This window comes from Dama dama, chromosome 22, assembly GCF_033118175.1.
Source record: "Dama dama isolate Ldn47 chromosome 22, ASM3311817v1, whole genome shotgun sequence".
In the NCBI taxonomy this organism is placed as follows: Eukaryota; Metazoa; Chordata; class Mammalia; order Artiodactyla; family Cervidae; genus Dama; species Dama dama.
The window spans coordinates 44,590,234-44,732,095 of record NC_083702.1 but is presented as its reverse complement, the minus strand read 5'-3'; the positions used below and the strand labels follow the sequence as shown (position 1 = coordinate 44,732,095).

At 47.1% G+C, this 141,862-nt stretch overlaps 5 protein-coding genes, 2 long non-coding RNA genes and 5 pseudogenes across 9 annotated transcripts; 5 read left to right on the top strand and 7 right to left on the bottom strand.

Moving 5' to 3' along the window:
• Positions 1-877: 877 nt before the first annotated feature.
• LOC133043113 (apolipoprotein L3-like) lies at positions 878-23,374 on the top strand. Its single transcript, XM_061123975.1, has 4 exons — positions 878-904; positions 1,220-1,307; positions 17,412-17,532; positions 20,200-23,374. The coding sequence occupies exons 1-4, from the start codon at positions 878-880 to the stop codon at positions 21,086-21,088; spliced, it is 1,125 nt and encodes a 374-aa protein (XP_060979958.1). The 3' UTR covers positions 21,089-23,374.
• On the bottom strand, positions 11,724-17,126 carry LOC133044040 (zeta-crystallin-like; annotated as a pseudogene).
• Positions 23,375-29,484: 6,110 nt separating the features above from the next.
• LOC133043928 (apolipoprotein L3-like) lies at positions 29,485-46,363 on the top strand. Of its 2 annotated transcripts, XM_061125362.1 has the most exons (5): positions 29,485-29,560; positions 33,400-33,498; positions 36,411-36,733; positions 41,900-42,020; positions 44,664-46,363. In XM_061125362.1, exon 5 carries the CDS (start codon positions 44,671-44,673, stop codon positions 45,550-45,552), a length of 882 nt encoding a protein of 293 aa, XP_060981345.1. In that variant the 5' UTR covers positions 29,485-29,560; positions 33,400-33,498; positions 36,411-36,733; positions 41,900-42,020; positions 44,664-44,670; the 3' UTR covers positions 45,553-46,363. The 2 variants fall into 2 exon arrangements, with proteins under 2 accessions (XP_060981345.1, XP_060981346.1); XM_061125363.1 differs by lacking the exons at positions 29,485-29,560; positions 33,400-33,498; positions 36,411-36,733 and adding an exon at positions 39,798-40,495.
• On the bottom strand, positions 38,789-41,682 carry LOC133044039 (zeta-crystallin-like; annotated as a pseudogene).
• Positions 46,364-59,615: 13,252 nt separating the features above from the next.
• On the bottom strand, positions 59,616-64,595 carry LOC133043112 (apolipoprotein L3-like). The gene is made up of 3 exons (XM_061123974.1): positions 64,583-64,595; positions 63,959-64,079; positions 59,616-61,315 (listed from the first exon to the last, which is right to left on the bottom strand). Exons 1-3 carry the CDS (start codon positions 64,593-64,595, stop codon positions 60,427-60,429), a joined length of 1,023 nt encoding a protein of 340 aa, XP_060979957.1. The 3' UTR covers positions 59,616-60,426.
• Positions 64,297-67,190, top strand: LOC133043111 (zeta-crystallin-like; annotated as a pseudogene).
• Positions 67,191-69,179: 1,989 nt separating this feature from the next.
• LOC133043926 (uncharacterized) lies at positions 69,180-76,595 on the bottom strand. 2 transcript variants are annotated; one of them, XR_009689790.1, is made up of 4 exons: positions 76,525-76,595; positions 74,217-74,439; positions 72,483-72,581; positions 69,180-69,570 (listed from the first exon to the last, which is right to left on the bottom strand). It is a non-coding gene; the product is annotated as an uncharacterized LOC133043926 (long non-coding RNA). The 2 variants fall into 2 exon arrangements; XR_009689791.1 differs by having other exon boundaries at positions 74,217-74,375.
• Positions 76,596-76,931: 336 nt separating this feature from the next.
• Positions 76,932-79,785, bottom strand: LOC133043927 (uncharacterized). The gene is made up of 3 exons (XR_009689792.1): positions 78,926-79,785; positions 78,334-78,405; positions 76,932-77,106 (listed from the first exon to the last, which is right to left on the bottom strand). It is a non-coding gene; the product is annotated as an uncharacterized LOC133043927 (long non-coding RNA).
• Positions 79,786-82,593: 2,808 nt separating this feature from the next.
• On the bottom strand, positions 82,594-105,088 carry LOC133043109 (apolipoprotein L3-like). The gene is made up of 4 exons (XM_061123973.1): positions 105,062-105,088; positions 104,659-104,746; positions 88,436-88,556; positions 82,594-85,768 (listed from the first exon to the last, which is right to left on the bottom strand). Exons 1-4 carry the CDS (start codon positions 105,086-105,088, stop codon positions 84,880-84,882), a joined length of 1,125 nt encoding a protein of 374 aa, XP_060979956.1. The 3' UTR covers positions 82,594-84,879.
• LOC133044036 (zeta-crystallin-like) lies at positions 88,842-90,001 on the top strand (annotated as a pseudogene).
• Positions 105,089-120,954: 15,866 nt separating the features above from the next.
• Positions 120,955-138,706, top strand: LOC133043108 (apolipoprotein L3-like). The gene is made up of 4 exons (XM_061123972.1): positions 120,955-120,973; positions 121,233-121,391; positions 134,596-134,716; positions 137,379-138,706. The coding sequence occupies exons 1-4, from the start codon at positions 120,955-120,957 to the stop codon at positions 138,265-138,267; spliced, it is 1,188 nt and encodes a 395-aa protein (XP_060979955.1). The 3' UTR covers positions 138,268-138,706.
• Positions 128,903-134,310, bottom strand: LOC133044035 (zeta-crystallin-like; annotated as a pseudogene).
• Positions 138,707-141,862: the final 3,156 nt, after the last annotated feature.

The following is a 141,862-nucleotide window of genomic DNA, read 5'->3' as shown; positions in this document are numbered from 1 at the left end:
AGAGTTGATGTTTCAGGTTAAACAGGAAATACATGGACATGCTCAGCTCTTCTTTTTGCTCAGGATCCAAACAGGAAACACAGCTAGTTTATGTTTTAGACTTTTTGAGTCAGGGCACTAGCCTTCCTGTAAAAGTCCTCAATTTGGAGAGAAGTATATCTGTTGTCAAGTAGAAATAACCTGGGTTAGAATTAGCAGTATGCTATTAGTCCTTCCCACAAATTTCTGCTATTGTTGTTGTTGTTATTTAGTTGCTAGGTCATGTCCAACTCCTATGACAAAATGGATTGTAGCCTGCCAGGCTCCTTCTGTCCATGGGATTCCCCAGGCAGGAATACTGGAGTGAGTTGTCATTTCCTTCTCCAAGGGATCTTCCTGACCCAGGGATTGAACCTGTATCTCCTGCATTGGTAGGCGAATTCTGTACCACTGAGGCACCTGGGGTCCCCCAGGAACTTCTTCATTCATCCAGGGGCATGGACCACCAAAGCTGGGCCTCCTTGAATGTGTCACTGGGCCCCAAAGGCCCTGGTGCAGTCCATGCCATCAAGACCAAGTCTACAGGTACCTGATCAAAAGGGATAGAGGTGGGACATGGACAAAGTGGCTGAGGAGTGGCCTTAGGCCCCTCTCCCAGGTACCATGGGAGCAGAGCAGGGGAGAGTGGACTCTGCAGGGGAGGTCCTGGAGGGCTTCTCAGAGGAGGTGATTCCAATTTGAGTTTTACAGGATGAGCATGATTTTTCCAGGTGGTATAAGCAGGTGTCCCTGGCAGAGGGTCCTAGAACCCACATGGGCCTGGCAATCAGCGGCAGCAGTATGACCTGTATGTGGTGAGCAGCTGGTATGTTCAGGAACTGTGCCATGTGCTGGTGGCATGAAGGTGAATGAGGCAGGCAGGCTGGTAAGTGTGTGTGGGGAGGGAGGAGGGATACAGAGGGAATGCTGGGAAGATGCTCACGGGCAGGGGGAGTGATTGGCCAAGAGCCTCATGGTCTGTTGGTGGCAAGACTTCCTTTTCAGAGCCTAAGGCAGGATGTGCTGACCTGATAAGAACCTGGTATGTCAGGACTGGGCTTATTTCTCTCAGGCGGTCAGCAGGGAGGGTGGGATAAACCCAGGGTGGGGCCTGGTGGGCAGAGTGTTTGTTTGACTTGAGCCACTCAGAAGTGAGGACATTCACTTTCCCCTTTTCTTCTCCGGGTATATCTGGGTCCAGAAGTTGTGTGTAGTCACTGCAGAGAGGCACATCTGCAGATCTGAGAACACTGGATCTTGCTCACATTCGGCCAGAGGAAGACTCCTGGGTAAGCGGTCCTACTCCTGGGGTAGGACCCCACCCACCTCCCTATCCTCAGGATGAATGTCTGGGGAAAGGATGATTGTCACTAGCTGACAGAGAAAGGAAATGGAAGCTCAGAGAGCTCATGGCTGAGACGGCAGGTTAAGCAGGGGCAGAGCCTGGATGTGGAGGCAGGTGTGTCTGAGGGCTTCCTCCCGTCCCCCTGGGCCCCTGAACAGTGCAGAGGGAGGGAGACACCTGCTCGGGTAGGCTCAGCTCGGGATGTGGACTCCTGAGACGTGAGTGATGACCCCAGAAAGAAGGTGGGTGTTGAGGGTACACAGTCTGTTGGGAAATTTGTAGGAGGCAGAGGGGATGGAGGAGGTCAGATCCTCTCCTCCTATGGCCTGGCCAACTTGAGGCTGCCCCCAGGTGCTGTGCTGAGGCTGATGGGGAAAGGGTTCCTTCTGACATACAAGGAATCCAGGCTCATCACCACCCTGTCTCTGAGGGCCTGTTCAGTGCCTGACCCTGGGGGACACCGAGCCCTGAGAGGGGAGGGGCAGGAGACCAAGTGGGGAGACCCAGGGCTTTGGCTTCCTGTGCTTGCCAGGCCCTCAGCTCAGTGATCCTCTGCGGAGGAGGATGGCCTTGATAGAGGAAGTGAGAAGGGCTTACTGCACTATGTTTGTGTTATGATCCCGGTTTTGCAATATTAAGATAAAAAAAGCCAAACTGTAGACATGTCAGTATAACAAGAGGAGCATGACCTTAGATCTATGTGTTCAGACAGGCAGAGACAAACCTAGAAACTTTGGGCTTATTAAATTCACATTCCTAGGACTTTCCTGGCAGTCCTGTGGTTAAGACTCCAAGTTTCCACTGAAGGTCGTGTTGGTTCCATCTCTGGTCAGGGAACTGAGATCCCACATGCTAGGAGGCCCAGCTAAAACAAAAAATAAAAGTAAAAAGAGAATAAAGTGTACACTTTTATCAGTTTTAAAAATTTAATAAAATCACATTCCCAAACTAAATACCCATGTCAGAAGGCCTAGTCTTGGCCTCTGCTCTACCCACAGAGAGCTGTGTGACCCTGGGCAAGACACCTCCTGGGGAATTGCTTGTTCAGATTTCTTACTTGTTTTTAAAAAGCTGATTTCAGTCTGCTCATGTGGGTTTGTAGCTCCTATGGCTGTTGAGGATGTTCACCCTTACAACATCTTGATGATGTTGTAAATAATGTAAACACTGTCTCAAGGTCTCTTGTATTCTGATCTGGTTTATGGTGTCCTTTGCAATTTTTTTTTTCTTTATTAGTTGGAGGCTAATTACTTCACAACATTTCAGTGGGTTTTGTCATACATTGATATGAATCAGCCATGGAGTTACATGTATTCCGCATCCCGATCCCCCCTCCCACCTCCCTCTCCACCCGATTCCTCTGGGTCTTCCCAGTGCACCAGGCCCGAGCACTTGTCTCATGCATCCCACCTGGGCTGGTGATCTGTTTCACTATATACATGCTGTTCTTTCGAAACATCCCACCCTCACCTTCTCCCACAGAGTTCAAAAGTCTGTTCTGTACTTCTGTGTCTCTTTTTCTGTTTTGCATATAGGGTTATCATTACCATCTTTCTAAATTCCATATACATGTGTTAGTATGCTGTACTGTTCTTTATCTTTCTGGCTTACTTCACTCTGTATAATGAGCTCCAGTTTCATCCATCTTATTAGAACTGATTTAAATGAATTCTTTTTAATGGCTGAGTAATATTCCATGGTGTATATGTACCACAGCTTCCTTATCCATTCATCTGCTGATGGGCATCTAGGTTGTTTCCATGTCCTGGCTATTATAAATAGTGCTGCGATGAACACTGGGGTGCACCTGTCTCTTTCAGATCTGGTTTCCTCAGTGTGTATGCCCAGAAGTGGGATTGCTGGGTCATATGGCAGTTCTATTTCCAGTTTTTTAAGAAATCTCCACACTGTTCTCCATAGTGGCTGTACTAGTTTGCATTCCCACCCACAGTGTAAGAGGTTTCCCTTTTCTCCACACCCTCTCCAGCATTTATTGCTTGTAGACTTTTGGATAGCAGCCATCCTGACTGGCGTGTAATGGTACCTCTTTGTGGTTTTGATTTGCATTTCTCTAATAACGAGTGATGTTGAGCATCTTTTCATGTGTTTGTTAGCCATCTGTATATCTTCCTTGGAGAAATGTCTGTTTAGTTCTTTGGCCCATTTTTTGATTGGGTCATTTATTTTTCTGGAATTGAGCTGCAGGAGTTGCTTGTATATTTTTGAGATTAATCCTTTGTCTGTTGCTTCATTTGCTATTATTTTCTCCCAATCTGAGGGCTGTCTTTTCACCTTACTTATAGTTTCCTTTGTTGTGCAAAAGCTTTTAAGTTTCATTAGGTCCCATTTGTTTAGTTTTGCTTTTATTTCCAATATTCTGGGAGGTGGGTCATAGAGGATCTTGCTGTGATTTATGTCGGAGAGTGTTTTGCCTATGTTCTCCTCTAGGAGTTTTATAGTTTCTGGTCTTACATTTAGATCTTTAATCCATTTTGAGTTTATTTTTTGTGTATGGTGTTAGAAAGTGTTCTAGTTTCATTCTTTTACAAGTGGTTGACCAGTTTTCCCAGCACCACTTGTTAAAGAGGTTGTCTTTTTTCCATTGTATATCCTTGCCTCCTTTGTCGAAGATAAGGTGTCCATAGGTTCGTGGATTCATCTCTGGGCTTTCTATTCTGTTCCATTGATCTATATTTCTGTCTTTGTGCCAGTACCATACTGTCTTGATGACTGTGGCTTTGTAGTGGAGTCTGAAGTCAGGCAGGTTGATTCCTCCAGTTCCATTCTTCTTTCTCAAGATTACTTTGGCTATTCGAGGTTTTTTGTGTTTCCATACAAATTGTGAAATTATTTGGTCTAGTTCTGTGAAAAATACCATTGGTAGCTTGATAGGGATTGCATTGAATCTATAGACTGCTTTGGGTAGAATAGCCATTTTGACAATATTGATTCTTCCAATCCATGAACACGGTATGTTTCTCCATCTGTTTGTGTCCTCTTTGATTTCTTTCATCAGTGTTTTATAGTTTTCTATGTATAGGTCTTTTGTTTCTTTAGGTAGATATACTCCTAAGTATTTTATTCTTTTTGTTGCAATGGTGAATGGTATTGTTTCCTTAATTTCTCTTTCTGTTTTTTCATTGTTAGTGTATAGGAATGCAAGGGATTTCTGTGTGTTAATTTTATATCCTGCAACTTTACTATATTCATTGATTAGCTCTAGTAATTTTCTGGTAGAGTCTTTAGGGTTTTCTGTGTACAGGATCATGTCATCTGCAAACAGTGAGAGTTTCACTTCTTCTTTTCCTATCTGGATTCCTTTTACTTCTTTTTCTGCTCTGATTGCTGTGGCCAAAATTTCCAACACTGTGTTGAATAGTAGTGGTGAGAGTGGGCATCCTTGTCTTGTTCCTGATTTCAGGGGAAATGCTTTCAATTTTTCACCATTGAGGGTGATGCTTGCTGTGGGTTTGTCATATACAGCTTTTATTATGTTGAGGTATGTTCCTTCTATTCCTGCTTTTTGGAGAGTTTTAATCATAAATGAGTGTTGAATTTTGTCAAAGGCTTTCTCTGCATCTATTGAGATAATCATATGGTTTTTATCTTTCAATTTGTTAATGTGGTGTATTACATTGATTGATTTGCGGATATTGAAGAATCCTTGCATTCCTGGGATAAAGCCCACTTGGTCGTGGTGTATGATTTTTTTAATATGTTGTTGGATTCTGTTTGCTAGAATTTTGTTAAGGATTTTTGCATCTATGTTCATCAGTGATATTGGCCTGTAGTTTTCTTTTTTTGTGGCATCTTTGTCTGGTTTTGGAATTAGGGTGATGGTGGCCTCATAGAATGAGTTTGGAAGTTTACCTTCTTCTGCAATTTTCTGGAAGAGTTTGAGTAAGATAGGTGTTAGCTCTTCTCTAAATTTTTGGTCGAATTCAGCTGTGAAGCCATCTGGTCCTGGGCTTTTGTTTGCTGGAAGATTTTTGATTACAGTTTCGATTTCCTTGCCTGTGATGGGTCTGTTAAGATCTTCTATTTCTTCCTGGCTCAGTTTTGGAAAGTTATACTTTTCTAAGAATTTGTCCATTTCATCCAAGTTGTCCATTTTATTGGCATAGAGCTGCTGGTAGTAGTCTCTTATGATCCTTTGTATTTCAGTGTTGTCTGTTGTGATCTCTCCATTTTCATTTCTAATTTTGCTAATTTGGTTCTTCTCTCTTTGTTTCTTAATGAGTCTTGCTAATGGTTTGTCAATTTTGTTTAGTTTTTCAAAAAACCAGCTTTTAGCTTTGTTGATTTTTGCTATGGTCTCTTTAATTTCTATTGCATTTATTTCTGCCTTAATTTTTAAGATTTCTTTCCTTCTGCTAACCCTGGGGTTCTTCATTTCTTCCTTCTCTAATTGCTTTAGCTGTAGAGTTAGGTTATTTATTTGGCTTTTTTCTTGTTTCTTGATGTAAGCCTGTAATGCTATGAACCTTCCCCTTAGCACTGCTTTTACAGTGTCCCATAGGTTTTGGGTTGTTGTGTTTTCATTTTCATTCGTTTCTATACATATTTTGATTTCTTTTTTGATTTCTTCTATGATTTGTTGGTTATTCAGAAGCGTGTTATTTAGCCTCCATGTGTTTGAATTTTTAACAATTTTTTCCCTGTAATTGAGATCTAATCTTACTGCACTGTGGTCAGAAAAGATGACTGGAATGATTTCAATTTTTTTGAATTTTCCAAGACAGGATTTATGGCCCAGGATGTGATCTATTCTGGAGAAGGTTCCGTGTGCACTTGAGAAAAAAGGTGAAGTTGATTGTTTTAGGGTGAAATGTCCTATAGATATCAATTAGGTCTAGCTGGTCCATTGTGTCATTTAAGGTTTGTGTTTCCTTGTTAATTTTCTGTTTAGTTGATCTATCCATAGTTGTGAGTGGGGTATTAAAGTCTCCCACTATTATTGTGTTATTGTTAATTTCCTCTTTCATACTCGTTAGTGTTTGCCGTATATATTGTGGTGCTCCTATGTTGGGTGCATATATATTTATAATAGTTAGATCTTCTTCTTGGATTGATCCTTTGATCATTATGTAGTGTCCTTCTTTGTCTCTTTTCACAGCCTTTATTTGAAAGTCTATTTTATCTGATATGAGTATTGCGACTCCTGCTTTCTTTTGGTCTCCATTTGCATGAAATATTTTTTTCCAGCCCTTCACTTTTAGTCTGTATGTGTCCCTTGTTTTGAGGTGGGTCTCTTGTAGACAGCATATATAGGGGTCTTGTTTTTGTATCCATTCAGCCAATCTTTGTCTTTTGGTTGGGGCATTCAACCCATTTACATTTAAGGTAATTATTGATAGGTGTGGTCCCGTTGCCATTTACTTTGTTGTTTTGGGTTCACGTTTATACAACCTTTCTGCATTTCCTGTCTAGAGAAGATCCTTTAGCATTTGTTGAAGAGCTGGTTTGGTGGTGCTGAATTCTCTCAGCTTTTGCTTATCTGTAAAGGTTTTGAATTCTCCTTCATATCTGAATGAGATCCTTGCTGGATACAGTAATCTAGTTTGTAGGTTATTTTCTTTCATTACTTTCAGTACGTCCTGCCATTCCCTTCTGGCCTGGAGGGTTTCTATTGATAGATCAGCTATTATCCTTATGGGAATCCCTTTGTGTGTTATTTGTTGTTTCTCCCTTGCTGCTTTTAAGATTTGTTCTTTGTGTTTGATCTTTGTTAATTTGATTAATATGTGTCTTGGGGTGTTTCGCCTTGGGTTTATCCTGTTTGGGACTCTCTGGGTTTCTTGGACTTGGGTGGCTATTTCCTTCCCCATTTTAGGGAAGTTTTCAGCTATTATCTCCTCGAGTATTTTCTCATGGCCTTTCTTTTGGTCTTCTTCTTCTGGGACTCCTATGATTTGAATGTTGGGGCGTTTCACATTGTCCCAGAGGTCCCTGAGGTTGTCCTCATTTCTTTTGATCCTTTTTTCTTTTTTCCTCTCTGCTTTATTTATTTCCACTATTTTATCTTCTACCTCACTTATCCTATCTTCTGCCTCCGTTATTCTACTCTTGGTTCCCTCCAAAGTGTTTTTGATCTCATTCATTGCATTATTCATTTTTAATTGACTCTTTTTTATTTCTTCTCGGTCTTTATTAAACATTTCTTGTATCTTTTCAATCTTTGTCTCCAGGCTATTTATCTTTAACTCCATTTTGTTTTCAAGATTTTGGATCATTTTTATTATCATTATTCTAAATTCTTTTTCAGGTAGATTCCCTATCTCCTCCTCTTTTGTTTGGCTTGGTGGGCATTTTTCATGTTCCTTTACCTGTTGGGTACTTCTTTGCCTTTTCATCTTGTTTAGATTGCTGTGTCTGGAGTGGGCTTCCTGTATTCTGGAGATCTGTGGTTCCTTTTTATTGTGGAGGATTTATCCAGTGGGTGGGGTTAGACGATTGGCTTGTCAAGGTTTCCTGGTTAGGGAAGCTTGCGTCAGTGTTCTGGTGCGTGGAACTTGATTTCTTCTCTTTGGAGAGCAATGGAGTCCCCAGTAATGAGTTTTGAGTTGGGTCTATGTGTTAGGTGTGACCTTGGGCAGCCTGTATGTTGACGTTCAGGGCTATGTTCCTGCGTTGCTGGAGAATTTGCGTGGTATGTCTTGCTCTAAAACTTATTGGCTCTTGGGTGGTGGGTGGTTTCAGTGTAGGTATGGAGGCTTTTGGATGATCACTTATTACTTAAAGTTCCATGTAGTCAGGAGTTTTCTGGTGTTCTTAGGTTTTGGGCTTAAGTTTCCTGCCTCTGGATTTCAGTTTTATTCTTCCTGTAGTCTCAGGACTTCTCCAACTATACAGCACTGATAATAAAACTTCTAGGTTAATGGTGAAAAGATTCTCCCCCGTTAGGGACACCCAGAGAGGTTCACAGAGTTACATGAAGAGGAGAAAAGGGAGGAGGGAGATAGAGATGAGCAGGAGGAGAAAAAGGGGGACTCAAGAGGAGAGAGACAGATCTACGCAGCTGTCTGTTCCCAGAGTGTTCTCCGTATCTCAGACACCTACAAAGATTCACAGAATTGGATTGGGAAGAGAAGGGGAAAGGAGGAAATAGAGGTGTCCTGAGGTAGAAAACAGAGAGTCAAGATTGGGAGAGAATAATCTTCGGTTTAAAGATAGGGCTTCTCTTCCTTTTTTTTTTTTTTTGTAAGGTTATAGTGTATTGAAAATGAAAATTAAGGAGTAGTAGAGTAGTACTAGAGGACTTTAAAAGAAATAAGAGAAAAAGAAAAATAGAAAAAAAGAAGAGAAAAAGGAAAGAAAAAAAAAGAAGAAAAAAGAAAAAAAGAAAAAAAAAAGTAAGAGAAAAAAAAATTTTTTTTTCTCTAATTAAAAAAATCGTAAACATCTATGAAAATGAAAGTGAAGGAGTAATGGGGGAGTAATAGGGAATTTTAAAGGAAAATAAACGAGAAAAAATAAAAAAAGAAAAAAATTTTTTTTTTTTTTTTCCTTCCTTACTTAGAAAAAAAAAAAAGGAAAAATATATCTAGGAATTTCTCTGGAGCTGTTGCGGTCAGTGTGGGTTCGGCTCAGTTTCAGATAGCTCCTCGTTCCAGCTTATACTTCTCGATATCTATAGGGCCCTTCCGGTATAGTCCGTGTTTTCTACGGGGATTTTAATCTGTTGCACCAGTCCCTTCTGAAGCGGTTCCCTTTGTTTATTTGGCTTCTGTTTGCCAGTCTCTTCAGAGCCTCATTTCCACCCTGACACAGGCGGGCGGAGGTGGACTCTTATTCAGGTAGCTAGTTCCGTCGCTCTGCGGGGAGGGGCTGGCACTGCGGGTCGGGGCTGGCGCTGCCGGGAGGGGCTGATGCTGCGGGGACGGGCTTGCGCCGCGGGGACAGGCTGGGGCTGACGGGAGGGGCTGACGCTGCTCTCTCCGTCTGCGCTGCTCAGGCTCCCGGCTGTTCTATATGGAGCGCGCCCCGCGCTGCGCGAGGTTCCAGCCCTCGAGTGTTCCACAAAAGCGTGGAACGAAAAGCTGCGCCTGCTCTCTGTGCCTTCCCCGTCAGAGCGGTCCAGGCAGCGAGGGGCTTGATGGGCGCGCTATCCCCAGGTGTGGCGCACCCACTCCCTTCCGCGGGCCCAGTTTCAGTTTCCGCTGGCGCCAGTCGGGTGCGCGCGCCTTCTGCCCTCCGCGTCCCCAGCCCCAGTCCCCGCCCGCGCCGGTCGGGTGCCTGCGCCCTGTGTCTCGCCGCGACCTTCCCCTCCCCTCTGCCTCCTGCCTCCGGCGGGGCTGGGTCGGTCCGTAGCCTGCGAGCTCTTCTCTGGACCCTCTCGGTCCCTTTGTTCTGCGAACGGCCGGCAGTGTGTTCGGGCCGGTTAATTTTCTCTCTCTCTTTTGGTCTCCCACAGTTCAAGTTGGCAACTCACAGAAGCTCCCTCCGATTGTCCTCAGGGCACTCAGGCCCGGACCCTACCCCAAGCAATGCCGCCCAAGACTCCCTTCTCGGGACGGATCTCCGTCGTTAGCTCTTTTGTCTCACTTTTTATCTTTATATTTTGTCCTACCTCCTTTCGAAGACAATGGGCTGCTTTTCTGGGCGCCTGATGACCTCAGCTAGTGATCAGAAGTTGTTTTGTGAAGTTTGTTCTGCATTCAGTTCAGAACCAAAATAAATTTTTTATATATAAAGACCTAAAGCTTTTTTTTTTTAAAGACCACTGAGAATGGGAAAGTCTGAAAGGATGGACACTCTCATATATTAGGAGTGCGAACATAAATTATGACAGTTTCTTTGCGTAACAGTGTGACTCAAGATGTAAATGTTTTAGGTATTGATGCCTTGTAATTTAGTAATTCTACTTCTAGAAATAGCTCAAGGAAACAGCCTCAAATGTGAGTGAAGTTTAATACAAGGAGAATGTTCTTTTTTTTTTTTATCTTCTTTTTTTTTTTTTTCATTTATTTTTATTCGTTGGAGGCTAATCACTTTACATTACCACAGTGGGTCTTGTCATACATTGACATGAATCAGCCATGGATTTACATGTATTCCCCGTCCTGATCCCCCATCCCACCTCCCTCTCTACCCAATCCCTCTGGGTCTTCCCAGTGCACCAGGCCTGAGCACTTGTCTCATGCATCCAGTCTGGGCTGGTGATGTTTCAGTATAGATAATATACATGTTTCGATGCTGTTCTCTCGAAACATCCCACCCTCACCTTCTCCCACAGAGTCCAAAAGTCTGTTCTGTACATCTGTGTCTCTTTTTCTGTTTTGTGTATAAGGTTATCATCACCATCTTTCTAAATTCCATATACATGTGTTAGTATGCTGTAATGTTCTTTATTCTTCTGGCTTACTTCACTCTGTATAATGGGCTCCATTACTCAGCCATTAAAAAGAATTCATTTGAATCAGTTCTAATGAGATGAAGGAGAATGTTCTTTATTATTTCCAGAAGGTATTAGAGACAACGTAAAGTCCAGCAGTCAGGGGAGGACAGCAGAGAGGACAGGGCACCATTCGGGGTGCTCAGCCATGCAGGGCAGGGATACAGGAAGTGGGGTGGAGCTGGTGGGACTCCAGGCCCTTGGGAGATAAAGGCTCTTGCAGAAGCAAGGAAGACCTGGGCTGTCGGGCTTGTACCACTAGGAACTTTGTCAAGGCAGACTCGAGCCTGGGGGGCAAGACATCATTTTAGAATGAGAAGAGTCATTTACCAATAAACATATATCCTCAGGTAATTATTTTCATATATTAAATGGAGTAGAGCATAGTCATCACAAACCTGGGATCTGGATCAGAAAGGCTTGGGTTCAAGTCCAGGCTCTGGCACCAGTGTGAAAAACTGGGCTGACCTAAAGTTAGATTAGTTTCAGGACCCTGCACATCATAGACACTGGATCAACATCACCTATTACCAGATAGTAACAGAGTTGCTCCAACCTCATGTAATTTCTAGAGTATTCCTTCCTATCTATTCTTCTGTCTCTGGATTTATTACTCCTATAACTTCACAGATGGCTGTCTCCTCTGTCATTATCTTCTCCTTGTAACCCAACAGGATAACAGGACTCTGACTTGGAGGAAGTTGGATGGAGATAAGTAACTTTCCTTAACTAGTGACCTACAGAGCGCAGGAGACAGAGAACCACGCTGGGTTAAGTCCCCGCTGGCAATGGTGGCCGTCCCAGGGGAACCCACCAGAGACCTCAACCCTCACTGCTTCTTGAAGCCACTGCTCACTTGTGATCGAGTCCACATTCTGTTCTCTCTTCCCCAAGGGTGAGGTCACACCTACCAGCCTGACAGAAACAAGGAGCTGACGGGAGATCTCTGAGACCCTGCTGCTGCCATCATGAGCTCAGAAAACCTCGGAGACCGCTTAGGTAGGCAGCTGCCTCTTTGCTGGCCAGTTCCTACATGTGACCCAGAATTGAGGGTGGTTCCTCCAGGCAGAGTTAGCCTACAGAGGAATCAAGAACCAAGAAGAGGATGGAAAAGCATACTGGAGCTCCCCAGAGGGGCCACGTGGAGTTCCCCAACAGGGGTGTGTCCACAGAGCCTCTTCCCCAGCCCTCTCCTTGGGAAGCCACTTGCTAGGTGCTCACTTCCTCCCCCACTGCCCTCTAGCAAGTGACTCAGAAGTGAGGCCAGGACAGCCCATGGGGAGGGGGACAGCAGAGAGAGTCCCCAGGGCCAAATGGGACAGTGAGAGGAGGTCCCCCAGGGTCCCTGGAGCTCCTCCTGCCTTCTCCCTGGCCCAGCCTCCTCCTGCTCCCAGACCCTGGGGCATCACCGCAGGCACCATTCCTTTAGCTCTCACCCTGCCGCTCACCCAGCCGCTCTGCAAGAGTCAGCAGACAGTTAACTGAACCCCAGTCTACGTTTGCCACCTCCCACCTGGAGGGGAAGGGTGACCGAGTTGTTCACAGGATCACATCTGGCTCCACCCCTCCTCAACCTGGCTGATCCCCTCCCCTGCCCATCCTGAGTGTCTCTGATTAGGATCCTCTCACATAGCAGTCTTACTCAGAGGTGGGTGGTCCTAAACCCTTTTTTAGAATTAGGTCACACTGGTTTACAATGTTCTATAAGTTCACACCTGCAGCACTGGACTGCTCCTTCTGTGTGTGCTGCGGTGTGTTGCTGCAGCCTCTGCTTAGCTGCGCAGTCGCTGTTGACGCTTTGCGACCCCATTGACTGCAGCCCACCAGGCCTCTCTGTCCATGGGATTCTCTAGGGAAGGATATTGGAGTGGGTTTCCATGCTCTCCTCCAGCTGCAGCGTACTCACCACCAAAACTTAGTTGGAAAAAACCTTATGTCCCAGAATGAAGAAATCACAGGAGCTTAAAATAAGGAGGATTCAAAGTCATGTCCTAGAAGTGTCTGACACTTGAGCTTGATTTCCACCGTTGAGCTTCCTGCTCACTGGCCCTGGGTTGTCCCTTCTCCTGTCTGTCTCATTTTCTTCTGTGAAATAAGAATGATGCCTCTGTGTGTTCATGTACCAGGAAACACATCTTACATTGAGTCCCAGCACTACCCCCCACATATATATATATGCTACTTGCCTATGTCTTACCCTCAATTCCGTAATCTCTAGATCCCTGAAATCATACAGGGATTTTGGTAACTCATTTGAGCAGTGATCTTGCCCTGTACTGATCTGAGGTTAATTATTTTCATTACATTCTTTATCCCATTTAATGTGAATATTCTTTTTTTTCACGGCCAAAATATGAAAGCATTCATTTGCAGGGTGCTGCCAGTCTCTGCTAGAAGTAACTCACAAACACACAGGCCCTGTGTTCTCTCTGTTTGTGTATGTGGATTTGCTTGTCTGTTCAGTCCTGTTCCATTCTGTGTGACCTCATGGACTGTAGCCCGGCAGGCTCCTCTGTTCTTGGGATTTTCCAGGCAAGAATACTGGGAGTGGGTTGCCATCTCCTATTCCAGGGGATCTTCCCAACCCAGGGATCAAACCCACAACTCCTGTGACTCCTGCATTGGCAGGCCAATTCTTTACCACTGTACCACCTAGAAAGCCCTCGTTCTCTTTCTAAAAATTACAATTGTAGATTCCTGAAGACATGTAAATCCCAGGATTAGATCATGATTCTGGAGGTTTGGAAGGCCAAGATTATCAAGGTAGTGGTGGTTTCTGGTGGGCCCTCTCCACCTGGCTTGCAATTCCTAACTGTCTTCTAACTGTGTCCTCACATGGCCTTTCCTCTAGAGGAGGGGGCAGGAAGAGAGAGAATCTGGTCTCTTCTTTTCTAATAAAGGCAACAATCCTATTGCATTAGGGCCTCATGCTTACGACTACATTTTACCTCAATTGTCTCTTTAAAGGCCAACCTTCAAATACAGTCACTGGGGGTTAAAGCTTCAACATGTGAATTGGAGGGTGAGGGCGGGAAAAGCAGGTCCATCCATGACCCAGGTGACTCTACCAACAGTGCCCAGGTGATCACTCCTCAGGAAGATGAGTTTTAACAATTTATACTAAAGAGCATTTTTTTAAAAATTTTGCTCTAGAATTTGTTGTAGTTATCATATTATGATAACAAAAGCAGATCATTCTTAAGGCATAAACTTTGTTTATTAATTTAAATAAAAATACATGATCCCTGTCACACATAGATACAATTCTGAAAGGTTACTTCCGTGAGCTGTGAGCGAATCTGGTATCCTTGGCCTCCAAGGAGAAGACTTCAATCCGGAGCCAGAGACAAGGCTGGATCACTCACAGCTTTTTTGTTGTAGAGTTTTATTAAAGTGTAAATGGGGTAGAGAAAGCTTCTAAGATAGACTTCTGAAGGGAACAGAAAGAGTGCCCCCTTCCTAGTTTTTAGCAAGGTGTTATATAGCTGATAGCAATCTGCTAATCAGATAAAAGAAATGACTCAGACAGAGAGTGTTGCACCAGGCTCCTCTCCCACAACATGCATTTTGAGATAGAATGGCACAAGGGGACTCACCTCTGGCCATAAAACAATTGACATGAATCTTGAAGAAAGGCAGATTTCCAAGCAAATGAATAGTTCCATTAACACAGCTTAAGAAAAATATTTCCATGAGAAATACACGTTGGTTAGCTCAAGGTTTGAGAAAAAGTTAAGTTCAGGGGGCCCCAGGTATCGTCATGGCAACACAGGATTACAAGGAACCTTTTAATCTCATGTAGATAAGGGGAAAAAAGTCTGCCACTAGCAGTTTATTTCCTCCTGGGGACCCCTGTCCTTCCTCCCTGACTGTCATCCTTTATTTCTCCCCTTTTCAGTTAGGAGAATATGGCTACTAGGGAAAAGGGGTGACAATTCTGTTCAGACTGCTTCGAGCTGGCCAGGGACACAGACCCTAAATTGTTGAAGCAGCATGTTCTGTTTACCCTCATATTGAGGATCTTTGATCCAGGAGGCCCCAAGCAATAGTTGGAGAAGGCTGTGGCACTTGGAGGAGCTTGAACAACCATTTGTGACTTAAAAGCCTTCGTGTGGTCAGAAACAAGTTGAATCAATCAATAAATATAGATTTGGAAACTATGCACTTGATGTGCTAAGTCACTTCATCATGTACGACTCTTTGCAACCCTATGTACTGTATGTAGCCCGCCAAGCTCCTCTGTCCATGGGATTCTCCAGGCATGAATACTGGAGTGGGTTGCCATGCCCTTCTCCAGGGGACCTTCCTGACCCAGGGATCAAACCCACATCTCCTACATCTCCTGCACTGGCAGGCAGATTCTGTACCACTAGCACCTCCAGGGAAGCCCAACTATGCACCTAGTATCATATGATACCAGAGATAAGGCTGATGTCCTCAGAGAGTACATGGATCCTTGGTAGTCAGTGATTAACCTAGTGAATAGCATAAAATATTGGGGAATATTGGAAAACTAACAGATTTCTCTGGACATGGTTTATCTTGCCCTTCTGAGAGACTGGTAGATGTAGATGAGATTAGTTTAGAAAAGGGGTCTCATTTAGTTCAGAGAATCGTCAGAGTCCAGTATAGTTCTGGGTTAATCAGAGACTAAAGAACCTTTGTAAAGAGAACTAGGCTTGGGAATCAAGCAGTCTTCTTTTGAATTAGCATGATTTAGTCAAAGGTACGGAGAAGGCAATGACACCCCACTCCAGTACTCTTGCCTGGAAAATCCCATGAACGCAGGAGCCTGGTAGGCTGCAGTCCATGAGGTCACTAAGAGTCAGACATGACTGAGCAACTTCACTTTCACTTTTCACTTTCATGCGCTGGAAGAGGAAATGGCAACCCACTCCACTGTTTTGCCTGGAGAACCCCAGGGACGGGGGAGCCTGGTGGGCTGCCATCTATGGGGTCGCACAGAGTCAGACACGACTAAAGTGACTTAGCAGTAGCAGCAGTCAAAGGTATGGAATTAATGATAAGCATTGGTTAAGAACTTCTGTAATGTCCTCCAATGCCAAGTGATCATTAACATCCTATTTCCCATTATTCCTTCATGAGAGGTAGAAGGCATAAAGAATATTCCCAGCTATAAAATATACTGCACTCCAACGCCTATGAATCCTAAGATAAATATTTTTTTAAATAGAAGAAACTCACTGAATCAAATGATGGCTAAGCAGAGCAAATGCAGTCTACATAAAACTAAGGTAAGAACCCTTTTAATTACACAGGAAATCAATGGCAGGATTAATGATTTTAAGAGAAGAATCATTTTTCCTGTAGCCCCACTGCTGTGAATGATATCTTCATGAGCCTGGGCCGCCTTCTCCAGTGAATACCGGGGACCTATTACTGGTCTCAACTAACCAATTCATCCCAGCTTGGAGGGCTGCTGCAAACTGCTGAAATTCGTCCTTGGAGGATGAAGGGAGAGCTACTCCTTTTATGCTAAATTCCTTTGTCATGGATCCTGTGGGTTTATTTCAATAGCACCTCTGGGGCATGAATGACCTCCTCATTCATGTGAAAAAAAATTTAAATCTTCACTAAGTTTGACATTAGCAAACATTTCAATAATCACATCAACTCTTTTTTCACCAACAGATTTCTTAGTTTTATCAATATAATTAGCTTCTTTGTGATTAAACACTTCGTGAGCTCCATTTTGCCAAACAGTCTTTTGTCCTTCCTCAGTAGTAGCTGTGCCCAGAATCTTTAAGCCATAAGCTCTAACCATTTGGCCTGCTGCTCTTCCAGCTCCTCCACTAGCCCCAGGACACTTTCTCCAGCTTTCACATGGGCACTGTGGAGCAGACTCGATAAGCAGTAAAACATGAGATGCTGATGCCAGCTCCTTGTTTAAAGTCCAGTTTTTTGGGGAAGCGTGTGAACAATGTGATGGGTTTCCAGAGCAAACTCAGTGTAGCCCCCAGAGATGGTCCTGGTAGTGAATGTCACCTTTCTTGAAAGCAGATACATTCTCTCCAGCAGCTTCTACTATCCCAGCCACATCTCAGCTAAGAGTAAAAGGTAGAAGTGGTTTTATACTGTGAGTGCCAGAGAGAATATATACGTCCACTGGGTTTACACCACATGCTTGGACTTTGTTAGAACCTGGTGGTCTTCTAGAATTGGTACAGCAACATCCAACTGGAGCTTCAGCACTACGGGTCCACCAAATTAAAAAACTCAAATAGCTCTCTTCAACTTCTGTCACCATGGTGAGATACCTGTTCTAGAGTGGACTGTCAAAATCTGTGAGCCCTCCCCCAGGTCACACAGGGTTAAAAACAAACAAACAAAAAAGCTACCCAATACCATTTATGATCCACCACAAAATCTTCTGTGCTTTCCCAGTGACTCAGACAGTAAAGAATCCACCAGCAATGTGGGAGATCTGGATTTTATCCCTAGGTTGCAAACATCCCCTGGAGGAGGGAATGGCTACTCACTCCAGTATTCTTGCCTGGAGAAGCCCATGGACAGAGGAGCCTGGCGAGCTACAGCCCACAGGGTCACAAAGAGTCAAACAGGCCTGAGCAACTCACACTTTCACTTTTTCTCTTCACAAATTCTTCTAACCTTATTCCCTTTCCTTTCATCTAGATATTGAGATCTTCTTTGAGGATGTCGCTGAGTGTCTCTGGGACATACTGAGCAGGGAGGAACTGCTTCTCCTGCTGACTGAATTCCTGAGGAAAATTGAGGCGAAGGCTGGTTTGTCCAGGTAACCTCCACAGGTGGATCGGTGTGTCAGGAAGGTCACCCACACCCCGCGGAACCAGACTAGGTTTCTCCTAGCAGGCACACCTCCTCCAAGCAGGACCCTGTGGTGGGGGTCGAGGATGTTCCTTCTCAGTATCTCATGAGGAATGTTTCCTCCTTGTCATTTGCTGGCATTGAACAACCTCAGGTTGAGAAAAGATGAAACCTGTAAGGAAGGGGCAGGTTATGTGACCTTGGACTAGTTACTGAGCTGTTCTCTGCTTTGGCTTCATCATCTGTTCAGTTTTATTGTGAGGATACTGAGATCTTGCATGCAATGATCTTCCCATAATGACTGATACCTACTGAGAGTAGGTATTCAATCAGTATTAACATTTAAAAAGCTTGTTGGGAAGAGTTTTCTTTCTGGTGATGAGAACCAAGCAGAATTTCCTTTGGGGCAAGTCAGAAAATCCTGATGCCATCATGTGTATTACTCGGGCTTCTCCCTAGATAAAGCCTTTCTAGTCCCCATCTTAGGAAATGTACCAACCCTGCAGGATCCTGCTGGCCCACAAAGCAGAGAAACTGGAGAGAAACTGGGTGGAGCTGATGGGATCCTGGATCTAGCCGTGCCCACCTCCTGGGTTCTGGGCTTATGTATTAGAGTTTCCGATTTGCATATGTCCAGTGGGAATAGTAATTCAATCTGGTGGACTATGCTGATGGCCTGAGTGAACTGCAGGGTCAGAGGTGGGGAACCAAGTGCAGTCATCTCATCCAAAGGTCCAGGGAGGCCCGGACCAGGGTCAGACCCAGGGGTCAGGGTGGAGCAGAAGGTCCAGGTTGGAGGACTAGTAGGCAGGCTTGGGCAGCAGGACCAGGACTAGAGTGAGGAGAGTGGGCCCCAAGGACACAGAACTGAAGAGGCTGTGACCCTAGCAGAGGTCCCCTGAGTGGCAGAGGGGGACATTTCTTCCCTCCCTGATGGGATCCCCTCATGCTGGGTTAGAGGGCCCTGGGTGACCGTGTCTGCACACCCTGCCTGTGACCTGGATTCTCACTCCATCTACCCTCTTCTGATCTACATGGAGCTCCCCTGACAGTGGGAAGGCCATGTGGCTCGGTGAGCCCTCCAGGGTCACAATGAGTGGCTGCGATTGTGTGTCATTTGAGGAATTCTGAGGAGCCTCGTGCATTCCCACCAAAGAAGAAAATGCTTCCTCCACCAGCTATACAAATGCAGGTCTCTTCAGGCTCAGCCATTCAGATAGGTATTTCCTCAAGCCTCTTGAACCTTTAGAGGTTCCATAAAGTTGCACATGACCTTGGGGTGCAGGGTCATGAAGCTGTCACAGATTAACGTGTGACACCTGAAAAGTCAGTGGTGCTGAGTGCTGGGTCAGGAGTCAGTGAGGTGGGCTGGAGAGTCCAAGAGGAACCAGCACCACATCTCCTGATCTCCAGGCAGCTGGGGCAGTGGATGGACTCAGGGACCTTCTGCTGGGAAGGTCAAGGACACAAGCTGTAGAAGACAACTGATGGCAGACTAAAGGACTGTTAAGGCCTTCTAGTTTTGACTTTGGGCTTTTTTTTTTTTTTTTTTTTTTTACAAATTCGAAGTCATAGGGACAGCCAATGTGCAAAATGTGAGGGCACAGTGCCCAGGACTATGCTTTCATTTGAACCAATGGCAAATTTAGGGGATCCCCAAAACCCCGCTCAGGTTTGAGAATTCCCTATAGAACAGACAGGACTCACTGAGAGCCATCATGATCCCAGTGTATTACAGGAAGCCTGTGGGTTTCCATCAGCCACAGGGCAGAGTCTGGGCGGATTTCACCCCCGAAGAGTCCATTGTCCCCAGGATGCGTTACTGTTCTGGAGCTCGGTGAGTGGCAGGGCACAGGGAACACTGCCTGCCGGGGACACTCGCCCGGCTAAAGACAAATTACCCTGACTTGTGGTCTCCAGCCCCTCCCAGAGGTCGGGCGAATGTCCTAGAGTCCAGCTCCTCCAGAGGCCCCATCACATGTCTCCTTGTCCTCCTGAACAGTGGCCAAAAGGCCCAGGCAGATGAGAACACTCGTATCAGCTAGAATATTCTAGGGGCTTAGGGACCACTTCCCTGTAGCCAAGGGCCAAGATCAGGTTGACTCCTCACCACACACTGAGGCCCTTGAATGCAGGTTTTCTGCTCTAACACCGCCTGTCTTCGTTTCTCTGTGGAGTTCCCACTCACCCACTCTTTCGAAGTACTGGTTTTGCCCTGTCTCTTGAGACATCTCTACCAAATGCATTTTGGTTTTTTTTTTTTTTTTTTCCTTTGGCTGAGCCACATGGCTTGTGGGATCCTCGTTCCCTGACCAGGGACTGAGTCATACCTGAGGCAGTGGGAGTGCAGAGTCATAACCTCTGGACCACCAGGGAATTCCATCCAATATCTCTTTTAAGTTACGAGTATCCTAAGGTGACTTTTGTTTATCTGTTAGAGGATTGAAGAAGTTTATGGGGCATCTAAAATGTATAAAATCTGTGTTTAATGTTGAAGGAGGAAATTTTACTTTTGTAAATTTCTCTTCTAATCGATTTATAGTACTATCTCTGTATTTATGCAGAATAGACATTTTTGAACCTATTTTACAGACAAGCAAACTGCCTTTCTAAGCCCTTGACCCTCATGTTACAGGGAAGACATGAATGCACTACACGAATATCTGAATGAATTGAAAACAGACTTGGCTGGGAAGGACCAGGAAACGCTCCCAAAAGAGCAGCTGGACAGAGGGAGGTTTCTGAGGAAGTTTCCTCGGGTGACGCAGCAGCTGGTGGAGCTCATAAGCAAGCTCCGGGAGCTTGCAGACAATGTAGACAAAGTCCACAGGGACTGTACCATCTCCAATGTGGTGACCCACAGCACCGGCGTTTTATCTGGCGCCCTGACCATCCTTGGCCTGGCTCTGGCACCCGTGACAGCCGGGGCCAGTATGGCACTCTCAGTCACTGGGATAGGGCTGGGAGCAGCAAGTGCTGTGACGGCTGTGTCCACCAGCATCGTGGAACATGTAAGTAGGTCATCAGCAGAAAACAAAGCCAGTCAATTGATGTCAATTGATGTCAAGAAATGGAAGGTGCTCCTAGAGGTACTCAAGAGCAACCCCCACATTATTGTCACAACAGAGAAATTGGCAAAAGCAGAAAAACACCTTGAAAGAAATATCCATGCCATGGAGACAGGTGAAGTCAACCCTGACTCTGCAGCCAATGCAAACATCCTCGTGAGCCCTGGGAGAATCTCAGCCCCAGCCATCCACCAAGTAGAGACAGCTTTGAAAGGCACGGCTTCGGCAGTTACCAAAGGAGCCCGAATCGTGGGTGCGGCCACTGCAGGTGTCTTCCTCCTGATGGATGTGGGCTTCTTGGTGAAGGAGTCAATGCACCTGCATGATGGTGCAAAGACAGCATCAGCTGAAAACCTGCGGCAGCGGGTCAGGGAGCTGGAGAGGAAGTTGGAGGAGCTCACCCAGATCTATAAGCATCTGCAAGAGGACCCAACTCCACCACCCCCAGAGCACTGAGGGTCCAGGGACACATTCAGGGTCAAGGTGCAGAGGCACCTTGTTAGGGAAAAAAGGAGAGTGAGACAAAATTGTTGGAGCTGAGGGTTAGGAAACTGGCATTTCTGCAGCTGAGCACGGGAGGGGAGGGGTGAATGTAGGTGATAGATGGGGAGAGAGAAGGAGCCTGGATTAAGGGAGGAAGGGGGACTAGGGAATGGGCGGGGGCCGAGGGAGAAAACTATTTTTTTCATCCTATGAACTTTTTGTTTTGTATTGAGGAACAGGCGATTAACAGTGGTGAGATAGTTTGAGGTGGACAGTGAAGGGATCAGCCACACACACACACGTATCCATTCTCCCCCTAACTCCCTTCCCATCAGAAACCACTTACTTTGAACTAAAGAAGTCACTGGGGGCAGAATAAAAGGAGAGGCAGGGGAACTAGCAACAAGAGACCAGAAATACAAAAGGGTTGAAAGTGGGAGATAGAGAGGTAGGATTGTTGGGATCCAGGAGAAGCAGCAGGGGCTGCTCTATTGCCCTTCCCAGGGTTTGACGCCCCAGCAAGAAGAGTCTCCTCCTGGCGGTGGCCTCGAGCGCTACTGCTCCAATCACTCACCTTTGATTCCAGCATTTTATCTTAATTAGTCTGTGACTTCTTTTGTCTGCTTGTTTCTTTAATTGAAGTAGAGTTGATTTACAATATTCTGTTAGTTCAGGTGTACATCGAAGTGATTCAGTTATACATAATCTATATATATATCTATTCTTTTAAATTTTTTCATTACAGATTATTATAAGATACTGAATATTATTCCCTGTGCTATACGTAAAGTCCTTGTTTTTTTAATCTGTTTTATGTATGGTAGTGTGCATCTGTTAATCCCATACTTCTAGTTTACCCCTCTCGCTCTTTCTTTTTTTTTTTTTCCCTCTCTCTCTTTCGTAACAACAAGTTATGTTTTCTATGACTATGAGTCTGTTTTGGTTTGTTCATAAGTTCATTTGTACTCTCTTTTTTTGGCCATGCCAAGCAGTTTGTCGGATCTCAGATCCCCGATGAGGGATAAATGTGGCCATAGCAGCAAAACCAGCAAATTCTAACCACTAGGGAACCACCTAGACTATTTCTTAGATTCTCCATGTAAGTGATATTATATATTTGTCTTTTCTTCCTGACTTACTTCACTTAGCATGGTCACTTAAGTCTAGATCCATTCATGTTACTACAAAAGGCATTATTTCATGCTTTTTATGGCTGAGTAATATTCCGTTGTTTGTATGTACCACATCATCTTTATCCCTTCATCTCTTGACAGACATTTAGGTTTGTCTGTCATGTTTTGTCTTCCATGTTTTGGCTATTGTAAATAGTACTGCTATGAACATGGGGTGCATGTATCTTTTCAAATTGGAACTTTTTCTTTTCCAAACATATGCCCTGAAGTGGGGTCGCTGGATCACATGATAGCTCTATTTTTAGTTTTTAAGGAACTTCTTTACTGTTTTCCATAATGGCCACACCAATTTACATTCCCAGCAACAGTGTAGGAGGCTTGCCTTTTCTCCACATCATCTCCGATACTGATTGTCTGTAGACTTTTACTTGATGGCCCATCTGATTGGTAGGGGGTGATCCCTTATTGTAGTTTTGATTAGCATACACACAGGATGAGATGGTTGGATGGCATCACTGACTCAATGCAGATGACTTTGAGTAGACTCCGGGAGTTGGTGATGGACAGGGAGGCCTGGTGTGCTGTGGTCCATGGGGTCACGAATGTCGGACAACACTGAGTGACTGAACTGAACTGAACTGAACTGAACTGAATAATTAGCAGTGTTCAGCCTCTTTACATATGCTGGCTAGCCATCTGTATATCTTCTTTGAAGAATGGTCTACATCGCACTTCAGGCAGTGACTTCTTGATGACAATGGTGGTGATGATGGTGGTGGCAGCGGCAGTAAGAACACAGTGGATGGAACATCTGACAAGTATCCAGGTGCCCTTTGAGTTCAGGGTGCACTGAGACCAGTGAAGTTCCCATGGAATTCCCAGTGTTGTGTAGGAACAGAGATTGATCTGGGAAAAAAAGAAAGATGAAAGCAGAAGGCACCAACAGGTCAAGGAACTATGCGGTGTGTCAAGGAGATCAACCAGCCTGGGGCCAGCAGATAAGGCCTCACTGACCCTCAATTTCCTCCTCAGTTGGGGATGTAGCTGAACAAGGTATTCTAGGACCATCTGCCTCTCTCCACATTGTGTTCTACAGACTTTAGTTCAATAAACATGAGCTGATTCACTGAGGCTTCCTTGCATTGATTGATGAGCTCAGCTGGGCTCCGGATGCCTGACCTCCTTCCCTGTGAGCCTGTCTCCCAGGGTCTCAGGGAGCTCGTCCTCCATGGCTCCTCCTGCCTGCCTGCTGGTCTCCCTTTCAGTCATTTCCCTCAGAACCTGGAGCCGCGCAGGCCACGTGGGAAGCCCAGGGGAGCCCGTGTCGTCTGACTTGGGCTGAGCGTGGGGATGCTCCTCCTCCAGCCCCAGGGACCAGGATGGACACAGGGCACCCAAAGGTGACTGAGAGAAGACGGCTTGTGTGCAGGTGTGAGGGGGGTCAGTCGCAAACAGAGGGGCAGAGTGACAGCACACACCTCACCTAGGCCGCCTTCACGTTTCTGCAGGACTCCTGCAGAACCTTCCAGAATAGCCTTTTTGTGTTTACCTCGGGGCACTGTCCTGCCTCACCTGTCTATTCACCACTAGGAATAGACTGTCTATAGCCCCACTAGGGCTAGAATGACTCTTAAGAATATTGAATTAGCCCTGCCTGCTTCCCCTCCTCCACGGCGGCCCATGACTCTGATCACAGACGCTCAAAGCCTCCCTGCAGCCTAGCCCGCTGGAGCCGTTGTTTCCCCCAAGGATGAGCTGGATGCCAGGCTCACTCCATCCCCAGGAGCAGTACTGAGGGGCTAGGGGAATGGGCAGGAAGGAGGGAGTGTCCATCCAAGGCTATGTTCTGATCTGGTCACCCATCTGGGCTTGCACCTGCCTGAAACTTCTGAGGAGCCTTCATGGGATGCCTCAGGCTCTTCCTCTCCAGGGAGGAGATGGGAGCATCTGGGTGTTGCTCTCACGCCCATGGGCCTGCTCCATGGGGCTCTGACTCTCTGTGTTTCCACATGTGGAGCATGTGAGCACTTAGCAGGCTCCCACACCTGGAGTCCAGGACAGGAAGCCAGAGACCCGGGACCTGGAAATGATCCCAGGATGTCTCCTAAGTCCCTCCCCACGTGCTGCACAGCCTTCTCCACACTTCTGTCCAAACCTGCCTCAGAACACTGTCCTCAGTGCCTCTGACTCCCTCTCAGCCCATGTTTTCCTGAGGCTCCGACCGGTCCTCTCATTCTTTCCTGAAGACGTCAGCAGTCATGGCCATCGCCTGCCTGATCTTCAGACATGTGAGTTCACTCCTTCATCAGTTCTTCCTCAGTTCCTGGAGAATTCCCATCCTGCACAGACTTCTCTGGGCAGGTTTCAGGCACCAGGTACAGAACCATCAGTGTCCCCCCCCATCTCCCCCTGAGCCCTTAGAGCTGGACCCCATTGAGCTCACTGTGCGGCTGATCCAACTCCACGGTGACGCGTGTCAGGTGAGATCCCTGTCATTCTGAGCAACAGAGACTGAGTCTGGCTAAGTGAGTGCAGAACAGCGTGCCCTGGGAGGGAAGAAGCCCAGGTCAGAGACTAGAAAGATGTCCCCAACGTGCACAGTTCAGGGAGGACAGGAAGCAGGACATGTCCCCCTCCAGGATCCCACAGTCTGGCCCCTGAGGTCTCGTGAGCAGGGGCTTAGGTCCAAACACCTGGAATCTCAGTGTCAAGGTCCCAGGAGAGAGAATAACTTGGGTCTGGGGACTGTATCCATGGACTAATAGTTCAGGCTGAAGGATGAGGAAGATGAATGAGTAACAGGGACCCAAACCCTGGGGGAAAGTCTCAGGACGAGAGGCTCCAGATTTAGTGCTTCCTGGATGCACATGTGCCCTTTTCTCAGACCAACAGAAATGACTCTCCTCATGCTGTTCTGGGTCCAACCACCCCACACAGGACAGTAAGTGCCCCGCCCACTTCCCCAGCTGTAGACGAATCATTGCCACCTGCTGTATCTTGCAGTGATGTCAGGGGGGAAGGGCCCCAGGGCGATGCCAGTGCATCTCATGCTCCGTTGGACTCCCTTCTCAGTGTTCTGCATGTATATTATATATGTGCAGGCAACAAGGAGGTGCAGTAGAGACCCCGGCCTCCAGGAACATTGCTCCCCTGAGACCAGTTTTCACTGGGATCCCACTCCCTGTCCCTCTTTGCTGCGGGGAAATTCATGCCTATGGAGCCTGGGCTGGGCAATCACTGTGTCAGCACCATCACCTGGGTCCTCGTTAGATCCTCACTGCCCTTCTGAGAGCAGGTGCTATCACTGCAGTGGAGAATAGGAGGAAGCCGGGCCCAGAGACCAGGAGAGTGGCTGAGGACCCTGCCTGGGAAGGGCCATCCTGGGTGGGCCCTCTGGGTGCCTTGAGCCTCCTCCCTGATCCATGTTGAGCTGATTGGTCGGGAGAAGGCAGCGTGTCCTGTTCCTGAAGGAAGTGAAGCAAGCATGTGGTGTTTCTGTAGCACAGCTCATCCTGGGCCCAGGGCAGTGTACCCACCCCCCTGGGAGCCCAGACCTTGCAGCTGTCTGTCCCCACCTGCTGTCCTGTCCCACGTGGGTGAGACGGGCAGGGAGGTGTGCTGCACACGTGTGCCCGCCACCCAGGACCTGCGCACCTCCGGGCAGAGCCTCTACTGACAGTTTCATGTGTCTCTCATGCCTCGGTGCTGGGCATCATTCAGATCCTGCTCCCATCTCTCAACAATGCCTGGAAGTTCATATTAACTTGTTCTTTTCCAAAAGCTGCTGTCCTGGACCTCATACCGCTGATGACAGCTGACTCTGGGCAGAACCCTCCCTCCAAAGATAGGGACAGTGTTTTTGAGAGAAAGCAGATGTGTTATGACCAACCATTCTTTAACCTGATAATTAAAGAAGCTGTATGTTTCATATGAAACCACTGCAAGTAACAGTTCAGATTCAGGAAATGGGGTAAAACCTAGAGAAGTAAAATAATTCCCCAGTAAGATTATTGGACATCTCCCTATAGTACAGCTATGTTTTTAGAAGCAAACCTCAAACATCTTGTCATTTCTTCTATAAATACTTTAGTTTATCCCTTTATTGTAAAAAGGTCTTTGCCTGGTGACCAGACCCTAAAGGATCTGCCCGCATGCGGGAGACCCGAGTTCATATCCCTGGGTCGGGGAAGACTTGCTGGAGAAGGGAATGGCAACCCACTCCAGTATTCTTTCCTGGAGAACGTCACGGACAGAGGAGTCTGGAGAGCTACAGTCCACGGCTTCACGAAGACTTGAACACAACTGCATGATTAACACTTTGCAAATGTCTAAGTTTTCTCTGCCCATATTGTTGGAAGTTTAGGCTCTTGCAACTTCCTTCATTTTCAATAACACTGCAGTGAACATATTTGTGTATGAAGCTTTCTCATCTTTGAGGCTGTTTTTCTGGGGCTTGGCCCTGCAGATGACATTGTTGGGGTAAAGGGAATGAGCACTTCAAGGCTCCCTGTGTTTGACCCATCCCCCCGCCACCGCCACCCGCCCCGGGTGTCCCTGAAGGCTGACTTTGCCACCGAGGCCTTGGCCAAGGCCACCTAAGAGCGCGTGTTCCACTGGCTGGTCCTGTGCATCAACAAGGCTCTGGACAAGACCAAGAGGCAGGGCGCCTCGTTCACAGGGATCCTGGACATCGCTGGTTTCAAGATATTTGATATGAGCTTCTCTCCCTTGAGCCCCCTCCTACCTCCCAAGTCTCTGCGGCTGCCTTTTCCAGACATGCCTGGATATCTGCAGGTGAGGGTTGGGGAATTGTCGGGAGTGTGGCACAGCCCCCTGGGTGAGGGCCACACCTGTAGGCATTTTTGGCTTTGTTACTGCCAAAGTCATGGCCAGCAAGTGGCAGAGCTGACTTCACACCACCTGGCACACAGCCTCCAGTGACTGGATCCCAGGGCTTGGACCTAACTGAACAGGGGTGTCTTCAGCCTGTTGAGTTCTGGCTTAGACGAAAGCTGGTTCTTCTCAGTAAATTTTGTTGCTTGCACAGAGTATCTAACAGTTGGATATACTCAGATGCTGGGTTACACCTAGTCTGGGCCCAGCCTCCTCGTCAAGGTCAACGACAACTGTTGATGAGAGACTTGTCCTGTCACAGCACTGCTCCCAAGACACTTGTGGCCCTTGTGTGCCATCCTGCACCTGGCCCCACTTTCTTGGCTTCCCCTGCTTCACTCCTTAGGTTCCTAAGTATGTCGAAGCCCCTCTTGAGTTTAAACTACCTGTTTAAAGAAACACACTTTCCCTAATTACCTAGGGTAATGCTACCGAAGCCCCGATGTCCGCTGCCACCTTTGTTAGAAATGCATGGGGACAGAGATGCCAGCAGGTAAGATCCCTTCAGGGCCCAGGTTCTGTGTTTCTTTGCAAGTCTGACTCCTTAACTGGCCCGTGCTGGCCCCCTCCTGCCCCCTTGCTGGCGTCCCTCCATCCCACTTTCCCTGCACCAGGAGAAGTCCGTCCGTAGAGCGTAAGCCCGTAGGCCAAGCCCGATCCAGGGCCTTGGCCTTTCTCCAGGACTCCGTGGTGGCTGGGGTGGCATGTGGTCAGTGGCCAGCTCTCCTCTTGTAGATCAAGGCCCTGGAGCTCAAGAGCAACCTGTACCACAGGGGCCAGAGCAGGTCTTCTTTGGGAGCCGTGCTAGCCCACCTGGAGGAGGAGCGGGATCTGAAGATCAAGGACGCCATATTCGGCTTCCAGGCCTAATGCAGGGGCGACCTGGCCAGGAAGTGAGTCCCGGGACGCCCACCAGCGCCTCAGGGCCCCCAGCGGTCCTGTGGCGGAGGCATTGAGGAAGCGGGGCCTGGGCGCCCTCACGCAGACAGGTGTCCCCCGGGGAGGCCACGTGACTTTCCCGCCCCCCTGCTTCCTGGGTTTCTGCCTGAGGCGTAAAGTGAGCAGGCGGGAGAGGTGACTGTGCTCAGATTTTCCCTGCAGGGAAACCCCCTGCCACCCTCTGTTCCTCCCTGTGTCCCTTCTGTAGGGGTGACACCCAGAGCCGGCTGTCCCCAAGGACCCCGAGCCCGAGGCGGAGGCGCCCTGGTGTCCCGGCGGCTCCTGCGGGGTAGGGGCGGACCTGTGCAGGTCAGTGGGCGGGGCGGCTGCCCGTGAGCCCCTGACTCCTCTGTGTCTGCGCTCTGGGGCGTCTGCCCTGGCCTGAGCCCTGAGCCCTGGGAACAGGGTGTCAAGTGAATGTTTGCAGGACGTGAGCTGCTGACACTCTCCCACCAAACACAAGTCCCTGAGTTGGTAGAACAAAGCGCCCACCTGTCCCCTCCTCTCAGCGCCCTTACCTGCAAAACATATCAGATTCATAACCGTTGGCTTTAAGACCAAACTATGGAGAATCCCAGGACAGAGGAGCCTGGTGGGCTGCCATCCACGGGGTCGCATAGAGTCGGACATGACTATATCAACTTAGCATGCATGCATGCATTGGAGAAGGAAATGACAACCCTTTCCAGTATTCTTGCCTGGAGAGTCCAAGGGACAGAGGAGCCTGGGAGGTGAGACAGGTGAGGTCACGGAGGACTTTTCAGAGGAGGTGATGCCAGATTTGGGCTTTGCAGAAAGCATTTCTCCCAGTTGGATGCAGCAGGTGTCTCTGGCAGAAGAACCTAGAAATGTGAGCGAATCCTAGAAGCCACCTGGACGTGGTCCTCAGCAGCAGAGTATGACCACTATGCACTGAGCAACTCATCTGTTCTAGGACTGGACCACATGCTGGAGGCACGAAGGTGAATGAGGCAGGCAGGCTGGTGAGTGTGAGGTTGGAGGGGTGTGAAGATGGAAATGGGTGGGCAGTGATTTGCCGAGGGACTCACGGTGTGTGAGGTGACAGATCTTCCTTCATGGAGCCTGAGACGGAGTGGACTGTGTCAAGAAGGTTGAGGAATGTCAGGACTGGGCTTCTTTCTCTAAGGGGGTCAGCTGGAGGTGGAAATGGTCTCAGGGTGGGGCCCGCTGGGCCAGGTGTTTGTTTCACTTGAACCACTCAGAAGTGAGGGCTTTGCTTTCAGTTCTGCTTCCCAGAGTATATCTGAGCACAGATGGTGTGTGTGGTCATTGCAGAGACGCACAACTGGTGGCTGCATCTGCACAACTGAGACATTATGGATCTTGTTGAGACTCAGCCAGAGGAAGACGCCTGGGTAAGGAGGGGAGAGGGACCCTGCCCATCTCCCCGTCCTCAGGATGAATGTCTGGGAAAGGATGATGTCACTAGTTGACAGAAGGGAACTGGAAGCTCAGAGAGGTGAGGTCATGGCCAAGGCAGCAGATGAAGCAGGGGCAGAGCCTGGATGTGTAGGCAGGTGTGTCTGAGGGCTTCCTCCCAGCCGAGGGCCCCTGAACAGAGCAGAGGGAGGGCGGCCCCCGTCCCGGTGGGCTCAGCTCAGGACGTGGACCCCTGAGACGTGAGCGGTGAGCCCAGGAGGAAGGTGGGTGTTGGGTGTGCTCAGTACTTTGGGAAACTGGAGGAAGCAGAAGGGTGGAGGAGGACAGGGGAATCAGAGCCTCCCCTCTGATGGTGGGTCCACCTTGAAGCTGCCCCCAGGGTGCTAGGCTGGGGCTGATGGGGGAAAGGGGATTTTTTTTCAGTTACAAGGAATCAGGGTTTGTTGAAAAACCCTGCCTCTGAGTGCCAGGCTCAGTGCCAGGCCCTCGGGGACACTGACGCCTGGAGAGAGACAGGACACCAAGCAGGGAGTCAAAGGGCATTGTCTTCCTCTATTCGCCAAGCCCTCTGCTCAGGATGTGGGTGATGGGTGGTCCTGTGTGGGGAAGATGGCCCTGCTGGAAGAAGTGAGAAGGGCTCAGTGCACAAGGTCCACATGCAATCCCGGTGTGGCAATATTAAGATAAAAAGCCAAATTCTATAGACATCAGTATAACAGGAGAGACATGAGCTTAGATCTATGTTATTTACTGGCACAGACAACCCTAGAAGCATTGGGTTAATAAAACCACATTCCCACCCCTCCTTCGTACCCATGTCCAAAGGCCTGGTCTTGGCCTCCTCTCTGCCCACAGAGAGCTGTGTGACCCTGGGCAAGCCACCTCCTGGGGAATTGGTTGTTCTATTCTCTTACTAAGTTTTTAAAAGCTGATTTCCATTTTCCCTGTGGGTGCGGATGTTTTTTCTGACCTGGTTTATGGGATCCGTGGCAATTTTAATTTCCAAGAGTTCAGCAGGTCAGAATTTCTTTTATATCTTGTTGAATGTGTGGATTTAGAAAGGTTTTCTCAAATCAATGTTATTTTTAATGCATCCTTCAGTCCCTTCAGTTTTTTCTCTCTGGTTTACATTGGATCCTTTTGAATGAGTGACTGATTACTACCTTTAGTTTCTTTTCCGCCTCTTTCTCTTTCTGTTTCTCCCCCTTCTACCCTCGCTCCCGCTCTAACTTTCACAGGGGAACTGGGGTTGTGCTGTGTCACCAAGAAGCTGCTTGTTTCATGTCCCCAGAAGGGGTCCCACCCCTCATATTTTGGCCAGGCTGTGCCCAGGAGGGCGGATGGTGCCCAGAGACCCCGGACAGGAGGAGCAGCAGAGAACAGACAGGGCCCCTGATGATGTGGGTAGGGTTCTCAGACCTGGGGAAACTGAGCAATAAGAGAACCATGACCAGGAATGTGTGACCTTCAAGAGGAGCTGGAGAGGAACTGGCGGAAGGTGGCAGAGGGAGGCTAGGAGCTGGGCCTCCAGGGACAAGTAACCCGTCACATAGTGAGGCCAGTGGGGAAACACATTTCATGGGGAGGGGCAGCCTGTGCCAAGTGAGGAGTCAGAGTCCTGCAGCAGGCCCTGTGGAGACAGAGAGTGTGAGGAAGACAGGAGCTGGGGCAGTCGGGAGGGTCTGGGTGCTGGGCTAGGGACTTTCTTAACGCCCCTTTCCCTTCCCAGGGAGCATGGCTGCAGGCACATAAGGGACATGGTTGGGGAGAATCTGTCTGCCCATGAGGAGGGGAGGGATGCATGACTGGCCATGCAGCTGGGCAGGGACAGGCTTCTCCGGGCTCCTCCCCTCTCCCACCAACAGCCTTTCTAGGAAGGGAACATTCAGAGGCTAACAGAGGAGGATGCCCTAGATAGGAATCCAGCAGATGAAGCACTGCCCACATCCACACCCACGTGAGGCCACAGACAAGTGTCAGGACCAGGCCAAGAATGGGAGGGAAGGACAGAAGGATGAGTCAAGTGTTTGACGCATTTACAATTGTTTGTCATCCTCCAGGAGCCGGCCCTTCTGCCCGAGCCCTCCTCTTCTTGCTGACTTGACTCTGTTCTCATGTTTCAAGATTTCCATAGGCTGACCTGTCTCCTGGGGTCCTGCAGCTTCTGGGCAGAGAAGGAGGCAGTGGGCCATCCAGCCTTCCTCTCCCATTTGTTTGGAGGAGGGCCTGCCTTTGTGAATTCTCTCCCATCCACATGACAATGCTTCCAGCCTTCGCCCCCAGGTACACCCCCTAAACACAAGCTGGTGGTCACTGTTCCTGAGGGGGAGCTGTGAGCATCGCAGAGGAGGGTGTAGAAGGAAAGATTCTAGGAGTGGAGCTTAGGTAAGGGGATTTGGGGGGAGCTCTAAGGAAATGGGGTTGCTCTAGATTGGGTGCTGCAGAGAATGGGGGGCAGCACTACCATGGGGTCTCAGTAACTCCATCAGTGGAGAGGGGAGACCAGAGAGAGGATAAAGCTGTAATGGGTAAAGATGGAGCAGTCATGCTTTTCAGCCAAGGGAGGGGGCGAGGTGTGGGTGAGGGTGCAGTGATGGGTGTTTGCTGTCTCCTCACTCCTGCTCTCAGGGTGACCCTGTGTGAGGCTGGAGTTCTGTGAGAGCCTTTACATCCAACAGGAGAAGAGCATAGCCCTGTTGTGACACCAGGCCAGCCTCGGGACGTCAGGGGTTCTTTCTTTCTCAATCCTTTGTAAAGATTCATGTAAATAAACAGAAAGGAATATACCCATAGATGTCAAGACTCCTCTTATTATTAAATTCAATTAACACAGAATATTCCCATCACATTCACTCTTCTTTGCAGCATAGACACAAAGGAAAGGCACCAGCTCAGGTGTGTCCAGCTCTTCGCAGCCTCATGGATGCAGCCCTCCCAGCTCCTCTGTCCATGGGTTTCCCAGCAAGAGTCCTGGAGTGGGCAACCATTTCTTCCTCCAGGGGATCCTCCCTGCCCAGGGATCCCATATCTCTTTCGCCTTGCGTCCCCTGCATAACCACCTGCATTCTTTCTAATCTTTGTGTCTCTCGTTTTGGCCATACATTTCTAAAGTCCTCTCATTTGAATTTTATTAAGAACTCATGACCTTTCACACACTCAGCCTGTCTCAATGAAATGTATTCAAAGCAATCATTGTCTTTTAATATTATTATTATATGTGAATGTCCCCTTATGACCACTTCTCTGACCATCTTCAAGACTATCCTGTCTCTGCAGGCGTGGAGATGCCAGTCTCTGGGATTCACGTCCCCGGCAAGGGGTATACCTTCCTTTGAGGGGACGGAAGCCCATGGGTGCACACGTGGGTGGGCAAGATGCTGCTGGACAATATCTGTTTACAGTCCACTCATGCTTTTCAGCCAAGCATGTTCACTCTCGTTACTCTGGTTTAGCTCTGTTTTCTTGCCTACTTTTCTAGAGAACCAGGTTTCATCAACACAAACATGGCTCCTACACTGACAATTGTCACAGCAGGAGTCACACATTTCTTGTTGGCATTTAATTCAACTGCCTCCATGATCTTTAAGGGGGTGGCCCTAGAAACCACCCCATTCTTGTGGGTTGTGCCTGTATAAAGTGACTTCTGTTGTCTTACAGTTAAAACAATCCAGTCCTAAGTGCATATGGTTAAAACAGATCAATTTGTAGAGGGTTCTGCTCATTCCTTCCCAAGGAAAAGCTTCTTCTTTAGATAGTTAATCAGTCTCTTGAAATGATATTACTACTTTGGGAGGTAGAATAGTGTGAGAATGTGTACGCAGGAGACAGGAACCTGGATTTGGATTCTGGCTCTAGCACTAGCTGTGTGGCTTGAGTATATTCCTTAACCTCTCTGAGCTTCAGTTTCCTTTCTTATAGGATCATTGTGAGAACTAAAAGGAAGTGAATTCATCCCAAGCAATTGGGAAGGTGCCTGGTGCAAAGTGGGAAGTCATCAACCACAATCGCTAATAAGTAGTAGGTATTGCATTTTGCTTTTTCTTGACTTAAATTTGATAGGATTTATTTACTTCTTATTAGGAAAAATGAGGATTTCAGTTATTTTTCTACTTTCTATTGTACCTGTCCCCTTCTTCTCCTTATATCATTATTCCACTAATTGTATATCCTCCGTTAAGAAGCTTTGTACTTGTAAGCACTTTATTTACATCCTTGTTTCTTATGCTCTCGACTGGACCTACTATTTCTTGATTCCCAGCTTTATAAACTGAGATATTAATCCTCCTCCTCCTTTCAGTGCTTTGCCTCCCAAGTTCTAGAAGTGTATTTCGATTTTTAAATTAACAAGTACATTTACTTCACATATTTAAATACTGTTTCATTTTAAAAGATAAAGATTGTATTATAATGACTATAAATGAAAGAAAACTAAGATTTTTGAATCACTATATTATACATCTGTGAGTTATATCATACTATATATATTCATATTGATTCAGTTTTAAAACAGTCTCCAAAGGACTTGGACATAGATATATTTACTTTAGATATTTAAAAAAAATAAAACAAAACAGTTTACATTTTTTGTGATATTTTAATACATTTTTTATGAGCTAACTTGTACCATATAGCTGCCGATGCTTCTCAGCAGGTCCGTTCAGTTCAGTCGCTCAGTCGTGTCAGACTGCTTGTGACCCCCATGAACTGGAGCACAGAAGGAATCCCTGTCCATCACCAACTCCCGGAGCCTACACAAACTCATGTCCATTGAGTCGGTGATGCCATCCAACCATCTCATCCTCTGTCATCCCCGTCTCCTCCTGCGCTTTAGTTTTTCCTGATCTTTCTCACTGTCTTCATCTTCACCCCTTGCACTGTTTCTCTTCAACATTTGCTCCATTTCTCTCCAACTGTGCCTCATGGGATACCGAGCCCCCTATCCCCACAGACTCTGGACTTCTTATCCCATTCTGGACTGGTTTCTCTCTAGGTCTGCTGCACACCCAGCTGGGATCCTTGGATTCCCTTCCCACTGGGTTGATGTTCCTGATTCCTGGATCCCACGTCTATCTCTCTCATGGGTATCCTTTACCTTCCTCCATAGTTAAACAAACACGTAATCTATGTTTTTTCATGCATCTCATTTTCAAGTAACCTTCTAAAAGTCTGTGAGGAGTGAAGGCTGCTGTGAATGTGGGATGGGATGTGGGGTTGGTGAGCTTGTCCCCTGCTCTCCCCTTGGCCTCCCTCTCATCTTGCCCCCTCTCTGGGGCTCTGCCCAGCAGACCAGTCTTCTCTCCTGTGAACACGCTCCCTGTTTCTCTCCCTCTCCTGCACTCCTCTTTATTCAGCTATCACTTCTCCATCCAGTGAGTCTTCAAACATTTGTTGAACACTCTGGTCTCCTGTTGCCCCCATGCTTGTTTTTATTAGCAGCAGAGGGAGAAGAGGGAGGCTATGGTTCTTGAGCCCAGTGAGTGGGGAGGAATCCAGTCTACCAGGGGCAAGATGTCTGACCTTGGCCAAATCATAAAACTTCTGTACTTCAGCTTCCTTATCTGTAGATGGGGATACAATATACACATATCAAATGTTAATGGAATAACATACAAGTTATCATATGTAAAGTTTCAGAGCCAATACCAATGCAGAGCGATGACCACAAACACAAGTCACTCTTATCCGCGGCTGTTATTATACCAGTACGTACGTTGACTATCATTTCAGTCAGGTCTCAGGAGGAGGAGTTGACAAAGGCTCTTTTGCCTCCTGAAAACAGTAGTTAAATGTAATCAACATCTGCTTTCCTTCCTCTTCTCCCATGGCAAGATAATCACATGCAGAACCAAAATAAATTTTTTATATATAAAGACCTAAAGCTTTTTTTTTTTAAAGACCACTGAGAATGGGAAAGTCTGAAAGGATGGACACCCTCATATGTTATGAGTGCAAACATAAATTATGACAGTTTGTTTGCATAACAGTGTGGCTCTAGGTATGAAAATGTTTTAGGTATTGATGCCTTGTAATTTAGTAATTGTACTTCTAGAAATAGCTTAAGGGAACAGTCTCAAATGTGAGTGAAGTTTAATACAAAGAGAATGTTCCTTATTATTTACACAAAGTATTAGAGACAACCTAAAGTGCAATAGTCAGGGGAGGACAGGGCACCATTCAGGGTCCTCAGCCATGCAGGGCAGGGATACAGGAAGTGGGGTGGGGCTGGTGGGACTCCAGGCCCTTGGGAGATAAAGGCTCTTGCAGAAGCAAGGAAGACCTGGGCTGTCGGATTGCACCACCAGGAACTTTGTCAAGGCTGACTCGGGCCTGGGGAGCAAGACATCATTTAGAATGAGAAGAGTCATTTACCAATAAACATATATCCACAAGTAATTATTTTCATATATTAAATGGAGTAGAGCATAATCATCACAAACCTGGGATGTGGATCAGAAAGACTTGGGTTCAAATCCAGGCTCTGGCACCAGTGTGAAAAACTGGGCTGACCTAAAGTTAGATTAGTTTCAGGAGCCTGCACGTCATAGACACTGGATCAACATCACCTATTACCAGTTAGTAACAGAGTTGCTCCAACCTCATGTAGTTTCCAGAGTATTCCTTCCTATCTATTCTTCTGTCTCTGGATTTATTACTCCTATAACTTCACAGAGGACTGTGAAGAGGACTGTTTTCTCCTTGTACCCCAACAGGATAACAGGACTGTGACTCGGAGGAAGTTGGATGAAGATGAGTAACTTTCCTTAACTAGTGACCTACAGAGCCCAGGAGACAGAGAACCATGCTGGGTTAAGTCCCCGGTGGCACTAGTGGCCGTCTCAGGCAAACCCACCAGGGACCTCACCCTCACTGCTCCTTGAAGCCACTGCTCACTTGTGATTGAGCCCACAATCTGTTTTCTCTTTTCCAAGGGTGAGGTCACACCTCCTTCCAGCCTGACGGAAACAAGGAGCTGAAGGGAAATCTCTGAGACCCCGCTGCTGCTATCATGAGCTCAGAAAACCTCGGAGACTGCTTATGTAGGCAGCTGCCTCTTTTCTGGCCAGTTCCTACATGTGACCCAGAATTGAGGGTGGTTCCTCCAGGCAGAGTTAACCTACAGAGGAATCAAGAACCAAGAAGAGGAGAGATAAGCATCCTGGAGCCCCCTAGAGGGGCCATGTGGAGTTCCCCCAACAGGGGTGTGTCCACAGAGCCTCTTCCCCAGCCCTCTCCTTGGGAAGCCACTTGCTAGGTACTCACTTCCTCCCCCACTGCCCTCTAGCAAGTGACTCAGAAGTGAGGCCAGGACAGCCCATGGGGGGGGGGGGGGCGGTGTGGGACAGCAGAGAGAGTCCCCAGGGCCAAATGGGGCAACGAGAGGAGGTCCCCCAGGGTCCCTGGAGCTCCTCCTGCCCTCTCCCTGGCCCAGCCTCCTCCTGCTCCCAGACCCTGGGGCATCACCACAGACACCATTCCTTCAGCTCTCACCCTGCCACCCACCCAGCCGCTCTGCAAGAGTCCGCGGACAGTGAACTGAACCCCAGTCTACCTTTGCCACCTCCCACCTGGAGGGGAAGGGTGACCGGGTTGTTCACAGGATCACATCTGGCTCCACCCCTCCTCCACCTGGCTGATCCCCTCCCCTGCCCATCCTGAGTGTCTCTGATTAGGATCCTCTCACATAGCAGTCTCACTCAATGGTGGGTGGTCCTAAACCCTTTTTAGAATGAGGTCACATTGGTTTACAATGTTCTATAAGTTCACGCGAACAGCACTGGACTTCTCCTTCTGTGTGTGCTGCGGTGTGCTGCTGCAGCCTCTGCTTAGCTGCGCAGTTGTTCTCGACGCTTTGCGACCCCCAGGACTGCAGCCCACCAGGCCCCTCTGTCCATGGGATTCTCCAGGGAAGGATATTGGAGTGGGTTTCCATGGTCTCCTCCAGCTGCAGCGTACTCACCACCAAAATTTAGCTGGGAAAATCCCTATGTCGCAGAATGAAGAAATCACAGGAGTTTAAAATAAGGAGGATTCATTCATGTCCAAGAAGTGTCTGACACTTGACCTTGGGTTCCACCTCTGAGCTTTCTGCTCACTGGCCTTGGGTTGTCTCTTCTGTCTGAGTCTCACTTCTTCTTCTGTGAAAAAAGAATAATGCCTCTGTGTGTTCATGTACCAGGAAACACATCTTACATCGTGTCCCAGCCCATATATATATATATATATACACATATCTCCTAGTTGCCTACATCTTACCTTCAGTTCCATAAACTCTAGATCCCTGAAATCACACAGGGATTTTGGTAACTCATTTGAGCAGTGATCTTGCCCTGTACTGATCCAACGTTAATTATTTTCATTACATTCTTTATCCCATTTAATGTGAATATTCTTTTGTTTCACTGCCAAAACACGAAAGCATTCATTTGCAGGGTGCTGCCAGTCTCTGCTAGAAGTAACTCACAAACACACAGGCCCTGTGTTCTCTCTGTTTGTGTATGTGGATGTGCTCGTCTGTTCAGTCGTGTTCCATTCTGTGTGACCTCATGGGCTGTAGCCCGGCAGGCTCCTCTGTTCTTGGGATTTTCCAGGCAAGAATACTGGGAGTGGGTTGCCATCTCCTATTCCAGGGGATCTTCCCAACCCAGTGATCGAACCCACGACTCCTGTGTCTCCTGCATTGGCAGGCCAATTCTTTACCACTGTACCACCTAGAAAGCCCTCGTTCTCTTTCTAAAAATTACAACTGTAGATTCCTGAAGACATCTAAATCTGAGGTTTGGAAGTCCAGCATCATCAAGGTAGTGGTGGTTTCTGGTGAGTCCTCTCCACCTGGCTTGCAATTCCTAACTACCCTCTAACTGTGTCCTCACATGGCCTTTCCTCTGGAGGAGGGGGCAGGAAGAGGGAGAATCTGGTGTCTTCTTGTCTAATAAAGGCAACAATCTTATTGGATTAGGGCCTCACACCTATGACTACATTTTACCTCAATTGTCTCTTTAAAGGCCAACCTTCAAATACATTCACTGGTGGTTAAAGCTTCAACATGTGAATTGGAGGGTGAGGGCGGGAAAAGCAGGTCCATCCATGACCCAGGTGACTCTACCAACAGTGCCCAGGTGATCACTCCTCAGGAAGATGAATTTTAACAATTTATACTAAATAGCATTAAAAAAAATTTTGCTCTAGAATTTGTTGTAGTTATCATATTATGATAACAAAAGCAGATCATTCTTAAGGCATAAACTTTGTTTATTAATTTAAAGAAAAATATATGATCCCCGTCACACATAGATACAATTCAGAATGGTTACTTCCGTGAGCTGTGAGCGAATCCAGTATCCTTGGCCTCTGAGGAGAAGACTTCAATCTGGAGCCAGAGACAAGGCTGGATCATTCAGAGCTTTTTCATAGTAGAGTTTTATTAAAGTGTAAATGGGGTAGAGAAAGCTTCTAAGATAGACTTCTGAAGGGGACAGAAAGAGTGCCCCCTTGCTAGTTTTTAGCAAGGTGTTGTATACCTGATAGCAATCTGCTAATCAGATAAAAGAAATGACTCAGACAGAGAGTGTTGCACCAGGCTCCCCTCCCACAACATGCATTTTGAGATAGAATGGCACAAGGGGACTCACCTCTGGCCATAGAACAATTGACATGAATCTTGAAGAAAGGCAGATTTCCAAGCAAATGAATAGTTTCATTAACCCAGGTTAAGAAAAACATTTCCATGAGAAATACATGTTGGTTAGCTCAAGGTTTGAGAAAAAGTTAAGTTCAGGGGGCCCCAGGTGTCATCATGGCAACACAGGATTACAAGGAACCTTTTAATCTCATGTAGATAAGGGGGAAATAACAGCTGCCACTAGCAGTTTATTTCCTCCTGCCACTTGGGGAGCCCTGTCCTTCCTCCCTGACTGTTGTCCTTTATTTCCCCACTTTTCATTTAGGAGAATATGGCTACTAGGGAAAAGGCTGGGCAATTCTGTTCAGACTGCTTCGAGCTGGCCAAGTACACAGAGCCTAAATTGTTGAGGCAGCATGTTCTGCTTACCCTCATATTGAGGATCTTTGATCCAGGAGGCCCCAAGTAATAGTTGGAGAAGGCTGTGGTACTTGGAGGAGCTTGAACCACCATTTGTGACTTAAAAGCCTTCATGTGGCCAGAAACAAGTTGAATCAATTAATACATATATATTTGGGAACTATGCGCCTGATGTGCTAAGTCACTTCATCATGTACGACTCTTTGCAACCCTATGTACTGTATGTAGCCTGCCAAGCTCCTCTGTCCATGGGATTCTCCAGGCATGAATACTGGAGTGGGTTGCCATGCCCTTCTCCAGGGGATCTTCCTGACCCAGGGATCAAACCCACATCTCCTACATCTCCTGCACTGGCAGGCAGATTCTGTACCACTAGTGCCTCCTGGGAAGCCCAACTATGCACCTAGTATCATATCATACCAGAGATAAGGCTGATGTCCTCAGACAGTACATGGATCATTGGTAGTCAGTGATTAACCTAGTGAATAGCATAAAATATTGGGGAATATTGGGAAAACTAACAGATTTCTCTGGACATGGTTTATCTTGCCCTTCTGAGAGACCGGTAGATCTAGATGAGATTAGTTTAGAAAAGGGGTCTCATTTAGTTCAGAGAATCGTCAGAGTCCAGTATAGCTCTGGGTTAATCAGAGACTAAAGAACCTTTGTAAAGAGAACTAGGCTTGGGAATCAAGCAGTCTTCTTTTGAATTAGCATGTTTTAGTCAAAGGTATGGAATTAATGATAAGCATTGGTTAGGAATTTCTGTAATGTCCTCCAATGCCAAGTGACCACTAACATCCTATTTCCCACTATTCCTTGATGAGAGGTAGAAAGTGTAAAGAATATTCCCAGCTACAAAATAAAGTGTACTCCAATGCCTATGAATCCTAAGATAAATATGTTTTAAATAGAAGAAACCCGCTGAATCAAATGATGGCTAAGCAGAGCAAATGCAGTCTACATAAAACTAAGGTAAGAAACCTTTTAATTACACAGGAAATCAATGGCAGGATTAATGATTTTAAGAGAAGAATCATTTTTCCTGTAGCCCCACTGCTGTGAATGATATCTTCATGAGCCTGGGCCGCCTTCTCCAGTGAATACCGGGGACCTATTACTGGTCTCAACTAACCAATTCATCCCAGCTTGGAGGGCTGCTGCAAACTGCTGAAATTCGTCCTTGGAGGATGAAGGGAGAGCTACTCCTTTTATGCTAGATTCCTTTGTCATGGATCCTGTGGGTTTATTTCAATAGCACCTCTGCGGCCAACAACTATTACTCATCCTCTATGTGACAAAAAATTTAAATCTTCACTAAGTTTGACATTAGCAAACATTTCAATAATCACATCAACTCTTTTTTCACCAACAGATTTCTTAGTTTTATCAATATAATTAGCTTCTTTGTGATTAAACACTTCGTGAGCTCCATTTTGCCAAACAGTCTTTTGTCCTTCCTCAGTAGTAGCTGTGCCCAGAATCTTTAAGCCATAAGCTCTAACCATTTGGCCTGCTGCTCTTCCAGCTCCTCCACTAGCCCCAGGACACTTTCTCCAGCTTTCACATGGGCACTGTGGAGCAGACTCGATAAGCAGTAAAACATGAGATGCTGATGGCAGCTCCTTGTTTGAAGTCCAGTTTTTTGGGGAAGCGTGTTAACAGTGTGATGGGCTCCCAGAGCATACTCGGCGTAGCCCCCAGAGATGGTCCTGGTAGTGAATGTCACCTTTCTTGAAAAAAGATACATTCTCTCCAGCAGCTTCTACCATCCCAGCCACATCTCAGCTAGGAGTATAAGGTGGAGTGGTTTTATACTGTGAGTGCCAGAGAGAATATATACGTCCACTGGGTTTACACCACATGCTTGGACTTTGTTAGAACCTGGTGGTCTCCCAGAATTGCTACAGCAACATCCAACTGGAGCTTCAGCACTACGGGTCCACCAAATTCCAAAAGTCAAATAGCTCTCTTCAACTTCTGTCACCATGGTGATCTAGATACCTGTTCTAGAGTGGATTGTCAAAATCTGTGAGCCCTCCCCCAGGTTACACAAGGTTAAAAAAAAAAAAAAAAAAAAAAAAAAGCTACCCAACACCATTTATGATCCACCACAAAATCTTCTGCGCTTTCCCAGTGAAATAAAGAATCTGCCAGCAATGTGGGAGATCTGGATTTTATCCTTAGGTTGGGAAGATCCCCTGGAGGAGGGAATGGCTACTCACTCCAGTATTCTTGCCTGGAAAACCCCATGGACAGAGGAGCCTGGCGAGCTTTGGTCCACAGGGTCACAAACAGTCAAATAGGACTGAGTGACTAACACTTTCCCTTTTTCTCTTCAGAAATTCTTCTAACCTTATTCCCTTTCCTTTCATCTAGATATTGAGATCTTCTTTGAGGATGTCGCTGAGTGTCTCTGGGACATACTCAGCAGAGAGGAACTGCTTCTCCTGCTGACTGAATTCCTGAGGAAAATTGAGGCGAAGGCTGGTTTGTCCAGGTAACCTCCACAGGTGGATCGGTGTGTCAGGAGGGTCACCCACACCCCGCGGCACCAGACTAGGTTTCTCCTAGCAGGCACACCTCCTCCAAGCAGGACCCTGTGGTGGGGGTCGAGGATGTTCCTTCTCAGTATCTCATGAGGAATGTTTCCTCCTTGTCATTTGCTGGCATTGAACAACCTCAGGTTGAGAGAAGATGAAACCTGTAAGGAAGGGGCAGGTTATGTGACCTTAGACTAGTTACTGAGCTATTCTCTGCCTTTGCTTCATCATCTGTTCAGTTTTATTGTGAGGATACTGAGCTCTTGCATGCAACCGTCTTCCCATGTTGACTGATACAGAGTAGGTATTCAATCAGTATTAACATTTAAAAAGCTTGTTGGGAAGAGTTTTCTTTCTGGTGATGAGAACCAAGCAGAATTTCCTTTGGGGCAAGTCAGAAAATCCTGACGCCATCATGTGTATTACTCGGGCTTCTCCCTAGATAAAGCCTTTCTAGTCCCCATCTTAGGAACTGTACCAACCCTGCAGGATCCTGTTGGCCCACAAAGCAGAGAGGCTGGAGAGGAACTGGGTGGAGCTGATGGGATCCTGGATCTAGCCGTGCCCACCTCCTGGGTTCTGGGCTTATGTGTTAGAGTTTCAGATTTGCACGTGTCCAGTGGGAATAGTAATTCAATCTGATGGGCTATGGTGATGGCCTCAGAGTGAACTGCAGGGTCAGAGGTGGGGAACCAAGTGCAGTCATCTCATCCAAAGGTCCAGGAAGGCCCGGACCAGGGTCAGACCCAGGGGTCAGGGTGGAGCAGAAGGTCCAGGTTGGAGGACTAGTAGGCAGCCTTGCGAAGCAGGACCAGGACTAGAGTGAGGAGAGTGGGCCCCGAGGACACAGAACTGAAGGGAATGTGACTCTAACAGAGGTTCCGGGAGTGGGAGCGGGGACATTTCTTCCCTCCCTGACAGGATCCCCTCATGCTGGGCTAGAGGGCCCTGGGTGACCGTGACTTCACACCCTGCCTGGGACCTGGGCTCTCCCTCCATCTGGGACCCTCTTCTAATCTACGTGGACTTCCCCTGTCAGTGGGCAGGTCATGTGGCTCAGTGAGCCCTCCAGGGTCACAGTGAGTGGCTGTGATTGTGTGTCATCTGAGGGATTCTGAGGAGCCTTGTGCATCCCCACCCAAGAGGAAACACTTCCTCCACCAGCTGTGCAAGTGCCAGTCTCTTCAGGCTCAGCTGTTCAGATAGATGTTTCCGCCTCTTGAATCTTTAGAAGTTCCATAAAGTTGCACATGACCTTGGGGTGCTGGCTCATGAATTGTCACAAATTAACATGTGACACCTGAGAGGTCAGGGGTGCTGAGTGCTGGGTCAGGAGTCAGTGAGGTGGGCTGGAGAGTCCAAGAGGAACCAGCAACACATCTCCTGATCTCCAGGCAGCTGGGGCAATGGATGGACTCAGGGACCTTCTGCTGGGAAGGCCAAGGACACAAGCCTTAGAAGACAGCAGATGGCAGACTTAAAGACGGTTAAGGTGCCTCCTAGTTCTGACTTTGGGCTTTTTTTTTTTCTTCTACAAATTCTAAGTCATAGAGACAGCCAATCTGCAAAGGGTGAGGGCACAGTGCCCAGGACTATGCTTTCATTTGAACCAATGGCGTATTTAGGGGATCCTCAAAACCCCCCTCAGGTTTGAGAATTCCCTATAGAACAGACAGGACTCACTGAGAGCCATCATGATCCCAGTGTATTACAGGAAGCCTGTGGGTTTCCATCAGCCACAGGGCAGAGTCTGGGCGGATTTCACACCCAGAGCTTCTATTGTCCTCAGGATGCGTTACTATTCTGGAGCTTGGTGAGTGGCAGGGCACAGGGAACACTGCCTGCCAGGGACACTCGCCCGTTTAAAGACAAATTACCCTGACTTGTGGTCTCCAGCCCCTCCCAGAGTTCAGACGAATGTCCTAGAGTCCACCTCCTCCAGAGGCCCCATCACATGTCTCCTTGTCAGAATGAACAGTGGCCAAAAGGCCCAGGCAGACAAGGACACTGGTACCAGCCAGAATATTCTAGGGGCTTAGGGACCACTTTCCTGTAGCCAAGAGCAAAGATCAGGTTGACTCCTCACCACACACTGAGGCCCTTGAATGCAAGTTTCCTGCTCTAACACCACTTCTCTTCATTTCTCTGTGGAATTCCCTCTCACCAACTCTTTCGAAGTGCTGGTGTTGCCCTGTCTCTGAGACATCTCTACAAAATGCGTTCTGTTTTTTTTCCTTTGGCTGAGCCACATGGCTTGTGGGGTCCTTGTTCCCTGACCAGGGACTGAGTCATGCCCGAGGCAGTGAGAGTGCAGAGTCATAACCTCTGGACCACCGGGGAATTCCATCCAATATCTCTCTTAAGTTACAAGTATCCTAAGGTGACTTTTGTTTATCTGTTAGAGGATTGAAGAAGTTTATGGAGCATCTACAAGGTATAAAACCTGTGTTTAATGTTGAAAGAGGAAATTTTACTTTTGTAAATTTCTCTTCTAATCGATTTATAGTACTATCTCTGTATGTATGCAGAATAGACATTTTTGAACCTATTTTACAGACAAGCAAACTGCCTTTCTAACCCTTTGACCTTCACGGTTACAGGAAAGACATGAATGCACTACATGGATATCTGAATGAATTGAAAAGAGACTTGGCTGGGAAGGACCAAGAAACGCTCCCAAAAGAGCAGCTGGATAGGAAGAGGTTTCTGAAGAAGTTTCCTCGGGTGACGCAGCAGCTGGTGGAGCTCATAAGCAAGCTCCAGGAGCTTGCAGACAATGTAGACAAAGTCCACAGGGACTGTACCATCTCCAACGTGGTGACCCACAGCACCGGCGCTTTATCTGGCGCCCTGACCATCCTTGGCCTGGCTCTGGCACCCGTGACAGCCGGGGCCAGTGTGGCGCTCTTAGCCACTGGGATAGGGCTGGGAGCAGCAAGTGCTGTGACGGCTGTGTCCACCAGCATCGTGGAACATGTAAGTAGGTCATCAGCAGAAAACAAAGCCAGTCAATTGATGTCAATTGCTGTCAAGAAATGGAAGGTGCTCCTAGAGGTACTCAAGAGCAACCCCCACATTGTTGTCACAACAGAGAAATTGGCAAAAGCCGAGAAACACCTTGAAAGAAATATCCATGCCATGGAGACAGGTGAAGCCAACCCTGACTCTGCAGCCAATGCAAACATCCTCGTGAGCCCTGGGAGAATCTCAGCCCCAGCCATCCAGCAGGTAGAGGCAGCTTTGAAAGGCACGGCTTCGGCAGTTACCAAAGGAGCCCGAATCGTGGGTGGGGCCACTGCAGGTGTCTTCCTCCTGATGGATGTGAGCTTCCTGGTGAAGGAGTCAATGCACCTGCATGATGGTGCAAAGACAGCATCAGCTGAAAACCTGCGGCAGCGGGTCAGGGAGCTGGAGAGGAAGTTGGAGGAGCTCACCCAGATCTATAAGCATCTGCAAGAGGACCCAACTCCACCACCCCCAGAGCACTGAGGGTCCAGGGACACATTCAGGGTCAAGGTGCGGAGGCACCTTGTTAGGGAAAAAAGGAGAGTGAGACAAAATTGTTGGAGCTGAGGGTTAGGAAACTGGCATTTCTGCAGCTGAGCACTGGAGGGAAGTGGTGAATGTAGGTGATAGATGGGGAGAGAGAAGGAGCCTGGATTAAGGGAGGAAGGGGGACTAGAGAATTGGTGGGGGCCAAGGGAGAAACCTCTTATTTTTTTCATACTATGAACTTTTTGTTTTGTTTTGAGGAACAGTCGAATAACAGTGGTGTGATAGTTTAAGGTGAACAGTGAAGAGACATAGCCATACACATACATGTATCCATTCTCCCCCAACTCCCTTCCCATCATAAACCACTTACTTTGAACTAAAGAAGTCACTGGGGGCAGAATAAAAGGAGAAGCAGGGGAACTAGCAACAAGAGACCAGAAATACAAAAGGGTTGAAAATGGGAGATAGAGAGGTAGGATTGTTCGGATCCAGAAGAAGCAACAGGGGCTGCTCTATTGCCCTTCCCAGGGTTTGATGCCCCATCAAGAAGAGTCTCCTCCTGGCGGTGGTCTCTAACCCTACTTCTCCAACAACTCACCTTTGATTCCAGCATTTTATCTCAATTAGGCTGTGACTTCTTTTGTCTGCTTGTTTCTTTAATTGAAGTAGAGTTGATTTACAATATTTTGTTAGTTCAGGTGTACATCGAAGTGATTCAGTTATACATAATCCATGTATATATCTCTATTCTTTTAAATTTTTTCATTACAGATTATTATAAGATACTGAATATTATTCCCTGTGCTATACGTAAAGTCCTTGTTTTTTTAATCTGTTTTATGTATGGTAGTGTGCATCTGTTAATCCCATACTCCTAGTTTACCCCTCTCTCTCTTTTGTAACAACAAGTTATGTTTTCTATGACTATGAGTCTGTTTTGGTTTGTTCATAAGTTCATTTGTACTCTCTTTTTTTGGCCATGCCAGGCAGTTTGTGGGATCTCAGATCCCTGATGTGGGATAACCGTGGCCATAGCAGCAAAACCACCAAATTCTAACCACCAGGGAACCACCAAGACTATTTCTTAGATTCTCCGTATAAGTGATATTATATGTCTGTCTTTTCTCCCTGACTTACTTCACTTAGTATGATCACCTCTAGATCCATACATGTTACTACAAAAGGCATTATTTCATGCTTTTTATGGCTGAGTAATATTCCATTGTTTGTATGTACCACATTGTCTTTATCCCTTCATCTGTTGACAGACATTTAAGTTACTTCCATGTTTTGGCTATTGTAAATAGTACTGCTATGAACATGGGGTGCATGTATCTTTTCAAATTGGAACTTTTTCTTTTCCAAATATATGCCCTGAAGTGCCCTGGATCACATGATAGCTCTATTTTTATTTTTTAAGGAACTTCTTTACTGTTTTCCATAATGGCCACACCAATTTACATTCCCAGCAACAGTGTAGGAGGCTTGCCTTTTCTCCACATCATCTCCGATATTGATTGTCTGTAGACTTTTACTTGATGGCCCATCTGATTGGTAAGGGGGTGATCCCTTATGGTAGTTTTGATTAGCATACACACAGGATGAGATGGTTGGATGGCATCACTGACTCAATGGAGATGACTTTGAGTAGACTCCGGGAGTTGGTGATGGACAGGGAGGCCTGGTGTGCTGTGGTCCATGGGGTCGCGAATGTCGGACAACACTGAGTGACTGAACTGAACTGAACTGAACTGAATAATTAGCAGTGTTCAGCCTCTTTACATATGCTGGCTAGCCATCTGTATATCTTCTTTGAAGAATGGTCTACATCGCACTTCAGGCAGTGACTTCTTGATGACAATGGTGGTGATGATGGTGGTGGCAGCGTCAGTGATGAGAACACAGTGGATGGAACATCTGACAAGTATCCAGGTGCCCTTTGAGTTCAGGGTGCACTGAGACCAGTGAAGTTCCCATGGAATTCCCAGTGTTGTGTAGGAACAGAGATTGATTTGGGAATAATAGAAAGATGAAAGCAGAAGGCACCAACAGGTCAAGGAACTATGCGGTGTGTCAAGGAGATCAACCAGCCTGGGGCCAGCAGATAAGGCCTCACTGACCCTCAATTTCCTCCTCAGTTGGGGATGTAGCTGAACAAGTTATTCTAGGACCATCTGCCTCTCTCCACATTGTGTTCTACAGACTTTAGTTCAGTAACTATGAGCTGATTCACTGAGGCTTCCTTGCATTGATTGATGAGTTCAGCTGGGCTCCGGATGCCTGACCTCCTTCCCCATGAGTCTGTCTCCCAGGGTCTCAGGGAGCATGTCCTCCATGGCTCCTCCTGCCTGCCTGCTGGGCTCCCATTCATTTCCCTCAGACCCTGAGCCCCACAGGCCCCGTGGAATGCCCGGGGGAAGCCCCTGTCGTCTGACTTGGGCTGAGCACGGGGATGCTCCTCCTCCAGCCCCGGGGACCAGGATGGACACAGGGCCCCCAAGGGTGACTGAGAGCAGACAGCCTGTGTGCAGGTGTGAGGGGGGGTCAGCCGTAAACAGAGGGGCAGAGTGACAGCACACGCCCAACCCAGGCTGCCTTCACGTTTCCGCCGGACTCCTGCAGGACTTTCCAGAACTGTTTTCCTATGTTTACCTCGGGGCACTGTCCTGCCTCACCTGTCTATTCCCCACATGGGTCGAGAATGAGTCTTAAGAATATTGATCTTAGCCCTAAGTGCTTCCCCTCCTCCATGGCGGCCCATGACTCTGAGCACAGATGCTGAAAGCCTCCCTGCAGCCTAGCCTGCTGGACCCTGTGGTCCCCCAAGGTCAGAGCTGGCCGCAAGGCTCACTCCATCTCCAGGAGCGGGACTGAGGGGCTGGGAGAAACGAACAGGAAGGAGGGAAAGTCCATCCAAGGCCATGTTCTGACCTGGTCACCCATTGGGGGTTGCACCTGCCAGGACCTTCTGAGGAGACTTCATGGGATGCCTCAGGCTCCTCCTCTCCAGGGAGAAGAGGGCAGCATCTGGGTGTTGCTCTCACCCCACGGGTCTGCTCCATGAGGCACTGACTCTCTGTGTTTCCATGTGTCGAGCATGTGAGCACTTAACAGGTTCCCATACCTGGAGCCCAGGACAGGAAGCCAGAGACCCGGGACCTGGAAATGATCCCAGGATGTCTCCTAAGTCCCTCCCCACGTGCTGCACAGCCTTCTCCACACTTCTGTCCAAACCTCCCTCGGAAGACTTTCCTCAGTGCCTCTGACTCCCTCTCAGCCCAGGTTTTCCTGAGGCTCCAACCGGTCCTCTCATTCCTTCTTTAAGATGTCAGCAGTCATCGCCATCGCCCGCCTGACCCTCAGACATGTGAGTTCATTCCTTCATCAGTTCTTCCTCAGTTCCTGGAGAATTCCCATCCTGCACAGACTTCTCTGGGCAGGTTTCAGGCACCAGGTACAGAACCATCAGTGTCCACGTCCATTGCCCTGGAGCCCCTAGAGCTGGACCCCATTGAGCTCACTGTGTGGCTGATGCAACTCCACGGTGATGCGTGTCAGGTGAGATCCCTGTCGTTCTGAGCAACAGAGACTGAGTCTGGCTAAGTGAGCACAGAAGAGCATGCACTGGGAGGGAAGAAGCCCAGGTCAGAGAACATAAAGATGTCCCCAACGTGCACAGTTCAGGGAGGACAGGAAGCAGGACAGGTCCCCCTCCAGGATCCCACAGTCTGGCCCCTGAGGTCCCGTGAGCAGGGGCTTAGGGCCAAACACCTGGAATCTCAGTGTTTCTAGTGTAATCAAGTTCCCAGGAGACAGAATAACTTGGGCCTGGGGACTGTATCCTTGGACTAATAATTCAGGGTGAAAGATGAGAAAGATGAATGAGTAACAGGGACCTGAACCCTGGGGGAAATTCTCAGGTACAGAGGCTCCAGATTTAGTGCTTCCTGGATGCACACATGCCCTCTTCTCAGACCAATGGATATGACTCTCCTCACACTGTTCTGGGTCCAATCACCCCACACACGACAGTAAGTGCCCCGCCCACTTCCCCAGCTGGAGACAAACATGAATCATAGGCACCTGCTGCATCTTGCAGTGATGTCAGGGGGGAAGGGCCCCGGCGTGATGCTAGTGCTTCTCCTGCTACATTGGGCCCCTTTCTCAGTATTCTGCATGTATGTTATATATGTGCAGGCAACAAGGAGGTGCAATAGAAACCCCGGCCTCCAGGAACATTGCCCCCCTGACACCAGTCTTCACTGGAATCCCACTCCCTGTTCCTCTTTGCTGCAGGGAAATTCACACCTGCGGATCCTGGGCTTGGGCCATTGCTGTGTCAGCACCATCACCTGGGTCCCCATCAGGACCTCACTGCCCCTCTGAGAGCAGGTGGTATCACCCCCATGGAGAACAGGAGGAAGCCGGGCCCAGAGACCAGAAGAGTGGCTGAGGCCCCTGCCTTGGAAGGGCCATTCTGGGTGGGCCCTCTGGGTGCCTTGAGCCTCCTCCCTGATCCATGTTGGATTGATTGGTCAGGAGAATGCAGGGTGTTCTGTTCCAGGAGGAAGTGAATCAAGCATGTGGTGTTTCTGTAGCACAGATCATCCTGGGCCCAGGGCAGTGTACCCACCCCCCTGGGAGCCCAGCCCATGCAGCTGTCTGTCCGCACGTGCTGTCCTGTCCCACGTGGGTGAGATGGGCAGGGAGGTGTGCTGCACACATGTGCCCGCCACCCAGGGCCTGCGTGCCTCCGGGCAGAACCTCTGCTGACAGTTTCATGTTTCTCTCATGCCTTGGTGCTGGGCATCTTTAAGATCCTGCGCCAATCTCTCAAAAATGCCTTGAAGTTCACATTAACTTGTTCTTTTGCAAAGGGTGCTGTTCTGGACCTCATACCGCTGATGACAGCTGACTCTGGGCAGAGCCCTCCATCCAAAGACAGTGACAGTGTTTTTGAAAGACAGCAGACGTGTTATGACCAACCATTCTTTAACCTGATCATTAAAGAAGCTGTATATTTCATTATGAAAGCACTACAACTAACAGTTCAGATTCAGGAAATGGGGTAAAACCTAGAGAAGTAAAATAATTCCCCCGTAAGATTATTGGACATCTCCCTACAGTACAGCTATGTTTTTAGAAGCAAACCTCAAACATCTTGTCATTTCTTCTGTACATACTTTAGTTTATCCCTATATTTTAAAAAGGTCTTTGCCTGGTGGCCAGACCCTAAAGAATCTGCCCACAATACAGGAGACCCAAGTTCATATCCCTCGGTCGGGAAGACTTCCTGGAGAAGGGAATGGCAACACACTCCAGTATTCTTGCCTGGAGAACTTCATGGACAGAGGAGTCTGGCCAGCTAAAGTCCATCACCCACATCCTGAGCAGAGGACCCGGGGAACACAGGAAGCCCACGCCTTTTGACTCCCCACTTGGTGTCCTGTCCATCTCCAGGCCAAGGTCTCCCCCAGGGCCTGGCACTGAGCCTGGCACTCAGAGGCAGGGTTTTTCACAAACCCTGATTCCTTGTAACTGAAAAACCTCCCCTTTACCCCTTCTCCCCAGCCTAGCACACTGTGGGCAGCTTCAAGGTGGCCAGGCCATCGGAGGGGAGGCTCTGACTCCCCTGTCCTCCTCCACCCGCTCTGCTTCCTCCAGTTTCCCAAAGTACTGAGCACCCCCAACACCCACCTTCCTCCTGGGCTCACTGCTCACGTCTCAGGAGCCCTCCCTGAGCTGAGCCCACCAGGATGGGTGCCGCCCTCCCTCTGCTCTGTTCAGGGGCCCTTGGCTGGGAGGAAGCCCTCAGACACACCTGCCTACACATCCAGGCTCTGCCCCTGCTTAACCTGCTGCCTTGGCCATGAGCTCACCTCTCTGAGCTTCCAGTTCCCTTCTGTCAACTAGTGACATCATGCTTTCTCAGACATTCATCCTGAGGACGGGGAGGTGGGCAGGGTCCTTCTCCCCTGCTTACCCAGGCGTCTTCCTCTGGCTGAGTGTCAACAAGATCCAGAATGTCTCAGTTGTGCAGATGTAGCCACCAGCTGTGCATCTCTGCAATGACCACACACACCCTCTGTGCCCAGATATACTCTGGGAAGCAGAACTGAAAGCAAAGCCCTCACTTCTGAGTGGTTCAAGTCAAACAAACACCCGGCCCAGCAGGCCACACCCTGAGACTATTTCCACCTCCAGCTGACCCCCTTAGAGAAAGAAGCCCAGTCCTGACATTCCTCAACCTTCTTGACACAGTCCACTCCGTCTCAGGCTCCATGAAGGAAGACCTGTCACCCCACACACTGTGAGTCCTTTGGCAAATCACTGCCCCCCCCCATTTCCATCTTCTCACCCCTCCAACCCTACACTCGCCAGCCTGCCTGCCTCATTCACCCTCGTGCCTCCAGCATGCGGTGCAGTCCTAGAGCAGACCAGTTCCTCAGTGCATACTGGTCATACTCTGCTGCTGAGCATCATGTCCAGGTGGCTTCCAGGATTCGCTCACACTTCTAGGTTCTTCTGTCAGGGACACCTGCTGCATCCAGCCGGGTGAAATGCTTTCTGCAAAGCCCAAATCTGGAATCACCTCCTCTGAGAAGCCCTCCGTAACCTCTCCTGTAGAGTCCACTGTTTCCTGTTCTGCTCCCATGGTGTCTGGAAAGGTGGCCTAAGGCCACCGTTCAGCCATTCTTCCCATGCCCTTCCCCTTCACCTTTTGATAAGATCCCTCTAGACTTAGCCCTGCTGGCAGGGAGGGAACTAGTGCCTTTAGTCCACATGAGGAGGGCCGGCCTTGGTGGTCACTTCCATTAAGTGGACGCAGAAGTTCATGGGAAGGGCTGAGAGCACGCTGCCCTTTTCTACCTCGGCTTATCTCCACCTGAAAACAGCTTTTTTTCTCTCCAAATGAAGGACTTTAATCAGAAAACCAGTGTCCTGGCAACTCAGAGAAGTCTACAACGGAGAGCTGGCCCTGCCCCCTGTTTGGTTCCTGAGCAAAGAGCCTCTGTGGACGGGGGGCTGAGTGTGTGCCAGGCATTGTGCTCGCCCCGTCCATGCTTTTCCTGTTGAACTCTCACACCAGCTCTAGGAGTGTTGGCTCCGTTTCACGGATGAAGAAATGGAGAATCAAGTTCCCACAGTCTGAGAGTCCTGCAGCTGGACTGCTGGTGAACTTCTCGGGTTGCCTCAGGCAGAAGTGACTGCAGTGGACCTGGATGCCCCATGGAGGCCCGCCTGCCCTTCCCTCAGGGCTGCTTCACCCCAGTTAATGTCCCTGGGCCATTATGGTCCCCACCATCCAGGATTGAGGGAGGGACAGAAGGTTATTCCATGAGGAGAGCCAACCATAGTTTGGTCTTAAAGCCAACTGTTACGTATCTCTTGTGTTTTGCAGGTAAGGGCGCTGAGAGGAGGGGACAGGTGGGCGCTTTGTTCCAGTAACGCAGGGACTTGTGTTTGGTGGGAGAGTGTCAGCAGCTCACGTCCTGCAAACATTCATTTGACACCCTGTTCCCAGGGCTCAGGGCTCAGGCCAGGACAGACGCCCCAGAGCCCAAGCACAGAGGAGTCAGGGGCTCACGGGCAGCCGCCCCGCCCACTGACCTGTGCAAGCCCGCCCCTCCCCCACAGGAGCCTCCGGGACACCAGGGCGCCTCCGCCCCAGGCTCGGGGTCCTTGGGGACAGCCGGCTCTGGGTGTCACCCCTACAGAAGAGACACAGGGAGGGACAGCGGGAGGCAGGAGTTTTTCCTGCAGGGAAAATCTGAGCACAGTCACCCCTACCGCCTGCTCACTTTAAGCCTCAGGCAGAAACACAGGAAGCAGGGGGGCGGGAAAGTCACGTGGCCTCCCCGGGGGACACCTGCCTACATGAGGGCGCCCAGGCCCCGCTTCCTCAGTGCCTCCACCACAGGCCAGCTGAGGGTTCTGAGCCGGTGGTGGGCGTCCCGGGACTCACTTCCCAGCCAGGTAGCCCCCGCATCAGGCCTGGAAGCCGATGATGGCGTCTGTGATCTTCAGGTCCTGCTCCTCACCCAGGTGGCCCAGCATGACTGCCCAAAGAAGACCTGCTCTGGCCCATGCGGTACAGATTGCTCTCAAGCTCCAGGGCCTTGATCTAGAAGAGGAGAGCTGGCCGCTGACCACATGCCACCCCAGCCAGCACAGAGTCCTAGAGAAAGGCCAAGGCCCTGGATCGGGCTTATGCTATGTGGACGGACTTCTGGTGCAGGGAAAGTGGGGTGGAGGGACACCAGGAAGGGGGCAGGAAGGGGCCAGCACGGGCCAGATAAGGAGTCAGACTTGCAAAGAAACACAGAACCTGGGCCCTGAAGGGATCTTACCTGCATGCATCTCTGTCCCCGTGCATTTCTAACAAAAGTGGCGGTGGACCTGGGGACTCCGGTACATTACTGTAGGTAATTAGAGAAAGTGTGTTTCTTTAAACAGGTAGTTTAAAATCAAGAGAGGCTTCGACATAGTTTAAAATCAAGAGGGGCTTCAACATACTTGGGAACGTAAGGAGCGAAGCAGGGGAAGTCAAGAAAGTGGGGCCAGGTGCAGGATGGCACACAAGGGCCACTAGTGGCTTGGGAGCAGTGCTGTGACAGGATGAATCTCTCATCAACAACTGTCATTGATGAGGAGGCTGGGCCCAGACTGGGTGTAACCCAGCATCCGAGTGTAACCAGTTGTTAGACACTCTGTGCAAGCAACACAGTTTGCCGAGAAGAATCAGCTTTATAGTCTAAGCCAGGACCTTCACAGGCTCAGGACACTCCTGTTCAATTAGGTCCAAGCCCTGGGATCCAGTCACTGGAGGCTGTGTGCCAGGTGGTGCGAAGTCAGCTCTGCCACTTGCTGCCCATGACTTTGGCAGTAACAAAGCCAACAATGCCTACAGGTGTGGCCCTCACCCAGCGGGCTGTGCCACACTCCCTACAATTCCCCAACCCTCACCCGCAGATATCCAGAGATGTCTGGAAAAGGCAGCCCCAGAGGCTTGGGAGGAGGGAAGGTGCTTGAGAGAGAGAAGCTCATATCAAAGATCTTGAAGCCAGTGATGTCCAGGATCCCGATGAACAAGACGTCCTGCCTCTTGGTCTTGACCAGAGCCTTGTTGATGCGCAGGACCAGCCAGTGGAACATGCGCTGATAGGTGGCCTTGGCCAAGGCCTTGGTGGCAAAATCAGCCTGCAGGGACACCCAGGGTGGGTGGCGGTGGGAGGCGGATGTGTCAAACACAGGGAGCCTTGAAATGCTCATTCCCTTTACCCCAACAATGTCATCTGCAGGGCCCAGCCCCAGAAAAACAGCCTCAAAGATGAGGAGAAAACTTCATACACAAATATGTTCACTGCAGTGTTATTTAAAATGAAGGAAGTTCACAAGAGCCTAAATTCCAATAATATAGGCAGAGCGAACTTACACATTTTCAAAGTGTTAGTCATTCAGTTGTGTTCAAGTCTTTGTGAAGCCATGGACTATAGCTGGCCAGACTCCTCTGTCCATGAAGTTCTCCAGGCAAGAATACTGGAGTGTGTTGCCATTCCCTTCTCCAGGAAGTCTTCCCGACCGAGGGATATGAACTTGGGTCTCCTGTATTGTGGGCAGATTCTTTAGGGTCTGGCCACCAGGCAAAGACCTTTTTAAAATATAGGGATAAACTAAAGTATGTACAGAAGAAATGACAAGATGTTTGAGGTTTGCTTCTAAAAACATAGCTGTACTGTAGGGAGATGTCCAATAATCTTACGGGGGAATTATTTTACTTCTCTAGGTTTTACCCCATTTCCTGAATCTGAACTGTTAGTTGTAGTGCTTTCATAATGAAATATACAGCTTCTTTAATGATCAGGTTAAAGAATGGTTGGTCATAACACGTCTGCTGTCTTTCAAAAACACTGTCACTGTCTTTGGATGGAGGGCTCTGCCCAGAGTCAGCTGTCATCAGCGGTATGAGGTCCAGAACAGCACCCTTTGCAAAAGAACAAGTTAATGTGAACTTCAAGGCATTTTTGAGAGATTGGCGCAGGATCTTAAAGATGCCCAGCACCAAGGCATGAGAGAAACATGAAACTGTCAGCAGAGGTTCTGCCCGGAGGCACGCAGGCCCTGGGTGGCGGGCACATGTGTGCAGCACACCTCCCTGCCCATCTCACCCACGTGGGACAGGACAGCACGTGCGGACAGACAGCTGCATGGGCTGGGCTCCCAGGGGGGTGGGTACACTGCCCTGGGCCCAGGATGATCTGTGCTACAGAAACACCACATGCTTGATTCACTTCCTCCTGGAACAGAACACCCTGCATTCTCCTGACCAATCAATCCAACATGGATCAGGGAGGAGGCTCAAGGCACCCAGAGGGCCCACCCAGAATGGCCCTTCCAAGGCAGGGGCCTCAGCCACTCTTCTGGTCTCTGGGCCCGGCTTCCTCCTGTTCTCCATGGGGGTGATACCACCTGCTCTCAGAGGGGCAGTGAGGTCCTGATGGGGACCCAGGTGATGGTGCTGACACAGCAATGGCCCAAGCCCAGGATCCGCAGGTGTGAATTTCCCTGCAGCAAAGAGGAACAGGGAGTGGGATTCCAGTGAAGACTGGTGTCAGGGGGGCAATGTTCCTGGAGGCCGGGGTTTCTATTGCACCTCCTTGTTGCCTGCACATATATAACATACATGCAGAATACTGAGAAAGGGGCCCAATGTAGCAGGAGAAGCACTAGCATCACGCCGGGGCCCTTCCCCCCTGACATCACTGCAAGATGCAGCAGGTGCCTATGATTCATGTTTGTCTCCAGCTGGGGAAGTGGGCGGGGCACTTACTGTCGTGTGTGGGGTGATTGGACCCAGAACAGTGTGAGGAGAGTCATATCCATTGGTCTGAGAAGAGGGCATGTGTGCATCCAGGAAGCACTAAATCTGGAGCCTCTGTACCTGAGAATTTCCCCCAGGGTTCAGGTCCCTGTTACTCATTCATCTTTCTCATCTTTCACCCTGAATTATTAGTCCAAGGATACAGTCCCCAGGCCCAAGTTATTCTGTCTCCTGGGAACTTGATTACACTAGAAACACTGAGATTCCAGGTGTTTGGCCCTAAGCCCCTGCTCACGGGACCTCAGGGGCCAGACTGTGGGATCCTGGAGGGGGACCTGTCCTGCTTCCTGTCCTCCCTGAACTGTGCACGTTGGGGACATCTTTATGTTCTCTGACCTGGGCTTCTTCCCTCCCAGTGCATGCTCTTCTGTGCTCACTTAGCCAGACTCAGTCTCTGTTGCTCAGAACGACAGGGATCTCACCTGACACGCATCACCGTGGAGTTGCATCAGCCACACAGTGAGCTCAATGGGGTCCAGCTCTAGGGGCTCCAGGGCAATGGACGTGGACACTGATGGTTCTGTACCTGGTGCCTGAAACCTGCCCAGAGAAGTCTGTGCAGGATGGGAATTCTCCAGGAACTGAGGAAGAACTGATGAAGGAATGAACTCACATGTCTGAGGGTCAGGCGGGCGATGGCGATGACTGCTGACATCTTAAAGAAGGAATGAGAGGACCGGTTGGAGCCTCAGGAAAACCTGGGCTGAGAGGGAGTCAGAGGCACTGAGGAAAGTCTTCCGAGGGAGGTTTGGACAGAAGTGTGGAGAAGGCTGTGCAGCACGTGGGGAGGGACTTAGGAGACATCCTGGGATCATTTCCAGGTCCCGGGTCTCTGGCTTCCTGTCCTGGGCTCCAGGTATGGGAACCTGTTAAGTGCTCACATGCTCGACACATGGAAACACAGAGAGTCAGTGCCTCATGGAGCAGACCCGTGGGGTGAGAGCAACACCCAGATGCTGCCCTCTTCTCCCTGGAGAGGAGGAGCCTGAGGCATCCCATGAAGTCTCCTCAGAAGGTCCTGGCAGGTGCAACCCCCAATGGGTGACCAGGTCAGAACATGGCCTTGGATGGACTTTCCCTCCTTCCTGTTCGTTTCTCCCAGCCCCTCAGTCCCGCTCCTGGAGATGGAGTGAGCCTTGCGGCCAGCTCTGACCTTGGGGGACCACAGGGTCCAGCAGGCTAGGCTGCAGGGAGGCTTTCAGCATCTGTGCTCAGAGTCATGGGCCGCCATGGAGGAGGGGAAGCACTTAGGGCTAAGATCAATATTCTTAAGACTCATTCTCGACCCATGTGGGGAATAGACAGGTGAGGCAGGACAGTGCCCCGAGGTAAACATAGGAAAACAGTTCTGGAAAGTCCTGCAGGAGTCCGGCGGAAACGTGAAGGCAGCCTGGGTTGGGCGTGTGCTGTCACTCTGCCCCTCTGTTTACGGCTGACCCCCCCTCACACCTGCACACAGGCTGTCTGCTCTCAGTCACCCTTGGGGGCCCTGTGTCCATCCTGGTCCCCGGGGCTGGAGGAGGAGCATCCCCGTGCTCAGCCCAAGTCAGACGACAGGGGCTTCCCCCGGGCATTCCACGGGGCCTGTGGGGCTCAGGGTCTGAGGGAAATGAATGGGAGCCCAGCAGGCAGGCAGGAGGAGCCATGGAGGACATGCTCCCTGAGACCCTGGGAGACAGACTCATGGGGAAGGAGGTCAGGCATCCGGAGCCCAGCTGAACTCATCAATCAATGCAAGGAAGCCTCAGTGAATCAGCTCATAGTTACTGAACTAAAGTCTGTAGAACACAATGTGGAGAGAGGCAGATGGTCCTAGAATAACTTGTTCAGCTACATCCCCAACTGAGGAGGAAATTGAGGGTCAGTGAGGCCTTATCTGCTGGCCCCAGGCTGGTTGATCTCCTTGACACACCGCATAGTTCCTTGACCTGTTGGTGCCTTCTGCTTTCATCTTTCTATTATTCCCAAATCAATCTCTGTTCCTACACAACACTGGGAATTCCATGGGAACTTCACTGGTCTCAGTGCACCCTGAACTCAAAGGGCACCTGGATACTTGTCAGATGTTCCATCCACTGTGTTCTCATCACTGACGCTGCCACCACCATCATCACCACCATTGTCATCAAGAAGTCACTGCCTGAAGTGCGATGTAGACCATTCTTCAAAGAAGATATACAGATGGCTAGCCAGCATATGTAAAGAGGCTGAACACTGCTAATTATTCAGTTCAGTTCAGTTCAGTTCAGTCACTCAGTGTTGTCCGACATTCGCGACCCCATGGACCACAGCACACCAGGCCTCCCTGTCCATCACCAACTCCCGGAGTCTACTCAAAGTCATCTCCATTGAGTCAGTGATGCCATCCAACCATCTCATCCTGTGTGTATGCTAATCAAAACTACCATAAGGGATCACCCCCTTACCAATCAGATGGGCCATCAAGTAAAAGTCTACAGACAATCAATATCGGAGATGATGTGGAGAAAAGGCAAGCCTCCTACACTGTTGCTGGGAATGTAAATTGGTGTGGCCATTATGGAAAACAGTAAAGAAGTTCCTTAAAAAATAAAAATAGAGCTATCATGTGATCCAGGGCACTTCAGGGCATATATTTGGAAAAGAAAAAGTTCCAATTTGAAAAGATACATGCACCCCATGTTCATAGCAGTACTATTTACAATAGCCAAAACATGGAAGTAACTTAAATGTCTGTCAACAGATGAAGGGATAAAGACAATGTGGTACATACAAACAATGGAATATTACTCAGCCATAAAAAGCATGAAATAATGCCTTTTGTAGTAACATGTATGGATCTAGAGGTGATCATACTAAGTGAAGTAAGTCAGGGAGAAAAGACAGACATATAATATCACTTATACGGAGAATCTAAGAAATAGTCTTGGTGGTTCCCTGGTGGTTAGAATTTGGTGGTTTTGCTGCTATGGCCACGGTTATCCCACATCAGGGATCTGAGATCCCACAAACTGCCTGGCATGGCCAAAAAAAGAGAGTACAAATGAACTTATGAACAAACCAAAACAGACTCATAGTCATAGAAAACATAACTTGTTGTTACAAAAGAGAGAGAGGGGTAAACTAGGAGTATGGGATTAACAGATGCACACTACCATACATAAAACAGATTAAAAAAACAAGGACTTTACGTATAGCACAGGGAATAATATTCAGTATCTTATAATAATCTGTAATGAAAAAATTTAAAAGAATAGAGATATATACATGGATTATGTATAACTGAATCACTTCGATGTACACCTGAACTAACAAAATATTGTAAATCAACTCTACTTCAATTAAAGAAACAAGCAGACAAAAGAAGTCACAGCCTAATTGAGATAAAATGCTGGAATCAAAGGTGAGTTGTTGGAGAAGTAGGGTTAGAGACCACCGCCAGGAGGAGACTCTTCTTGATGGGGCATCAAACCCTGGGAAGGGCAATAGAGCAGCCCCTGTTGCTTCTTCTGGATCCGAACAATCCTACCTCTCTATCTCCCATTTTCAACCCTTTTGTATTTCTGGTCTCTTGTTGCTAGTTCCCCTGCTTCTCCTTTTATTCTGCCCCCAGTGACTTCTTTAGTTCAAAGTAAGTGGTTTATGATGGGAAGGGAGTTGGGGGAGAATGGATACATGTATGTGTATGGCTATGTCTCTTCACTGTTCACCTTAAACTATCACACCACTGTTATTCGACTGTTCCTCAAAACAAAACAAAAAGTTCATAGTATGAAAAAAATAAGAGGTTTCTCCCTTGGCCCCCACCAATTCTCTAGTCCCCCTTCCTCCCTTAATCCAGGCTCCTTCTCTCTCCCCATCTATCACCTACATTCACCACTTCCCTCCAGTGCTCAGCTGCAGAAATGCCAGTTTCCTAACCCTCAGCTCCAACAATTTTGTCTCACTCTCCTTTTTTCCCTAACAAGGTGCCTCCGCACCTTGACCCTGAATGTGTCCCTGGACCCTCAGTGCTCTGGGGGTGGTGGAGTTGGGTCCTCTTGCAGATGCTTATAGATCTGGGTGAGCTCCTCCAACTTCCTCTCCAGCTCCCTGACCCGCTGCCGCAGGTTTTCAGCTGATGCTGTCTTTGCACCATCATGCAGGTGCATTGACTCCTTCACCAGGAAGCTCACATCCATCAGGAGGAAGACACCTGCAGTGGCCCCACCCACGATTCGGGCTCCTTTGGTAACTGCCGAAGCCGTGCCTTTCAAAGCTGCCTCTACCTGCTGGATGGCTGGGGCTGAGATTCTCCCAGGGCTCACGAGGATGTTTGCATTGGCTGCAGAGTCAGGGTTGGCTTCACCTGTCTCCATGGCATGGATATTTCTTTCAAGGTGTTTCTCGGCTTTTGCCAATTTCTCTGTTGTGACAACAATGTGGGGGTTGCTCTTGAGTACCTCTAGGAGCACCTTCCATTTCTTGACAGCAATTGACATCAATTGACTGGCTTTGTTTTCTGCTGATGACCTACTTACATGTTCCACGATGCTGGTGGACACAGCCGTCACAGCACTTGCTGCTCCCAGCCCTATCCCAGTGGCTAAGAGCGCCACACTGGCCCCGGCTGTCACGGGTGCCAGAGCCAGGCCAAGGATGGTCAGGGCGCCAGATAAAGCGCCGGTGCTGTGGGTCACCACGTTGGAGATGGTACAGTCCCTGTGGACTTTGTCTACATTGTCTGCAAGCTCCTGGAGCTTGCTTATGAGCTCCACCAGCTGCTGCGTCACCCGAGGAAACTTCTTCAGAAACCTCTTCCTATCCAGCTGCTCTTTTGGGAGCGTTTCTTGGTCCTTCCCAGCCAAGTCTCTTTTCAATTCATTCAGATATCCATGTAGTGCATTCATGTCTTTCCTGTAACCGTGAAGGTCAAAGGGTTAGAAAGGCAGTTTGCTTGTCTGTAAAATAGGTTCAAAAATGTCTATTCTGCATACATACAGAGATAGTACTATAAATCGATTAGAAGAGAAATTTACAAAAGTAAAATTTCCTCTTTCAACATTAAACACAGGTTTTATACCTTGTAGATGCTCCATAAACTTCTTCAATCCTCTAACAGATAAACAAAAGTCACCTTAGGATACTTGTAACTTAAGAGAGATATTGGATGGAATTCCCCGGTGGTCCAGAGGTTATGACTCTGCACTCTCACTGCCTCGGGCATGACTCAGTCCCTGGTCAGGGAACAAGGACCCCACAAGCCATGTGGCTCAGCCAAAGGAAAAAAAACAGAACGCATTTTGTAGAGATGTCTCAGAGACAGGGCAACACCAGCACTTCGAAAGAGTTGGTGAGAGGGAATTCCACAGAGAAATGAAGAGAAGTGGTGTTAGAGCAGGAAACTTGCATTCAAGGGCCTCAGTGTGTGGTGAGGAGTCAACCTGATCTTTGCTCTTGGCTACAGGAAAGTGGTCCCTAAGCCCCTAGAATATTCTGGCTGGTACCAGTGTCCTTGTCTGCCTGGGCCTTTTGGCCACTGTTCATTCTGACAAGGAGACATGTGATGGGGCCTCTGGAGGAGGTGGACTCTAGGACATTCGTCTGAACTCTGGGAGGGGCTGGAGACCACAAGTCAGGGTAATTTGTCTTTAAACGGGCGAGTGTCCCTGGCAGGCAGTGTTCCCTGTGCCCTGCCACTCACCAAGCTCCAGAATAGTAACGCATCCTGAGGACAATAGAAGCTCTGGGTGTGAAATCCGCCCAGACTCTGCCCTGTGGCTGATGGAAACCCACAGGCTTCCTGTAATACACTGGGATCATGATGGCTCTCAGTGAGTCCTGTCTGTTCTATAGGGAATTCTCAAACCTGAGGGGGGTTTTGAGGATCCCCTAAATACGCCATTGGTTCAAATGAAAGCATAGTCCTGGGCACTGTGCCCTCACCCTTTGCAGATTGGCTGTCTCTATGACTTAGAATTTGTAGAAGAAAAAAAAAAAGCCCAAAGTCAGAACTAGGAGGCACCTTAACCGTCTTTAAGTCTGCCATCTGCTGTCTTCTAAGGCCTGTGTCCTTGGCCTTCCCAGCAGAAGGTCCCTGAGTCCATCCATTGCCCCAGCTGCCTGGAGATCAGGAGATGTGTTGCTGGTTCCTCTTGGACTCTCCAGCCCACCTCACTGACTCCTGACCCAGCACTCAGCACCCCTGACCTCTCAGGTGTCACATGTTAATTTGTGACAATTCATGAGCCAGCACCCCAAGGTCATGTGCAACTTTATGGAACTTCTAAAGATTCAAGAGGCGGAAACATCTATCTGAACAGCTGAGCCTGAAGAGACTGGCACTTGCACAGCTGGTGGAGGAAGTGTTTCCTCTTGGGTGGGGATGCACAAGGCTCCTCAGAATCCCTCAGATGACACACAATCACAGCCACTCACTGTGACCCTGGAGGGCTCACTGAGCCACATGACCTGCCCACTGACAGGGGAAGTCCACGTAGATTAGAAGAGGGTCCCAGATGGAGGGAGAGCCCAGGTCCCAGGCAGGGTGTGAAGTCACGGTCACCCAGGGCCCTCTAGCCCAGCATGAGGGGATCCTGTCAGGGAGGGAAGAAATGTCCCCGCTCCCACTCCCGGAACCTCTGTTAGAGTCACATTCCCTTCAGTTCTGTGTCCTCGGGGCCCACTCTCCTCACTCTAGTCCTGGTCCTGCTTCGCAAGGCTGCCTACTAGTCCTCCAACCTGGACCTTCTGCTCCACCCTGACCCCTGGGTCTGACCCTGGTCCGGGCCTTCCTGGACCTTTGGATGAGATGACTGCACTTGGTTCCCCACCTCTGACCCTGCAGTTCACTCTGAGGCCATCACCATAGCCCATCAGATTGAATTACTATTCCCACTGGACACGTGCAAATCTGAAACTCTAACACATAAGCCCAGAACCCAGGAGGTGGGCACGGCTAGATCCAGGATCCCATCAGCTCCACCCAGTTCCTCTCCAGCCTCTCTGCTTTGTGGGCCAGCAGGATCCTGCAGGGTTGGTACAGTTCCTAAGATGGGGACTAGAAAGGCTTTATCTAGGGAGAAGCCCGAGTAATACACATGATGGCGTCAGGATTTTCTGACTTGCCCCAAAGGAAATTCTGCTTGGTTCTCATCACCAGAAAGAAAACTCTTCCCAACAAGCTTTTTAAATGTTAATACTGATTGAATACCTACTCTGTATCAGTCAACATGGGAAGACGGTTGCATGCAAGAGCTCAGTATCCTCACAATAAAACTGAACAGATGATGAAGCAAAGGCAGAGAATAGCTCAGTAACTAGTCTAAGGTCACATAACCTGCCCCTTCCTTACAGGTTTCATCTTCTCTCAACCTGAGGTTGTTCAATGCCAGCAAATGACAAGGAGGAAACATTCCTCATGAGATACTGAGAAGGAACATCCTCGACCCCCACCACAGGGTCCTGCTTGGAGGAGGTGTGCCTGCTAGGAGAAACCTAGTCTGGTGCCGCGGGGTGTGGGTGACCCTCCTGACACACCGATCCACCTGTGGAGGTTACCTGGACAAACCAGCCTTCGCCTCAATTTTCCTCAGGAATTCAGTCAGCAGGAGAAGCAGTTCCTCCCTGCTCAGTATGTCCCAGAGACACTCAGCGACATCCTCAAAGAAGATCTCAATATCTAGATGAAAGGAAAGGGAATAAGGTTAGAAGAATTTCTGAAGAGAAAAAGGGAAAGTGTTAGTCACTCAGTCCTATTTGACTGTTTGTGACCCTGTGGACCAAAGCTCGCCAGGCTCCTCTGTCCATGGGGTTTTCCAGGCAAGAATACTAGAGTGAGTAGCCATTCCCTCCTCCAGGGGATCTTCCCAACCTAAGGATAAAATCCAGATCTCCCACATTGCTGGCAGATTCTTTATTTCACTGGGAAAGCGCAGAAGATTTTGTGGTGGATCATAAATGGTGTTGGGTAGCTTTTTTTTTTTTTTTTTTTTTTTTTTAACCTTGTGTAACCTGGGGGAGGGCTCACAGATTTTGACAATCCACTCTAGAACAGGTATCTAGATCACCATGGTGACAGAAGTTGAAGAGAGCTATTTGACTTTTGGAATTTGGTGGACCCGTAGTGCTGAAGCTCCAGTTGGATGTTGCTGTAGCAATTCTGGGAGACCACCAGGTTCTAACAAAGTCCAAGCATGTGGTGTAAACCCAGTGGACGTATATATTCTCTCTGGCACTCACAGTATAAAACCACTCCACCTTATACTCCTAGCTGAGATGTGGCTGGGATGGTAGAAGCTGCTGGAGAGAATGTATCTTTTTTCAAGAAAGGTGACATTCACTACCAGGACCATCTCTGGGGGCTACGCCGAGTATGCTCTGGGAGCCCATCACACTGTTAACACGCTTCCCCAAAAAACTGGACTTCAAACAAGGAGCTGCCATCAGCATCTCATGTTTTACTGCTTATCGAGTCTGCTCCACAGTGCCCATGTGAAAGCTGGAGAAAGTGTCCTGGGGCTAGTGGAGGAGCTGGAAGAGCAGCAGGCCAAATGGTTAGAGCTTATGGCTTAAAGATTCTGGGCACAGCTACTACTGAGGAAGGACAAAAGACTGTTTGGCAAAATGGAGCTCACGAAGTGTTTAATCACAAAGAAGCTAATTATATTGATAAAACTAAGAAATCTGTTGGTGAAAAAAGAGTTGATGTGATTATTGAAATGTTTGCTAATGTCAAACTTAGTGAAGATTTAAATTTTTTGTCACATAGAGGATGAGTAATAGTTGTTGGCCGCAGAGGTGCTATTGAAATAAACCCACAGGATCCATGACAAAGGAATCTAGCATAAAAGGAGTAGCTCTCCCTTCATCCTCCAAGGACGAATTTCAGCAGTTTGCAGCAGCCCTCCAAGCTGGGATGAATTGGTTAGTTGAGACCAGTAATAGGTCCCCGGTATTCACTGGAGAAGGCGGCCCAGGCTCATGAAGATATCATTCACAGCAGTGGGGCTACAGGAAAAATGATTCTTCTCTTAAAATCATTAATCCTGCCATTGATTTCCTGTGTAATTAAAAGGTTTCTTACCTTAGTTTTATGTAGACTGCATTTGCTCTGCTTAGCCATCATTTGATTCAGCGGGTTTCTTCTATTTAAAACATATTTATCTTAGGATTCATAGGCATTGGAGTACACTTTATTTTGTAGCTGGGAATATTCTTTACACTTTCTACCTCTCATCAAGGAATAGTGGGAAATAGGATGTTAGTGGTCACTTGGCATTGGAGGACATTACAGAAATTCCTAACCAATGCTTATCATTAATTCCATACCTTTGACTAAAACATGCTAATTCAAAAGAAGACTGCTTGATTCCCAAGCCTAGTTCTCTTTACAAAGGTTCTTTAGTCTCTGATTAACCCAGAGCTATACTGGACTCTGACGATTCTCTGAACTAAATGAGACCCCTTTTCTAAACTAATCTCATCTAGATCTACCGGTCTCTCAGAAGGGCAAGATAAACCATGTCCAGAGAAATCTGTTAGTTTTCCCAATATTCCCCAATATTTTATGCTATTCACTAGGTTAATCACTGACTACCAATGATCCATGTACTGTCTGAGGACATCAGCCTTATCTCTGGTATGATATGATACTAGGTGCATAGTTGGGCTTCCCAGGAGGCACTAGTGGTACAGAATCTGCCTGCCAGTGCAGGAGATGTAGGAGATGTGGGTTTGATCCCTGGGTCAGGAAGATCCCCTGGAGAAGGGCATGGCAACCCACTCCAGTATTCATGCCTGGAGAATCCCATGGACAGAGGAGCTTGGCGGGCTACATACAGTACATAGGGTTGCAAAGAGTCGTACATGATGAAGTGACTTAGCACATCAGGCGCATAGTTCCCAAATATATATGTATTAATTGATTCAACTTGTTTCTGGCCACATGAAGGCTTTTAAGTCACAAATGGTGGTTCAAGCTCCTCCAAGTACCACAGCCTTCTCCAACTATTACTTGGGGCCTCCTGGATCAAAGATCCTCAATATGAGGGTAAGCAGAACATGCTGCCTCAACAATTTAGGCTCTGTGTACTTGGCCAGCTCGAAGCAGTCTGAACAGAATTGCCCAGCCTTTTCCCTAGTAGCCATATTCTCCTAAATGAAAAGTGGGGAAATAAAGGACAACAGTCAGGGAGGAAGGACAGGGCTCCCCAAGTGGCAGGAGGAAATAAACTGCTAGTGGCAGCTGTTATTTCCCCCTTATCTACATGAGATTAAAAGGTTCCTTGTAATCCTGTGTTGCCATGATGACACCTGGGGCCCCCTGAACTTAACTTTTTCTCAAACCTTGAGCTAACCAACATGTATTTCTCATGGAAATGTTTTTCTTAACCTGGGTTAATGAAACTATTCATTTGCTTGGAAATCTGCCTTTCTTCAAGATTCATGTCAATTGTTCTATGGCCAGAGGTGAGTCCCCTTGTGCCATTCTATCTCAAAATGCATGTTGTGGGAGGGGAGCCTGGTGCAACACTCTCTGTCTGAGTCATTTCTTTTATCTGATTAGCAGATTGCTATCAGGTATACAACACCTTGCTAAAAACTAGCAAGGGGGCACTCTTTCTGTCCCCTTCAGAAGTCTATCTTAGAAGCTTTCTCTACCCCATTTACACTTTAATAAAACTCTACTATGAAAAAGCTCTGAATGATCCAGCCTTGTCTCTGGCTCCAGATTGAAGTCTTCTCCTCAGAGGCCAAGGATACTGGATTCGCTCACAGCTCACGGAAGTAACCATTCTGAATTGTATCTATGTGTGACGGGGATCATATATTTTTCTTTAAATTAATAAACAAAGTTTATGCCTTAAGAATGATCTGCTTTTGTTATCATAATATGATAACTACAACAAATTCTAGAGCAAAATTTTTTTTAATGCTATTTAGTATAAATTGTTAAAATTCATCTTCCTGAGGAGTGATCACCTGGGCACTGTTGGTAGAGTCACCTGGGTCATGGATGGACCTGCTTTTCCCGCCCTCACCCTCCAATTCACATGTTGAAGCTTTAACCACCAGTGAATGTATTTGAAGGTTGGCCTTTAAAGAGACAATTGAGGTAAAATGTAGTCATAGGTGTGAGGCCCTAATCCAATAAGATTGTTGCCTTTATTAGACAAGAAGACACCAGATTCTCCCTCTTCCTGCCCCCTCCTCCAGAGGAAAGGCCATGTGAGGACACAGTTAGAGGGTAGTTAGGAATTGCAAGCCAGGTGGAGAGGACTCACCAGAAACCACCACTACCTTGATGATGCTGGACTTCCAAACCTCAGATTTAGATGTCTTCAGGAATCTACAGTTGTAATTTTTAGAAAGAGAACGAGGGCTTTCTAGGTGGTACAGTGGTAAAGAATTGGCCTGCCAATGCAGGAGACACAGGAGTCGTGGGTTCGATCACTGGGTTGGGAAGATCCCCTGGAATAGGAGATGGCAACCCACTCCCAGTATTCTTGCCTGGAAAATCCCAAGAACAGAGGAGCCTGCCGGGCTACAGCCCATGAGGTCACACAGAATGGAACACGACTGAACAGACGAGCACATCCACATACACAAACAGAGAGAACACAGGGCCTGTGTGTTTGTGAGTTACTTCTAGCAGAGACTGGCAGCACCCTGCAAATGAATGCTTTCGTGTTTTGGCAGTGAAACAAAAGAATATTCACATTAAATGGGATAAAGAATGTAATGAAAATAATTAACGTTGGATCAGTACAGGGCAAGATCACTGCTCAAATGAGTTACCAAAATCCCTGTGTGATTTCAGGGATCTAGAGTTTATGGAACTGAAGGTAAGATGTAGGCAACTAGGAGATATGTGTATATATATATATATATATGGGCTGGGACACGATGTAAGATGTGTTTCCTGGTACATGAACACACAGAGGCATTATTCTTTTTTCACAGAAGAAGAAGTGAGACTCAGACAGAAGAGACAACCCAAGGCCAGTGAGCAGAAAGCTCAGAGGTGGAACCCAAGGTCAAGTGTCAGACACTTCTTGGACATGAATGAATCCTCCTTATTTTAAACTCCTGTGATTTCTTCATTCTGCGACATAGGGATTTTCCCAGCTAAATTTTGGTGGTGAGTACGCTGCAGCTGGAGGAGACCATGGAAACCCACTCCAATATCCTTCCCTGGAGAATCCCATGGACAGAGGGGCCTGGTGGGCTGCAGTCCTGGGGGTCGCAAAGCGTCGAGAACAACTGCGCAGCTAAGCAGAGGCTGCAGCAGCACACCGCAGCACACACAGAAGGAGAAGTCCAGTGCTGTTCGCGTGAACTTATAGAACATTGTAAACCAATGTGACCTCATTCTAAAAAGGGTTTAGGACCACCCACCATTGAGTGAGACTGCTATGTGAGAGGATCCTAATCAGAGACACTCAGGATGGGCAGGGGAGGGGATCAGCCAGGTGGAGGAGGGGTGGAGCCAGATGTGATCCTGTGAACAACCCGGTCACCCTTCCCCTCCAGGTGGGAGGTGGCAAAGGTAGACTGGGGTTCAGTTCACTGTCCGCGGACTCTTGCAGAGCGGCTGGGTGGGTGGCAGGGTGAGAGCTGAAGGAATGGTGTCTGTGGTGATGCCCCAGGGTCTGGGAGCAGGAGGAGGCTGGGCCAGGGAGAGGGCAGGAGGAGCTCCAGGGACCCTGGGGGACCTCCTCTCGTTGCCCCATTTGGCCCTGGGGACTCTCTCTGCTGTCCCACACCGCCCCCCCCCCCCCCCCATGGGCTGTCCTGGCCTCACTTCTGAGTCACTTGCTAGAGGGCAGTGGGGGAGGAAGTGAGTACCTAGCAAGTGGCTTCCCAAGGAGAGGGCTGGGGAAGAGGCTCTGTGGACACACCCCTGTTGGGGGAACTCCACATGGCCCCTCTAGGGGGCTCCAGGATGCTTATCTCTCCTCTTCTTGGTTCTTGATTCCTCTGTAGGTTAACTCTGCCTGGAGGAACCACCCTCAATTCTGGGTCACATGTAGGAACTGGCCAGAAAAGAGGCAGCTGCCTACATAAGCAGTCTCCGAGGTTTTCTGAGCTCATGATAGCAGCAGCGGGGTCTCAGAGATTTCCCTTCAGCTCCTTGTTTCCGTCAGGCTGGAAGGAGGTGTGACCTCACCCTTGGAAAAGAGAAAACAGATTGTGGGCTCAATCACAAGTGAGCAGTGGCTTCAAGGAGCAGTGAGGGTGAGGTCCCTGGTGGGTTTGCCTGAGACGGCCACTAGTGCCACCGGGGACTTAACCCAGCATGGTTCTCTGTCTCCTGGGCTCTGTAGGTCACTAGTTAAGGAAAGTTACTCATCTTCATCCAACTTCCTCCGAGTCACAGTCCTGTTATCCTGTTGGGGTACAAGGAGAAAACAGTCCTCTTCACAGTCCTCTGTGAAGTTATAGGAGTAATAAATCCAGAGACAGAAGAATAGATAGGAAGGAATACTCTGGAAACTACATGAGGTTGGAGCAACTCTGTTACTAACTGGTAATAGGTGATGTTGATCCAGTGTCTATGACGTGCAGGCTCCTGAAACTAATCTAACTTTAGGTCAGCCCAGTTTTTCACACTGGTGCCAGAGCCTGGATTTGAACCCAAGTCTTTCTGATCCACATCCCAGGTTTGTGATGATTATGCTCTACTCCATTTAATATATGAAAATAATTACTTGTGGATATATGTTTATTGGTAAATGACTCTTCTCATTCTAAACGATGTCTTGCTCCCCAGGCCCGAGTCAGCCTTGACAAAGTTCCTGGTGGTGCAATCCGACAGCCCAGGTCTTCCTTGCTTCTGCAAGAGCCTTTATCTCCCAAGGGCCTGGAGTCCCACCAGCCCCACCCCACTTCCTGTATCCCTGCCCTGCATGGCTGAGGACCCTGAATGGTGCCCTGTCCTCCCCTGACTATTGCACTTTAGGTTGTCTCTAATACTTTGTGTAAATAATAAGGAACATTCTCTTTGTATTAAACTTCACTCACATTTGAGACTGTTCCCTTAACCTATTTCTAGAAGTACAATTACTAAATTACAAGGCATCAATACCTAAAACATTTTCATACCTAGAGCCACACTGTTATGCAAACAAACTGTCATAATTTATGTTTGCACTCATAACATATGAGGGTGTCCATCCTTTCAGACTTTCCCATTCTCAGTGGTCTTTAAAAAAAAAAAGCTTTAGGTCTTTATATATAAAAAATTTATTTTGGTTCTGCATGTGATTATCTTGCCATGGGAGAAGAGGAAGGAAAGCAGATGTTGATTACATTTAACTACTGTTTTCAGGAGGCAAAAGAGCCTTTGTCAACTCCTCCTCCTGAGACCTGACTGAAATGATAGTCAACGTACGTACTGGTATAATAACAGCCGCGGATAAGAGTGACTTGTGTTTGTGGTCATCGCTCTGCATTGGTATTGGCTCTGAAACTTTACATATGATAACTTGTATGTTATTCCATTAACATTTGATATGTGTATATTGTATCCCCATCTACAGATAAGGAAGCTGAAGTACAGAAGTTTTATGATTTGGCCAAGGTCAGACATCTTGCCCCTGGTAGACTGGATTCCTCCCCACTCACTGGGCTCAAGAACCATAGCCTCCCTCTTCTCCCTCTGCTGCTAATAAAAACAAGCATGGGGGCAACAGGAGACCAGAGTGTTCAACAAATGTTTGAAGACTCACTGGATGGAGAAGTGATAGCTGAATAAAGAGGAGTGCAGGAGAGGGAGAGAAACAGGGAGCGTGTTCACAGGAGAGAAGACTGGTCTGCTGGGCAGAGCCCCAGAGAGGGGGCAAGATGAGAGGGAGGCCAAGGGGAGAGCAGGGGACAAGCTCACCAACCCCACATCCCATCCCACATTCACAGCAGCCTTCACTCCTCACAGACTTTTAGAAGGTTACTTGAAAATGAGATGCATGAAAAAACATAGATTACGTGTTTGTTTAACTATGGAGGAAGGTAAAGGATACCCATGAGAGAGATAGACGTGGGATCCAGGAATCAGGAACATCAACCCAGTGGGAAGGGAATCCAAGGATCCCAGCTGGGTGTGCAGCAGACCTAGAGAGAAACCAGTCCAGAATGGGATAAGAAGTCCAGAGTCTGTGGGGATAGGGGGCTCGGTATCCCATGAGGCACAGTTGGAGAGAAATGGAGCAAATGTTGAAGAGAAACAGTGCAAGGGGTGAAGATGAAGACAGTGAGAAAGATCAGGAAAAACTAAAGCGCAGGAGGAGACGGGGATGACAGAGGATGAGATGGTTGGATGGCATCACCGACTCAATGGACATGAGTTTGTGTAGGCTCCGGGAGTTGGTGATGGACAGGGATTCCTTCTGTGCTCCAGTTCATGGGGGTCACAAGCAGTCTGACACGACTGAGCGACTGAACTGAACGGACCTGCTGAGAAGCATCGGCAGCTATATGGTACAAGTTAGCTCATAAAAAATGTATTAAAATATCACAAAAAATGTAAACTGTTTTGTTTTATTTTTTTTAAATATCTAAAGTAAATATATCTATGTCCAAGTCCTTTGGAGACTGTTTTAAAACTGAATCAATATGAATATATATAGTATGATATAACTCACAGATGTATAATATAGTGATTCAAAAATCTTAGTTTTCTTTCATTTATAGTCATTATAATACAATCTTTATCTTTTAAAATGAAACAGTATTTAAATATGTGAAGTAAATGTACTTGTTAATTTAAAAATCGAAATACACTTCTAGAACTTGGGAGGCAAAGCACTGAAAGGAGGAGGAGGATTAATATCTCAGTTTATAAAGCTGGGAATCAAGAAATAGTAGGTCCAGTCGAGAGCATAAGAAACAAGGATGTAAATAAAGTGCTTACAAGTACAAAGCTTCTTAACGGAGGATATACAATTAGTGGAATAATGATATAAGGAGAAGAAGGGGACAGGTACAATAGAAAGTAGAAAAATAACTGAAATCCTCATTTTTCCTAATAAGAAGTAAATAAATCCTATCAAATTTAAGTCAAGAAAAAGCAAAATGCAATACCTACTACTTATTAGCGATTGTGGTTGATGACTTCCCACTTTGCACCAGGCACCTTCCCAATTGCTTGGGATGAATTCACTTCCTTTTAGTTCTCACAATGATCCTATAAGAAAGGAAACTGAAGCTCAGAGAGGTTAAGGAATATACTCAAGCCACACAGCTAGTGCTAGAGCCAGAATCCAAATCCAGGTTCCTGTCTCCTGCGTACACATTCTCACACTATTCTACCTCCCAAAGTAGTAATATCATTTCAAGAGACTGATTAACTATCTAAAGAAGAAGCTTTTCCTTGGGAAGGAATGAGCAGAACCCTCTACAAATTGATCTGTTTTAACCATATGCACTTAGGACTGGATTGTTTTAACTGTAAGACAACAGAAGTCACTTTATACAGGCACAACCCACAAGAATGGGGTGGTTTCTAGGGCCACCCCCTTAAAGATCATGGAGGCAGTTGAATTAAATGCCAACAAGAAATGTGTGACTCCTGCTGTGACAATTGTCAGTGTAGGAGCCATGTTTGTGTTGATGAAACCTGGTTCTCTAGAAAAGTAGGCAAGAAAACAGAGCTAAACCAGAGTAACGAGAGTGAACATGCTTGGCTGAAAAGCATGAGTGGACTGTAAACAGATATTGTCCAGCAGCATCTTGCCCACCCACGTGTGCACCCATGGGCTTCCGTCCCCTCAAAGGAAGGTATACCCCTTGCCGGGGACGTGAATCCCAGAGACTGGCATCTCCACGCCTGCAGAGACAGGATAGTCTTGAAGATGGTCAGAGAAGTGGTCATAAGGGGACATTCACATATAATAATAATATTAAAAGACAATGATTGCTTTGAATACATTTCATTGAGACAGGCTGAGTGTGTGAAAGGTCATGAGTTCTTAATAAAATTCAAATGAGAGGACTTTAGAAATGTATGGCCAAAACGAGAGACACAAAGATTAGAAAGAATGCAGGTGGTTATGCAGGGGACGCAAGGCGAAAGAGATATGGGATCCCTGGGCAGGGAGGATCCCCTGGAGGAAGAAATGGTTGCCCACTCCAGGACTCTTGCTGGGAAACCCATGGACAGAGGAGCTGGGAGGGCTGCATCCATGAGGCTGCGAAGAGCTGGACACACCTGAGCTGGTGCCTTTCCTTTGTGTCTATGCTGCAAAGAAGAGTGAATGTGATGGGAATATTCTGTGTTAATTGAATTTAATAATAAGAGGAGTCTTGACATCTATGGGTATATTCCTTTCTGTTTATTTACATGAATCTTTACAAAGGATTGAGAAAGAAAGAACCCCTGACGTCCCGAGGCTGGCCTGGTGTCACAACAGGGCTATGCTCTTCTCCTGTTGGATGTAAAGGCTCTCACAGAACTCCAGCCTCACACAGGGTCACCCTGAGAGCAGGAGTGAGGAGACAGCAAACACCCATCACTGCACCCTCACCCACACCTCGCCCCCTCCCTTGGCTGAAAAGCATGACTGCTCCATCTTTACCCATTACAGCTTTATCCTCTCTCTGGTCTCCCCTCTCCACTGATGGAGTTACTGAGACCCCATGGTAGTGCTGCCCCCCATTCTCTGCAGCACCCAATCTAGAGCAACCCCATTTCCTTAGAGCTCCCCCCAAATCCCCTTACCTAAGCTCCACTCCTAGAATCTTTCCTTCTACACCCTCCTCTGCGATGCTCACAGCTCCCCCTCAGGAACAGTGACCACCAGCTTGTGTTTAGGGGGTGTACCTGGGGGCGAAGGCTGGAAGCATTGTCATGTGGATGGGAGAGAATTCACAAAGGCAGGCCCTCCTCCAAACAAATGGGAGAGGAAGGCTGGATGGCCCACTGCCTCCTTCTCTGCCCAGAAGCTGCAGGACCCCAGGAGACAGGTCAGCCTATGGAAATCTTGAAACATGAGAACAGAGTCAAGTCAGCAAGAAGAGGAGGGCTCGGGCAGAAGGGCCGGCTCCTGGAGGATGACAAACAATTGTAAATGCGTCAAACACTTGACTCATCCTTCTGTCCTTCCCTCCCATTCTTGGCCTGGTCCTGACACTTGTCTGTGGCCTCACGTGGGTGTGGATGTGGGCAGTGCTTCATCTGCTGGATTCCTATCTAGGGCATCCTCCTCTGTTAGCCTCTGAATGTTCCCTTCCTAGAAAGGCTGTTGGTGGGAGAGGGGAGGAGCCCGGAGAAGCCTGTCCCTGCCCAGCTGCATGGCCAGTCATGCATCCCTCCCCTCCTCATGGGCAGACAGATTCTCCCCAACCATGTCCCTTATGTGCCTGCAGCCATGCTCCCTGGGAAGGGAAAGGGGCGTTAAGAAAGTCCCTAGCCCAGCACCCAGACCCTCCCGACTGCCCCAGCTCCTGTCTTCCTCACACTCTCTGTCTCCACAGGGCCTGCTGCAGGACTCTGACTCCTCACTTGGCACAGGCTGCCCCTCCCCATGAAATGTGTTTCCCCACTGGCCTCACTATGTGACGGGTTACTTGTCCCTGGAGGCCCAGCTCCTAGCCTCCCTCTGCCACCTTCCGCCAGTTCCTCTCCAGCTCCTCTTGAAGGTCACACATTCCTGGTCATGGTTCTCTTATTGCTCAGTTTCCCCAGGTCTGAGAACCCTACCCACATCATCAGGGGCCCTGTCTGTTCTCTGCTGCTCCTCCTGTCCGGGGTCTCTGGGCACCATCCGCCCTCCTGGGCACAGCCTGGCCAAAATATGAGGGGTGGGACCCCTTCTGGGGACATGAAACAAGCAGCTTCTTGGTGACACAGCACAACCCCAGTTCCCCTGTGAAAGTTAGAGCGGGAGCGAGGGTAGAAGGGGGAGAAACAGAAAGAGAAAGAGGCGGAAAAGAAACTAAAGGTAGTAATCAGTCACTCATTCAAAAGGATCCAATGTAAACCAGAGAGAAAAAACTGAAGGGACTGAAGGATGCATTAAAAATAACATTGATTTGAGAAAACCTTTCTAAATCCACACATTCAACAAGATATAAAAGAAATTCTGACCTGCTGAACTCTTGGAAATTAAAATTGCCACGGATCCCATAAACCAGGTCAGAAAAAACATCCGCACCCACAGGGAAAATGGAAATCAGCTTTTAAAAACTTAGTAAGAGAATAGAACAACCAATTCCCCAGGAGGTGGCTTGCCCAGGGTCACACAGCTCTCTGTGGGCAGAGAGGAGGCCAAGACCAGGCCTTTGGACATGGGTACGAAGGAGGGGTGGGAATGTGGTTTTATTAACCCAATGCTTCTAGGGTTGTCTGTGCCAGTAAATAACATAGATCTAAGCTCATGTCTCTCCTGTTATACTGATGTCTATAGAATTTGGCTTTTTATCTTAATATTGCCACACCGGGATTGCATGTGGACCTTGTGCACTGAGCCCTTCTCACTTCTTCCAGCAGGGCCATCTTCCCCACACAGGACCACCCATCACCCACATCCTGAGCAGAGGGCTTGGCGAATAGAGGAAGACAATGCCCTTTGACTCCCTGCTTGGTGTCCTGTCTCTCTCCAGGCGTCAGTGTCCCCGAGGGCCTGGCACTGAGCCTGGCACTCAGAGGCAGGGTTTTTCAACAAACCCTGATTCCTTGTAACTGAAAAAAAATCCCCTTTCCCCCATCAGCCCCAGCCTAGCACCCTGGGGGCAGCTTCAAGGTGGACCCACCATCAGAGGGGAGGCTCTGATTCCCCTGTCCTCCTCCACCCTTCTGCTTCCTCCAGTTTCCCAAAGTACTGAGCACACCCAACACCCACCTTCCTCCTGGGCTCACCGCTCACGTCTCAGGGGTCCACGTCCTGAGCTGAGCCCACCGGGACGGGGGCCGCCCTCCCTCTGCTCTGTTCAGGGGCCCTCGGCTGGGAGGAAGCCCTCAGACACACCTGCCTACACATCCAGGCTCTGCCCCTGCTTCATCTGCTGCCTTGGCCATGACCTCACCTCTCTGAGCTTCCAGTTCCCTTCTGTCAACTAGTGACATCATCCTTTCCCAGACATTCATCCTGAGGACGGGGAGATGGGCAGGGTCCCTCTCCCTTCCTTACCCAGGCGTCTTCCTCTGGCTGAGTCTCAACAAGATCCAGAATGTCTCAGTTGTGCAGATGCAGCCACCAGTTGTGCGTCTCTGCAATGACCACACACACCATCTGTGCTCAGATATACTCTGGGAAGCAGAACTGAAAGCAAAGCCCTCACTTCTGAGTGGTTCAAGTGAAACAAACACCTGGCCCAGCGGGCCCCACCCTGAGACCATTTCCACCTCCAGCTGACCCCCTTAGAGAAAGAAGCCCAGTCCTGACATTCCTCAACCTTCTTGACACAGTCCACTCCGTCTCAGGCTCCATGAAGGAAGATCTGTCACCTCACACACCGTGAGTCCCTCGGCAAATCACTGCCCACCCATTTCCATCTTCACACCCCTCCAACCTCACACTCACCAGCCTGCCTGCCTCATTCACCTTCGTGCCTCCAGCATGTGGTCCAGTCCTAGAACAGATGAGTTGCTCAGTGCATAGTGGTCATACTCTGCTGCTGAGGACCACGTCCAGGTGGCTTCTAGGATTCGCTCACATTTCTAGGTTCTTCTGCCAGAGACACCTGCTGCATCCAACTGGGAGAAATGCTTTCTGCAAAGCCCAAATCTGGCATCACCTCCTCTGAAAAGTCCTCCGTGACCTCACCTGTCTCACCTCCCAGGCTCCTCTGTCCCTTGGACTCTCCAGGCAAGAATACTGGAAAGGGTTGTCATTTCCTTCTCCAATGCATGCATGCATGCTAAGTTGATATAGTCATGTCCGACTCTATGCGACCCCGTGGATGGCAGCCCACCAGGCTCCTCTGTCCTGGGATTCTCCATAGTTTGGTCTTAAAGCCAACGGTTATGAATCTGATATGTTTTGCAGGTAAGGGCGCTGAGAGGAGGGGACAGGTGGGCGCTTTGTTCTACCAACTCAGGGACTTGTGTTTGGTGGGAGAGTGTCAGCAGCTCACGTCCTGCAAACATTCACTTGACACCCTGTTCCCAGGGCTCAGGGCTCAGGCCAGGACAGACGCCCCAGAGCCCAAGCACAGAGGAGTCAGGGGCTCACGGGCAGCCGCCCCGCCCACTGACCTGCACAGGTCCGCCCCTACCCCACAGGAGCCGCCGGGACACCAGGGCGCCTCCGCCTCGGGCTCGGGGTCCTTGGGGACAGCCGGCTCTGGGTGTCACCCCTACAGAAGGGACACAGGGAGGAACAGAGGGTGGCAGGGGGTTTCCCTGCAGGGAAAATCTGAGCACAGTCACCTCTCCCGCCTGCTCACTTTAATCCTCAGGCAGAAACCCAGGAAGCAGGGGGGCGGGAAAGTCACGTGGCCTCCCCGGGGGACACCTGTCTGCGTGAGGGCGCCCAGGCCCCGCTTCCTCAATGCCTCCGCCACAGGACCTCTGGGGGCCCTGAGGCGCTGGTGGGCGTCCCGGGACTCACTTCCTGGCCAGGTCGCCCCTGCATTAGGTCTGGAAGCCGAATATGGCGTCCTTGATCTTCAGATCCCGCTCCTCCTCCAGGTGGGCTAGCACGGCTCCCAAAGAAGACCTGCTCTGGCCCCTGTGGTACAGGTTGCTCTTGAGCTCCAGGGCCTTGATCTACAAGAGGAGAGCTGGCCACTGACCACATGCCACCCCAGCCACCACGGAGTCCTGGAGAAAGGCCAAGGCCCTGAATCGGGCTTATGCTCTACGGACCGACTTCTCCTGGTGCAGGGAAAGTGGGATGGAGGGACGCCAGGAAGGGGGCAGGAGGGGGCCAGCACGGGCCAGTTAAGGAGTCAGACTTGCAAAGAAACACAGAACCTGGGCCCTGAAGGGATCTTACCTGCTGGCATCTCTGTCCCCATGCATTTCTAACAAAGGTGGCAGCGGACATCGGGGCTTCGGTAGCATTACCCTAGGTAATTAGGGAAAGTGTGTTTCTTTAAACAGGTAGTTTAAACTCAAGAGGGGCTTCGACATACTTAGGAACCTAAGGAGTGAAGCAGGGGAAGCCAAGAAAGTGGGGCCAGGTGCAGGATGGCACACAAGGGCCACAAGTGTCTTGGGAGCAGTGCTGTGACAGGACAAGTCTCTCATCAACAGTTGTCGTTGACCTTGACGAGGAGGCTGGGCCCAGACTAGGTGTAACCCAGCATCTGAGTATATCCAACTGTTAGATACTCTGTGCAAGCAACAAAATTTACTGAGAAGAACCAGCTTTCGTCTAAGCCAGAACTCAACAGGCTGAAGACACCCCTGTTCAGTTAGGTCCAAGCCCTGGGATCCAGTCACTGGAGGCTGTGTGCCAGGTGGTGTGAAGTCAGCTCTGCCACTTGCTGGCCATGACTTTGGCAGTAACAAAGCCAAAAATGCCTACAGGTGTGGCCCTCACCCAGGGGGCTGTGCCACACTCCCGACAATTCCCCAACCCTCACCTGCAGATATCCAGGCATGTCTGGAAAAGGCAGCCGCAGAGACTTGGGAGGTAGGAGGGGGCTCAAGGGAGAGAAGCTCATATCAAATATCTTGAAACCAGCGATGTCCAGGATCCCTGTGAACGAGGCGCCCTGCCTCTTGGTCTTGTCCAGAGCCTTGTTGATGCACAGGACCAGCCAGTGGAACACGCGCTCTTAGGTGGCCTTGGCCAAGGCCTCGGTGGCAAAGTCAGCCTTCAGGGACACCCGGGGCGGGTGGCGGTGGCGGGGGGATGGGTCAAACACAGGGAGCCTTGAAGTGCTCATTCCCTTTACCCCAACAATGTCATCTGCAGGGCCAAGCCCCAGAAAAACAGCCTCAAAGATGAGAAAGCTTCATACACAAATATGTTCACTGCAGTGTTATTGAAAATGAAGGAAGTTGCAAGAGCCTAAACTTCCAACAATATGGGCAGAGAAAACTTAGACATTTGCAAAGTGTTAATCATGCAGTTGTGTTCAAGTCTTCGTGAAGCCGTGGACTGTAGCTCTCCAGACTCCTCTGTCCGTGACGTTCTCCAGGAAAGAATACTGGAGTGGGTTGCCATTCCCTTCTCCAGCAAGTCTTCCCCGACCCAGGGATATGAACTCGGGTCTCCCGCATGCGGGCAGATCCTTTAGGGTCTGGTCACCAGGCAAAGACCTTTTTACAATAAAGGGATAAACTAAAGTATTTATAGAAGAAATGACAAGATGTTTGAGGTTTGCTTCTAAAAACATAGCTGTACTATAGGGAGATGTCCAATAATCTTACTGGGGAATTATTTTACTTCTCTAGGTTTTACCCCATTTCCTGAATCTGAACTGTTACTTGCAGTGGTTTCATATGAAACATACAGCTTCTTTAATTATCAGGTTAAAGAATGGTTGGTCATAACACATCTGCTTTCTCTCAAAAACACTGTCCCTATCTTTGGAGGGAGGGTTCTGCCCAGAGTCAGCTGTCATCAGCGGTATGAGGTCCAGGACAGCAGCTTTTGGAAAAGAACAAGTTAATATGAACTTCCAGGCATTGTTGAGAGATGGGAGCAGGATCTGAATGATGCCCAGCACCGAGGCATGAGAGACACATGAAACTGTCAGTAGAGGCTCTGCCCGGAGGTGCGCAGGTCCTGGGTGGCGGGCACACGTGTGCAGCACACCTCCCTGCCCGTCTCACCCACGTGGGACAGGACAGCAGGTGGGGACAGACAGCTGCAAGGTCTGGGCTCCCAGGGGGGTGGGTACACTGCCCTGGGCCCAGGATGAGCTGTGCTACAGAAACACCACATGCTTGCTTCACTTCCTTCAGGAACAGGACACGCTGCCTTCTCCCGACCAATCAGCTCAACATGGATCAGGGAGGAGGCTCAAGGCACCCAGAGGGCCCACCCAGGATGGCCCTTCCCAGGCAGGGTCCTCAGCCACTCTCCTGGTCTCTGGGCCCGGCTTCCTCCTATTCTCCACTGCAGTGATAGCACCTGCTCTCAGAAGGGCAGTGAGGATCTAACGAGGACCCAGGTGATGGTGCTGACACAGTGATTGCCCAGCCCAGGCTCCATAGGCATGAATTTCCCCGCAGCAAAGAGGGACAGGGAGTGGGATCCCAGTGAAAACTGGTCTCAGGGGAGCAATGTTCCTGGAGGCCGGGGTCTCTACTGCACCTCCTTGTTGCCTGCACATATATAATATACATGCAGAACACTGAGAAGGGAGTCCAACGGAGCATGAGATGCACTGGCATCGCCCTGGGGCCCTTCCCCCCTGACATCACTGCAAGATACAGCAGGTGGCAATGATTCGTCTACAGCTGGGGAAGTGGGCGGGGCACTTACTGTCCTGTGTGGGGTGGTTGGACCCAGAACAGCATGAGGAGAGTCATTTCTGTTGGTCTGAGAAAAGGGCACATGTGCATCCAGGAAGCACTAAATCTGGAGCCTCTCGTCCTGAGACTTTCCCCCAGGGTTTGGGTCCCTGTTACTCATTCATCTTCCTCATCCTTCAGCCTGAACTATTAGTCCACGGATACAGTCCCCAGACCCAAGTTATTCTCTCTCCTGGGACCTTGACACTGAGATTCCAGGTGTTTGGACCTAAGCCCCTGCTCACGAGACCTCAGGGGCCAGACTGTGGGATCCTGGAGGGGGACATGTCCTGCTTCCTGTCCTCCCTGAACTGTGCACGTTGGGGACATCTTTCTAGTCTCTGACCTGGGCTTCTTCCCTCCCAGGGCACGCTGTTCTGCACTCACTTAGCCAGACTCAGTCTCTGTTGCTCAGAATGACAGGGATCTCACCTGACATGCGTCACCGTGGAGTTGGATCAGCCGCACAGTGAGCTCAATGGGGTCCAGCTCTAAGGGCTCAGGGGGAGATGGGGGGGGACACTGATGGTTCTGTACCTGGTGCCTGAAACCTGCCCAGAGAAGTCTGTGCAGGATGGGAATTCTCCAGGAACTGAGGAAGAACTGATGAAGGAGTGAACTCACATGTCTGAAGATCAGGCAGGCGATGGCCATGACTGCTGACGTCTTCAGGAAAGAATGAGAGGACCGGTCGGAGCCTCAGGAAAACATGGGCTGAGAGGGAGTCAGAGGCACTGAGGACAGTGTTCTGAGGCAGGTTTGGACAGAAGTGTGGAGAAGGCTGTGCAGCACGTGGGGAGGGACTTAGGAGACATCCTGGGATCATTTCCAGGTCCCGGGTCTCTGGCTTCCTGTCCTGGACTCCAGGTGTGGGAGCCTGCTAAGTGCTCACATGCTCCACATGTGGAAACACAGAGAGTCAGAGCCCCATGGAGCAGGCCCATGGGCGTGAGAGCAACACCCAGATGCTCCCATCTCCTCCCTGGAGAGGAAGAGCCTGAGGCATCCCATGAAGGCTCCTCAGAAGTTTCAGGCAGGTGCAAGCCCAGATGGGTGACCAGATCAGAACATAGCCTTGGATGGACACGCCCTCCTTCCTGCCCATTCCCCTAGCCCCTCAGTACTGCTCCTGGGGATGGAGTGAGCCTGGCATCCAGCTCATCCTTGGGGGAAACAACGGCTCCAGCGGGCTAGGCTGCAGGGAGGCTTTGAGCGTCTGTGATCAGAGTCATGGGCCGCCGTGGAGGAGGGGAAGCAGGCAGGGCTAATTCAATATTCTTAAGAGTCATTCTAGCCCTAGTGGGGCTATAGACAGTCTATTCCTAGTGGTGAATAGACAGGTGAGGCAGGACAGTGCCCCGAGGTAAACACAAAAAGGCTATTCTGGAAGGTTCTGCAGGAGTCCTGCAGAAACGTGAAGGCGGCCTAGGTGAGGTGTGTGCTGTCACTCTGCCCCTCTGTTTGCGACTGACCCCCCTCACACCTGCACACAAGCCGTCTTCTCTCAGTCACCTTTGGGTGCCCTGTGTCCATCCTGGTCCCTGGGGCTGGAGGAGGAGCATCCCCACGCTCAGCCCAAGTCAGACGACACGGGCTCCCCTGGGCTTCCCACGTGGCCTGCGCGGCTCCAGGTTCTGAGGGAAATGACTGAAAGGGAGACCAGCAGGCAGGCAGGAGGAGCCATGGAGGACGAGCTCCCTGAGACCCTGGGAGACAGGCTCACAGGGAAGGAGGTCAGGCATCCGGAGCCCAGCTGAGCTCATCAATCAATGCAAGGAAGCCTCAGTGAATCAGCTCATGTTTATTGAACTAAAGTCTGTAGAACACAATGTGGAGAGAGGCAGATGGTCCTAGAATACCTTGTTCAGCTACATCCCCAACTGAGGAGGAAATTGAGGGTCAGTGAGGCCTTATCTGCTGGCCCCAGGCTGGTTGATCTCCTTGACACACCGCATAGTTCCTTGACCTGTTGGTGCCTTCTGCTTTCATCTTTCTTTTTTTCCCAGATCAATCTCTGTTCCTACACAACACTGGGAATTCCATGGGAACTTCACTGGTCTCAGTGCACCCTGAACTCAAAGGGCACCTGGATACTTGTCAGATGTTCCATCCACTGTGTTCTTACTGCCGCTGCCACCACCATCATCACCACCATTGTCATCAAGAAGTCACTGCCTGAAGTGCGATGTAGACCATTCTTCAAAGAAGATATACAGATGGCTAGCCAGCATATGTAAAGAGGCTGAACACTGCTAATTATTCAGTTCAGTTCAGTTCAGTTCAGTTCAGTCACTCAGTGTTGTCCGACATTCGTGACCCCATGGACCACAGCACACCAGGCCTCCCTGTCCATCACCAACTCCCGGAGTCTACTCAAAGTCATCTGCATTGAGTCAGTGATGCCATCCAACCATCTCATCCTGTGTGTATGCTAATCAAAACTACAATAAGGGATCACCCCCTACCAATCAGATGGGCCATCAAGTAAAAGTCTACAGACAATCAATATCGGAGATGATGTGGAGAAAAGGCAAGCCTCCTACACTGTTGCTGGGAATGTAAATTGGTGTGGCCATTATGGAAAACAGTAAAGAAGTTCCTTAAAAACTAAAAATAGAGCTATCATGTGATCCAGCGACCCCACTTCAGGGCATATGTTTGGAAAAGAAAAAGTTCCAATTTGAAAAGATACATGCACCCCATGTTCATAGCAGTACTATTTACAATAGCCAAAACATGGAAGACAAAACATGACAGACAAACCTAAATGTCTGTCAAGAGATGAAGGGATAAAGATGATGTGGTACATACAAACAACGGAATATTACTCAGCCATAAAAAGCATGAAATAATGCCTTTTGTAGTAACATGAATGGATCTAGACTTAAGTGACCATGCTAAGTGAAGTAAGTCAGGAAGAAAAGACAAATATATAATATCACTTACATGGAGAATCTAAGAAATAGTCTAGGTGGTTCCCTGGTGGTTAGAATTTGCTGGTTTTGCTGCTATGGCCACATTTATCCCTCATCGGGGATCTGAGATCCGACAAACTGCTTGGCATGGCCAAAAAAAGAGAGTACAAATGAACTTATGAACAAACCAAAACAGACTCATAGTCATAGAAAACATAACTTGTTGTTACGAAAGAGAGAGAGGGAAAAAAAAAAAAAGAAAGAGCGAGAGGGGTAAACTAGAAGTATGGGATTAACAGATGCACACTACCATACATAAAACAGATTAAAAAAACAAGGACTTTACGTATAGCACAGGGAATAATATTCAGTATCTTATAATAATCTGTAATGAAAAAATTTAAAAGAATAGAGATATATATAGATTATGTATAACTGAATCACTTCGATGTACACCTGAACTAACAGAATATTGTAAATCAACTCTACTTCAATTAAAGAAACAAGCAGACAAAAGAAGTCACAGACTAATTAAGATAAAATGCTGGAATCAAAGGTGAGTGATTGGAGCAGTAGCGCTCGAGGCCACCGCCAGGAGGAGACTCTTCTTGCTGGGGCGTCAAACCCTGGGAAGGGCAATAGAGCAGCCCCTGCTGCTTCTCCTGGATCCCAACAATCCTACCTCTCTATCTCCCACTTTCAACCCTTTTGTATTTCTGGTCTCTTGTTGCTAGTTCCCCTGCCTCTCCTTTTATTCTGCCCCCAGTGACTTCTTTAGTTCAAAGTAAGTGGTTTCTGATGGGAAGGGAGTTAGGGGGAGAATGGATACGTGTGTGTGTGTGGCTGATCCCTTCACTGTCCACCTCAAACTATCTCACCACTGTTAATCGCCTGTTCCTCAATACAAAACAAAAAGTTCATAGGATGAAAAAAATAGTTTTCTCCCTCGGCCCCCGCCCATTCCCTAGTCCCCCTTCCTCCCTTAATCCAGGCTCCTTCTCTCTCCCCATCTATCACCTACATTCACCCCTCCCCTCCCGTGCTCAGCTGCAGAAATGCCAGTTTCCTAACCCTCAGCTCCAACAATTTTGTCTCACTCTCCTTTTTTCCCTAACAAGGTGCCTCTGCACCTTGACCCTGAATGTGTCCCTGGACCCTCAGTGCTCTGGGGGTGGTAGAGTTGGGTCCTCTTGCAGATGCTTATAGATCTGGGTGAGCTCCTCCAACTTCCTCTCCAGCTCCCTGACCCGCTGCCGCAGGTTTTCAGCTGATGCTGTCTTTGCACCATCATGCAGGTGCATTGACTCCTTCACCAAGAAGCCCACATCCATCAGGAGGAAGACACCTGCAGTGGCCGCACCCACGATTCGGGCTCCTTTGGTAACTGCCGAAGCCGTGCCTTTCAAAGCTGTCTCTACTTGGTGGATGGCTGGGGCTGAGATTCTCCCAGGGCTCACGAGGATGTTTGCATTGGCTGCAGAGTCAGGGTTGACTTCACCTGTCTCCATGGCATGGATATTTCTTTCAAGGTGTTTTTCTGCTTTTGCCAATTTCTCTGTTGTGACAATAATGTGGGGGTTGCTCTTGAGTACCTCTAGGAGCACCTTCCATTTCTTGACATCAATTGACATCAATTGACTGGCTTTGTTTTCTGCTGATGACCTACTTACATGTTCCACGATGCTGGTGGACACAGCCGTCACAGCACTTGCTGCTCCCAGCCCTATCCCAGTGACTGAGAGTGCCATACTGGCCCCGGCTGTCACGGGTGCCAGAGCCAGGCCAAGGATGGTCAGGGCGCCAGATAAAACGCCGGTGCTGTGGGTCACCACATTGGAGATGGTACAGTCCCTGTGGACTTTGTCTACATTGTCTGCAAGCTCCCGGAGCTTGCTTATGAGCTCCACCAGCTGCTGCGTCACCCGAGGAAACTTCCTCAGAAACCTCCCTCTGTCCAGCTGCTCTTTTGGGAGCGTTTCCTGGTCCTTCCCAGCCAAGTCTGTTTTCAATTCATTCAGATATTCGTGTAGTGCATTCATGTCTTCCCTGTAACATGAGGGTCAAGGGCTTAGAAAGGCAGTTTGCTTGTCTGTAAAATAGGTTCAAAAATGTCTATTCTGCATAAATACAGAGATAGTACTATAAATCGATTAGAAGAGAAATTTACAAAAGTAAAATTTCCTCCTTCAACATTAAACACAGATTTTATACATTTTAGATGCCCCATAAACTTCTTCAATCCTCTAACAGATAAACAAAAGTCACCTTAGGATACTCGTAACTTAAAAGAGATATTGGATGGAATTCCCTGGTGGTCCAGAGGTTATGACTCTGCACTCCCACTGCCTCAGGTATGACTCAGTCCCTGGTCAGGGAACGAGGATCCCACAAGCCATGTGGCTCAGCCAAAGGAAAAAAAAAAAAAAAAAACCAAAATGCATTTGGTAGAGATGTCTCAAGAGACAGGGCAAAACCAGTACTTCGAAAGAGTGGGTGAGTGGGAACTCCACAGAGAAACGAAGACAGGCGGTGTTAGAGCAGAAAACCTGCATTCAAGGGCCTCAGTGTGTGGTGAGGAGTCAACCTGATCTTGGCCCTTGGCTACAGGGAAGTGGTCCCTAAGCCCCTAGAATATTCTAGCTGATACGAGTGTTCTCATCTGCCTGGGCCTTTTGGCCACTGTTCAGGAGGACAAGGAGACATGTGATGGGGCCTCTGGAGGAGCTGGACTCTAGGACATTCGCCCGACCTCTGGGAGGGGCTGGAGACCACAAGTCAGGGTAATTTGTCTTTAGCCGGGCGAGTGTCCCCGGCAGGCAGTGTTCCCTGTGCCCTGCCACTCACCGAGCTCCAGAACAGTAACGCATCCTGGGGACAATGGACTCTTCGGGGGTGAAATCCGCCCAGACTCTGCCCTGTGGCTGATGGAAACCCACAGGCTTCCTGTAATACACTGGGATCATGATGGCTCTCAGTGAGTCCTGTCTGTTCTATAGGGAATTCTCAAACCTGAGCGGGGTTTTGGGGATCCCCTAAATTTGCCATTGGTTCAAATGAAAGCATAGTCCTGGGCACTGTGCCCTCACATTTTGCACATTGGCTGTCCCTATGACTTCGAATTTGTAAAAAAAAAAAAAAAAAAAAAAAGCCCAAAGTCAAAACTAGAAGGCCTTAACAGTCCTTTAGTCTGCCATCAGTTGTCTTCTACAGCTTGTGTCCCTGACCTTCCCAGCAGAAGGTCCCTGAGTCCATCCACTGCCCCAGCTGCCTGGAGATCAGGAGATGTGGTGCTGGTTCCTCTTGGACTCTCCAGCCCACCTCACTGACTCCTGACCCAGCACTCAGCACCACTGACTTTTCAGGTGTCACACGTTAATCTGTGACAGCTTCATGACCCTGCACCCCAAGGTCATGTGCAACTTTATGGAACCTCTAAAGGTTCAAGAGGCTTGAGGAAATACCTATCTGAATGGCTGAGCCTGAAGAGACCTGCATTTGTATAGCTGGTGGAGGAAGCATTTTCTTCTTTGGTGGGAATGCACGAGGCTCCTCAGAATTCCTCAAATGACACACAATCGCAGCCACTCATTGTGACCCTGGAGGGCTCACCGAGCCACATGGCCTTCCCACTGTCAGGGGAGCTCCATGTAGATCAGAAGAGGGTAGATGGAGTGAGAATCCAGGTCACAGGCAGGGTGTGCAGACACGGTCACCCAGGGCCCTCTAACCCAGCATGAGGGGATCCCATCAGGGAGGGAAGAAATGTCCCCCTCTGCCACTCAGGGGACCTCTGCTAGGGTCACAGCCTCTTCAGTTCTGTGTCCTTGGGGCCCACTCTCCTCACTCTAGTCCTGGTCCTGCTGCCCAAGCCTGCCTACTAGTCCTCCAACCTGGACCTTCTGCTCCACCCTGACCCCTGGGTCTGACCCTGGTCCGGGCCTCCCTGGACCTTTGGATGAGATGACTGCACTTGGTTCCCCACCTCTGACCCTGCAGTTCACTCAGGCCATCAGCATAGTCCACCAGATTGAATTACTATTCCCACTGGACATATGCAAATCGGAAACTCTAATACATAAGCCCAGAACCCAGGAGGTGGGCACGGCTAGATCCAGGATCCCATCAGCTCCACCCAGTTTCTCTCCAGTCTCTCTGCTTTGTGGGCCAGCAGGATCCTGCAGGGTTGGTACATTTCCTAAGATGGGGACTAGAAAGGCTTTATCTAGGGAGAAGCCCGAGTAATACACATGATGGCATCAGGATTTTCTGACTTGCCCCAAAGGAAATTCTGCTTGGTTCTCATCACCAGAAAGAAAACTCTTCCCAACAAGCTTTTTAAATGTTAATACTGATTGAATACCTACTCTCAGTAGGTATCAGTCATTATGGGAAGATCATTGCATGCAAGATCTCAGTATCCTCACAATAAAACTGAACAGATGATGAAGCCAAAGCAGAGAACAGCTCAGTAACTAGTCCAAGGTCACATAACCTGCCCCTTCCTTACAGGTTTCATCTTTTCTCAACCTGAGGTTGTTCAATGCCAGCAAATGACAAGGAGGAAACATTCCTCATGAGATACTGAGAAGGAACATCCTCGACCCCCACCACAGGGTCCTGCTTGGAGGAGGTGTGCCTGCTAGGAGAAACCTAGTCTGGTTCCGCGGGGTGTGGGTGACCTTCCTGACACACCGATCCACCTGTGGAGGTTACCTGGACAAACCAGCCTTCGCCTCAATTTTCCTCAGGAATTCAGTCAGCAGGAGAAGCAGTTCCTCCCTGCTCAGTATGTCCCAGAGACACTCAGCGACATCCTCAAAGAAGATCTCAATATCTAGATGAAAGGAAAGGGAATAAGGTTAGAAGAATTTGTGAAGAGAAAAAGTGAAAGTGTGAGTTGCTCAGGCCTGTTTGACTCTTTGTGACCCCGTGGGCTGTAGCTCGCCAGGCTCCTCTGTCCATGGGCTTCTCCAGGCAAGAATACTGGAGTGAGTAGCCATTCCCTCCTCCAGGGGATGTTCGCAACCTAGGGATAAAATCCAGATCTCCCACATTGCTGGTGGATTCTTTACTGTCTGAGTCACTGGGAAAGCACAGAAGATTTTGTGGTGGATCATAAATGGTATTGGGTAGCTTTTTTGTTTGTTTGTTTTTAACCCTGTGTGACCTGGGGGAGGGCTCACAGATTTTGACAGTCCACTCTAGAACAGGTATCTCACCATGGTGACAGAAGTTGAAGAGAGCTATTTGAGTTTTTTAATTTGGTGGACCCGTAGTGCTGAAGCTCCAGTTGGATGTTGCTGTACCAATTCTAGAAGACCACCAGGTTCTAACAAAGTCCAAGCATGTGGTGTAAACCCAGTGGACGTATATATTCTCTCTGGCACTCACAGTATAAAACCACTTCTACCTTTTACTCTTAGCTGAGATGTGGCTGGGATAGTAGAAGCTGCTGGAGAGAATGTATCTGCTTTCAAGAAAGGTGACATTCACTACCAGGACCATCTCTGGGGGCTACACTGAGTTTGCTCTGGAAACCCATCACATTGTTCACACGCTTCCCCAAAAAACTGGACTTTAAACAAGGAGCTGGCATCAGCATCTCATGTTTTACTGCTTATCGAGTCTGCTCCACAGTGCCCATGTGAAAGCTGGAGAAAGTGTCCTGGGGCTAGTGGAGGAGCTGGAAGAGCAGCAGGCCAAATGGTTAGAGCTTATGGCTTAAAGATTCTGGGCACAGCTACTACTGAGGAAGGACAAAAGACTGTTTGGCAAAATGGAGCTCACGAAGTGTTTAATCACAAAGAAGCTAATTATATTGATAAAACTAAGAAATCTGTTGGTGAAAAAAGAGTTGATGTGATTATTGAAATGTTTGCTAATGTCAAACTTAGTGAAGATTTAAATTTTTTTTCACATGAATGAGGAGGTCATTCATGCCCCAGAGGTGCTATTGAAATAAACCCACAGGATCCATGACAAAGGAATTTAGCATAAAAGGAGTAGCTCTCCCTTCATCCTCCAAGGACGAATTTCAGCAGTTTGCAGCAGCCCTCCAAGCTGGGATGAATTGGTTAGTTGAGACCAGTAATAGGTCCCCGGTATTCACTGGAGAAGGCGGCCCAGGCTCATGAAGATATCATTCACAGCAGTGGGGCTACAGGAAAAATGATTCTTCTCTTAAAATCATTAATCCTGCCATTGATTTCCTGTGTAATTAAAAGGGTTCTTACCTTAGTTTTATGTAGACTGCATTTGCTCTGCTTAGCCATCATTTGATTCAGTGAGTTTCTTCTATTTAAAAAAATATTTATCTTAGGATTCATAGGCGTTGGAGTGCAGTATATTTTATAGCTGGGAATATTCTTTATGCCTTCTACCTCTCATGAAGGAATAATGGGAAATAGGATGTTAATGATCACTTGGCATTGGAGGACATTACAGAAGTTCTTAACCAATGCTTATCATTAATTCCATACCTTTGACTGCTGCTACTGCTAAGTCACTTTAGTCGTGTCTGACTCTGTGCGACCCCATAGATGGCAGCCCACCAGGCTCCCCCGTCCCTGGGGTTCTCCAGGCAAAACAGTGGAGTGGGTTGCCATTTCCTCTTCCAGCGCATGAAAGTGAAAAGTGAAAGTGAAGTTGCTCAGTCATGTCTGACTCTTAGTGACCTCATGGACTGCAGCCTACCAGGCTCCTGCGTTCATGGGATTTTCCAGGCAAGAGTACTGGAGTGGGGTGTCATTGCCTTCTCCGTACCTTTGACTAAATCATGCTAATTCAAAAGAAGACTGCTTGATTCCCAAGCCTAGTTCTCTTTACAAAGGTTCTTTAGTCTCTGATTAACCCAGAACTATACTGGACTCTGACGATTCTCTGAACTAAATGAGACCCCTTTTCTAAACTAATCTCATCTACATCTACCAGTCTCTCAGAAGGGCAAGATAAACCATGTCCAGAGAAATCTGTTAGTTTTCCAATATTCCCCAATATTTTATGCTATTCACTAGGTTAATCACTGACTACCAAGGATCCATGTACTCTCTGAGGACATCAGCCTTATCTCTGGTATCATATGATACTAGGTGCATAGTTGGGCTTCCCTGGAGGTGCTAGTGGTACAGAATCTGCCTGCCAGTGCAGGAGATGTAGGAGATGTGGGTTTGATCCCTGGGTCAGGAAGGTCCCCTGGAGAAGGGCATGGCAACCCACTCCAGTATTCATGCCTGGAGAATCCCATGGACAGAGGAGCTTGGCGGGCTACATACAGTACATAGGGTTGCAAAGAGTCGTACATGATGAAGTGACTTAGCACATCAAGTGCATAGTTTCCAAATCTATATTTATTGATTGATTCAACTTGTTTCTGACCACACGAAGGCTTTTAAGTCACAAATGGTTGTTCAAGCTCCTCCAAGTGCCACAGCCTTCTCCAACTATTGCTTGGGGCCTCCTGGATCAAAGATCCTCAATATGAGGGTAAACAGAACATGCTGCTTCAACAATTTAGGGTCTGTGTCCCTGGCCAGCTCGAAGCAGTCTGAACAGAATTGTCACCCCTTTTCCCTAGTAGCCATATTCTCCTAACTGAAAAGGGGAGAAATAAAGGATGACAGTCAGGGAGGAAGGACAGGGGTCCCCAGGAGGAAATAAACTGCTAGTGGCAGACTTTTTTCCCCTTATCTACATGAGATTAAAAGGTTCCTTGTAATCCTGTGTTGCCATGACGATACCTGGGGCCCCCTGAACTTAACTTTTTCTCAAACCTTGAGCTAACCAACGTGTATTTCTCATGGAAATATTTTTCTTAAGCTGTGTTAATGGAACTATTCATTTGCTTGGAAATCTGCCTTTCTTCAAGATTCATGTCAATTGTTTTATGGCCAGAGGTGAGTCCCCTTGTGCCATTCTATCTCAAAATGCATGTTGTGGGAGAGGAGCCTGGTGCAACACTCTCTGTCTGAGTCATTTCTTTTATCTGATTAGCAGATTGCTATCAGCTATATAACACCTTGCTAAAAACTAGGAAGGGGGCACTCTTTCTGTTCCCTTCAGAAGTCTATCTTAGAAGCTTTCTCTACCCCATTTACACTTTAATAAAACTCTACAACAAAAAAGCTGTGAGTGATCCAGCCTTGTCTCTGGCTCCGGATTGAAGTCTTCTCCTTGGAGGCCAAGGATACCAGATTCGCTCACAGCTCACGGAAGTAACCTTTCAGAATTGTATCTATGTGTGACAGGGATCATGTATTTTTATTTAAATTAATAAACAAAGTTTATGCCTTAAGAATGATCTGCTTTTGTTATCATAATATGATAACTACAACAAATTCTAGAGCAAAATTTTTAAAAAAATGCTCTTTAGTATAAATTGTTAAAACTCATCTTCCTGAGGAGTGATCACCTGGGCACTGTTGGTAGAGTCACCTGGGTCATGGATGGACCTGCTTTTCCCGCCCTCACCCTCCAATTCACATGTTGAAGCTTTAACCCCCAGTGACTGTATTTGAAGGTTGGCCTTTAAAGAGACAATTGAGGTAAAATGTAGTCGTAAGCATGAGGCCCTAATGCAATAGGATTGTTGCCTTTATTAGAAAAGAAGAGACCAGATTCTCTCTCTTCCTGCCCCCTCCTCTAGAGGAAAGGCCATGTGAGGACACAGTTAGAAGACAGTTAGGAATTGCAAGCCAGGTGGAGAGGGCCCACCAGAAACCACCACTACCTTGATAATCTTGGCCTTCCAAACCTCCAGAATCATGATCTAATCCTGGGATTTACATGTCTTCAGGAATCTACAATTGTAATTTTTAGAAAGAGAACGAGGGCTTTCTAGGTGGTACAGTGGTAAAGAATTGGCCTGCCAATGCAGGAGTCACAGGAGTTGTGGGTTTGATCCCTGGGTTGGGAAGATCCCCTGGAATAGGAGATGGCAACCCACTCCCAGTATTCTTGCCTGGAAAATCCCAAGAACAGAGGAGCCTGCCGGGCTACAGTCCATGAGGTCACACAGAATGGAACAGGACTGAACAGACAAGCAAATCCACATACACAAACAGAGAGAACACAGGGCCTGTGTGTTTGTGAGTTACTTCTAGCAGAGACTGGCAGCACCCTGCAAATGAATGCTTTCATATTTTGGCAGTGAAAAAAAAGAATATTCACATTAAATGGGATAAAGAATGTAATGAAAATAATTAACCTCGGATCAGTACAGGGCAAGATCACTGCTCAAATGAGTTACCAAAATCCCTGTATGATTTCAGGGATCTAGAGATTACGGAATTGAGGGTAAGACATAGGCAAGTAGCATATATATATGTGGGGGGTGGTGCTGGGACTCAATGTAAGATGTGTTTCCTGGTACATGAACACACAGAGGCATTATTCTTATTTCACAGAAGAAAATGAGACAGACAGGAGAAGGGACAACCCAGGGCCAGTGAGCAGGAAGCTCAACGGTGGAAATCAAGCTCAAGTGTCAGACACTTCTAGGACATGACTTTGAATCCTCCTTATTTTAAGCTCCTGTGATTTCTTCATTCTGGGACATAAGGTTTTTTCCAACTAAGTTTTGGTGGTGAGTACGCTGCAGCTGGAGGAGAGCATGGAAACCCACTCCAATATCCTTCCCTAGAGAATCCCATGGACAGAGAGGCCTGGTGGGCTGCAGTCAATGGGGTCGCAAAGCGTCAACAACGACTGCGCAGCTAAGCAGAGGCTGCAGCAACACACCGCAGCACACACAGAAGGAGCAGTCCAGTGCTGCAGGTGTGAACTTATAGAACATTGTAAACCAGTGTGACCTAATTCTAAAAAAGGGTTTAGGACCACCCACCTCTGAGTAAGACTGCTATGTGAGAGGATCCTAATCAGAGACACTCAGGATGGGCAGGGGAGGGGATCAGCCAGGTGGAGGAGGGGTGGAGCCAGATGTGATCCTGTGAACAACTCGGTCACCCTTCCCCTCCAGGTGGGAGGTGGCAAACGTAGACTGGGGTTCAGTTAACTGTCTGCTGACTCTTGCAGAGCGGCTGGGTGAGCGGCAGGGTGAGAGCTAAAGGAATGGTGCCTGCGGTGATGCCCCAGGGTCTGGGAGCAGGAGGAGGCTGGGCCAGGGAGAAGGCAGGAGGAGCTCCAGGGACCCTGGGGGACCTCCTCTCACTGTCCCATTTGGCCCTGGGGACTCTCTCTGCTGTCCCCCTCCCCATGGGCTGTCCTGGCCTCACTTCTGAGTCACTTGCTAGAGGGCAGTGGGGGAGGAAGTGAGCACCTAGCAAGTGGCTTCCCAAGGAGAGGGCTGGGGAAGAGGCTCTGTGGACACACCCCTGTTGGGGAACTCCACGTGGCCCCTCTGGGGAGCTCCAGTATGCTTTTCCATCCTCTTCTTGGTTCTTGATTCCTCTGTAGGCTAACTCTGCCTGGAGGAACCACCCTCAATTCTGGGTCACATGTAGGAACTGGCCAGCAAAGAGGCAGCTGCCTACCTAAGCGGTCTCCGAGGTTTTCTGAGCTCATGATGGCAGCAGCAGGGTCTCAGAGATCTCCCGTCAGCTCCTTGTTTCTGTCAGGCTGGTAGGTGTGACCTCACCCTTGGGGAAGAGAGAACAGAATGTGGACTCGATCACAAGTGAGCAGTGGCTTCAAGAAGCAGTGAGGGTTGAGGTCTCTGGTGGGTTCCCCTGGGACGGCCACCATTGCCAGCGGGGACTTAACCCAGCGTGGTTCTCTGTCTCCTGCGCTCTGTAGGTCACTAGTTAAGGAAAGTTACTTATCTCCATCCAACTTCCTCCAAGTCAGAGTCCTGTTATCCTGTTGGGTTACAAGGAGAAGATAATGACAGAGGAGACAGCCATCTGTGAAGTTATAGGAGTAATAAAACCAGAGATGGACGAACAGATAGGAAGGAATACTCTAGAAATTACATGAGGTTGGAGCAACTCTGTTACTATCTGGTAATAGGTGATGTTGATCCAGTGTCTATGATGTGCAGGGTCCTGAAACTAATCTAACTTTAGGTCAGCCCAGTTTTTCACACTGGTGCCAGAGCCTGGACTTGAACCCAAGCCTTTCTGATCCAGATCCCAGGTTTGTGATGACTATGCTCTACTCCATTTAATATATGAAAATAATTACCTGAGGATATATGTTTATTGGTAAATGACTCTTCTCATTCTAAAATGATGTCTTGCCCCCCAGGCTCGAGTCTGCCTTGACAAAGTTCCTAGTGGTACAAGCCCGACAGCCCAGGTCTTCCTTGCTTCTGCAAGAGCCTTTATCTCCCAAGGGCCTGGAGTCCCACCAGCTCCACCCCACTTCCTGTATCCCTGCCCTGCATGGCTGAGCACCCCGAATGGTGCCCTGTCCTCTCTGCTGTCCTCCCCTGACTGCTGGACTTTACGTTGTCTCTAATACCTTCTGGAAATAATAAAGAACATTCTCCTTCATCTCATTAGAACTGATTCAAATGAATTCTTTTTAATGGCTGAGTAATGGAGCCCATTATACAGAGTGAAGTAAGCCAGAAGAATAAAGAACATTACAGCATACTAACACATGTATATGGAATTTAGAAAGATGGTGATGATAACCTTATACACAAAACAGAAAAAGAGACACAGATGTACAGAACAGACTTTTGGACTCTGTGGGAGAAGGTGAGGGTGGGATGTTTCGAGAGAACAGCATCGAAACATGTATATTATCTATTCTGAAACATCACCAGCCCAGACTGGATGCATGAGACAAGTGCTCAGGCCTGGTGCACTGGGAAGACCCAGAGGGATTGGGTAGAGAGGGAGGTGGGATGGGGGATCAGGACGGGGAATACATGTAAATCCATGGCTGATTCATGTCAATGTATGACAAGACCCACTGTGGTAATGTAAAGTGATTAGCCTCCAACGAATAAAAATAAATGAAAAAAAAAAAAAAAGAAGATAAAAAAAAAAAAGAACATTCTCCTTGTATTAAACTTCACTCACATTTGAGGCTGTTTCCTTGAGCTATTTCTAGAAGTAGAATTACTAAATTACAAGGCATCAATACCTAAAACATTTACATCTTGAGTCACACTGTTACGCAAAGAAACTGTCATAATTTATGTTCGCACTCCTAATATATGAGAGTGTCCATCCTTTCAGACTTTCCCATTCTCAGTGGTCTTTAAAAAAAAAAAGCTTTAGGTCTTTATATATAAAAAATTTATTTTGGTTCTGAACTGAATGCAGAACAAACTTCACAAAACAACTTCTGATCACTAGCTGAGGTCATCAGGCGCCCAGAAAAGCAGCCCATTGTCTTCGAAAGGAGGTAGGACAAAATATAAAGATAAAAAGTGAGACAAAAGAGCTAACGACGGAGATCCGTCCCGAGAAGGGAGTCTTGGGCGGCATTGCTTGGGGTAGGGTCCGGGCCTGAGTGCCCTGAGGACAATCGGAGGGAGCTTCTGTGAGTTGCCAACTTGAACTGTGGGAGACCAAAAGAGAGAGAGAAAATTAACCGGCCCGAACACACTGCCGGCCGTTCGCAGAACAAAGGGACCGAGAGGGTCCAGAGAAGAGCTCGCAGGCTACGGACCGACCCAGCCCCGCCGGAGGCAGGAGGCAGAGGGGAGGGGAAGGTCGCGGCGAGACACAGGGCGCAGGCACCCGACCGGCGCGGGCGGGGACTGGGGCTGGGGACGCGGAGGGCAGAAGGCGCGCGCACCCGACTGGCGCCAGCGGAAACTGAAACTGGGCCCGCGGAAGGGAGTGGGTGCGCCACACCTGGGGATAGCGCGCCCATCAAGCCCCTCGCTGCCTGGACCGCTCTGACGGGGAAGGCACAGAGAGCAGGCGCAGCTTTTCGTTCCACGCTTTTGTGGAACACCCGAGGGCTGGAACCTCTCGCAGCGCGGGGCGCGCTCCATATAGAACAGCCGGGAGCCTGAGCAACGCAGACGGAGAAAGCAGCGTCAGCCCCTCCCGTCAGCCCCAGCCCGTCCCCGCGGCGCAAGCCCGTCCCCGCAGCATCAGCCCCTCCCGGCAGCGCCAGCCCCGACCCGCAGTGCCAGCCCCTCCCCGCAGAGCGACGGAACTAGCTACCTGAATAAGAGTCCACCTCCGCCCGCCTGTGTCAGGGTGGAAATGAGGCTCTGAAGAGACTGGCAAACAGAAGCCAAATAAACAAAGGGAACCGCTTCAGAAGGGACTGGTGCAACAGATTAAAATCCCCGTAGAAAACACGGACTATACCGGAAGGGCCCTATAGATATCGAGAAGTATAAGCTGGAACGAGGAGCTATCTGAAACTGAGCCGAACCCACACTGACCGCAACAGCTCCAGAGAAATTCCTAGATATATTTTTCCTTTTTTTTTTTTCTAAGTAAGGAAGGAAAAAAAAAAAAAAAATTTTTTTTCTTTTTTTATTTTTTCTCGTTTATTTTCCTTTAAAATTCCCTATTACTCCCCCATTACTCCTTCACTTTCATTTTCATAGATGTTTACGATTTTTTTAATTAGAGAAAAAAAAATTTTTTTTTCTCTTACTTTTTTTTTTCTTTTTTTCTTTTTTCTTCTTTTTTTTCTTTCCTTTTTCTCTTCTTTTTTTCTATTTTTCTTTTTCTCTTATTTCTTTTAAAGTCCTCTAGTACTACTCTACTACTCCTTAATTTTCATTTTCAATACACTATAACCTTACAAAAAAAAAAAAAAGGAAGAGAAGCCCTATCTTTAAACCGAAGATTATTCTCTCCCAATCTTGACTCTCTGTTTTCTACCTCAGGACACCTCTATTTCCTCCTTTCCCCTTCTCTTCCCAATCCAATTCTGTGAATCTTTGTAGGTGTCTGAGATACGGAGAACACTCTGGGAACAGACAGCTGCGTAGATCTGTCTCTCTCCTCTTGAGTCCCCCTTTTTCTCCTCCTGCTCATCTCTATCTCCCTCCTCCCTTTTCTCCTCTTCATGTAACTCTGTGAACCTCTCTGGGTGTCCCTAACGGGGGAGAATCTTTTCACCATTAACCTAGAAGTTTTATTATCAGTGCTGTATAGTTGGAGAAGTCCTGAGACTACAGGAAGAATAAAACTGAAATCCAGAGGCAGGAAACTTAAGCCCAAAACCTAAGAACACCAGAAAACTCCTGACTACATGGAACTTTAAGTAATAAGTGATCATCCAAAAGCCTCCATACCTACACTGAAACCACCCACCACCCAAGAGCCAATAAGTTTTAGAGCAAGACATACCACGCAAATTCTCCAGCAACGCAGGAACATAGCCCTGAACGTCAACATACAGGCTGCCCAAGGTCACACCTAACACATAGACCCAACTCAAAACTCATTACTGGGGACTCCATTGCTCTCCAAAGAGAAGAAATCAAGTTCCACGCACCAGAACACTGACGCAAGCTTCCCTAACCAGGAAACCTTGACAAGCCAATCGTCTAACCCCACCCACTGGATAAATCCTCCACAATAAAAAGGAACCACAGATCTCCAGAATACAGGAAGCCCACTCCAGACACAGCAATCTAAACAAGATGAAAAGGCAAAGAAGTACCCAACAGGTAAAGGAACATGAAAAATGCCCACCAAGCCAAACAAAAGAGGAGGAGATAGGGAATCTACCTGAAAAAGAATTTAGAATAATGATAATAAAAATGATCCAAAATCTTGAAAACAAAATGGAGTTAAAGATAAATAGCCTGGAGACAAAGATTGAAAAGATACAAGAAATGTTTAATAAAGACCGAGAAGAAATAAAAAAGAGTCAATTAAAAATGAATAATGCAATGAATGAGATCAAAAACACTTTGGAGGGAACCAAGAGTAGAATAACGGAGGCAGAAGATAGGATAAGTGAGGTAGAAGATAAAATAGTGGAAATAAATAAAGCAGAGAGGAAAAAAGAAAAAAGGATCAAAAGAAATGAGGACAACCTCAGGGACCTCTGGGACAATGTGAAACGCCCCAACATTCAAATCATAGGAGTCCCAGAAGAAGAAGACCAAAAGAAAGGCCATGAGAAAATACTCGAGGAGATAATAGCTGAAAACTTCCCTAAAATGGGGAAGGAAATAGCCACCCAAGTCCAAGAAACCCAGAGAGTCCCAAACAGGATAAACCCAAGGCGAAACACCCCAAGACACATATTAATCAAATTAACAAAGATCAAACACAAAGAACAAATCTTAAAAGCAGCAAGGGAGAAACAACAAATAACACACAAAGGGATTCCCATAAGGATAATAGCTGATCTATCAATAGAAACCCTCCAGGCCAGAAGGGAATGGCAGGACGTACTGAAAGTAATGAAAGAAAATAACCTACAAACTAGATTACTGTATCCAGCAAGGATCTCATTCAGATATGAAGGAGAATTCAAAACCTTTACAGATAAGCAAAAGCTGAGAGAATTCAGCACCACCAAACCAGCTCTTCAACAAATGCTAAAGGATCTTCTCTAGACAGGAAATGCAGAAAGGTTGTATAAACGTGAACCCAAAACAACAAAGTAAATGGCAACGGGACCACACCTATCAATAATTACCTTAAATGTAAATGGGTTGAATGCCCCAACCAAAAGACAAAGATTGGCTGAATGGATACAAAAACAAGACCCCTATATATGCTGTCTACAAGAGACCCACCTCAAAACAAGGGACACATACAGACTAAAAGTGAAGGGCTGGAAAAAAATATTTCATGCAAATGGAGACCAAAAGAAAGCAGGAGTCGCAATACTCATATCAGATAAAATAGACTTTCAAATAAAGGCTGTGAAAAGAGACAAAGAAGGACACTACATAATGATCAAAGGATCAATCCAAGAAGAAGATCTAACTATTATAAATATATATGCACCCAACATAGGAGCACCACAATATATACGGCAAACACTAACGAGTATGAAAGAGGAAATTAACAATAACACAATAATAGTGGGAGACTTTAATACCCCACTCACAACTATGGATAGATCAACTAAACAGAAAATTAACAAGGAAACACAAACCTTAAATGACACAATGGACCAGCTAGACCTAATTGATATCTATAGGACATTTCACCCTAAAACAATCAACTTCACCTTTTTTCTCAAGTGCACACGGAACCTTCTCCAGAATAGATCACATCCTGGGCCATAAATCCTGTCTTGGAAAATTCAAAAAAATTGAAATCATTCCAGTCATCTTTTCTGACCACAGTGCAGTAAGATTAGATCTCAATTACAGGGAAAAAATTGTTAAAAATTCAAACACATGGAGGCTAAATAACACGCTTCTGAATAACCAACAAATCATAGAAGAAATCAAAAAAGAAATCAAAATATGTATAGAAACGAATGAAAATGAAAACACAACAACCCAAAACCTATGGGACACTGTAAAAGCAGTGCTAAGGGGAAGGTTCATAGCATTACAGGCTTACATCAAGAAACAAGAAAAAAGCCAAATAAATAACCTAACTCTACAGCTAAAGCAATTAGAGAAGGAAGAAATGAAGAACCCCAGGGTTAGCAGAAGGAAAGAAATCTTAAAAATTAAGGCAGAAATAAATGCAATAGAAATTAAAGAGACCATAGCAAAAATCAACAAAGCTAAAAGCTGGTTTTTTGAAAAACTAAACAAAATTGACAAACCATTAGCAAGACTCATTAAGAAACAAAGAGAGAAGAACCAAATTAGCAAAATTAGAAATGAAAATGGAGAGATCACAACAGACAACACTGAAATACAAAGGATCATAAGAGACTACTACCAGCAGCTCTATGCCAATAAAATGGACAACTTGGATGAAATGGACAAATTCTTAGAAAAGTATAACTTTCCAAAACTGAGCCAGGAAGAAATAGAAGATCTTAACAGACCCATCACAGGCAAGGAAATCGAAACTGTAATCAAAAATCTTCCAGCAAACAAAAGCCCAGGACCAGATGGCTTCACAGCTGAATTCGACCAAAAATTTAGAGAAGAGCTAACACCTATCTTACTCAAACTCTTCCAGAAAATTGCAGAAGAAGGTAAACTTCCAAACTCATTCTATGAGGCCACCATCACCCTAATTCCAAAACCAGACAAAGATGCCACAAAAAAAGAAAACTACAGGCCAATATCACTGATGAACATAGATGCAAAAATCCTTAACAAAATTCTAGCAAACAGAATCCAACAACATATTAAAAAAATCATACACCACGACCAAGTGGGCTTTATCCCAGGAATGCAAGGATTCTTCAATATCCGCAAATCAATCAATGTAATACACCACATTAACAAATTGAAAGATAAAAACCATATGATTATCTCAATAGATGCAGAGAAAGCCTTTGACAAAATTCAACACTCATTTATGATTAAAACTCTCCAAAAAGCAGGAATAGAAGGAACATACCTCAACATAATAAAAGCTGTATATGACAAACCCACAGCAAGCATCACCCTCAATGGTGAAAAATTGAAAGCATTTCCCCTGAAATCAGGAACAAGACAAGGATGCCCACTCTCACCACTACTATTCAACATAGTGTTGGAAATTTTGGCCACAGCAATCAGAGCAGAAAAAGAAGTAAAAGGAATCCAGATAGGAAAAGAAGAAGTGAAACTCTCACTGTTTGCAGATGACATGATCCTGTACACAGAAAACCCTAAAGACTCTACCAGAAAATTACTAGAGCTAATCAATGAATATAGTAAAGTTGCAGGATATAAAATTAACACACAGAAATCCCTTGCATTCCTATACACTAACAATGAAAAAACAGAAAGAGAAATTAAGGAAACAATACCATTCACCATTGCAACAAAAAGAATAAAATACTTAGGAGTATATCTACCTAAAGAAACAAAAGACCTATACATAGAAAACTATAAAACACTGATGAAAGAAATCAAAGAGGACACAAACAGATGGAGAAACATACCGTGTTCATGGATTGGAAGAATCAATATTGTCAAAATGGCTATTCTACCCAAAGCAGTCTATAGATTCAATGCAATCCCTATCAAGCTACCAATGGTATTTTTCACAGAACTAGACCAAATAATTTCACAATTTGTATGGAAACACAAAAAACCTCGAATAGCCAAAGTAATCTTGAGAAAGAAGAATGGAACTGGAGGAATCAACCTGCCTGACTTCAGACTCCACTACAAAGCCACAGTCATCAAGACAGTATGGTACTGGCACAAAGACAGAAATATAGATCAATGGAACAGAATAGAAAGCCCAGAGATGAATCCACGAACCTATGGACACCTTATCTTCGACAAAGGAGGCAAGGATATACAATGGAAAAAAGACAACCTCTTTAACAAGTGGTGCTGGGAAAACTGGTCAACCACTTGTAAAAGAATGAAACTAGAACACTTTCTAACACCATACACAAAAAATAAACTCAAAATGGATTAAAGATCTAAATGTAAGACCAGAAACTATAAAACTCCTAGAGGAGAACATAGGCAAAACACTCTCCGACATAAATCACAGCAAGATCCTCTATGACCCACCTCCCAGAATATTGGAAATAAAAGCAAAACTAAACAAATGGGACCTAATGAAACTTAAAAGCTTTTGCACAACAAAGGAAACTATAAGTAAGGTGAAAAGACAGCCCTCAGATTGGGAGAAAATAATAGCAAATGAAGCAACAGACAAAGGATTAATCTCAAAAATATACAAGCAACTCCTGCAGCTCAATTCCAGAAAAATAAATGACCCAATCAAAAAATGGGCCAAAGAACTAAACAGACATTTCTCCAAGGAAGATATACAGATGGCTAACAAACACATGAAAAGATGCTCAACATCACTCGTTATTAGAGAAATGCAAATCAAAACCACAAAGAGGTACCATTACACGCCAGTCAGGATGGCTGCTATCCAAAAGTCTACAAGCAATAAATGCTGGAGAGGGTGTGGAGAAAAGGGAAACCTCTTACACTGTGGGTGGGAATGCAAACTAGTACAGCCACTATGGAGAACAGTGTGGAGATTTCTTAAAAAACTGGAAATAGAACTGCCATATGACCCAGCAATCCCACTTCTGGGCATACACACTGAGGAAACCAGATCTGAAAGAGACAGGTGCACCCCAGTGTTCATCGCAGCACTATTTATAATAGCCAGGACATGGAAACAACCTAGATGCCCATCAGCAGATGAATGGATAAGGAAGCTGTGGTACATATACACCATGGAATATTACTCAGCCATTAAAAAGAATTCATTTAAATCAGTTCTAATGAGATGGATGAAACTGGAGCCCATTATACAGAGTGAAGTAAGCCAGAAAGATAAAGAACAGTACAGCACACTAACACATGTATATGGAATTTAGAAACATGGTAATGATAACCCTGTATGCAAAACAGAAAAAGAGACACAGAAGTACAGAACAGACTTTTGAACTCTGTGGGAGAAGGTGAGGGTGGGATGTTTCGAAAGAACAGCATGTATATAGTGAAACAGATCACCAGCCCAGGTGGGATGCATGAGACAAGTGCTCGGGCCTGGTGCACTGGGAAGACCCAGAGGAATCGGGTGGAGAGGGAGGTGGGAGGGGGGATCGGGATGGGGAATACATGTAACTCCATGGCTGATTCATATCAATGTATGACAAAACCCACTGAAATGTTGTGAAGTAATTAGCCTCCAACTAATAAAGAAAAAAAAAATTGCAAAGGACACCATAAACCAGATCAGAATACAAGAGACCTTGAGACAGTGTTTACATTATTTACAACATCATCAAGATGTTGTAAGGGTGAACATCCTCAACAGCCATAGGAGCTACAAACCCACATGAGCAGACTGAAATCAGCTTTTTAAAAACAAGTAAGAAATCTGAACAAGCAATTCCCCAGGAGGTGTCTTGCCCAGGGTCACACAGCTCTCTGTGGGTAGAGCAGAGGCCAAGACTAGGCCTTCTGACATGGGTATTTAGTTTGGGAATGTGATTTTATTAAATTTTTAAAACTGATAAAAGTGTACACTTTATTCTCTTTTTACTTTTATTTTTTGTTTTAGCTGGGCCTCCTAGCATGTGGGATCTCAGTTCCCTGACCAGAGATGGAACCAACACGACCTTCAGTGGAAACTTGGAGTCTTAACCACAGGACTGCCAGGAAAGTCCTAGGAATGTGAATTTAATAAGCCCAAAGTTTCTAGGTTTGTCTCTGCCTGTCTGAACACATAGATCTAAGGTCATGCTCCTCTTGTTATACTGACATGTCTACAGTTTGGCTTTTTTTATCTTAATATTGCAAAACCGGGATCATAACACAAACATAGTGCAGTAAGCCCTTCTCACTTCCTCTATCAAGGCCATCCTCCTCCGCAGAGGATCACTGAGCTGAGGGCCTGGCAAGCACAGGAAGCCAAAGCCCTGGGTCTCCCCACTTGGTCTCCTGCCCCTCCCCTCTCAGGGCTCGGTGTCCCCCAGGGTCAGGCACTGAACAGGCCCTCAGAGACAGGGTGGTGATGAGCCTGGATTCCTTGTATGTCAGAAGGAACCCTTTCCCCATCAGCCTCAGCACAGCACCTGGGGGCAGCCTCAAGTTGGCCAGGCCATAGGAGGAGAGGATCTGACCTCCTCCATCCCCTCTGCCTCCTACAAATTTCCCAACAGACTGTGTACCCTCAACACCCACCTTCTTTCTGGGGTCATCACTCACGTCTCAGGAGTCCACATCCCGAGCTGAGCCTACCCGAGCAGGTGTCTCCCTCCCTCTGCACTGTTCAGGGGCCCAGGGGGACGGGAGGAAGCCCTCAGACACACCTGCCTCCACATCCAGGCTCTGCCCCTGCTTAACCTGCCGTCTCAGCCATGAGCTCTCTGAGCTTCCATTTCCTTTCTCTGTCAGCTAGTGACAATCATCCTTTCCCCAGACATTCATCCTGAGGATAGGGAGGTGGGTGGGGTCCTACCCCAGGAGTAGGACCGCTTACCCAGGAGTCTTCCTCTGGCCGAATGTGAGCAAGATCCAGTGTTCTCAGATCTGCAGATGTGCCTCTCTGCAGTGACTACACACAACTTCTGGACCCAGATATACCCGGAGAAGAAAAGGGGAAAGTGAATGTCCTCACTTCTGAGTGGCTCAAGTCAAACAAACACTCTGCCCACCAGGCCCCACCCTGGGTTTATCCCACCCTCCCTGCTGACCGCCTGAGAGAAATAAGCCCAGTCCTGACATACCAGGTTCTTATCAGGTCAGCACATCCTGCCTTAGGCTCTGAAAAGGAAGTCTTGCCACCAACAGACCATGAGGCTCTTGGCCAATCACTCCCCCTGCCCGTGAGCATCTTCCCAGCATTCCCTCTGTATCCCTCCTCCCTCCCCACACACACTTACCAGCCTGCCTGCCTCATTCACCTTCATGCCACCAGCACATGGCACAGTTCCTGAACATACCAGCTGCTCACCACATACAGGTCATACTGCTGCCGCTGATTGCCAGGCCCATGTGGGTTCTAGGACCCTCTGCCAGGGACACCTGCTTATACCACCTGGAAAAATCATGCTCATCCTGTAAAACTCAAATTGGAATCACCTCCTCTGAGAAGCCCTCCAGGACCTCCCCTGCAGAGTCCACTCTCCCCTGCTCTGCTCCCATGGTACCTGGGAGAGGGGCCTAAGGCCACTCCTCAGCCACTTTGTCCATGTCCCACCTCTATCCCTTTTGATCAGGTACCTGTAGACTTGGTCTTGATGGCATGGACTGCACCAGGGCCTTTGGGGCCCAGTGACACATTCAAGGAGGCCCAGCTTTGGTGGTCCATGCCCCTGGATGAATGAAGAAGTTCCTGGGGGACCCCAGGTGCCTCAGTGGTACAGAATTCGCCTACCAATGCAGGAGATACAGGTTCAATCCCTGGGTCAGGAAGATCCCTTGGAGAAGGAAATGACAACTCACTCCAGTATTCCTGCCTGGGGAATCCCATGGACAGAAGGAGCCTGGCAGGCTACAATCCATTTTGTCATAGGAGTTGGACATGACCTAGCAACTAAATAACAACAACAACAATAGCAGAAATTTGTGGGAAGGACTAATAGCATACTGCTAATTCTAACCCAGGTTATTTCTACTTGACAACAGATATACTTCTCTCCAAATTGAGGACTTTTACAGGAAGGCTAGTGCCCTGACTCAAAAAGTCTAAAACATAAACTAGCTGTGTTTCCTGTTTGGATCCTGAGCAAAAAGAAGAGCTGAGCATGTCCATGTATTTCCTGTTTAACCTGAAACATCAACTCTAAGAATTGTTGGCTTTGTTTTACAGATGAAGTAACAGAGGAGATAATGTTCCTACAGTCTGAGGGTCTTGCAGGTGGTGGACTTTTTGTCAAGCAGAAGGGGCTGCAGTGGGCCTGGACTCCCCCCATGGAGGTCCACCTGACCTTCCGTCAGGGCTGCAAGGCCTGATGCAGGGGACAGAGGGTGCTGGGAAGACACCATGTGGTGAAGGAGTGATTGGCCAAAGGTCTCACAGTCTGTTGTTGGCAGGTCTGCCTATTCGGAGCCCAAGGTAGGATGTGCCGACCTGATAGGACCTGGCATGTCAGGACTGGGATTGTTTCTCTAAAGAAGTCAGCAGGGAGAGTGGGATAAGCCCAAGGTGGGGCCTGGTGGGCAGAGTGTTTGTTTGACTTGAGCCACTCAGACGTGAGGGCATTCACTTTCCCCTTTCCTTCTTCAGGTCTGGGTTCAGAGGTGTGTCTGGCTATTTAGAGACACATAGCTGGAGGCTGCTCAGACCCTCTCCTCCTGTGCCCTGGCCACCTTGAGGCTGTCCCCAGGTGCTGTGCTGAGGCTGATGAGAGAAAGGGTTCCTTTTGAGAAACAAAGAATCCAGGTTTATCACTAATCTGTCTCTGAGTGCCTGCTCAGTGTTAAGTCCTGGGGGGACACTGAGGCCTGAGAGGGGAGGGACAGGAGACCAAGTAGGGAGCCCCAGACCCTTGTCTTTCTGTACTCGCCAGGCCCTCAGCTCAGGACTGTGGGTGATGGGTGGTCCTGTGTAGGAGAGGATGGCTCTCAATGGAGGAAGTGAAAAGGGCTTACTGCACTATGTCACATTATGATCCCAGTGCTGCAATATTAAGGTAAAAAGCCAAACTGTAGACATGTCAGTATAACAAGAGGGGCATGACCTTAGATCTATGTGTTCAGATAGGCAGAGAAAAGCCTAGAAACTTTGGGGTTATTAAATTCACATTCCTAGGACTTTCCTGGTAGTCCCGTGGTTAAGACTCCATGTTTACCCTGAAGGTGTTGGTTCCATCCCTGGTCAGTGAACTGAGATCCACACGCCAGGAGGCCCAGCTGAAACAAAAAATAAAGAATAAAATGTAAAATTTTATCAGTTTTAAAAACATAATGAAATCACATTCCCAACCTATATACCTGTGTCAGAAGGCCTGGTCTTGGCCTCCGCTCTGCCCATGGAGAGCTGTGTCTGCCCCCAGATACTGTGGGCAAGTCACTTCCTGGGGAATTGTTTGTTCAGATTTCTTATTTTTAAAAAGCTGATTTCAGTCTGCTTATGTGGGTTTGTAGCTACTATGGCTGTTGAAGATGTTCACCCTTATCTACTGCAAATATTGCAAACGCTGTCTCCAGGTCTCTTGTATTCTGATCTGATTTATGGTGTCCTTTGCAATTTTTAATTTTTAAGAGATCCACTGGTTTCAGGGATTTGTGTCCTGGTGAGAAAAGTTTCCTTAACTTAGTATATTCACATTATGTTTTCATTTCTTCCAATATGTTTGTAGGTTTTTTTCTTTCTTTCTTTCTTTCTGGTTTACTTTTAGATTCCTTTGGGTTTCAGGATTGATTGAATGATTGAGAAGAAGCTTTTTGTTTCTTCTTCTTCCTCTTTTTCTTCTCCATTCCCGCCAATGTATTAGGATCCCACAAGCCATGCAGCACATTAAAAAAAAAGTAAATGTTCAGTTTTGTTCAAAAAGTTAAAAATCAAAGAAGAGTGTTAACATTTCTGTGATGTTTTAAATATTTTCTGTAGAGCTAACTTTTACCATACAGTTGCATATGGTTTTTACATGGCTTAGTTTTTCCTGATGTTTCTAATTGCTTTTTATTTTCACCCCTTGCACTGTTTATCTTCACCATTTCCTACATTTCTTTCCACCTGTGCTCATATGATACCAAGTCCCCTGTCTCCACAAACTCCTGGACTTCTTATCCCATTCTATCCCATTCTGGACTGGTAGCTCTCTAGGTCTGGTGCACACCCAGCTGTGATCCTTTGATTCTCTTCTCTCTGGGTTGATAGCCCTGATTGCCGGATCCATGTCTTTCATGGTTATTCCTCAGCTCACTCTATAAACACACACACGCACACCCCTTTTTTCTTCTGCAGCTCACTTGCAAATAACTTTCTCAGAAACAACTGTGGATGGCAACCTTTCTATTCCTCATTTAGCTCCATTTCTTCTGCCATTTGTTTGCTTAATTTTCCACAAGCTTCCTTTGACTTTCTTTCCAATCTATCTTTACAGTTGTTTTGTAAACACTTTATTAATTTCCAAGATCTGTTTTGTTTGTTTCATTATTTATTTCCCTTTCCCATGCATTTTGTTCTCAATTTATGAATAAAATATCTTTCTAATCTTCTTGAGACATGGGTTTGAGTTTTCAAAATTCTCTGCTTCATGACATCCCTGGTCCAGTGGCTAAGGCTCCATGCTCCCCATACAGGCAGCCTGTGTTCCATCCTTTGTCAGAGAACTAGATTCCACAAACTCAACAAAGAGTTCATATGCCACAACTAAAATATCCTGCATGCCACAACTAAGATCCAGCTCAGCCAAATAAATAAATAATTTAAAAAAAATTCTGTTTCTTCTGATGTCATTTTTATCATTTATCTTAGTCATTTATTCCAGGTTGTCATATTTCTCATACATCTGATCCTGGATTGCCCATTCATATTAAGATGGAGAAGGGTTGACTGGCAAGCATTTTTGTAGAGTGATTGGATGAGGACCTGTGATTTCCATAGGACAGAAAATTTTTTCTGGAGTCTTTCCTTTCTGATTTCCTCCCTCTGTTGCAGACTTAAGGCTTCTGTGAATATAGGATGGGACATAGGGCCTGTGAGCTTATCCTCTGCTCTCCTCTCTAGCTCCCTCCCATTTTGCCCCCTCTCTGGGACTCTGCCCAGCAGAGCATTCTTCTTGCCCCTACACACTCTCATTGTTTCTCTCCCTTTACTCTTCTCTATTCAGTTATTACTTCTCCATCCAATCAGTTTTCAAATATGTGTTAAAGACTCTGGGCTCCTATTACCTCCATCCATGATTTTATAAAAGCACCCACAGAGTGAGAAGAGGTCAGGTATGAGTTCTTGAGCCCAGAGAGAGGGTTGGAACCCAGCCTATGCTGAACAAGGTTTCTGATCTTGGGCAGATCACAAAACATCTATGCTTCAGTTTCCTTAGCTGTAAACAGGGATACAAGAGTACAGACTGCTGGGTTATCAGAAAATATGATTTATAATTTATGAAGTCTTGGAGCAAATACCAGTGCAGAGCAAAATCAGAAACACAAACCACTCTTATCAGTAGCTGTTACTATAAGGACCTTAGCTATCATTTCAGCCCGGAGGTTTCAGGAGGGGTCATTAAGAAGTGCTTTACTGAATTCTTAAAATAGTACATAAACATAAGCAACATTTACTTTCTTTCATCATCTCCCAACACAAGATAGTCACAACCAGAATCAAAAGAGATTCTCTCTGTATAAAGATCTGCTACTTAAACAAACAACTGAGAACTAGCAAGACTGAGAAGCTGGACACATCGCATACCATGAGTGTGAATGTAAGTTGGTGTCATTTCTTTCCAAAGCAGTGTGGCTCTAAGTATAAAAAATTTTACATGTTGATATACTCAGATATAGTTATTCTACTCCTGAAATAGCTTAAGGAAATAGTCAAATGCAAGTAAAGTTTTCTACAAGAAAAGTGTTCTTTACACTATTATTTACATAAATAATTAGAAAGAGCCAAAAATTTAGCAATCAGGGGAGGACAGCAGAGAGGATTAGGTCCCATCAGAGGTGCTCAGCCTCCCTGGGCAGGGCTGTAGGGATGGGGCGGGGATCGTGGGGCTCCAGGCCCATGTAGAATAAAGGCTCTTGCAGAAGCAAGGAGGGCGTGGGCTGTGAGAGCTGAGGTACAAGGACCTTGATCAAGGCAGAGACTAAACACAGGGAGCAAGACATCATTTTGGGATGAAAAGAGTCATTTACCAATTAATATGTATCCATGAATAAATTGACGTCCCTAGTGGCTCAGATTGTAAAGAGTCTGCTTGCAATGTGGGAGACCCGGGTTCGATCCCTGGGTTGGGAAGATCCCCTAGAAAAGGAAATGGCAACTAACTCCAGTATTCTTGCCTGGAAAATCCCATGGATGGAGAAGCCTGGAGGGCTACAGTCCATGGGGGTCACAAAGAGTTGGACACGACTGAGCAACTAAGACTTTCACTTTCAGTGAGTAAATACTTTTGTATATTATAGGGAGTAGAGCATAGTCATCACAAACATGTGATTTGGATCAGAAAGACTAGGGTTCAGGTCTAGGCTTTGGCAGCAGTGTGAAAACTTGGGCTTACTGAAGGTTAGGTGAGTTTCAGGAGTCTGCACATCATAGACACTAGATCAATATTAGTTTTTACCAATTAGTAAACACAAGTGTTCCCAACCTCACTTCATTCCCAGAGCATTCCCCTCCTATCTTTTCTTCTGTCTCTGGTTTCATTGTCCCTATAGCCTTGCAAATAGCTGTCTCCTGTCTGACTACATTCTCCTTGTGCCCCAAGGAGAGCAGGACACTGACTTGGCCTGGAGGGGGCTGGTGGGAACATGAGTAACTGTCTGAGCCACCAGGGGAGCCCTACCTTAACTAGTGGCCAGCAGAGCCCAGGGGACAGAGAACCACATGGGGTTAAGTCCCCGGTGGCACTTGTGGCCATCCAAGGGGAACCCACCAAAAATTTGCCTCCCACTGCTTCCTGCAGCTACTGCTCACTCATGATCGAGCCCATAGTCTGTTCTCTCTTCCCCAAGGGTTAAGCCACACCTCCTTCCAGCCTGACGCAAACAAGGAGCTGAAGGGAGATCTCTGAGACCCCAATGCTGCCACCATGAACTCAGAAGACCTGGGGGACTGTTCAGGTAATCAGCTGTCTCTTATCTGGATGGTTCCTACTTGTGACCCAGAGCTGAGGTGGTGCCAACTGGCTGAATTAACCCAGAGAAGAATCAAGGACCAAGAAGGGGATGAATAAGCAACCTCCAGCTGCCCACAGGGGTCGGGGAAGTCCTGTAACTAGGGGTGTGTCCCCAAGGCCTCCTTCTGGGTCCTCTACTCAGGGAGCCAAGTCCAAGGTGCTCACTTCCTCCCACCACCCAACAAGGACTCAGAAGTGAGGCCAGGACAGCTCACGGGGAGGGAGGACAGCAGAGGGCGTCCCCGAGGACAGATGGGGCTTCTCCTGCCATCTCCCTTTGGTCCAAATCTGCTCCTGCTCCCAGACCCTGTGGCATCACCACAGAAGCTGTTTCCTCCAGCTCTTGCCCTGCTGCCAGCCCTGCCACTCTGTGAGGGTCAGTGGACCCTGAACTGAACCCCAACCTGGCCTTTGCCATCTCTCACCTGTGTGACCTGGAGCACCTTACCTAACCTCACCTGTGAAATGAGAAGAATATTTCCCTGTATTTTTATGAGGATCAAATAAAATGTGTGTCCTTGGCCTGGGCCAGTGCCTGCCACACAGTAGATCCTACCCAGTGTGTGCTGTCCCCTCTACCAGGAATGTGTTAGTTTAACTGGAAACCTCTCCCCTCCACTTGAATCCCCACTTCCCTGTGCTGTGTTAGGGCACCTGCCCAGCACTCTCATATAAAAGCACTTACTTACCAAATGTGACTGCCTCAGGCAGGTACTAGCTCTATTGATCTCAAATGTTCCTCCTCAAGATTCCAGGAGGAGTGTTTCCTCCATGTCATTTGCTGGCAGGGAATGTCCTCTGATTGAGAAAAGATGAAACCTACAAGGAAGGGGCAGGTTATGTGACCTTGGACAAGTTATTGAGCTACTCTCTGCCTTAGTTTCCTCATCTGTTCAATGTTATTCTGAGGAAACTGAGATCATGCATGCAAAGTACTTGGCATGATTACGGATACATGTAGTGATTTCACACTGACTAGTTCTCACAAACACACAGGGTTATGTGGGACAGTGCAGGGGGAACTCGCAGAAGAGACACTCTCTGAGAAAACACTGAGCACATATTTACTGATAACTTATCCTGTAATCTTTAACTAAGAGCAGTAAGGCAAGGCAGACACCAGAATTCTAGGATTAAGGAAGCCTTCCCCTGGAGTCCCAGAGGTAATCACATTCAGTTCAGTTCAGTCACTCAGTCATGTCTGACTCTTTGCAACCCCATGGACTGCAGCACGCCAGGCTTCCCTGTCCATCACAAACTCCCAGAGCTTACTCAAACTTAAGTAAGAGAGGCCATCGAGTCAGTGAGGCCATCCAACCATCTCATCCTCTGTCATCCCCTTCTTCTCCTGCCTTCTATCTTTCCCAGCATCAGGGTCTTTTCAAATGAGTCAGTTCTTCTCATCAGGTGGCCAAAGTATTGGAGCTTCTGCTTCAGCATCAGTCCTTCCAATGAAATTTCAGGACTGATCTCCTTTAGGATGGACTGGTTGGATCTCCTCACAATCCAAGGGACTCTCAAGAGCCTTCTCCAACAGTCTGTTGTTGTTTTCGTTGTTTCCCCATCTATTTGCCATGAAGTGATGGGACCAGATGCCATGATCGTAGTCTTTTGAATGTTGAGTTTTAAGCCAACTTTTGCACTGTCCTCTTTCACTTTCATCAAGAAGCTCTTCAGTTCCTCTTCGCTTTCTGCCATAAGGGTGGTGTGATCTGTATATCTGAGGTTATTGATATTTCTCCCAACAATCTTGATTCCAGCTTGTGCTTCATCCAGCCTGGTATTTTTCATGATGTACTCTGCATGTAAGTTAAATAAGCAGGGTGACAGTATACAGCCTGACATACTTCTTTCCCAATTTGGAACCAGTCCGTTGTTTCATGTCCAGTTCTAACTGTTGCTTCTTCACCTGCATACAGATTTCTCAGGAGGCAGGTCAGGTGGTCTGGGATTCCCATCTCTTAAAGAATTTTCCACAGTTTGTTGTGATCCACACAGTCAAGGCTTTGGTGTGGTCAATAAAGCAGAAGTAGGTGTTTTCCTGAAACTCTCTTGCTTTTTCAATGATCCAATGGATGTTGGCAATTTGATCTCTGGTTTCTTTATGACTCTAATTACATTACAATCATAAAGAAAAGACTTTGAAGATAAGGGGGTTTGTTCTGTGTGAAGAACAGCATCTAACTAGTCCTGACATGTCAGAATGTCTAACTTAAGGAAGGGGGAAAGAGTAAGCAAAGAAAAGAGAATGAGTAAGATTAAATTACAGGAGACATTTCTGAGAAAGCAGTAAAACATGGTCCCCATAATTCCCATCTTCTTATTTTCTTTAATGAATGTTTCTTTGATCTTCTTTTGGGAGGAACAGTGTTAGCATCACCTCAGTGCGGGTGAGTCAAGAAAATGCAACAATATTCTGACTAGAAATAAAACACAAAGCAATATTATAAATAAGATGAAAGGGAAAAAAACAAGATTTTAGATTTAGGAAGGAGAACCAGTTCTTTGGGTTGAGTCATGTGGCTATATCTAAGAAGGTTTGAATAGTAACATCCGAACAGTGTTGTTGAAGGGATTGAATCTGTTGATGAAGGATGTGTTGTAAGTGTAGGACAAAGTCTTTGAGTATAGGGTCTGATTTTGGATCTAGTTGTTGACACAAATCATTCCAGGTTTCAGAATAATTATGAGAAAATAAGGTGTAACACACACATGAGAAAATATACTATCACAGTCTAATTGTGATTGAGTCCAAAGAGCACAATGATGTTCACTGAGCCACAAAACTGTGGTGTCCAAAGCTGCAAGTCGAGATAAAAATCATTAGATCAGTTTCTACTTGTTCAGTAAAGTCGAAAGTTATATTAGTCATAAAAGTCTGTACTTGGTGGGCGGTTTTTAAGGATGTAGAAAGGGCAGTGGCAGCAGTTGCTGCAATAGCAGCTGTTGTGGTAACAGTTATCATGGACTATTAGGAGTAACAGGTGTGCCAGTATTAACAAGTGCTATTTCAGCTCTTGAAGTAAGACATTTGTTGTCACCCCATGTAATGTCAGTGGCTGGTAGCTGATTATTCCTCTGTGTTTTTGGAGGAGACATGCCAGGAGTCTTCTGGGTGATCAACAGATGGAACTCTGGTAATGGATCTTGAAATCCTTGGTGCCAACTCATGATAAGGTTTCACACAACAGGCAAGGATCCAAAGTGGACCTGATGAAGACAGAAAAGCAGCATATCCCCTTGCCCATATTAGTAATTTAACAGGTCCTTGCCAAATAGGAGCGGGTGGTTGTTTAAAAAGTACTAGAGGGTATTCTTATGAATGTGGAGGAGAAAAATGTCTAGCAGCAGCTTATTGTGAAAAATTTTTTTGGAAATTGACTAAGAGTGATTAAGAGTGAGGTTGGATGCATGAGACAAGTGCTTGGGGCTGGTGCACTGGGATGACCCAGAGGGTCATGGGATGGGATGGGGAGGGAGGTGGGAAGGGGGTTCAAGATGGGGAACACATGTAAATCCATGGCTGATTCATGTCAATGTATGGCAAAAACCACTACAATATTGTAAAGTAATTAGCCTCCAACTAATAAAAATAAATGGAAAAAAAAAGAGTGAATAGGGCAATATACAATCATTTCCTGGGAGGGGTTAATTCTTTCCTTTTCTGTTTATTTAAAAATAATTTCAGTAGCCCATTTGCACATTCAATAATGGCTTGTCCGGTAGAGTTGTGGGGAATACCTGTGATGTGTTTAATATCCCATAGATGAAAGAAATCCCAAAGTTTGTGAGATGTTTTTGCTGGAGCATTATCAGTTTTAATGGCTTGAGGATGTCCTAAAAGAGCAAAACATTCAAGAAGGTGAGCTCGCACATGACGTGCTTGTTCTCCTTGTTGTGCAGTAGCCCACAAAAAGCCTGAAAAAGTATCAATAGTTACATGTGCAAAGTGAAATGGTTTAAATGGAAAATAATGAGTCACATTCATTTGCCATAACTCATTAGAAGAAAGATTGTGAGGGTTAACTCCAGCTGCTGAGAGAGAAGGAGTTAATAATTGACATGTGGGGCAGGTTGGCCTCCTGTAGGGTTAAAGCAAATTGTTTACATAGTGCCTTGCCATCCTGGTGGAAGAATTGATGTGACTGAAAGGTCTGCTAAATAATGATCCCAGAAGGCAGAGAGATGAGTCAACTTTTGATTCCCCAAAGTGAGAATTCCGGGAAACTGTGTATGTCCTAAAACATGAGTTATAAAAAAGGATGTTATCTTTTAGTTAAAAGAGTTTAAATAGAAATAAAGAGGGAAAGTAATTGTTTATCGATAGAGGTATTTAAAATAGAATCTGGCAAGTGTTGAATGATATTAACAATGGAAAAGAACCTGTTAAGAGATAAAAGGAAGTTTGTGAGAAGGTTTGTAAAGCGAGCAAGACAGCAGCTAATTCACCAACTTGGGGGTTGGTAAGGATCTTTTTCCATTTGATGTTTCTTTCAAGGTTACTATTCCTTGAGTTTGATTGCCATCTGTATAGAGGGTAAGCACGTTAGGAATAGGATGTTTAGAGATAATAAGATGTAAAGAAAAGGGCATTAATTGTAAAATAGAAATTCTTTTATCCATCGACATGTTGTAAATAAACTCCCCTGTAAAATATGATATGGCTATTTGAAATCGTTCATTAGTTTGATATAATAATTCCATGTTTTCTTTAGATATTCCTACATAAATTGTGGATCTGTGCCAGTAAAGTGACAGAGACATAAGTGTCCTTGCTGTCATAATTGTAGTCTCACCTGTAGATAGGGAAGAAAATGGTATTTTGGTTGATTAGGATTATGTAGCCATTCAATGATTTTTATCTCTTTAGGTAAAATTTGGGCAAGTATTGCTGTAGGAGTATATTTTGTAGAAAGAAGAATCAGTGAAAGAGGATGTGAACACACCTGCCAAGAAAATGTTTAGCATAAGCAGTGCTGAATTGTTTTAGTAAAGCATAATATTGAAGAGAAAAACAGCAGGGTGAGATAGGGTCTTCATTTGCCAGGAATAATTGAAAGAAAGGAAGCATTGCATATGTTGGGATACTTAAGCTAGGTTGTATCCAATTTAAGTGACCCAAGAATTGCTATAAATAATGAAGCATTAATGGTTCTGGAAACGTGAAAGAAAATTATAAAGGAGAATTGTTCTTTGTAAAATTTGAAAGACAGGATATTTCCATGGGGGAATGTGTTGAAATTTCTCTGGAGCTATTATTAACCCCTGTGAATTCAAATATGTCTGTAATGAAGAGAGAATTTCTGTTAATTTTTGTGGCAAAGACTGAGCTAAAAGAATGTCATCCATATAATGACAAATATAGGCATTGAGAAGTTGTTGTCATAATGGTTGCAGAGTTAAATCTACAAATCTTTGACACATGGTGGGGCTATTTATCATACCTTGAGGTAAGTGTTTCCACTGATATCATTGTAAAGGATGATGATGATTTACATTAAGAGCTGAAAGTACACATTTCTGATTATTTTCAGGATGTAAGGGTATGGTAAAAAAAAAAAAAAAAAAAAGCAGTCCTTAAGATCTGTAACTATTATAGTGTGATCATCTGGAATTAGAGAGGGGTTTGGAATACCTGGTAGTAATGAACCCAACAATTGCATTGGAGCATCAGTTGCTCTTAAATCATGATTTAAATGCCATTTTCCTGATATTTTCAGGGGATAATAAAGATGGGAGTATTCCATGGGTTCATGGAAGATTCTCTTCTATATCTCCTGCATTTAACTGTTCTTTAATCAATCGTTCTATATGCTTTTTGTCATATTCTTTTTTTTTTGTCATGGGCCACTGCTCAGTCCAGACTGGTGGGGGAGGAGGGTGCTCAGTCCAGATAATTTGTAATGGTGGTATAAAAGCAGTGGCGCTTACGATGAATGTGTCTGTAGTATTAATTGATATTGTTTTAATATATCTTGTCCCCATAAAATTGTAGGAATAGTCATGATGTTAGAACAGGTAATAGCTACATGCCCTTCTGAATCTGTACAGATTTTTGGAACGGTGCTTTGATGGTTTTTGGAATCCCCCAACACCTAACATTTGTCCATGGGCCCTTTTTAAAGACCAGTCAGAGGGACATCTTGTTTCGTGATGATAGTTACATCAGCTCCTGTGTCTACTAAGCCCTTGAAAGAAAGGTCTTGAATTTTTAGAGTTAATCTGGGGCAGTTAGAGTTAATCAGCATGGTCCCGTAGGCTGCATTTATAGATCCAGAACCTCCTTTCCTAATTTGTTTCTCTGTTGAGGGCACAAAATAAGACACGAGTAATAACTGTGCAAGTTTTGTCCCTTTCTCTACTGTCTGATAACTATGTGAGAGAGCCATAATTTGAATATTGCCTGTGTAATCAGAATCAATTACTCCTGGTAAAATATGAATACCTTTCACAGTTATGCTGGAGTGGCCTAAAATAAATCTAACTATACCTTTATGTAAAGGGCCATAGACTTCTGTAGGAATACATTATCATCAATCATATCAAAAGTACAACTTTCAGTAATAACAAGGTCCAATCCTGTACTGCTGGTTGTGGCAGCATTTAAATCTGAGGTTAGCTTTTGTTTTGAGCTCTCTTGGTGTTCAAAAAGGGATTATCGGGATTCCATTCAGGGGCATTCACATTCCAAGTCTGTTTTTTGTTTGTCCCCTGTTTTTGTCACGGAGCTTGGGGTTGACCTCTCTGGTAGTTTCCTGACAGAGTCTGCCCCTTATTAATGAATTTGGAATGGGATTGCTTAGCCCAGTGGAAGCCATTATTGCAATGAGGACATTTTAGAGAAGGTTCCTTTTACCAGAATGGCAATTTTTTGGCATATGTCCAAGGTTTGCCACAGTTAAAATATTTTTGAGGAAATAATGCAGTGGCCAGCATAGCAGCTTTATGGGATTCTGTTCCTATATTTTGACAGGCTTTTAATGTTTCTGCCATATTAGTTGTTGGTAAATTACCAATGGGCTGCAAGGCTCATTTACAATCTTCATTTGCATTTTCAATAATTAATTGCAGTATTAATACCTTCCGAGTCTCCAAATATCCAATTTGTCGGTCAATAGCATTTTGATGCAAACACCTGACTCCTTAGAAAAGACCTTGATGTAGGGAAATATTGAAGGCAGGAGGAGACAGGGACGACAGAGGATGAAATGGTTGGATGGCGTCACCAACTCAATGGACATGAGTTTGAGCAAACTCCAGGAGTTGGTCATGGACAGGGAAGCCGGGTGTGTTGCAGTCCACGGGGTCACACAGAGTCAGACATGACTGAGCAACTGAACTGAACTAACTGAGCATTTTGTAATTGTCTACAAAGCTATGTAAGGTTCATTTGCTCCTCGTTTTATAGTAGAAAAGGATTCCCATTTGGACTGTAAGATCGGGTAAACAAAGACGAGGTTTATGAGCAGCTTTGGGGGCTTCTGTAAAAGCCTAAGCGTCCGTTTTGGCGTGAGCAGCCACAGTTATGTTGTCCTTCTCCCACAAGCATGTCTATGGTAACAGGGATGCTTTGTTTGAAGATTGTTTAAAGCAAGCACAGTACAGTAATCTCTATATTCTTGGAACGATAAGGAGTATTGAGCAGTAGGTAAAACCATTTTTAAAAGTGCCTTCCAATCCCAGGGAGTCATTTGGTATTCACCACCTATGCTTTCTATGATCCCATTAGTAAATGAACTAGAGATGTCATTGTCCTGGGGAAGGCATCTACATTTCCTTCCTTCTTTAAACCTTCTCTGACCATGTTTTCTACCATAGAATGCTGAGAAACATTAGGAAGTGATTGAGTAAGTCCTTGAGCAGATTCATGAGCAGGTAAAGTAGTCTTTGTTGATGCTATTCAGCTGGGTTTAAACATAATAAAAGAAGGAGGTGGAGGTGCCTCTGGCAGAGGAATAGGATCAGTCCAAGGAATTTCTCACTTTTCTAAGGCAGAAACCCAATACAACATAAATTCCAAGTACTTAGATGCTGTGCATTCACAACTTTCTCAACCAATGACCTACTCATTCCCAATGAGACACTTTCAAAGAATCTTCTTGTGGATACCAAGGACAACGAGTATAAATCACCATAAGGGGTTTAGTTAAGAGTGAAACAGAAACCTTACAACCAGCGGCAGCAAGCAGAAAGGAAAGCTGATGATAATGTGAAAGCTGTTGAGAAGAAACAGAAGAAAGAGAATTACCCAAAGCAGAAAGCAAAAGTACTGCGTGTCTAACGACTTTGTTCCATCTCTAGCCTCAGAGGCCAAAGTCCCTACCTGGATCAGCAGACATCCTTTTTCCTTGCATGGGTGTGGCCCCTGATCAGGCGCCAGTTGTGGCAACAGCGCACTGAATAATTCTCACAAACACATGAGATTATGAGAGTGTCTCGCAGAAGAGATACTCTCTGGGATAATGCAGTGTGCATATTTATTGATAACTTATCTTGTAATTATTAAGTAAGAGCAGTAAGGCAAGGAAGAGACCAGAATTCTAAGATTAAGGAAACCTCCTCTTGGAGGTCCAGAGGTAATTACATTAGAGTCATAAGGAAAGGACTTTGAAGATAAGGGGGTTTGTTCTGTGTGCAGAACAGCATCTAACTAATGCTGATGTGTCCACCAGAACATCTAACTTAAGGCAGGGAGAAAGAGCAAGCAAAGAAGAGAGAATGAGTAAGATTAAGTTCCAGGAGATGTTTCGGAGAAAGCAGTAAAACATGGTTCCCACACATATGAATTAGCTGAGTTCTGCATCTCATGGTGGTTTTGCTTGACTGTCCAGATAAACTCATGCTAGTGGAAGAGAGAAGTATCAGTAGGAGGGAGTTTACTGGAAAAAAATAGTTGAAAACAAAAAGTACTTTAAACACAGAGTGGCATTTACAATAGGCAAATGACAATCTTGGCTTGAATTGTGGCTTCTACCATGGGCTTCTACCACACCTTGCCCCTCCCCTTGGTTGTTTATCAGCAAAATGAGATCAGATTGCTGGCCTAATTTCCAGGGTGATTGTAACATCAAAATCTAGTGTGTGGTCATCATGGGATACCACCCATCACTCCTCTGGTCCTCCCTCAAAAGCTGAGAGGAGGTGACCATGATGACCAGGGCATTATCTGGGGTGAAGCAGCCCTGATGTCAGGCAGGTGGGTCTCCATGAGGGGTCTAGGCCCATTGCTGCCCGTACTGCTTGGGGCTAAAAAGGAAAGTCCACCGGCAGTCCAGCTGCATGACTCTCAGGCTGTGGGTCCTGTTCTTCTGTTTCTTAATCTGAAAAATGGAGCTGAAACTGTTTTGATATGATGTGAGAGTATGGACAGGAATGGTGTGGATGGTGCCTGCACAGAGTCTGCACATTCTCAGCCCTCCATACACCGTGGCTCTTTGCTTAGGAGCCAAACAGAAATTAAGACTGGTTTTCTGTTGTAGACTTTTCTAGGTTGCCAGGTCACTAGCCTTCCTCTCAAAGTGCTCCACTTGGAGAAAAAAGAACTGTGTCAAATAGAAATAAGCCAGGGGAGAAAAAAGCAGCATGCTCTCAGCCCTTCCTAGGAACTTGGCATCCATCCAAATGGCTTTGACCACCAAGGCTGAGCCTCCTCAGGTGAGTTGCTGGGACTGGAAGGCACTAGTTCTGTCCCTGTCAGCAGGGCCAAGTCCAGAGGGACTTGATCAAAGGGTGGGGGTGGGCATGGACAGAGTGGCAGAGGGGTGGCTTTAGGCCCTTCTTGCAGGTACCATGGGAGCACAGCAGGGGAGAGTGGACTCTGCAGGGGAGGCCCTGGAGGGCTTCTCAGAGGGGGTGATGTGAGGTTTTGGCTCTACAGGGCGAGTATGATTTCACCAGGTTGGTTGCAGCAGGCGTCCCTGGCAGTAGGATCTGCATGAGCAAATCCTAGAAGCCACATGGGCATAGCCCTCTGCAGCAGCAGTATGACCATGTGCTGGTGGAACAAAGGTGAATAAGGCAGGCAGGCTGGCGACAGCGTGAGGGTGGAGAGGACTGAGCGGGTGGGAAGATGGCGATGGAGTGGGGAGTGGTTCACCAAGGGACTTACAATGTGTGGGTGACAGTTCTCCTTCAAGGAGATGAGGCGGGGAAGACTGTGTCAAGAAGGTCGTGGAATGTAGGGCTGGGGTTGTTTCTCTAAGGGGTCAGCAGGAGGTGAGAATAGCCCAGGGTGGGGCCAGGGTGGGCAGGGTGTTGTTAACTTGAGCAACTCAGAGAAGAAGTTTTCACTTTTCCTTTCATTTCTCTGGGTATATCTGGGGCCTGAAAGTGTGTGATTATTGCAGAGACACACAGAAGACAGCTGCATCTGCAGAGCTGAGGACAACTGGATCTTGTTCACACTTGGGCAGAGGAAGACTCCTGGGTAAGCAGGGGCGTAGGAGCCCTGCCCATCTCCCCATTCTCAGGACGACTGTCTGAGAAGGGGATAATTTTCACTACTTTAAAGAAAAAGGGAAATGGAAGCTCAGGGACGTGAGGTCATGGCCCGAGGCACAGGTTAGGCAGCAGCAGAGCCTGGATGTGGAGGCAGCTGTGTGTTTGTTCCTACAAAAGCTTTCCTAAACCAAGATGACATAGAGCATAGATGACGTAGGTCTCACATCACAGTTTACTGGTAGAGGGTGATCTTCTGGAAAGTGCAGGATGACTATAAATGGAAATGCTCCGAAATGTGATAACACTATTTATAAAGAACTTTTATCAAGACAGACAAGGAAAACAAATGGAAGCACTCCACCGCAGGTAAAAGTGTGGTGCTGTGTTTTTACGAAACTGGTTGCTTCATGTCCCACTAATGGGTCCCACACCTCGTATTCTAGCCAGTCTGTGCCCGGGAGGGTGGAGGGAGCCCCTGAGGCCCTGGAGCAGGAGGACTAGCAGAGAAGAGACAGGGCAGCTGCCCAGTGCTGGGAGCTGAAGAAACTCCACACAAACAGACCCGCAACAAGGAAAGTGCAAGATTCCAGGGGGGCCTGGAGAGGAACTGGGAGAGGCAGCAGGGGGAGGAGGCTTTGGAGTGGGAACTCTAATTACAGGTAACATTTCACCTGGTGAGGCAGGTGGGGAAGGCATTGCAGGGGGAGGAGTAACCTGAATGAAGGCCTGGAGGCTGGGGGGAATCAGAGTCCAGGGAGCTGGGAGTCCTCCAGGCCCCTGGACCAGGCCCTGTGGGGTCAGGAGGGTGAGGAAGACAGGAGGAGGAGCATCAGGAGGGCCTGGTGATGGGCTAAGGACTCTGAATCTGACCCTGCCTTTACCCCTCCTATCCCTGCCCATAGAGTATGTGCTGTACCACGTGCAGGGGGATGTTTGGTAGAATCTCTGTCTGCCCATGGGGAGAGGAGGGCTCTCTGTCTGGCCATGTGGTTGGGCAGGGACAGGCTTCCCCACAGTCCTCAATTTTCCCAGAAACAGCCTTTCCAGGAAGTGACCTGGAGGCTAACAGAGGAAGACGCCCGCAATAGAAATCCAGCAGAAGGGAGCACCGTCCAACATCCACACCCAGCTGAGGCCCAAGACAGGGGTCAGGACCAGGACAAGAATGGGAGGGAAGGACAGAAGGATAAGTCAAGGGTCATGATGCATTTACAATTCTTTGGCCTCATCCAGGAACTGGACCTTCTGCTGGAGCTCTCCTCTTCTTTCTGGCTTGAATTTTCCTTCTCATGTTTCATGATTTCAATTGGCTGCCCTGCTTTCTGGGGTCCTGCAGCTTTTAGGCAAAGAAGGAGGCAGGGGAGTAGCCAGTTCTCTTCTCCCACCTGCTTGGAGGCAGGCCTACCTCTGTGAATACTCTCCCATCCACAAGGTCGGTGCCTCTAGCCTCTGCCACCAGGCACACTGGCTAGTGGACAAGCTGATGGTTACTCTTCCTTAGGGACAACCCTGGGCATCACAGAGAGAAGGTGATAGAAAGATAGATCCTAGGATGGGGCGTAGGGGAGGGGATTTGGGGGAGGCTCTAAAGACATGGGGCAACTCTAGACTGGGTGCTGCCGAGAACAGGGGTCAGTTCTACCAGTGTGAGTCTCAGTAACTGCCGAGAACAGGGGACAGTTCTACCAGGGTGGGTCTCAGTAACTCCATCTATGGAGTTGGGGACCAGAGCGAGGATAAAGGTGCAATTGGTAGAGAAGGAGCAGTCGTGCCCTTCAGCCAAGGGAGGGGTGTTTCCTTGGTGAGGGTGAATGATGCGTGTCTGCTGTCTCCTTCGCTCCTGCTCTTGAGGCGGCCCTGTGTGAGGCTGGAGTTCTGTGAGAGCCTTTACATCCAAGAGGAAAAGAACATCACCCTGTGGTGATACCAGGCCAGCTTTTGGATGTCAGGGATTCTTTCTTTCTCAATCCTTTATAAACATTCATGTAAATAAACAGAAGGGAATATCCCCACAGACTTCGAGACAGCTCTTCTTATTAAATTTATTTCACAACAAAATATTTCCTGTTATACTTACTCTTTTTTACACTATGAAAAGAAAAGAAAGAGACCAGCTCAGCCCTATCCAACTCTTTGTAGCCCCATGAACTGTAGCCCACCAGGCTCCTCTCCATGGGATTTCCTAGGCAAGAATACTTGAGTGGGTTGCCATTTCCTTCTCCCGGGGATCTTCCCAGCTCAGGGACTGAATCCACATCTCTTGCATTTTTCATCTCCTGCATTACCACTAGTGCAGTTTTTCAACTTTATGTCTCCCTTTTTGATCATACTTTATCTAAAGTCCTCTCATTTGATTATTATTATGAACACATGGCCTTTCACAGACTCAAAAAGGCCCAATGAAATATATTTATAGTACCATTACCTTTCATTATTATTATTATTACTATTATTATTATTATACTATTATTATTATTACTTTTATATGTGGGTGCCCTTCTGACTTCTCTGAACATCTTCAAGAGCATCCTCGCCTTTGCAGGAACAGAGATGCTGGCCTGTGAATGCCTCTCTTGCAAGGGGTCTTCCTTCCTTTGATGGACAGAAGCCCATGGGTGCACATGTGGGTGGACAAGATGCTGCTGGACAATATCTGTTGAAGATCACAGTTCACTCTCATTATTCTGGTTTGACCCTGTTTTCATGCCTACTTTTCTAGAGAACTTGGTTTCATCAACACGAACACGCCTCCTGCACTGACAGGTGTCACAGCAAGAGTCACACCTATTTCTTGTTGGCACTTAATTCAACTGCTTCCATCATCCTTAAAGTGGTGGTGCTAGAAACCACCCCATTCTTGTGGGTTACTGAATACTATAAAGTGACTTCTGCTGTCTTAGGGCTTCCCTGGTGGCTCAGATGGTAAAGCATCTATCTGCAATGTGGGAGACCTGGGTTCAATCCCTGGATTGGGAAGATCCCCTGGAGAAGGAAATGGCAACCCACTCCAGTACTCTTGGCTGGAAAATTCCATGGATGGAGGAAGTTGGTAGGTTATAGTCCATGGGATCGCAAAGAGTTGGACACCACTGAGCAACTTCACTAGTAGCAGTCTTAGAGTTAAACAATCAAAATCCTAAGTGCATATTGTTAAAAAAACATCAATTTGTACAGAGGGCTCTACTCATTCCTTCCCAATGAAAAGCTACTTCTTTCAGTTCCGTTCAGTCACTCAGTCATGTCCAACTCTTTGCAACCCCATGGACTGCAGCATGCCAGGTCTTCCTGTCCACCACCAACTCCCAGAGTTTACTCAAACTCATGTCCATCGAGTCGGTGATGCCATCGAACCATCTCATCCTCTGTTGTCTCCTTCTCCTCCTGCCTTCAATATTCCCAGCAACAGGGTCTTTTCCAAGGAGTCAGTTCTTCTCATCAGGTGGCCAAAGGATTGGAGTTTCAGCTTCAACATCAGTCCTTCCAATGAATATTCAGGACTGACTTCCTTTAGGGTGGACTGATTGGATATCCTTGCAGCCCAGGGGACTCTCAAGAGTCTTTACCAACACCACAATTCAAAAGCATCAATTCTTTGGAGCTCAGTCTATTGTTCCATGTCCAGTTCTAACTGTTGCTTCCTGACCTGCATACAGATTTCTCAGGAGGCAGGTCAGGTGGTCTGGTATTCCCATCTTTTAAGAATTTTTCACAGTTTGTTGTGATCCACACAGTCAACGGCTTTGGCATAGTCAATACAGCAGAAGTAGAGGTTTTTCTGGAACTCCTTGCTTTTTCAATGATCCAACATGTGTTGGCAATGTGATCTCTGGTTCGTCTGCCTTTTCTAAATCCAGCTATTTCTTTAGATAGTTAATCAATGTCTTTAACTTATATTTGGAGAAGGAAATGGAAACACACTCCAGTATTCTTGCCTAGAATTCCATAAACAGAGGAACCGGGTGGGCTACAGTCCATGGGGTCACAGAGAGTCAGACCCATTGAGTGATTAACACACACACAAATGATATTACTACATTGGGAGGTGGATCGTGTGAAAACATGCTCAGGACACAGGAATCTGGGCTTGGATTCTGACTCTAGCACTAGCTGTGTGCTCTGAGTAATTTACTTAACCTCTCTAGGCTTCGGTTTCCTTTCTTATAGGATTATTGTGAGAACAAAAAGTAAGTGAATTCATACCAAGCAATTGGAAAGGTGCCTGGTGCATAGTGGGGTGTCATCAACCACAACAGCTAATAAGTATTAGGTATTACATTTTTAATTTTCTTGATTTAAAAATTTGTATATTATTTATTTGTTTCTTACTAAGAAAAATAAGGATTTCATTTATTTTTATTCTTTTCTATACCCTTCCCCATCTTCTGCTTATATCATTATTTCTCTAGTTTTATATCCTCTATTAGGGAGCTTTGCACTTCTAAACACTTTATTTACACATTTATTTGTTATACTCTCAACTGGAGCTACAATGTCATTACTCCTGGCTTTGTAAACAACTCTTCCCTTCAGAGCTTCAGGTCCCAAGTTCTAGAAATGTATTTTAGTTTTTATATTGATTAACTGAATTGTTAAATATTATATATATCAACAATACTTTAGTTTTAAAACAGCATACAAAATAATCAAAATGGGAAAACCAGGACTTGGACATACATTAATTTACCTTAGATTTCCTTTAAAAAATCAAACAAGAGAGTTTACATATTTTAATACACTTTTTTAGAGCTAACTTGTACCAAAAAGCTGCACATTCTTCTGGGCAGAGCTTTAGTTTTTCCTGATGTTTCTAATTGGCTTCATTTTCACTCTTGCACTATTTATCTTCAACATTTCCTCCATTTCTTTCCAACTGTGCCTCATATGATACCAAGTCCCCTGTCCCTACAGACTCTGGACTTCTTATCCCATTCTGGACTGGTTTCTCTCTCAATCTGATGTGTGCCCAGCAGGAATCCTTGGATTCCCTTCTGGCTGGCTTGATGTTCCTGACTCCTGGATCCCACGTCTATCTCTCTTGTGGGTATCCTTTATCTTCCTCCATAATTACACAAACACACCACCTATTGTTTTTCCTTGCACCTCAACATCAAGTAACCTTCTAAAAGTCTGTGAGGAGTGAAGGCTGCTGTGAATGTGGGATGGGATGTGGGGTTGGTGAGCTTGTCCCCTGCTCTCCCCTCGGCCTCCCTCTCATCTTGCTCCCTCTCTGGGGCTCTGCCCAGCAGACCAGTCTTCTCTCCTGTGAACACGCTCCCTGTTTCTCTCCCTCTCCTGCACTCCTCTTTATTCAGCTATCACTTCTCCATCCAGTGAGTCTTCAAACATTTGTTGAACACTCTGGTCTCCTGTTGCCCCCATGCTTGTTTTTATTAGCAGCAGAGGGAGAAGAGGGAGGCTATGGTTCTTGAGCCCAGTGAGTGGGGAGGAATCCAGTCTACCAGGGGCAAGACGTCTGACCTTGGCCAAATCATAAAACTTCTGTACTTCAGCTTCCTTATCTGTAGATGGGGATACAATATACACATATCAAATGTTAATGGAATAACATACAAGTTATCATATGTAAAGTTTCAGAGCCAATACCAATGCAGAGCGATGACCACAAACACAAGTCACTCTTATCCGCGGCTGTTATTATACCAGTACGTACGTTGACTATCATTTCAGTCAGGTCTCAGGAGGAGGAGTTGACAAAGGCTCTTTTGCCTCCTGAAAACAGTAGTTAAATGTAATCAACATCTGCTTTCCTTCCTCTTCTCCCATGGCAAGATAATCACATGCAGAACCAAAATAAATTTTTTATATATAAAGACCTAAAGCTTTTTTTTTTTAAAGACCACTGAGAATGGGAAAGTCTGAAAGGATGGACACTCTCATATATTAGGAGTGCAAACATAAATTATGACAGTTTCTTTGCGTAACAGTGTGACTCAAGATGTAAATGTTTTAGGTATTGATGCCTTGTAATTTAGTAATTCTACTTCTAGAAATAGCTTAAGGAAAGAGCCTCAAATGTGAGTGAAGTTTAATACAAGGAGAATGTTCTTTTTTTTTTTAATCTTCTTTTTTTTTTTTCATTTATTTTTATTCGTTGGAGGCTAATCACTTTACATTACCACAGTGGGTCTTGTCATACATTGACATGAATCAGCCATGGATTTACATGTATTCCCCGTCCTGATCCCCCATCCCACCTCCCTCTCTACCCAATCCCTCTGGGTCTTCCCAGTGCACCAGGCCTGAGCACTTGTCTCATGCATCCAGTCTGGGCTGGTGATCTGTTTCACTATAGATAATATACATGTTTCGATGCTGTTCTCTCGAAACATCCCACCCTCGCCTTCTCCCACAGAGTCCAAAAGTCTGTTCTGTACATCTGTGTCTCTTTTTCTGTTTTGCGTACAAGGTTATCATTACCATCTTTCTAAATTCCATATACATGTGTTAGTATGCTGTAATGTTCTTTATTCTTCTGGCTTACTTCACTCTGTATAATGGGCTCCATTACTCACCCATTAAAAAGAATTCATTTGAATCAGTTCTAATGAGATGAAGGAGAATGTTCTTTATTATTTCCAGAAGGTATTAGAGACAACGTAAAGTCCAGCAGTCAGGGGAGGACAGCAGAGAGGACAGGGCACCATTCGGGGTCCTCAGCCATGCAGGGCAGGGATACAGGAAGTGGGGTGGAGCTGGTGGAACTCCAGGCCCTTGGGAGATAAAGGCTCTTGCAGAAGCAAGGAAGACCTGGGCTGTCGGGCTTGTACCACTAGGAACTTTGTCAAGGCAGACTCGAGCCTGGGGGCAAGACATCATTTTAGAATGAGAAGAGTCATTTACCAATAAACATATATCCTCAGGTAATTATTTTCATATATTAAATGGAGTAGAGCATAGTCATCACAAACCTGGGATCTGGATCAGAAAGGCTTGGGTTCAAGTCCAGGCTCTGGCACCAGTGTGAAAAACTGGGCTGACCTAAAGTTAGATTAGTTTCAGGACCCTGCACATCATAGACACTGGATCAACATCACCTATTACCAGATAGTAACAGAGTTGCTCCAACCTCATGTAATTTCTAGAGTATTCCTTCCTATCTGTTCGTCCATCTCTGGTTTTATTACTCCTATAACTTCACAGATGGCTGTCTCCTCTGTCATTATCTTCTCCTTGTAACCCAACAGGATAACAGGACTATGACTTGGAGGAAGTTGGATGGAGATAAGTAACTTTCCTTAACTAGTGACCTACAGATCGCAGGAGACAGAGAACCACGCTGGGTTAAGTCCCCGCTGGCACTGGTGGCCGTCCCAGGGGAACTCACCAGAGACCTCAACCCTCACTGCTTCTTGAAGCCACTGCTCACTTGTGATCGAGTCCACATTCTGTTCTCTCTTCCCCAAGGGTGAGGTCACACCTACCAGCCTGACAGAAACAAGGAGCTGACGGGAGATCTCTGAGACCCTGCTGCTGCCATCATGAGCTCAGAAAACCTCGGAGACCGCTTAGGTAGGCAGCTGCCTCTTTGCTGGCCAGTTCCTACATGTGACCCAGAATTGAGGGTGGTTCCTCCAGGCAGAGTTAACCTACAGAGGAATCAAGAACCAAGAAGAGGATGGAAAAGCATACTGGAGCTCCCCAGAGGGGCCACGTGGAGTTCCCCAACAGGGGTGTGTCCACAGAGCCTCTTCCCAGTCCTCTCCTTGGGAAGCCACTTGCTAGGTGCTCAATTCCTCCCCCACTGCCCTCTAGCAAGTGACTCAGAAGTGAGGCCAGGACAGCCCATGGGGAGGGGGACAGCAGAGAGAGTCCCCAGGACCAAATGGGGCAGTGAGAGGAGGTCCCCCAGGGTCCCTGGAGCTCCTCCTGCCTTCTCCCTGGCCCAGCCTCCTCCTGCTCCCAGACTCTGGGGCATCACCGCAGGCACCATTCCTTTAGCTCTCACCCTGCCGCTCACCCAGCCGCTCTGCAAGAGTCAGCAGACAGTTAACTGAACCCCAGTCTACGTTTGCCACCTCCCACCTGGAGGGGAAGGGTGACCGAGTTGTTCACAGGATCACATCTGGCTCCACCCCTCCTCCACCTGGCTGATCCCCTCCCCTGCCCATCCTGAGTGTCTCTGATTAGGATCCTCTCACATAGCAGTCTTACTCAGCGGTGGGTGGTCCTAAACCCTTTTTTAGAATTAGGTCACATTGGTTTACAATGTTCTATAAGTTCACACCTGCAGCACTGGACTGCTCCTTCTGTGTGTGCTGCGGTGTGTTGCTGCAGCCTCTGCTTAGCTGCGCAGTCGCTGTTGACGCTTTGCGACCCCATTGACTGCAGCCCACCAGGCCTCTCTGTCCATGGGATTCTCTAGGGAAGGATATTGGAGTGGGTTTCCATGCTCTCCTCCAGCTGCAGCGTACTCACCACCAAAACTTAGTTGGAAAAAACCTTATGTCCCAGAATGAAGAAATCACAGGAGCTTAAAATAAGGAGGATTCAAAGTCATGTCCTAGAAGTGTCTGACACTTGAGCTTGATTTCCACCGTTGAGCTTCCTGCTCACTGGCCCTGGGTTGTCCCTTCTCCTGTCTGTCTCATTTTCTTCTGTGAAATAAGAATAATGCCTCTGTGTGTTCATGTACCAGGAAACACATCTTACATTGAGTCCCAGCACCACCCCCCACATATATATATATGCTACTTGCCTATGTCTTACCTTCAATTCCGTAATCTCTAGATCCCTGAAATCATACAGGGATTTTGGTAACTCATTTGAGCAGTGATCTTGCCCTGTACTGATCTGAGGTTAATTATTTTCATTACATTCTTTATCCCATTTAATGTGAATATTCTTTTTTTTCACTGCCAAAATATGAAAGCATTCATTTGCAGGGTGCTGCCAGTCTCTGCTAGAAGTAACTCACAAACACACAGGCCCTGTGTTCTCTCTGTTTGTGTATGTGGATTTGCTTGTCTGTTCAGTCCTGTTCCATTCTGTGTGACCTCATGGACTGTAGCCCGGCAGGCTCCTCTGTTCTTGGGATTTTCCAGGCAAGAATACTGGGAGTGGGTTGCCATCTCCTATTCCAGGGGATCTTCCCAACCCAGGGATCAAACCCACAACTCCTGTGACTCCTGCATTGGCAGACCAATTCTTTACCACTGTACCACCTAGAAAGCCCTCGTTCTCTTTCTAAAAATTACAATTGTAGATTCCTGAAGACATGTAAATCCCAGGATTAGATCATGATTCTGGAGGTTTGGAAGGCCAAGATTATCAAGGTAGTGGTGGTTTCTGGTGGGCCCTCTCCACCTGGCTTGCAATTCCTAACTGTCTTCTAACTGTGTCCTCACATGGCCTTTCCTCTAGAGGAGGGGGCAGGAAGAGAGAGAATCTGGTCTCTTCTTTTCTAATAAAGGCAACAATCCTATTGCATTAGGGCCTCATGCTTATGACTACATTTTACCTCAATTGTCTCTTTAAAGGCCAACCTTCAAATACAGTCACTGGGGGTTAAAGCTTCAACATGTGAATTGGAGGGTGAGGGCGGGAAAAGCAGGTCCATCCATGACCCAGGTGACTCTACCAACAGTGCCCAGGTGATCACTCCTCAGGAAGATGAGTTTTAACAATTTATACTAAGAGCATTTTTTAAAAAATTTTGCTCTAGAATTTGTTGTAGTTATCATATTATGATAACAAAAGCAGATCATTCTTAAGGCATAAACTTTGTTTATTAATTTAAATAAAAATACATGATCCCTGTCACACATAGATACAATTCTGAAAGGTTACTTCCGTGAGCTGTGAGCGAATCCAGTATCCTTGGCCTCCAAGGAGAAGACTTCAATCCGGAGCCAGAGACAAGGCTGGATCACTCACAGCTTTTTTGTTGTAGAGTTTTATTAAAGTGTAAATGGGGTAGAGAAAGCTTCTAAGATAGACTTCTGAAGGGAACAGAAAGAGTGCCCCCTTCCTAGTTTTTAGCAAGGTGTTATATAGCTGATAGCAATCTGCTAATCAGATAAAAGAAATGACTCAGACAGAGAGTGTTGCACCAGGCTCCTCTCCCACAACATGCATTTTGAGATAGAATGGCACAAGGGGACTCACCTCTGGCCATAAAACAATTGACATGAATCTTGAAGAAAGGCAGATTTCCAAGCAAATGAATAGTTCCATTAACACAGCTTAAGAAAAATATTTCCATGAGAAATACACGTTGGTTAGCTCAAGGTTTGAGAAAAAGTTAAGTTCAGGGGGCCCCAGGTGTCGTTATGGCAACACAGGATTACAAGGAACCTTTTAATCTCATGTAGATAAGGGGAAAAAAGTCTGCCACTAGCAGTTTATTTCCTCCTGCCACTTGGGGAGCCCTGTCCTTCCTCCCTGACTGTCATCCTTTATTTCTCCCCTTTTCAGTTAGGAGAATATGGCTACTAGAGAAAAGGGGTGGCAATTCTGTTCAGACTGCTTCGAGCTGGCCAGGGACACAGACCCTAAATTGTTGAAGCAGCATGTTCTGCTTACCCTCATATTGAGGATCTTTGATCCAGGAGGCCCCAAGCAATAGTTGGAGAAGGCTGTGGCACTTGGAGGAGCTTGAACAACCATTTGTGACTTAAAAGCCTTCATGTGGTCAGAAACAAGTTGAATCAATTAATACATATATATTTGGGAACTATGCACCTGATGTGCTAAGTCACTTCATCATGTACGACTCTTTGCAACCCTATGTACTGTATGTAGCCCACCAAGCTCCTCTGTCCATGGGATTCTCCAGGCATGAATACTGGAGTGGGTTGCCATGCCCTTCTCCAGGGGACCTTCCTGACCCAGGGATCAAACCCACATCTCCTACATCTCCTGCACTGGCAGGCAGATTCTGTACCACTAGTGCCTCCTGGGAAGCCCATCTATGCACCTAGTATCATATGATACCAGAGATAAGGCTGATGTCCTCAGAGAGTACATGGATCCTTGGTAGTCAGTGATTAACCTAGTGAATAGCATAAAATATTGGGGAATATTGGAAAACTAACAGATTTCTCTGGACATGGTTTATCTTGCCCTTCTGAGAGACTGGTAGATGTAGATGAGATTAGTTTAGAAAAGGGGTCTCATTTAGTTCAGAGAATCGTCAGAGTCCAGTATAGTTCTGGGTTAATCAGAGACTAAAGAACCTTTGTAAAGAGAACTAGGCTTGGGAATCAAGCAGTCCTATTTTGAATTAGCATGTTTTAGTCAAAGGTACGGAGAAGGCAATGACACCCCACTCCAGTACTCTTGCCTGGAAAATCCCATGAACGCAGGAGCCTGGTAGGCTGCAGTCCATGAGGTCACTAAGAGTCAGACATGACTGAGCAACTTCACTTTCACTTTTCACTTTCATGCGCTGGAAGAGGAAATGGCAACCCACTCCACTGTTTTGCCTGGAGAATCCCAGGGACGGGGGAGCCTGGTGGGCTGCCGTCTATGGGGTCACACAGAGTCAGACACGACTAAAGTGACTTAGCAGTAGCAGCAGTCAAAGGTATGGAATTAATGATAAGCATTGGTTAAGAACTTCTGTAATGTCCTCCAATGCCAAGTGACCATTAACATCCTATTTCCCATTATTCCTTCATGAGAGGTAGAAGACATAAAGAATATTCCCAGCTATAAAATATACTGCACTCCAATGCCTATGAATCCTAAGATAAATATTTTTTTAAATAGAAGAAACTCACTGAATCAAATGATGGCTAAGCAGAGCAAATGCAGTCTACATAAAACTAAGGTAAGAACCCTTTTAATTACACAGGAAATCAATGGCAGGATTAATGATTTTAAGAGAAGAATCATTTTTCCTGTAGCCCCACTGCTGTGAATGATATCTTCATGAGCCTGGGCCGCCTTCTCCAGTGAATACCGGGGACCTATTACTGGTCTCAACTAACCAATTCATCCCAGCTTGGAGGGCTGCTGCAAACTGCTGAAATTCGTCCTTGGAGGATGAAGGGAGAGCTACTCCTTTTATGCTAAATTCCTTTGTCATGGATCCTGTGGGTTTATTTCAATAGCACCTCTGGGGCATGAATGACCTCCTCATTCATGTGAAAAAAAATTTAAATCTTCACTAAGTTTGACATTAGCAAACATTTCAATAATCACATCAACTCTTTTTTCACCAACAGATTTCTTAGTTTTATCAATATAATTAGCTTCTTTGTGATTAAACACTTCGTGAGCTCCATTTTGCCAAACAGTCTTTTGTCCTTCCTCAGTAGTAGCTGTGCCCAGAATCTTTAAGCCATAAGCTCTAACCATTTGGCCTGCTGCTCTTCCAGCTCCTCCACTAGCCCCAGGACACTTTCTCCAGCTTTCACATGGGCACTGTGGAGCAGACTCGATAAGCAGTAAAACATGAGATGCTGATGCCAGCTCCTTGTTTAAAGTCCAGTTTTTTGGGGAAGCGTGTGAACAATGTGATGGGTTTCCAGAGCAAACTCAGTGTAGCCCCCAGAGATGGTCCTGGTAGTGAATGTCACCTTTCTTGAAAGCAGATACATTCTCTCCAGCAGCTTCTACTATCCCAGCCACATCTCAGCTAAGAGTAAAAGGTAGAAGTGGTTTTATACTGTGAGTGCCAGAGAGAATATATACGTCCACTGGGTTTACACCACATGCTTGGACTTTGTTAGAACCTGGTGGTCTTCTAGAATTGGTACAGCAACATCCAACTGGAGCTTCAGCACTACGGGTCCACCAAATTAAAAAACTCAAATAGCTCTCTTCAACTTCTGTCACCATGGTGAGATACCTGTTCTAGAGTGGACTGTCAAAATCTGTGAGCCCTCCCCCAGGTCACACAGGGTTAAAAACAAACAAACAAAAAAGCTACCCAATACCATTTATGATCCACCACAAAATCTTCTGTGCTTTCCCAGTGACTCAGACAGTAAAGAATCCACCAGCAATGTGGGAGATCTGGATTTTATCCCTAGGTTGCGAACATCCCCTGGAGAAGGGAATGGCTACTCACTTCAGTATTCTTGCCTGGAGAAGCCCATGGACAGAGGAGCCTGGCGAGCTACAGCCCACAGGGTCACAAAGAGTCAAACAGGCCTGAGCAACTCACACTTTCACTTTTTCTCTTCACAAATTCTTCTAACCTTATTCCCTTTCCTTTCATCTAGATATTGAGATCTTCTTTGAGGATGTCGCTGAGTGTCTCTGGGACATACTGAGCAGGGAGGAACTGCTTCTCCTGCTGACTGAATTCCTGAGGAAAATTGAGGCGAAGGCTGGTTTGTCCAGGTAACCTCCACAGGTGGATCGGTGTGTCAGGAAGGTCACCCACACCCCGCGGAACCAGACTAGGTTTCTCCTAGCAGGCACACCTCCTCCAAGCAGGACCCTGTGGTGGGGGTCGAGGATGTTCCTTCTCAGTATCTCATGAGGAATGTTTCCTCCTTGTCATTTGCTGGCATTGAACAACCTCAGGTTGAGAAAAGATGAAACCTGTAAGGAAGGGGCAGGTTATGTGACCTTGGACTAGTTACTGAGCTGTTCTCTGCTTTGGCTTCATCATCTGTTCAGTTTTATTGTGAGGATACTGAGATCTTGCATGCAATGATCTTCCCATAATGACTGATACCTACTGAGAGTAGGTATTCAATCAGTATTAACATTTAAAAAGCTTGTTGGGAAGAGTTTTCTTTCTGGTGATGAGAACCAAGCAGAATTTCCTTTGGGGCAAGTCAGAAAATCCTGATGCCATCATGTGTATTACTCGGGCTTCTCCCTAGATAAAGCCTTTCTAGTCCCCATCTTAGGAAATGTACCAACCCTGCAGGATCCTGCTGGCCCACAAAGCAGAGAGACTGGAGAGAAACTGGGTGGAGCTGATGGGATCCTGGATCTAGCCGTGCCCACCTCCTGGGTTCTGGGCTTATGTATTAGAGTTTCCGATTTGCATATGTCCAGTGGGAATAGTAATTCAATCTGGTGGACTATGCTGATGGCCTGAGTGAACTGCAGGGTCAGAGGTGGGGAACCAAGTGCAGTCATCTCATCCAAAGGTCCAGGGAGGCCCGGACCAGGGTCAGACCCAGGGGTCAGGGTGGAGCAGAAGGTCCAGGTTGGAGGACTAGTAGGCAGGCTTGGGCAGCAGGACCAGGACTAGAGTGAGGAGAGTGGGCCCCAAGGACACAGAACTGAAGAGGCTGTGACCCTAGCAGAGGTCCCCTGAGTGGCAGAGGGGGACATTTCTTCCCTCCCTGATGGGATCCCCTCATGCTGGGTTAGAGGGCCCTGGGTGACCGTGTCTGCACACCCTGCCTGTGACCTGGATTCTCACTCCATCTACCCTCTTCTGATCTACATGGAGCTCCCCTGACAGTGGGAAGGCCATGTGGCTCGGTGAGCCCTCCAGGGTCACAATGAGTGGCTGCGATTGTGTGTCATTTGAGGAATTCTGAGGAGCCTCGTGCATTCCCACCAAAGAAGAAAATGCTTCCTCCACCAGCTATACAAATGCAGGTCTCTTCAGGCTCAGCCATTCAGATAGGTATTTCCTCAAGCCTCTTGAACCTTTAGAGGTTCCATAAAGTTGCACATGACCTTGGGGTGCAGGGTCATGAAGCTGTCACAGATTAACGTGTGACACCTGAAAAGTCAGTGGTGCTGAGTGCTGGGTCAGGAGTCAGTGAGGTGGGCTGGAGAGTCCAAGAGGAACCAGCACCACATCTCCTGATCTCCAGGCAGCTGGGGCAGTGGATGGACTCAGGGACCTTCTGCTGGGAAGGTCAAGGACACAAGCTGTAGAAGACAACTGATGGCAGACTAAAGGACTGTTAAGGCCTTCTAGTTTTGACTTTGGGCTTTTTTTTTTTTTTTTTTTTTACAAATTCGAAGTCATAGGGACAGCCAATGTGCAAAATGTGAGGGCACAGTGCCCAGGACTATGCTTTCATTTGAACCAATGGCAAATTTAGGGGATCCCCAAAACCCCGCTCAGGTTTGAGAATTCCCTATAGAACAGACAGGACTCACTGAGAGCCATCATGATCCCAGTGTATTACAGGAAGCCTGTGGGTTTCCATCAGCCACAGGGCAGAGTCTGGGCGGATTTCACCCCCGAAGAGTCCATTGTCCCCAGGATGCGTTACTGTTCTGGAGCTCGGTGAGTGGCAGGGCACAGGGAACACTGCCTGCCGGGGACACTCGCCCGGCTAAAGACAAATTACCCTGACTTGTGGTCTCCAGCCCCTCCCAGAGGTCGGGCGAATGTCCTAGAGTCCAGCTCCTCCAGAGGCCCCATCACATGTCTCCTTGTCCTCCTGAACAGTGGCCAAAAGGCCCAGGCAGATGAGAACACTCGTATCAGCTAGAATATTCTAGGGGCTTAGGGACCACTTCCCTGTAGCCAAGGGCCAAGATCAGGTTGACTCCTCACCACACACTGAGGCCCTTGAATGCAGGTTTTCTGCTCTAACACCGCCTGTCTTCGTTTCTCTGTGGAGTTCCCACTCACCCACTCTTTCGAAGTACTGGTTTTGCCCTGTCTCTTGAGACATCTCTACCAAATGCATTTTGTTTTTTTTTTTTTTTTCCTTTGGCTGAGCCACATGGCTTGTGGGATCCTCGTTCCCTGACCAGGGACTGAGTCATACCTGAGGCAGTGGGAGTGCAGAGTCATAACCTCTGGACCACCAGGGAATTCCATCCAATATCTCTTTTAAGTTACGAGTATCCTAAGGTGACTTTTGTTTATCTGTTAGAGGATTGAAGAAGTTTATGGGGCATCTAAAATGTATAAAATCTGTGTTTAATGTTGAAGGAGGAAATTTTACTTTTGTAAATTTCTCTTCTAATCGATTTATAGTACTATCTCTGTATTTATGCAGAATAGACATTTTTGAACCTATTTTACAGACAAGCAAACTGCCTTTCTAAGCCCTTGACCCTCATGTTACAGGGAAGACATGAATGCACTACACGAATATCTGAATGAATTGAAAACAGACTTGGCTGGGAAGGACCAGGAAACGCTCCCAAAAGAGCAGCTGGACAGAGGGAGGTTTCTGAGGAAGTTTCCTCGGGTGACGCAGCAGCTGGTGGAGCTCATAAGCAAGCTCCGGGAGCTTGCAGACAATGTAGACAAAGTCCACAGGGACTGTACCATCTCCAATGTGGTGACCCACAGCACCGGCGTTTTATCTGGCGCCCTGACCATCCTTGGCCTGGCTCTGGCACCCGTGACAGCCGGGGCCAGTATGGCACTCTCAGTCACTGGGATAGGGCTGGGAGCAGCAAGTGCTGTGACGGCTGTGTCCACCAGCATCGTGGAACATGTAAGTAGGTCATCAGCAGAAAACAAAGCCAGTCAATTGATGTCAATTGCTGTCAAGAAATGGAAGGTGCTCCTAGAGGTACTCAAGAGCAAGCCCCACATTATTGTCACAACAAAGAAATTGGCAAAAGTGGAAAAACACCTTGAAAGAAATATCCATGCCATGGAGACAGGTGAAGTCAACCCTGACTCTGCAGCCAATGCAAACATCCTCATGAGCCCTGGGAGAATCTCAGGCCCAGCCATCCACCAAGTAGAGACAGCTTTGAAAGGCACGGCTTCGGCAGTTACCAAAGGAGCCCGAATCGTGGGTGCGGCCACTGCAGGTGTCTTCCTCCTGGTGGATGTGGGCTTCCTGGTGAAGGAGTCAATGCACCTGCATGATGGTGCAAAGACAGCATCAGCTGAAAACCTGCGGCAGCGGGTCAGGGAGCTGGAGAGGAAGTTGGAGGAGCTCACCCAGATCTATAAGCATCTGCAAGAGGACCCAACTCCACCACCCCCAGAGCACTGAGGGTCCAGGGACACATTCAGGGTCAAGGTGCAGAGGCACCTTGTTAGGGAAAAAAGGAGAGTGAGACAAAATTGTTGGAGCTGAGGGTTAGGAAACTGGCATTTCTGCAGCTGAGCACGGGAGGGGAGGGGTGAATGTAGGTGATAGATGGGGAGAGAGAAGGAGCCTGGATTAAGGGAGGAAGGGGGACTAGGGAATGGGCGGGGGCCGAGGGAGAAAACTATTTTTTTCATCCTATGAACTTTTTGTTTTGTATTGAGGAACAGGCGATTAACAGTGGTGAGATAGTTTGAGGTGGACAGTGAAGGGATCAGCCACACACACACACGTATCCATTCTCCCCCTAACTCCCTTCCCATCAGAAACCACTTACTTTGAACTAAAGAAGTCACTGGGGGCAGAATAAAAGGAGAGGCATGGGATCTAGCAACAAGAGACCAGAAATACAAAAGGGTTGAAAGTGGGAGATAGAGAGGTAGGATTGTTGGGATCCAGGAGAAGCTCAGGGGCTGCTCTATTGCCCTTCCCAGGGTTTGACGACCCAGCAAGAAGAGTCTCCTCCTGGCGGTGGCCTCGAGCGCTACTGCTCCAATCACTCACCTTTGATTCCAGCATTTTATCTTAATTAGTCTGTGACTTCTTTTGTCTGCTTGTTTCTTTAATTGAAGTAGAGTTGATTTACAATATTTTGTTAGTTCAGGTGTACATCGAAGTGATTCAGTTATACATAATCTATATATATCTCTATTCTTTTAAATTTTTTCATTACAGATTATTATAAGATACTGAATATTATTCCCTGTGCTATACGTAAAGTCCTTGTTTTTTTAATCTGTTTTATGTATGGTAGTGTGCATCTGTTAATCCCATACTTCTAGTTTACCCCTCTCTCTCTTTCTTTTTTTTTTTTTCCCTCTCTCTCTTTCGTAACAACAAGTTATGTTTTCTATGACTATGAGTCTGTTTTGGTTTGTTCATAAGTTCATTTGTACTCTCTTTTTTTGGCCATGCCAAGCAGTTTGTCGGATCTCAGATCCCCGATGAGGGATAAATGTGGCCATAGCAGCAAAACCAGCAAATTCTAACCACCAGGGAACCACCTAGACTATTTCTTAGATTCTCCATGTAAGTGATATTATATATTTGTCTTTTCTCCCTGACTTACTTCACTTAGCATGGTCACTTAAGTCTAGATCCATTCATGTTACTACAAAAGGCATTATTTCATGCTTTTTATGGCTGAGTAATATTCCGTTGTTTGTATGTACCACATCATCTTTATCCCTTCATCTCTTGACAGACATTTAGGTTTGTCTGTCATGTTTTGTCTTCCATGTTTTGGCTATTGTAAATAGTACTGCTATGAACATGGGGTGCATGTATCTTTTCAAATTGGAACTTTTTCTTTTCCAAACATATGCCCTGAAGTGGGGTTGCTGGATCACATGATAGCTCTATTTTTAGTTTTTAAGGAACTTCTTTACTGTTTTCCATAACAGCCACACCAATTTACATTCCCAGCAACAGTGTAGGAGGCTTGCCTTTTCTCCACATCATCTCCGATATTGATTGTCTGTAGACTTTTACTTGATGGCCCATCTGATTGGTAGGGGGTGATCCCTTATTGTAGTTTTGATTAGCATACACACAGGATGAGATGGTTGGATGGCATCACTGACTCAATGCAGATGACTTTGAGTAGACTCCGGGAGTTGGTGATGGACAGGGAGGCCTGGTGTGCTGTGGTCCATGGGGTCACGAATGTCGGACAACACTGAGTGACTGAACTGAACTGAATTGAACTGAATAATTAGCAGTGTTCAGCCTCTTTACATATGCTGGCTAGCCATCTGTATATCTTCTTTGAAGAATGGTCTACATCGCACTTCAGGCAGTGACTTCTTGATGACAATGGTGGTGATGATGGTGGTGGCAGCGGCAGTGAGAACACAGTGGATGGAGCATCTGACAAGTATCCAGGTGCCCTTTGAGTTCAGGGTGCACTGAGACCAGTGAAGTTCCCATGGAATTCCCAGTGTTGTGTAGGAACAGAGATTGATCTGGGAAAAAAAGAAAGATGAAAGCAGAAGGCACCAACAGATCAAGGAATTATGCAGCATGTCAAGGAGATCAACCAGCCTGGGGCCAGCAGATAAGGCCTCACTGACCCTCAATTTCCTCCTCAGTTGGGGATGTAGCTGAACAAGGTATTCTAGGACCATCTGCCTCTCTCCACATTGTGTTCTACAGACTTTAGTTCAATAAACATGAGCTGATTCACTGAGGCTTCCTTGCATTGATTGATGAGCTCAGCTGGGCTCCGGATGCCTGACCTCCTTCCCCATGAGCCTGTCTCCCAGGGTCTCAGGGAGCTCGTCCTCCATGGCTCCTCCTGCCTGCCTGCTGGGCTCCCATTCAGTCATTTCCCTCAGAACCTGGAGCCGCGCAGGCCACATGGGAAGCCCAGGGGAGCCCGTGTCGTCTGACTTGGGCTGAGCGTGGGGATGCTCCTCCTCCAGCCCCAGGGACCAGGATGGACACAGGGCACCCAAAGGTGACTGAGAGAAGACGGCTTGTGTGCAGCTGTGAGGGGGGTCAGTCGTAAACAGAGGGGCAGAGTGACAGCACACACCTCACCTAGGCTGCCTTCACGTTTCTGCAGGACTCCTGCAGAATCTTCCAGAATAGCCTTTTTGTGTTTACCTTGGGGCACTGTCCTGCCTCACCTGTCTATTCACCACTAGGAATAGACTGTCTATAGCCCCACTAGGGCTAGAATGACTCTTAAGAATATTGAATTAGCCCTGCCTGCTTCCCCTCCTCCACGGCGGCCCATGACTCTGATCACAGACGCTCAAAGCCTCCCTGCAGCCTAGCCCGCTGGAGCCATTGTTTCCCCCAAGGGTGAGCTGGATGCCAGGCTCACTCCATCCCCAGGAGCAGTACTGAGGGGCTAGGGGAATGGGCAGGAAGGAGGGAGTGTCCATCCAAGGCTATGTTCTGATCTGGTCACCCATCTGGGCTTGCACCTGCCTGAAACTTCTGAGGAGCCTTCATGGGATGCCTCAGGCTCTTCCTCTCCAGGGAGGAGATGGGAGCATCTGGGTGTTGCTCTCACGCCCATGGGCCTGCTCCATGGGGCACTGACTCTCTGTGTTTCCACATGTGGAACATGTGAGCACTTAACAGGCTCCTACACCTGGAGCCCAGGACAGGAAGCCAGAGACCCGGGACCTGGAAATGATCCCAGGATGTCTCCTAAGTCCCTCCCCACGTGCTGCACAGCCTTCTCCACACTTCTGTCCAAACCTGCCTCAGAACACTGTCCTCAGTGCCTCTGACTCCCTCTCAGCCCATGTTTTCCTGAGGCTCCGACTGGTCCTCTCATTCTTTCCTGAAGACGTCAGCAGTCATGGCCATCGCCTGCCTGATCTTCAGACATGTGAGTTCACTCCTTCATCAGTTCTTCCTCAGTTCCTGGAGAATTCCCATCCTGCACAGACTTCTCTGGGCAGGTTTCAGGCACCAGGTACAGAACCATCAGTGTCCCCCTCATCTCCCCCTGAGCCCTTAGAGCTGGACCCCATTGAGCTCA

Excerpts from the sequence above, each read along its gene's own strand:
- LOC133043113 (XM_061123975.1), top strand. The coding sequence starts at position 878 with ATGAAGGTGAATGAGGCAGGCAGGCTG. Across the intron at positions 905-1,219 it reads TGAATGAGGCAGGCAGGCTG|AAGTTGTGTGTAGTCACTGC; the intron begins GTAAGTGTGTGT and ends ATCTGGGTCCAG. Across the intron at positions 1,308-17,411 it reads GGCCAGAGGAAGACTCCTGG|ATATTGAGATCTTCTTTGAG; the intron begins GTAAGCGGTCCT and ends CCTTTCATCTAG.
- LOC133043928 (XM_061125362.1), top strand. The coding sequence starts at position 44,671 with ATGAATGCACTACATGGATATCTGAATGAATTGAAAAGAGACTTGGCT.
- LOC133043112 (XM_061123974.1), bottom strand. Across the intron at positions 61,316-63,958 it reads GCGAAGGCTGGTTTGTCCAG|GAAAGACATGAATGCACTAC; the intron begins GTAACCTCCACA and ends TCACGGTTACAG.
- LOC133043109 (XM_061123973.1), bottom strand. The coding sequence starts at position 105,088 with ATGAAGGTGAATGAGGCAGGCAGGCTG. Across the intron at positions 104,747-105,061 it reads TGAATGAGGCAGGCAGGCTG|AAGTTGTGTGTAGTCACTGC; the intron begins GTAAGTGTGTGT and ends ATCTGGGTCCAG. Across the intron at positions 85,769-88,435 it reads GCGAAGGCTGGTTTGTCCAG|GGAAGACATGAATGCACTAC; the intron begins GTAACCTCCACA and ends CTCATGTTACAG.
- LOC133043108 (XM_061123972.1), top strand. Across the intron at positions 121,392-134,595 it reads GGGCAGAGGAAGACTCCTGG|ATATTGAGATCTTCTTTGAG; the intron begins GTAAGCAGGGGC and ends CCTTTCATCTAG. Across the intron at positions 134,717-137,378 it reads GCGAAGGCTGGTTTGTCCAG|GGAAGACATGAATGCACTAC; the intron begins GTAACCTCCACA and ends CTCATGTTACAG.